The 144179-nt window shown below is 39.3% G+C and overlaps 6 protein-coding genes and 9 pseudogenes across 16 annotated transcripts in view; 10 read left to right on the forward strand and 5 right to left on the reverse strand.

The window, feature by feature from the left end:
* Positions 1-7425: 7425 nt before the first annotated feature.
* On the forward strand, positions 7426-15676 carry PXN (Mitochondrial substrate carrier family protein). 2 transcript variants are annotated; one of them, XM_077382632.1, is made up of 11 exons: positions 7426-7720; positions 7859-7936; positions 8014-8088; positions 11706-11836; positions 12073-12127; positions 12225-12338; positions 13666-13734; positions 13813-13920; positions 14281-14349; positions 14779-14833; positions 15231-15676. In XM_077382632.1, exons 2-11 carry the CDS (start codon positions 7928-7930, stop codon positions 15413-15415), a joined length of 870 nt encoding a protein of 289 aa, XP_077238747.1. In that variant the 5' UTR covers positions 7426-7720; positions 7859-7927; the 3' UTR covers positions 15416-15676. The 2 variants fall into 2 exon arrangements, with proteins under 2 accessions (XP_077238747.1, XP_077238746.1); XM_077382631.1 differs by having other exon boundaries at positions 7427-7745.
* Positions 15677-18199: 2523 nt separating this feature from the next.
* On the forward strand, positions 18200-22284 carry RPL4 (ribosomal protein L4). The gene is made up of 3 exons (XM_077382633.1): positions 18200-18924; positions 19253-19488; positions 21966-22284. Exons 1-3 carry the CDS (start codon positions 18341-18343, stop codon positions 22001-22003), a joined length of 858 nt encoding a protein of 285 aa, XP_077238748.1. The 5' UTR covers positions 18200-18340; the 3' UTR covers positions 22004-22284.
* Positions 22285-22444: 160 nt separating this feature from the next.
* On the reverse strand, positions 22445-25309 carry LOC143879934 (pentatricopeptide (PPR) repeat protein). The gene has a single exon (XM_077382630.1). The coding sequence runs from the start codon at positions 25071-25073 to the stop codon at positions 23052-23054; it is 2022 nt and encodes a 673-aa protein (XP_077238745.1). The 5' UTR covers positions 25074-25309; the 3' UTR covers positions 22445-23051.
* A 3228-nt stretch (positions 25310-28537) lies between these two features.
* LOC143878772 (putative receptor-like protein kinase At3g47110 pseudogene) lies at positions 28538-32708 on the forward strand (annotated as a pseudogene).
* Positions 32709-40389: 7681 nt separating this feature from the next.
* LOC143878773 (putative receptor-like protein kinase At3g47110 pseudogene) lies at positions 40390-44866 on the forward strand (annotated as a pseudogene). Its single transcript, XR_013251088.1, has 2 exons — positions 40390-43240; positions 44267-44866. The product of XR_013251088.1 is annotated as a putative receptor-like protein kinase At3g47110 pseudogene (transcript).
* A 5922-nt stretch (positions 44867-50788) lies between these two features.
* LOC143878774 (pentatricopeptide repeat-containing protein At2g41080 pseudogene) lies at positions 50789-51637 on the reverse strand (annotated as a pseudogene).
* A 6003-nt stretch (positions 51638-57640) lies between these two features.
* Positions 57641-61947, forward strand: LOC143878775 (putative receptor-like protein kinase At3g47110 pseudogene; annotated as a pseudogene).
* Positions 61948-74964: 13017 nt separating this feature from the next.
* Positions 74965-79228, forward strand: LOC143878776 (putative receptor-like protein kinase At3g47110 pseudogene; annotated as a pseudogene).
* A 1591-nt stretch (positions 79229-80819) lies between these two features.
* Positions 80820-86304, forward strand: LOC143878777 (large ribosomal subunit protein uL4c pseudogene; annotated as a pseudogene). The gene is made up of 3 exons (XR_013251089.1): positions 80820-81118; positions 82024-82238; positions 86070-86304. The product of XR_013251089.1 is annotated as a large ribosomal subunit protein uL4c pseudogene (transcript).
* Positions 86305-87349: 1045 nt separating this feature from the next.
* On the reverse strand, positions 87350-88648 carry LOC143878778 (pentatricopeptide repeat-containing protein At2g41080 pseudogene; annotated as a pseudogene).
* A 3678-nt stretch (positions 88649-92326) lies between these two features.
* Positions 92327-96497, forward strand: LOC143878779 (putative receptor-like protein kinase At3g47110 pseudogene; annotated as a pseudogene).
* Positions 96498-107139: 10642 nt separating this feature from the next.
* LOC143878780 (LRR receptor-like serine/threonine-protein kinase EFR pseudogene) lies at positions 107140-111624 on the forward strand (annotated as a pseudogene).
* A 6775-nt stretch (positions 111625-118399) lies between these two features.
* Positions 118400-119989, reverse strand: LOC143878782 (uncharacterized). The gene has a single exon (XM_077381013.1). It carries the CDS (start codon positions 119987-119989, stop codon positions 118400-118402), a length of 1590 nt encoding a protein of 529 aa, XP_077237128.1.
* Positions 119990-133124: 13135 nt separating this feature from the next.
* LOC143879937 (signal peptidase complex subunit 2-like) lies at positions 133125-139259 on the forward strand. Of its 2 annotated transcripts, XM_077382635.1 has the most exons (5): positions 133126-133302; positions 133400-133551; positions 133676-133757; positions 138506-138648; positions 138993-139259. In XM_077382635.1, the coding sequence occupies exons 1-5, from the start codon at positions 133147-133149 to the stop codon at positions 139087-139089; spliced, it is 630 nt and encodes a 209-aa protein (XP_077238750.1). In that variant the 5' UTR covers positions 133126-133146; the 3' UTR covers positions 139090-139259. The 2 variants fall into 2 exon arrangements, with proteins under 2 accessions (XP_077238749.1, XP_077238750.1); XM_077382634.1 differs by lacking the exon at positions 138993-139259 and having other exon boundaries at positions 133125-133302; positions 138506-138962.
* Positions 139260-140710: 1451 nt separating this feature from the next.
* Positions 140711-144179, reverse strand: part of LOC143879938 (phosphomethylpyrimidine synthase, chloroplastic-like) — a 41757-nt gene continuing 38288 nt past the window's right edge. For 2 of the 7 annotated variants that reach the window (XM_077382639.1, XM_077382638.1), the window contains one exon: positions 142270-142456. The gene's annotated coding sequence lies outside the window, so the exon portion shown is untranslated. Of the gene's footprint in view, positions 141032-141879; positions 142214-142269; positions 142457-142819; positions 142903-144179 lie in introns of those variants that run through there. The other 5 variants (XR_013251442.1, XR_013251441.1, XR_013251439.1 and 2 more) reach the window with 5 other exon arrangements.

The following is a 144179-nucleotide window of genomic DNA, read 5'->3' on the forward strand; positions in this document are numbered from 1 at the left end:
TTATTGTCAGAATAATTGAGTCCTCGATGATTCAAGAGATACATGACAAAATTTAAATAAGCTAAGTTATGAATTCGTTTTTTCTTTTTCTGTTGTTATTAGGAGATGAGATTTCCATCCCCTTTCCCAACATTTCTACCATTTTTTGTTATTGTTGTTGTTGACAAACAAAAGGGTATGGAAATGCTGAGAAGTGGGTACTGATGAGATTGAGCATTTACTTTTCCTGAGAAGTGGGTACTGATGCTACTTTATGTTTGGCTGAGGTGAACTGGTTAATGCAATAAGCTGAAGATAATTGCAAATCTTGTTTTCCTGTCACATCAAGTTTGCTAAGCTGGCGCCAAGATAAACCCAAAAGGCCTTGTAACATAGTAGGAAGAGGTGGGCTAATTCAGTTGCAGCGGCCAATCGAAAAATATATGATCCAATTGACCATGAAATGAAGGCTTTTGAAAATTCGCCCCCTCTGTTTGTACGTACAAAGTCATTTGCAAGGGAAATACGAACAAAAAGAAAGGGATATAGTGATAGAGAAATAACAGGAGGTATTGATTATATATGGTGTGTGCACGCCAAGTCCTGTATTTTTTAAATAAAATACTGTGACCCACTTCTTAGGATGATCCAAACCGTTGATTTGTTGTGCCCTAACATATGTGTACCCTGAAAATCATTTCCATAGGATGATCCTGACCCTCCGTTCTATATGGTGTCCCCATATGGTCTAGTATTTTTCAGAAAGTACTGTACTGCCCACTTCAAAGGATGATCCAAACTCATCATTTGTTGGGCTACAACATAAATAGCATGTGGCCTAGAAAATCATTTCCATAGGATGATCCTAACTTGCCAATAATGTGCAGTCCATATACGGATCGAGGGTCAGGGTCGTCCCATGGTAATGATGTAGAGAGTAAACAACCTATTTACGTTGTAACCCACCAAAAGGACGGTTTGGATCATCCTATGAAGTGTGTCTAACCATACTTTTATAAAAATAGGGGACTTATTTTTGTGGGCAAAAATAAATACCAGACTTCACATGAGTGAAGCATATAAAAAAGCAGAGAAATTATATGCGCCTGTCAGCGGGAAAAAGCAGTGGTGCCCACATTGTTCGGGTAATCCAAACCATTCATTTGTTCTACCGTGTGCCCATAGAATCTTCTCCATAGGATGATCCTAACCTTTGGATTTGTGGAGGTTTAAAATGCATGGCATATTATAAAATCCTCACCCTATCTACATCAGAGCCTAACAAATGAATGGTTTGGATCACCCAAACAATGTGGGCTTCACTATTTGGGCCGCACGTGCATGCTCCAGCATATGGAATCTCATAAAAAATTGCATAACTTAGCTTATTTATTTAGGCCCTGAAACGATTCAGATTGTGACAACCTGTGGTGAGGTTAATTTTGGGCCAATAATCAGTTGGAGCCCTCAGCACCGGTTGTCATAATCTGAAACAAACTGGCCTAAGATTATGACAAGCGATTGTGTGTGCCAAACCGATTATTAGACTCAATTATTATTGAGTCTAATAATCGGTTTGGCACTCACAAAAGGCCTGTAGACTTTGCCAAGTGAGATTTAATGTTGCAACTTGCAACCCGGTATAGGCCAGTATTTTTCAGAAAGTACTGTACGGCCCACACCATAGGATGAGTTTTTATATGGTGTCAGCCTGTACAATCCAGTATTTTTCAAAAAGTACTGTGTGGCGGTACAATACTTATTGAAAAATAATGGACTATAACTATCATTTCAATTATAATTGATCGGTGGAGCCCAACCTGCAAAAGCCGTTGTCAGGTGATTTAGTGTAGAGGCTTTATACGCCAGCCGTATTGGTGGCATGTCAAACTGAGGTGCACCTAACTCAGCCGTTTCTATTTCCCTTTAATGCGCATCCAAACGTTTTCACGGCTTTTGCACTCTTTCTAGTTAGGAGGCTTCATAAGGGCTGTGTTTTTGCATTTCTCATCTCCTCATCGTCCGATTAACAAAGAATTCGATGAGGTTGGAAGGAAAATTAAAATACCCAACTACCTCTCTGTCACATGAATGTGACCGACCTGCTAGGAAGGTGACTCAGTCCAAAAACGTATCATATTAATAGCTGCTTTCAACGTTGATAAGTACACGCCTTTTTTATAAAAAAATTATGTAACAGGCAAAAAAAGGCTCGCTACATTACCCTTCATCATATAACTTGCATCACTTTCCTAGGAAAGAACTTGGAAAGTAGGCAAAGAATCCGTCAACAATGAGAGGTGACCATGGTCTTGGTCCATCTTTATGGGCTGTTTCATAGGAAAGTGATGCAACCGAATGGGGACTAACATTTGAGAGTGAGACAAAAGAGGAAATGACAATTGTATGATTTTTTATTAGGAGAAAGGGTTGTCATTTTACCCCACCAAACCAATTTTAGAAAATTGATCCTAATTGACCGGGGAGTGATATATTCGCCCAGTTTTCTTCCCGGGGCAACCCACTTTGGTGTATTTGTGACTACTTCTCTACGATAGAAGGGGGTGACCCAAGCTGAAAGCGTGGCGAATATATCATCTCCTTAATTAGCCCTCCTAAAAAATAGGTGTGGGCTATACTTATAAAGGTCATGTAACGACGACCTACAAAACCAATGGTTTTCATTACACCTGGACTTTGATCAGACACCTGTTGGACCCAAAAAAATTGACAGTTAAAACTAGAGAAAACTCAAACCAGCTCAACAACTAACTAGTATGATACACCCATTTCAGGGAGGTTTCTTGCGCATTATACCACGTGTCTACAACCATCGTGGACAATCTCTAAGTCCACCATACCTTGCCCTGTTTGCAATGGCCCTCCTTGTGATGTGTTTAAGGAATTAAATTTCGGCCGAAATACGAAATTTCAGTCCGAAATTCCTTTCCCACTTGTTCTGTTTGCTGGGGCAAGGTCGTGTCAGTTCCTTCTTTGTTTGTGAGATGCAATAACAGCTGATCTTTCATCGAAGGCGGAATAGATCTAGATCTAGATGCACTTGACTGCTAAACTCCAAGGCGGCTGCTCCTGGTGCAACAACAAGCACCAGCTTCACTGGGGGGGGTGTGTGATTTAATAGCAGTAAGCAAGCAGCAAAGTTGCTTTGTTACCTACTCCATTAGGATGGTACATCAAATTCATGTCCCGATCTTGGTCCTTGTGGATCGGATCATCCGTATAGGATACAAAAAGAAACTTTCTCTCTGAATGAGATCTCTCTATTCTTGGAATCCTGAATAGGTGATACGATACCGCCGATCACTCTACATATGTCTCTCCCCCATCAATCGATATTAGTTGAAGTAATTGAAATTCCCATATTTGTCCGATGAGAAATTCGAAAGGAAAAACGAAAGAAATAAGGATCCCTCTGCGCAAGGCCCGCGGTAGCAACGGAATGGGGGAAAGTATACAGAAAAGACAGTTCTTTTCTATTATATTAGTAAATGAATCAGTCTTTCCAAATGCTAGAGAATTTATTAAGAAATTCAAGACTGTAGTCCCAATAATTCCTCTAATTAGATCATTGGCTAAAGCGAAATTTTGTAACGTATCAGGGCATCCCATTAGTAAGCCCTGCATAATCATATAACCAGGAGATAATCACTAAGTGAAATGTTGCAACGAAAGTTGTAATACAGACCATAGAACAATATAACACTAAACGCCCGAAGAATGCTGACCTTCCACTCGATGTAAATAAGATGCGATGGGTGTATCCAATTCAAATTGATAACCTAAATAACGTCGATTTCCATTTTGCTGGGAATGAAGGGCGACCACCTGGTGGTTGGATTTCTAACCAGGATAGACAACGTTGGATTTCTAACCAGGATAGACAACGCCAGAGTGACTTCGAGGTTGGTTAGACCCTGAAGATTCCATAAGAAAAGATGCTTTTCTTGAACGAATACCAGAATCCTCCGTCGATCCTTCCTCATTTTCCGCCTCTTGTTTTTTCAAACCGTCAGTCAATTTATATGACCATCGAGGAACCTTTTTACCGATTTCCACCAACAAACAAGGGGTCAATCTTGTTTATTGTACCTCTATTGAATAAACTCGAGATTTTTTTCCTACTTTTTTTCTTATTTATTCCCCCATCCACACTTCATTTCTTATCTGTGTAGTGCCAATCCAGCTCAACCCTCTTAACCACATAGATAGGCTTGGGGCCTGGCTTTGCTCAAACCTAGTTCACTTGTAGTTGCTTGCTTTCTTTTTCCTAATCTACCTAACCTAACAGCAGCCAAAGAGAAGGAAAAGATCTTCGTAAAGTGGGTTTTTACGATCCGATAAAGAATCAAACTTATTCAAATGTTCATACTATTCTATCTTTCCTTTAAAAAGGCGCTCAACCTACAGGAACTGTTCATGATATTTCAAAGAAGGCAGAGGTCTTTAAGGAACTTCGAATTAATCAAACGAAGTGAAATAAACAAAAAAGAGGGGTACCCAGTTCTTATCGAGCTTTGTGTAATTCTTTCTCCACCACTTCGATTTTTCGTACTCTATTCATACCTATTCACTATTGCTCCTCTATAATTCCATATCAGATAACGATAATGAAAAAAAATCTTTTTTTATTGATATGAGACAGATAGAAAAAAAATCTCGAGTGAATAGATGAAATAATCAGATCTAGAAAATGATGGTATGGGATTACCATCAATCAGATTGTTTTCGTTGGGACTCCACCAACAAACAAGGGGAGGCTTTCTCCCTTGACTCTATCTGTCCATTTTTTATATATGGAATTCTCTCCCAGAGCTGCGAAACTCACGACTCTATTAGAAAGAAGAATGACAAACTTTTACACTCATTTTCAAGTGGATGAGATCGGTCGAGTGGTCTCAGTGGGAGATGAGATTGCACGTGTTTATGGATTGAACGAGATTCAAGCTGGGGAAATGGTTGAATTTGCCAACAGTGTGAAAGGAATAGCATTGAATCTTGAGAATGAGAATGTAAGGATTGTTGTCTTTGGTAGTGATACCGCTATTAAAGAAAGAGATCTTGTCAAGCGCACTAGATCTATTGTGGATGTTCCTGCGGGAAAGGCCATATTAGGCCGTGTGGTCGACGCGTTGGGAGTACCTATTGATGGAAGAGGGGCTCTAAGCGATCACGAACGAAGACGTGTCGAAGTGAAAGCCCCAGGGATTATTGAACACAATTCTGTGCACGAACCTATGCAAACTGGGTTAAAAGCTGCGGATAGCCTGGTTCCTATAGGCCGTGGTCAACGAGAACTGATAATCAGGGACCGACAAACTGGAAAAACAGCTATTGCTATCGATACCATATTGAACCAAAAGCAAATAAACTCAAGGGGCACCTCTGAGAGTGAGACATTGAAAGAAATGTTGTAGTACCCTACGGGAGCGAAGGGATAAGACAAAGACTTGGATGCCGGCCAGTCGGTTAAAACAGAATAAGTTGACGGGACATACCAAAAGAAAGATTTACATAGAAAGAAAGAACTAAATAAAAAAATGTGTGCCGGGGCTTCAATATCAAATCTATTTCAGCGAAACACCACGGCTAAAGACGTACCCAAAAGAAAAACAAATTGTAATAGTTGGAATTTGAACTGGTCTCATAATGAATAAGGGCCTACTGAGGGGACTACACGTAACCAAGCAAGGGAACAAGCTGCGGAAGAAGCAAAAGGCCGAGCAGCGACTAGCGTGGAAGAACACAGTAATACCCTAAAAAGTAAGACCGGACCTCTCGAAAGCAGTAAAGGATAGCCATCTAAACGAAGAACTATTATAACGGAAAGGGACAGAGCGCAAACAACAACAAGAGAATTATCTAAAACCGAAAAACCCGAAGCCAAGTAAGGGCTGAGCGTCCTAGCGCAAAAGCTGTTGCGCGTTAGAATACGCTTCCTAAACTCGGTGTCAAATCCAATGTGATAAGCCGTTCAACAGGGCTGAAACTTCGCAGTTCTGCGATGAAAGCTTTTCGATCCTCCACACCTTTCTTAAGTCCAAAGGAATTCGGCAAAAAGAAAGATTCATCATTTTTCAACTCTTTTCCTGGGTGGACGTGATAGGGCAGAAAAGACGAGTTCGTCTTTGAGCTTAGGTACGAGCACACACTTGAAAGGAATTTCGGGAATGGGAATAGAGAGCACCTGAAAGGAATCATCATAGGGCTAATCTAAAGGAAGTACCACCAGCCTTAAAGAAGAGAACATGTATGAAGAAGATCTAATCTGCTTTTGGATTGCTTCCACATCTGACTTCATCAATTCTCGATATGGAACAGGGTTCAAATAGAAACCATTCTCTATCTCTAGGACAAGCTGATCTAAAGAACCGTGAGTAGAAGTAGAGGAACAAGTATATTTAGAGAATGACCATAAGCAGAAAATGATAAAAATGAGAAAGGCAATCTTTCTAATGGCAAATTCATGTCTATTGATAGGATTGCCATTGTCCTCAACCTAGACTCTCGAGACCTGCTTTAGTCCAGGGATATAGACTGGTGGCATAAGATTGTTGTTACGAGCAGTGGGTAACAAATGGATTTTTATCATATGTGAGGTCCTCCCATCCCAGCTTCAAAAGAAGGCGCTTGCGTGCGGCTAGCGCGCAACGACTTCTTTAACTAGACGGACCCAAGTGGTCGACAAAATATGAACCAGAGATTGAATCTTGATATACCTCAGAACAATCTATTTTTGTTACCACGAGATGTATTGGCTGCTGCGGATCATTTGATCGGAATGAAATTTGGAATGGCACCCTTGACGATACGAATCACTTGAAAAATAAATGTATTCGTTCTGTAGCAGATCTGTTACAATTCGGATTGGCTCTGGTTCAGTGAGGACCAAAATAGAAACGTTCCCAAAAAGAAATTGCAGAAATTTACCAAATTTCGGTTAGAAATTTCGGCAAATTTTTTTATAAAATATTAATTTTTTATTCCTTTACAGATTTTCAGCTGAAATTACCGAAATTTTGGGGAAAAAAAAAAAAAGACATTTCGAGCGCCTTTACCGAATTTCGGCTGAAATTTCGAGATTTCTGCTAAAATTTCAGTTTTGGACTGAAATGAACGCGGAAACGGAAATTTAAAACCTTGGATGTGTTTAAGAATTTTTAAGCACAGGTTAATGGCCATTTTCCATGACAAAAATACCCTGCTTTCTGGATGAAACAAAAAAAATAACCCTAATTTGCAATACAAAACGACAATAAGTTGTCTGCTTTGGGGTTAATCCCAAAAACATGCGCTATGTTTATATTGGTTGCGAAACGTGCCGTAAGAAAATAGAATAATGGCAGTTTGGATATTCCTTTTCTGATCAGGGTCAATGTCAAAAGACTCAAAACTAAGCAATTTAAAGACTCTAGAGAGGGGAAATAGAGCCGGGGCGTTGGACATCGGACCTTGAAAGCGAAGGATAGCTATTTAGTATTAAAAGCCAAATCTACAGATATTCAACCTTTTCCTATTTTTAGTCTACCAATTTCTCTTTTTCCTCTCTTCTCCTCCTCCTCCTCCTCCCCCATTTCTTTTTCACAAATCCCTTTTCCCATTTCTCTGCAACTCTTCTTCCTCTATATAAAAATCAGAAAAGTTTCAGATAAAGAAAATAAGAAAAGATGTCGGATGCTCTGATCAACGGTTTTGCTGGTGCTGGAGGGGGAATCATCGCTCAGTTGATCACCTATCCTCTTCAAACCGTAAATTTTTTTTTTAAAATCTCAGATTCAGTTATTTAATTTATTTTTTTTAAATTTTCTTTCTCTTTGTTGATTTTTTTTTTATGTTTTTTTTTTTTTTTGGGGTGATCTAGGTGAATACACGGCAACAAACGGAAAGGGATCCGAAAAAGGCGAGGAGGAAGCAAGGAACCATTGAACAGATGTGTCAGGTCTTTTTTTTTTCTATTTTTTTCTCCTTTGGAAATTGTTTTTATTTTATTTTATTTATTTATTTGATGGTGAGCAGGTGGTGAAGCATGAGGGATGGGAGCGGCTGTACGGAGGCCTGGCTCCGTCGCTGGCGGGCACTGCGGCATCTCAGGTGAGCGCACTTTAGCAATTATACCTATACTTCATCTAACGTGCGCCGCATGCTTATTAGTCACTGCGCCTAAGCCGCACGGTGTTTGTAGCTCGTGAATTACTAGTGCCTAATAAACGTGACCTCGGTTAACGTAGGGAGTAGTGATAGATGGGTGGCGCATTTTAGTGGGACCCCTGTTTTTCGTCTAACATGAACCGCATATGCTCACGCCATAAACCTATGTCACGCGTTTTCTGCAATGTTTGGTTGCCCCATGTCCATAAAATGGCTGGTTCATAATTTCATGAACGTGGTGGGAGGCTTAGCTTGTGCTTACCCCTGAGATACCTTTTAGAGGCCTAAGATATATATTCTCAATTTCTAATGCTCTAACTACCTGAGTTCGAATCATGTTTGTTAAAATCTTAAACTTCAATTTATAGAGAAGATTGTATGATTGCATTTTTTATCTCTTGAGAAGCTTGAAGCCTTCACATAGATAGGATCGAGCTATTTCAGCTCCTCATGATGACTATAGAGTGTGGACCTCAGCTATTTCTGGGTCTAAGATGGTAGGCAGCTCTTCTTTCCTACCAGCTGATTGTGGAAGGGGAGTTCTTAAGTCATTTGGAGTTGAATAAGTCATTTGACATTTGTCTTTTTACTATTGGTAGAAAATAGAAGTCCTTACAGAGTTTAAGAACTCTGTTTTAGGAAAGAAAGCCATGAAAGAGTCTTGTGTTGGTAGTGGCAGGAGTCCTACTAATGGTTGAAATTGGGGTTTACAACTTGATTTGGGTGAGGTTTAGAAGTCCTATCCCTACCTAATAATGAGTTTTGTGGGATTTGAAGTATCTATAAATTTTAAAGGCTCACGGCCTTAGCCACCATATTATGATCGAATGAAATTGAGGTTATACTCCCAAGCTTGGTGTGCTACTACCATTGCTCAAGAGATCCTGGTTAGTTCTTTGCATTGTTTATATATGTTATTGTCATCTTCCTATTCATCTTCCTCTTCCTCTTCCTCTTTTATTTCTTGCTTCCATAAGCTTTTAAGTTTTAACTATTAAACCAACTTACTAAGTTTTCCCCATTGACCTATTTTCCCATTTTTACCTTCTCCTGTGGCCTTAAGTATGAACCCTGCAACCATGAGCCCTTTCACAAAGATTCCACCATCGATCTCCTTATCCTTTTTCCCCATTGTTTCAAACCTTCTTCTTAATCGATAGTCAAGACCAAGGTTTTAAATTTCGGTTTCGAAATGCATTTTGGTCCTCACCGGATGAAATTTCGAACGAAATCTATCGAAATCAATTAACGTGATATTTTATCCCGTATAAAATTCGTCGAAATTGCCGAAATTTTTGCTGAAATTTCAAGATTATATTAAATAATGAATACAAATCAGGTTTTTGGTGATATCATCCTATGAGCTGCTCCTAGTGCACCCTACCATCAGTCGTTAAACCTGAAACTTTAACCTTCATGCTTCCACCTACCCCATGACCAAGATCCTTAATCCCTTACATTCAAATCTATTATAAAACATCAGAAATTTAACCTATTTCCTTGTCTGTCCAGATCTGTAAAATTCTTTCAGATTGTTTTCCTACCCTTAATGCTGCATACCTTACCTCTTTAGCCATTTCCTTACGCCAATCATCCTTACCTCAGCCCAATTCCAATAATTACCCTAGCTTATTGACCAACCTACATCCTGTCCTGTTGGCTGGTCTTCATCAATTGTTTTCAGAGCTACTTCTATACTGTCTTCCCTTGGGCATCCTGCATCAAGATGTCAATGCATGAGACAACTGGCGAGGATTCTTGAGACGATTCTGAAGATAACAAGCCAGAGGCTGAATGCATGTGGGAAGGAGGCTGGAGAGTATCACTGAATTAGAAAGTGCTTCGCTAGTCAAAGGAAACTGATTGCATGTAAGCTAAAAAGGCCGCCTGTGTAAATTTATATATGATTTTTCATGTAACCGGCCACACCACTTGCTCAAGTTTCTATTGTGCAGATTCTGCTATATTAGATGTTCTCTGAGGGAATGGTTAATAGGGAACTACCTATCCTCTCTCTCTCTCTCTCTCTCTCTCTCTCTCTCTCTCTCAATATCTATACTTTACATAACTAGAAAGCAAGCAATCCAAAATCGTGAGCTTGCTTCTATTGGTAATCTGCTGGAATTGCTGGGAAGGGGGTTACATAAAAATGGATGGGAATGACAAACGGTTTTGGATCTGGAACACATCTGAGGATTTCTCGGTAAGATCATTCTATCATTGCTTAGTGACCAGCCCGTTTGTGACTAGCTAGACTATTAAAAAAAAGAACGAAAAAAGAAATCATTCTATCATTGCTTAGTGACTAGCCCGGTGTACTCCAAGGTAGCAAGAGTGTGGGCTATTCAAGCCCTTCCTTTTGTGTGAGCTTCTGGTTGAACTGCAAGAAAGAGGGTTCATACGGTGGATTTCCTTCGCATGAAAGCACATAATCAGGCATCAATGATCTTGGGCAAGGATCTCAATCAGTTGAAGAGCACATTTGAGGATGAAATGAGGAAGCACATCAGAGAATACTAGGAGTAGGAGTATGGCCATGACACGACAATGAAGCAGAAACATCATTCTCTGTGGAGTTGTGTTTGTCTTCTTCTTGTTCTTCTCCATTCACTTCAGAAGATGGTACTTATGGGCTAATGGCGGATGTGGAAAGGAAAAAGAAACATTGTGGTGAGTCCAGATACTGTGTTTGAAGTATGTTGTGAAAATGCTGTCATTTTAGTGTTCTGTATAACTCGGGGCACTTGGAAGATACTTGGGCTTTTGCATGTTCCATGGTTAATCTGCATTTTTTAATCATAAAAAAAATCTCGGTCGAGCAAGAGCAAGACATGTGAAGAGAGCAAGTGAGAAACAGGGGTTGTGGTCTGGTAGTTCTGGCTCATTGACACAAGCGAGCGGGTTAGGGAGCGAGGGATCCTTTTATTCTGATTTGTTCTTTTGTTATTCTTTGGACCTTATGCCAATGTGTCACCAGTGATTCAGCCATAGCAGATCTTGCGTTTCTGCATGCTTTTTCCACGGGAATCAAGAAGAAATTAAGATCTAACAGTTCTTACATGCTCAAATCATGCTAACATAGTGATGATTGTCTTGGACATTCTGCAATGTAGAAGAATCTCGTAGGATCAGTCACTTCATTCATGTTGCATGTGAGTATGAAGAAGTGATTTAGACCTTTTTAAATCTTTAGTGCTTGTTGCTCACCTAGATAAGCTATGTAGGACCCCTATGCTGCCTTAAACATCTGAACATCTAAGCATTCTTGCATTGCACTCAAAGAAATTGATAAAGTGTGACAGTCAAAGTTCTCTTTATTCTGTTTCTCTGGTTAGTATTTCCAATCTCGTACATAGCCTTTGTTGGTGTTATGTCGCTTAGCTTCTTCTTTGTTGCTCTATTATAATATCATAAGCTTTACCTGATAAGATGTAAAACCTTAATGTTCTCATTTATTTCTTTTGATAAGTTGTTTTTGAAGCAGGGAATTTACAACCTAACAAAGCTCAATGTCCACTGTCATTCACAGTTTTCTCATCTGATCATAGCTTTTGGTACAGGGTGTTTATTACTATTTCTATCAAATATTTAGGAGCAGAGCAGAAGCTTCTGCACGTGCTCGTTGGAAGAATGGGATCGGAGATGGATCAGTTGGGATGTTCTCATCGCTTCTTGTGGCTGCGTTGTCCGGGTGATCTTCTCTCACAGAATTCTCATATAAGTAACCAGTGATCCCTTATTTTACTTGGATAATAAATGTTGTTGCTTGTCTTCTTTTCACATTTCAGCTAGTTGACTAGTATCAGTCTTTTAGTACATAAGTATTGGCGTAGTATGCTCCACTGTTGTTATTAGCATTCTTTTAAGGTGTATTTTATCATGTGGGTTGCTCTTCAATGTATTGATTATACCTTTACCTCGGGATAGGTGTGTGAACGTGCTGTTGACTAACCCAATCTGGGTTGTAGTTACACGTATGCAGGTACTGATCCAGATGAAACTTGACAGTCAATTCTTTGTATTTTTTAGTGCAGGATTCAACACTTTAATTCTCCTTGTTATGTGTTTGCATTTTGCAGACACACACAAAAGCGTCGAAGAGAACTAAGCTTAATCACATTCTACCGATTCCTCCAGCTGAAGCGCTTCCGATTGCTGCAATCGAGCCTCCTCCTTATGGAACTAGCCATGCGGTACATCCATCCATCATAACTCTTTTACTATTCAAAAAAAAAAAAAAATTCCATCATAACTCTTCATTGGCACAAACTTGTTACAATACAGGGGGCATTATCTTTTATTTCTCTATTGAAATCCCCATTGTAATAATATGAGATGTATAACTTTTTTAATTAGCATAGCAATATTATCTAAAAACACTTGCTCTTTGACAGCCTCCTACCCAATCAGTTGATGAAATGTGGAGTTCATGGCATGATTAATGACCCTAAGATAGGTTCTGTTTGATAGAAACTGTTATTAGGATGATTGAGGTTCGAGCATTCTGATGTTCTGAAAGTTCCTAAAGAAGTTTTTTTTTTAATTTTTCAATAAAGGGAAATGATTTCAACACGGCAATGTTTTGATATATGCGCTCACCTATCTTGTCTTTAAGTATTTAAAGAGCTGTCAAAAGGTCATTACGGTTCCCAAAAAAACTCTTACAAGCCAATTAAAAAAGAACAGACAAGCTAGAGCGCGCCTGTGTTGATATCATTTCCCTTCAATAAATCATCCTTTTCATATTGTAAACCAAGCACGGTTTTATTTGCCATCTTTTTATGTTCATGTAATTGGAATCTTCATTTTGACATTTCTAATGTTCATATCTTGATAGCGGATGACATTTCTCTGTTAATGAAGTTTAAAAAAAAATAAAAAATCAACCCCTTCATATTGTAAACTAAATACGGTTTTATTTGCCCGCTTGTGATATTCATGAATTTTAACCTTAATTTTGACATTTCTGCTCTTCATAATTGTTAGTGGATGATCTTCCCGGAAAATATTATCTGGTTAGTAGATGAAGAATCCAAAATGCAACTACGTTGCATATCACATTCTTTCTTATACTGAGCATTTTTAACATTTATTTGGATGGAAAATATTCTGTAAAGAAAGTCTCGAAATCCCACTTGTCTGGTTTCATTGTGGAAGAATCACCTTCTATTATTAGGAATTGACCATGATCTGATCCATGCAAAAGCAAAATCCCATGATTTCTTGCTTCATGAATTTTATTTGCATAGTCGGTTTGTGGAGCAGAAAGGCTATGTCAACCTATCCTGCCCAAGTTGTTGACAGAACCAAGTCTTGCTCTTAAATTTTTTTTTGAATGGCGAACCCACCTATGAGCAGAAAGAGATTATATACAAACCCTCCTTTGAAGAAATGTTTCCTTTTTATTATTTTGTATTTGTATTTGAGATAATTGATAACCAAGCTCCACCCTTTCCAATTGAGGCATATAATGTTTATATGTTACATATAGGTAGTATAACGTATGTTTTTATTTTACAGGTCCAAGAACTTTACAATGAAGCTGGATTTTGGGGTTTCTGGAAGGGTGTACTCCCAACACTAATCATGGTCAGTGAGATGTAAAATTATAAATCTTACATGCTTGAACAATGAAATGCCATTAATCACGGCTGCTACTGTTCACAGGTGAGCAATCCTTCCATGCAGTTCATGTTGTATGAGACCCTCTTGAAGAAGCTGAAGGAAAAGCATGCCTTGAGTAAAAAGGGCACAAATGGAGTGACTGCTTTGGAGGTATTCTTGGCCTTACTTACGTTGCATCCAATATTACGATAATTGAACTAGGCCATTTTATTGTAAGAACAGTCAAAATATCATCAACATTTCTCGGATGCTTCTTTATGATAAGAGTACACATTAAAATGGTAAAATGTGGAAAAGATACAGCCAAATTGACCATTTTCTAAAATTGCACATCAAATTTAGTAATTATTATATTCCATGGATTTCGCCATGGGATTAGAATTGAATTGAGTGATTTGAAACCTAAATTTTAGGATTGTAGTAACACTTGTTCAATTTCTAAATTGCCGCTAATTGTCATCTTTAATATTCCTTGCGGGTGGTGTCGCATTGGATGGTACTCTTGGACAGGTTTTTCTTCTGGGAGCTGTTGCTAAACTTGGAGCAACTGTTGTGACTTATCCCCTTCTTGTTGTGAAGGTAACTGATTTTATCTGGTAGTGCTGTGCTTCTAAGGCCCTGTTTGTTTTGGATTTTGAGAACTGATTGTGACCAAAAGTGATTATAGGAATCAAAATTAAACGTAAATTTGAGTCCAACAATCAGTTTTTAACTCAATAATCGGTTCTCAAAATCCAAAACAAACATGGCCCTAAAAATAGCTAAGCAATAACCATTTGCCACATGCAACTTCTTCATCGTTTTTTTGGGGCTGATCGTATGGAACCTAATGATGCAAATGGGTAACTAATTTTCAGTGGAACATTTTCAGCCCCAAGTGTTTTTGATGTATACTTTGCCCAGAAGTGCTGTACATGAGTCTGACGAGTTGTTAGACGTGGAAATTATTAATTATAAGAAATATCATACTGCCTATTTTGGTTCTCAAAATTTATACTGCTTTTGCAGGCAAGGCTTCAAGCAAAACAAATAATCGGTGGCGACAAAAAGCATCATTACAAAGGTTTGAGGCACCTCTTGATTTTCTCTCCTTGAGTGACTGACTGTGTTCTCTTCTGTATTCTGTTTGGCTTCTTCCCTATTGTTTCCTTTGTATTGACCATCTCAGTCACCGGATTCTTTCTTGCTCTTTCCTTAGTAAAATTATCTATAATTTAAAAAAGGTTTGAGGCACTTAGCTGTCTGATAGCACAAGCATCCATTGATCTTCATCTCCACTTGACAACCCCATATTTTTTTCACCACAACATTTCATTGAATATCCAATAAATGTTCACCCCATTATTCTTTCTTAATGCAACCAAATAATTCTTATCATGTAATTGCAATATTTCCTTAGTTCATATCACATTTCAAATTAGGTCATTATTGCCAATACTGTCATTTCTTAATGGATGCAGGTACTCTGGACGCAATCATGAAAATGATCCATTATGAAGGGTTCTCTGGGTTCTACAAAGGGATGAGCACGAAAATTGTGCAGAGCGTGTTTGCTGCTGCGATCTTGTTTATGGTTAAGGAAGAGCTTGTGAAGGCGGCTCGCAGGCTGCTGACAAAGGACACCATCCTGATCGATAAGGTTTGATCAAAGGCGCCATGAGAAATGATTTTATATTCTAGGTTTTTGAGTTTTATTCGATAATGTCAGTACTTATAGGCCATTGCTTGTGCTAATTGTACATTCAGCAAGCTTTTACTTGGAAATGAAGGGTATCTGATGGTTCCTTTTAAGAGATTCTAGGTAACATTGCTCTTATTAGTCTGTAACTGATCTGATATCGGCCAAGAACTTAAAACAGAGCTCAACTTCTTGAGATTGGAAATCAGGGATTGATGTTCATGTTAATTTATGTCAAAATTTAAGAGAAATACCAATTAAAAAAAAATAAAATTTAAGAGAAATGCTCAGCATAGAAGTTAAAGGCAAAACTTGGTTTGGGTGTGTGGGCTTTTGCTAGAATTGATTGAGCTCAACTCAAACCGGGACGCCGTTACAAGAACTTATGTTTTGGTTGCCAGCCGGAAATACACGTCCTACTTGAGTGATGATCTAGGCCATTGATCTTGTTGGCTACTATGAGATTATGGGATTGATTGGTCCCACTATCCTAACCAGTTCCTAAAAAGGACAGCTGGACCCACTTGAATGGATGATCTAAAACATTCATTATTTGGGTCCCATCTTTGATGGCTCTTGCCCTGAAAATTGGATCAGTTGTAATCCTTAAACCTTTGATTTGAGCAGTTTTTGTTCCGCCCTAAACTACGACCCACAAGTGACAGGGCTAGGATTATCCAGGTCACTAATTTTGGGACTAACGAGGCCCAAAAACTGAACGTTTTAGATCATCCATTTAATGTGGCCTCACTGTGTTTTCTGTTGGGGTTCCACGCAAAAGCAAAATAGTCCCACATCGGAAAAGTGAGATGGATGGCGATGGGTTATAAGGGAATGGTAAAGGCTAGCTTTTAGGGGTGAGTTCTACCTGGTTAAATTCCCTACAAATGGTATTAGAGCTCAGGGCGTGGTAACTCCGGTTTGCCTCCGAGGGTGGGAATGTCCCTCGGGGAAGATCTCGGAAACCTCAGTCTAGGATCTCGGGATGGGTTATAAGGGAATGGGCACCCTTGCTTTTTTTGTTGGGGTTCCACGTAAAAGCAAAATAGTCCCACATCGGAAAAGTGAGATGGATGGGGATGGGTTATAAGGGAATAGGCACCCTTGCTCTAAAGGCTATCTTTTAGGCGTGAGTTCTACCCAGTTAAATCTTCATTTTCGGACTTGACGAACACCATATAAAAACTCAAATCTGCCTAGGCCATACGTATATGGGATTAAAAAACCTCAAAAAAGATTGTTTTAGTTGGCTGGATTTTGCAGATTGACAGTGGGGGAGTTTTAAGAAATCCATTGCTTGTGACTTATTCTGGTTTGGTTTTAGAAAGGAAAGGGAACGGGGTTTTAGAAAGGAAAGGAATCTGTCTGGATGCTAGGAAAAAAAATTCAGAGTTTTCCAGTGTTTGGTTGACTTATTCTACGGATCTTTTAAAATTTAAAATATTAAACCCTACTTAGGGGTGTCAATGGATCCTGACGGCCCCTTGGATCTGACTGTTAATGGACGGGATTTGGGCACAACTCCCGGATCCCAACCATGTTTATTGGATCCATGTCTTGGATCCGAAATTAAATTATTTCGAATCCTGTGAACCAGCCATAAAACTCCAATAGAGGGTCCCAGATCCGAATGCATGATGGTGATTTATAGGCAATGGGGGCGCCCTTCCACCCCAATTTTGCAAGGGCGCCCTTCAGTCTAGCATACCTCTTTAATTTGACTACTATTATCCTCTCACACAAGTTTTTATCATCAATGATCAATTCATATGTGCTTCACTTAGTCATAAAAATTATTCAAATGATCCAATCTAATTGTTGAACATGGATGTGGGACCCACTGTGCCATAGAATGGACCGTTCAACCATAGGTGGGGACCACTATACCGTACCGGATTATACTACAACGAGGTCATTCTTCCACGAAGAAATAGGGGGGTGTCCACATAAAAGAGGGAGGTGTCGCTACCAGCACTACCATGTTATAATAAGTGCACAAACCCAACTTGTCTTTCTTTATTTACGTGCTTATGAGAGCGTTTGGGGAACTGTAATAACCATTGATAGCTGTTTATATAGTAAAAGACAAGATGAGTTAGTGCAATTAGCAAAACATGGTAGTGCCAATATCATTAGCCTAAAAGACAGAGTCACTTCGAGAGTTAAACCCCTTTTAGGGCATTGATATCCCCCCTGACGGCCTACTAACTATAAAGTACGTTTCCTGTCTACTTTTTACTAGCTCAGCAATCAGTCCCTTTTTCTCTTCCATTCTAGGGTAAAATCACCCCCTCTACTCTACAGCTGTACAACACTACATCTAGCAAAGTAGGCCCCACCATAGGATGATCCAAACCATCCATTTGATGGCGCACAACAAAAATAGGTTGCACCCCAAAATATTATAGATCGGAGGGTTGCGATCACGTGGAAATGATTTTGGGAGCACAACCTATTTACATTGCGGCCCATCATATGGACAGCTTGGAACATCTTATTGTGTGGACCGTACACTTCATTTTGAAAAATATAAGTAGGGCCTGCAATCGGGCCTTAATGTTACTGTACGAACTGAACCATAGGATGATCCAAACCATCCATTCGATGGCCCACAATGTAAATAGGTTGCACCCCAAAATATCATTTCCAAAGGTTGATCCTAGCCCTCCGATCTAAAGAGAATAGGAAACGTGTTTTCCCGTTAGCGGGCCCTCAAGGGGGAATACTAAATAGCCCCGCCCAATTAAAAAGAGAGTCTTAAACCCCTTTCCACTTCTGTGATAACCAAACATCAGAAGAGCTTGCAGCGGATAACGCAGTACCAGACTACCAGTCTCATCTTGTCGAAGAAGAAAAGGGAATTAATAAGATACCAGCTCGGAAACCCTAAAAATGGCGACATTATCAGCATCCTCCCCATCCATCTCCTTCTTCTCCTCGTCCATCTTCCTCTCCGCTCCCACTCAAACTCCCAAATCCCTAACTCTAAAACCCCATTTCCAAACTCCCAATCTCAAAACCCTAACCCTAATCCGCTCCCAGCTCTCCACCCTCCCAATCCTCTCCTTCATCGGCGAGAAAACTGGCGAAACCTTCCTCTCTCTCAAATCCGCTCCGCCGGAGACCGCAAAAGCCGTAGTCCACCGCGGCATAATCACAGACCAAACAAACGCGAGAAGAGGAACGGCCTCAACCCTAACAAGAGGAGAAGTTCGCGGAGGAGGAATAAAACCCTACCCCCAAAAGAAAACGGGCCGGGCCAGACAGGGTTCTAAGAGAACCCCTCTCAGACCCGGCGGTGGCGTCATTTTTGGGCCTAAGCCCAAAGATTGGAGCATCAAAATTAATAGGAAGGAGAAGCAATTGGCATTGTCTACTGCCATTTCGAGCGCGCTTTTGAACACGATTGTTGTTGATGATTTTGCTGATCGATTTGATAAGCCCAAGACAAAGGAATTCATATTGGCCATGAAGAGGTTTATTTATTCTCATTTGAATTTTATAACAGTACAGAAAACTAGGGTTTTAAGGAACACCCAAGTTTGGTTCGAGGTTTATTCTCATTCCTAATTTTACAGTAATACAGAAAATTTGGGTTTTAAGTAACAACAAAGTTGGGTTCGAGTTAGCCAAAGATCACTCCCTTTGGCTCAGTTTCTTTCGACGTAAAAATGGATGTAAAGTTTGGTTTTTGTTCATTTTTACTACATAAAACAAAATCTATGTCCATTTTTAGACTTTACTTTATTATTTCCAACAGTCGTAAGAATCGTATTATTCATCAATTGTTTTTTGGTCTAACAGGTGGGGATTGGATCCGAGTGAGAAGTCGACTTTTTTGTTTGGGGAAGGGGAGGAGGTGCCAGAGAATCTTCGGCTGTCAAGCCGGAATATTAGTACGATTAAGATGTTGACGCCGCGGACTTTGAATTTGTTTGATGTGTTAAATGCGGATAAGTTGGTGTTTACGCGTGCTGCTGTGGATTATTTGAATAGAATGTATGGGTTATCTGTTGAAGGGGAAGAAGAACAGTTTGAAGGTGATTACTTCTCTCATTAACATTGTTAATTTACATTCAATTTGTTCTTTTTTGAGTTTCTTGTGTTGATTTGATTGATTTTGTTGGTTTTGTTCAAGTGAGATCAGTTTAGTGCCTTTGTTATCTATCTGTAATTCTTCTTTTGTGTTCTGAATTCATGAATCCATGTCCTGTTCTCCATTGATTTTTATGATTATACTCTGGTTAAGAATATCTATAATTTTGTGTTGGTTATTTAGTTATTTTAGTAGAGAAGGATGCTAAAAGATGACCCTATTTCCATGTATGAGACAGTCTAGTGACACTCCGCAATTATGCCCACACAGACATTATGCTTGCATAATCTGTACCATTCATGTAGTGGGCCTGACTTTGGACATTCGTAGCGTAAAAATATGATCTCATCAAACTATCCTAATTGTCCGATGATAGGACTTCTGTTTAGGTTGTTGTTCTCTTTTTATTGTTTCAGTGATGAGTGCATCTTTTGCGACCGAAATGCTTTTCTTTTTTATTTCCTTCAAAATGCATACCAAAACCAAAATCGTAAGTGTATCAGTGCTATACTATATCAGTATGTGTTACATAATAATATTTTTATGAACTACATGTGAAATGTGGTGTATGTATTATGTATAAATATCTATATGAATTACATATGAAATGTAATATATATTGAATTAGCAGACATGTGTGACAGCCATATCACTTGGTGTTTAATACTGTTAAACCGTTATGGATGGTTGTCTGGCTTTTGTGATGATTTCTTAGTGTCTATTTGTGCTTATTCTAGCATTTCCTATAGTTTCATCATAAAATTCTATTATTTGCATATGTTTCCATACATTTTCCTGATTTTACAAAATTTTCACCAAAATCCCCAATCAAACCCAAAACTGAAGCCGAAATTTAAAACCTCGATTGGGGATCATCCTACAAACAGTCCAGATCATGTTGATATCAAGTAAACATGCGCAATCAGGAGTATCTTTGCCAAGTGCAAGGTATTGAATCATCCCACTTTCTTAATTTATTTGTAATATCAATATATAGGGAATTGATATCTGCATTCCCTTATTTCATTGATAGCAGTCCAATCTTTACTTTACGCTTCTCTAATTAGCTTTTAAAGGCTGTCACAATTTCTAATATGCTCTCAACATCAGATAAAAAAGTTAGCTAATCAAAGTTTAGTGTAAAAAAAGTGTCTGAGTGCGATTATCAAAACAAGAATGCTACTATGCTTGGGCAAAAAGCCTTCCCCTTTTCCTCTTTGGTTCGGCATTTGACCTTTGGGAAGGATAGAAAGAAATTTGCTTTAGTGTAGAAAATCATCCCCTTCGTTCAAGTCTGGTAGCCCCTCCCCCTCCCCTCCCCTGCACACACACACACACGCGCACACCACACACCCCACACACGTGTACACACACACACACACACACACACGCACACCACACACCCCACACACGTGTACACACACACACACACACACTCGTGTTTCTGAAACTGAACGTTGATGGCTCCAATATAGGAATCCAGGACCAGGACGTATAGGAGGTGTTCTTAGAGATCAAAGAGGGGAAGTTATTTGGGCGTTCTCAGGGCCAATAAGAAGAGTAGATGCTAATTAAGCTGAGCTTAGGGTTATTCATCAAGGTATTCTTCTGTGGACAAGGAGTGTAGAAAGACCTTTCTACTGACATATCTACATACGCAGGTTAGAACTGTAGAAAGACCTTTCTATTGACATATCTACATACGCAGTATTACATGGATTCTTCTAAATTGGTAAAGTGCCCATGTCGGACACGTCTCAGATTCCAATACTTCAGGATTCACTAAGACACTTCTAGATCTATTTTATCTTGGTTTTTAATACTACCACCACAACTTTACAATTACCTCGTGTTTTGAGTTTTACTCATCCTAATGGTAACTTTCTTAAATAGAAATAAAAAATTATACTTAACCTATTAAATTTTCAATATATTAATTGTTGTAATTATCTTCTTGTGTAAAAATTCATTTTAAAGGAAAAAAATTTGTTATGTTAAAATTAAAATTTGAGAATTGATTCAAATCAGACACTCAAAACATTCCGACACTCGTACATATACTGACACAACATAGACACATAATTGATTAAAATATTTTGGCGAATACACGAATCATTCTTCTTGAGATTTGCTCATTGTGACACTCAATACCCATGTCGGATTCCGACACCCGTACATGCACTTATGCAATATAGATACACACATAATTGCAATTGATATGTCAAATAGAATACTAACTTATAATTGGATGTTTATATTTCCATATATTATGCATGCATATACATATACAGCTCAGGAATTGTTGTAGTTAAGATGTCTTCAAAATTACCTGATAGACAGTCCTGCCTTTAATTCACACAAGATAGCTAGCTGTAGATCTGATGGGTTTTATTTCTGTCTTCCTCTTTTCACTTTGGACAGGGGATGAGGAAGATGAGAGTTCTGTTGCAGATGAATGATGATCTGTACAACGATGCGTTTCCAAGATCCATCCAAATCCAAATCTTGAGAAGAAGGTTGCCGAGTCCCGCGGCTATTTGAAGTACCTGTTTGCAACTGTGTTACTTCACATGACGGTTTTGTATATGCTATGTGCATTTCATTGTATCGTTTAGCATGTTATCTCCTATACAATGTCATGATTCTTTCTTATCCAGTGTTCACATTGAGGTTATCTAAGATCCTTCGCACTGGATTTAGTCATTATCGCACACAAGGCTAACTGATTTTGATTGGCCGACATCAGCTATGTTGCTTTTCGTATTTTATCTCGGCCTTCCGTTTTTTGTTTAATGGCTAACTGCACTGCAACTGATCTCCGGTGTGATGGAGCTTAGACCACATTTTCGCTCACCTTTACAGAATTTTTTTTAATACGAGAAATACTAGGATATAAAAAATTTTAGGCAAAAAATCATGATTTTGGAATTGTTTAGAGGGGCATTTGTCAACAAAAGTTTGGTATAGCATTTAGGGACTTTCTGGAAATATCATTAAAAAAGATATCCCCAGCATCTCAATTTGTTTCTCAATAAATATGAAGGGAAACATCAAAAGAACACTGTCCAAATCCAGAAGATCATGAGTAATGTTGGATATCCCCCACGGCTATGTATTGAATGAATCACCTATGCCCAAGAGAATCCCTGAAAGCTACCTCGTAGTATTTATGAAGATCTCTAGCGTCTGCTTAATTAATCAGGTCTTTAACGCCTAATGGGCTTGAGATCACTTTGATCATTTCTCCCCTTTAATCTCTAAACACCCCTCCTACCTTGGCCGATACATGAACACTAAGAACTCCCATGGAATTTCAAAATGATTGCATCACCTTGATCTGAAACCCATCTAGCCACAACTCTCCCTTGAACAACCTTCATTTTCGATGCAGGTGTACTGTCGAGAATCCCCAAAATTCCTTCCTCGCTAAAGCCCAACTGATAATCCATTCCTTTATATTCTCACAGGATGTGATACAGTACTTATTGACTGTTGGTTCAGCTCTATTCACCAGTAATCTCCACAAGAACACTGCCCATCTTTAAAATGATGAAACCGACTCGCATCTCGAACAACGATTTCTCGAACAGTGATCTTGGATATGAACTTGATTGCAAGATGGCAATCGTTGCAGACTCGCAAGTTCTTCATAACCCTTATCGGAACTCCCGATGGGGTGCTCATTAGAGCAAAAGCAATTGCCAGCTTCTCACTGTGGTGAGCCAAGCTCTGCTCTTTCTCTTCAACCTCCATATCATGCAAAACAGAGCTAGTATCAGGCATGTACCCATATTCCTTCATCTCAATTGTTAACTCCTTCAGATACAAATCTATCTCTTTCCATTTCGAATGTGATCTATCTCCCATACAAAACTGGTGCACCTGGTTCTTCACCTCAAACCAGCTTGTCCCAGGTTCCTTCTTCACATTCCTTTCTCTCATAGCTCTCCTCACTTCTGAAACATCCCCCCATCTCTCCGCAGTAGCATGGATGTTCGAAAGCAAAACATAAGGAGCTGAGTCTTCAGGATCAAGCTTAAGAACATCATTTGCAATCCTTCTTGCCATCTCTGTATTTCTATGGATTTTACAAGCAGATAACAAAGTCTTCCAAATAACTGCATCAGGCTTTACAGGCATCGATCTGATCAACTCTTCTGCCTCATCCAAACAACCTGATCGTCCAAGTAGATCGACCATACAAGTGTAGTGCTCCAATCTAGGTTTCACCCCATACTTGTCTATCATCAACCCAAAGAATATATTTCCTTGTTCCTTCAACCCACTGTGACTGCAAGCATGAAGCAAACCCAATAACGTAACATCGTTCGGCTCCATTCCTTCTCTTTCCATCTGTTCAAAAAGCTCGATTGCCTCCAACCCACATCCATGAAACCCATAAGCACTGATCATTGAGCTCCACGCAACAATGTCCAAATCTTTAGATTCTGAGAAGGCTCTCACGGAATCGTCCAGACATCCACATTTGGAATACATGTTCACTAATGAACTCCTCACAGACGCTGCGGAGTCAGCACCAGCCTTGATAGCCTGGGCGTGAATCTGTTGGCCTTGTCCAAGGGTTGCTAATTCAGAGCATGAACTGATAACACTCACAAATGTGATCTGATCTGGCTTGAATCCTGCCATTTTCATGAGATTAAATTGATCCAAAACTCCATGAGAGTGCCCATTTTGCGCTCTCCCCGCGATAACAATGTTGCAGGCCACTATATTATGGATAGGCATCCCTTCAAACACCTTTTCGCCTTCTCCCATACACCCACATTTCATGTACATATGAGCCAGAGAGCACCCCACACATGAATGCGAATGAAAACCTGATTTGACCACATAACCATGAACCTGCTGGCCTAATTCCAGTGATTTCAAACCCGCGCAGCCTCTCAGGACACTACTCAGAGTGAATTCATCTGGCCTAAATCCCAATCTTTGCATCTGATAGAGCAAATCCAGCCCTTCTGTGTTGAATTCAAACTGGATAAAGCCAATGACCATGGCATTCCACGTAGCGACATTTCTCTCAGGCATTTCATCAAACACCTTGCGGGCAAGCTCTAAATCTCCACTTTGAATAAACCCACCTATCAAAATGTTGGAAGTCATGATATTCTTCCTCGGCATCACGTCGAACAATGCGGTTGCCGTCTGTAATTCGCCGCATTTGGTATACATATTGAGTAGATGGTTTGAGACGAATTTGTCTGAAGACAGGCCTGAAGTGACTATGAGAGAATGGAGTTGTTTTCCTTGTGTAAGGGATTGTTTGGGTATGCATCCTTGCAAGAGGTGGGAAAAGAGAGATGGGTCAGACCAGATTTGGGTGTTAAATCTTTCAAAGGCTTCCTTTAAGCTTCCTTTAGAGCAAAGCTTGATATAATCGTCTTTGAATTTAGAGGGGTTTTTAGAGGCTGTGCAGTAAAAATAGAGGCTTGTGTTGTTGGGGATTATTCTAAGTGTGGAAAGAAAGCGGAGGTGGGTTAGAGAAGGCTTGCCCCATACATGCATGACCTCTTTGGCTGTGGAAGGAGAAGGGTGTCATTTCTAATATAGGAGATCTTTTTATTGATTTGACCAAAGTACCCTTCAAGGCACTGTACTCGTCTCTGTTTTGGGGAAAAAATGGACTCGGGACTCGGGCGGTCCAATTGATCCTTTAATCCAAAGGATCCGGAAGTTAATGACATGATTTAGGCACAGCATCTTGATCCAACCATGTGTCACAAACGTAGCCTCCAAATAGCAGTTCTCAATGCACGGAAAATTAGGGGTGCAACTCGGGTCGATTTTTTGGTTGAGCTTTTACCTTAAAATGGGGTCCCGTTCGGGTTGATTCCTATTCATTTTTTTAGCAAAAGCTCAACCCGACGTGACCCGACCCAAGTTGCACCCGGTCGAAAGTACCTTTCATAGTTTTCATTCATTTATGTCATAGTAGTGAGGGTATTTTTGTAACATTAAAAAGCCTTAGTGAAAAGTGAAAACCACAAATAACATTTATTTTTATGTGACGATTAGGGGTGCAACTTGGGTCGGGAAGGGTTGAGATTTTGCTAAAAAATGAATTAGAATCTACCCAAACCTGACCCCATTTTATGGTAAGCTTAACTCGAATTCCCATAAATACCCGATTTGCACTTCTCCCAGTCAAAAAGTAAGATCCAAAAAACACTGTGAAAAGAATCCAAAATTGGCCCTCAGAAAATAGGCCCTGACAGCTGATGCACTATTGTGCCCTTGTGCATGACAATGTGAACACCATTTATTACCAAAATAGGCTCCTATTTTGCTAGTATCTCTCAATTCATTGTACAAGATAGAATTGACCCAACTAGACCTCCGGCAATAACCTCTTCAACCTCTTCTTCTCTGAACTCCTTGTGGCCTATGTAGTTGTCCATGTCTATTACACGAGCAAGAAGGCCTATTCAATGATATGAGGCCAAATATGGTCACAAACAGGGGCGATGGCACATGAAAGGGAATGGGGATAATTGCCCCTTAATTTTTTGGGAAAACAAAATATGAGGAAGTCCAGCGTTTCGGGACTCTATTGGCCAATAGGGAAGGGGGACAATATGAAGCTATTCGGGACTCTATTGGCCATAATGTGCCTTGTTGGCTTTCCCTTCTAAAACTACAATTAATACATCGGCAAAAAAATAGCCCATCTCCTCTTGACGCTAAAACTGACAGGCTGGCATTGATTTTGAAATAAATTCTTCTCTTAAATACCATCAATAGAATCCTAAATAGTCGGCATTTTCCTCACAATCCAAACCGTTGATTTGTTGCACCCTTGCCTATAAAATCATCTCCATTGGATGATCCTAACTCTTCAATCTATAGATATTTCTAAATGTAATTTATCTACATATTAGAGGGTTAGGATCATCCTATGTAGATGATTTTTTCACCTGTGATTCCTAAATCAAAGTGCACTAATAGGACCCACGCAGAATCTAATATTTGCACTCCATTTAATTGAAAGGTCTCAGATCCCTTGAGAGACATCTTTCAGAGAGGGAGATTATATGATGGCCGGTCATGTATGTGGGTGCAGCCAAGGCCCACATTATTTGCGTGATCCAAACTGTTCATTTGTTGGGCCCTAATGTATATAAGATGTGCCCCAAAATATCTTCTCCAATGGATGATCCTAACCCTTCAATTTATGGAGGTTTAAAATTGACAGTACAATATAGAAATTTGTACATAACAGAGGGTGAGGGTTCGGATGAATAGTATGGAGAAATTTTTTTGGGATACACCCTATCTACATGGGTGCGCTTCATGGATTACACCAATCATGCTATCGTTGCTCACATCTTTTGTTTGGTTAGCTCAAATGTCGATACTAACATGGGAAAAAAAAAAAAAAAAAAAACTAGGTATCTAAAAAATCTAAGGTTATTTTCGTAATGTGATAAGGTATATTATAGCTATCCGAGATGATTCCAATAATATATTGCAAAGTCTATCAAATGGTCGAATCAAAAGTTATGCTTATTTGAATTTTTTACTCTTCCAACTACCCTCTTTTAAACTTGCATTTGACATGTTCTACATTACCGCACGGGAGATTGGAGGCATTGCACTGGAAATAAAAAAAATACTGAATATTTTGTAATGTAAAATTACATATTATTGTGTTTGAGTGAAAAACTTTTGCATTGGAATTATTGTTGAGGTGTTGTATAAGGTTTTGGTTGTAGACCTACTATGTAATTATAATTTCCGCGCAACGATATCTCTCTACTTAATTTTCCCTACTGATCTAAGCATGGTAACCTAACCACATAAATCTCGTGTTTGTGCGTATGCTCGTTTGATTTTCGTGGCTTATTTTGAGTTTTCATCGAACATTAGATCGTAGTTTTCTCACATCATACCTGATAAAATATGGAAAATAATATTGGAGGTTTGCTTATATTTTCTCTCATCCCCGTCAAAGTTGGTGGGAAAAACCTTTTCAATGACTTTGACACGGCAAGACAGACGATCGGGTCCGTTGATAACTTGCCGCCCTTTTAGTTTACGGATTTTTGCAAAAGAAGTCATCTACTTTGCTTTATTTGCAAAAAGGGTCTTCTACTTTGACAATTTGCAAATGGAGTCGTCACATTTCAATCAAATTTGCAAATCAAGTCTTGCCATCAATTTGTGACTAAAATGCCCAGGATGGATTATGTTTTACTCCCAACAAGACTAGATTGCCCTTATATGTGAAAAGACAATAGTTACCTTGAAAAAAATGGTAGGCCCCACCCAATGCACGAGTTTGAGTTGAGTTGGTGGGGCTCACCTGTCAAAAAATATTATTCAGCATCACAGGTAATTTGGTCTTTTTCTTAGGTAATTTTCATCTTTTTACAAATAAGGATGTTCTGGTTTTTTTATGGGTCCAAAAACAATTCAGCGTGGGTATTTTGGTCACAAATAAATGGCATGACCTGATTTGCAAAATTAACTCAAATATAATGACTCTATTTGCAAATTGTCAAAGTAGAAGGCCCTTTTTGCAAATAAAGCAAACTAGACGACTTCTTTTGCAAAAACCCCTTTAGATTAATCTATAGACCCGAGCAGTATGCCAACCCTTATGTTTAGGAAAATAAAAATTTATCTCTTTTTGCACACACGACACGTTCTCATTGTTGGTCTCACTCTCTCCCATTGGTCTTAATCTCGTTTACCATATCATTTACCTTACTAAAATATAAGAACAAAGACATGAAAAAAAAAGCTCTAATGACGCAAATCGTTAGAATAATTAATTGTTATTAAAATATAAGAACAAAGAATGTATATAATTACACAAGTCATCAGAATAAAACAAATAATTAGAATAATTAATTGTCATTAAAATATATTAACAAAGAAAATCTCTAATGAAACAAATCGGTAGAAAAAAATTTCATCTCAGCAATGAAGAGTTTTCATCCAGTGCCCCATGATCTGTCTCACTATAAATGAATGCATGCAGAAGCTATGAAGATGATTGTGCACCTCCACTCCCCTTAATTCTCATGGAATCTCTCCATAAGAATTGTACTAAAATTTGCTCATTTCTTCTCTATGTTACCTTTCTCTCATGCACCAACTTTTCCTTGGGCTGGTCAGAATCTCTGATCACCACCTTATTAGGAAATGAAACCGATCGCCTCGCTCTGCTCGCCTTCAAGGATCAGATTACCGAAGATCCTCATGCTGCCTTGGCCTCATGGAATCACACTCTCCATTTTTGCCAGTGGAATGGAGTCACCTGCAGTGCTAAACATCATCAAAGAGTCATAGCCTTGGAACTTGATGGACAGAGCTTGACTGGCTCCTTATCTCCCTACATAACAAACCTCACCTTTCTCAGAAGAATTAGCCTTCAAAACAACAAATTCCATGGTGTAATCCCCCAAGAAGTTGGTTATTTGCGTCGACTTCGGGAAATCATTCTGTCAGACAATTCATTTGGAGGTGAAATTCCAGCTAATATAACCCACTGTTCTGAGCTAAGATTGATCAATTTCACCACCAACATGCTAGTAGGGAGAATACCGGTTGAGCTTACCTCTCTTTCAAAGCTTGTTGTCTTGTATCTGGGTGCTAATAATCTCTCCAAATCCATCCCACCTTCATTTGGAAACCTCTCATCTCTCACCTATCTTAGTCTAATGGGAAATAGTCTCGAGGGAAGCATTCCATCTGATCTGAGAAAATTGAAAAGCTTAAATTTTTTTCAAATTTCGGGAAATAAATTTTCCGGTATGATTCCTCCTGAGCTCTACAATCTCTCCTCCATTGCCTATTTCGCGGCGTCAAACAATCTTCTCAAAGGAAGCCTTCCAGCAGACCTCGGAGAAATCGTTTTCCCTAATCTACAGGTGTTTATTGTTGGGCTTAATCTGTTCACAGGTCCGATTCCAGTCTCACTATCCAATGCTTCACAGCTTGGACAACTAGATTTAACCTCAAACTATCTAACCGGATATGTGCCGGTGAGTCTAGGAAACCTGCATCAACTTTGGTGGTTAGGCCTAGGTGATAATGGGCTCATAAGCAAAGTAGGTGATGACTTCAGTATCCTCACTTCTTTAACCAATTGTAGTCTTTTACAGGCAATACATCTAAATAACAATGATCTCAGTGGTATATTGCCCAACTCCATAGCTAATCTCTCAACTCAATTAAGAAGTCTACGGCTAGGTGTAAACCAGATCACCGGAAGCATCCCAACTGGGATTGAGAATCTCACCAACTTAACTTTCTTGGGTGTACAGGGGAATTTTTTGAACGGTAGTATTCCCAGTGGAATTGGGAAGCTTAACATGTTGGACACATTGAACATGGTTACAAATAGTCTTTCAGGGCGAATTCCGTCTTCTATTGGCAACATCACACAATTGAGTCGACTCTATTTAGCTGAGAATGCCTTTGAAGGGAGCATTCCTCCGAGTCTTGGAAACTGTAGCTATCTGCAAGTGTTAGCCCTTCAAGAAAATAAATTCAATGGGAACATACCAAAACAAATCCGTAGCCTCTTCTCATTGTTTTCCCTAAACTTATCTCATAATTCTCTATTTGGGTCTCTACCTTCGGGAGTAAGCAACTTGAAAAATATTCAATTATTGGACGTTTCCAATAACAATTTGTCAGGTGAAATTCCTAGCACTTTAGATGGCTGTCTTTCCTTGGTGTACCTTTTTATGGAAGCTAACTTCTTCGAAGGAAGCATACCTACATTGAGCAGTTTAAAGGGTGTTCTTGAGCTAGATCTTTCAAGAAATAAATTGTCTGGGCAGATTCCGAATTTCTTGGAGAAGTTCTCTTTGGAATATCTGAATCTGTCCTTTAATGATCTGGAGGGTGAAGTGCCGAAAGAAGGGATTTTCGGAAATGTTAGTGGAATCTCAGTCATTGGAAACAGTAAATTGTGTGGAGGTATCCCAATATTGAACTTATCCGCATGCCCCAGGCAGGTTTCTAAGGAAAGAGGAAGATCCCCTGCACTCAAAGTGATAATTCCAGTAAGTAGTTTGATTCTATGTTTAATTCTACTTACAGGTCTCTTTGTTATTCTTTGTTGGAGAAGAAAAATGAGAAAAAAGCCGTCGCCTTCAACATCTTCCGTGGGAGAAAAATATTTAAAGCTTTCTTACGCGGAGCTCCTTAAAGCAACTGGCGGTTTCTCTTTGGACAACTTGATTGGTGAGGGAAGTTATGGTTCAGTCTATAAAGGACTTCTAGACCCAGATAGAACAGTTGTTGCAGTGAAGGTAATCAAGCTTCAAAAACCAGGAGCTTCTAAGAGTTTCATGGCCGAATGCAGAGCCCTGAGAACCATCCGACACCGAAATCTTGTTAAGATCTTAACTTCTTGCTCAAGCATTGATTTTAAGGGTAATGATTTCAAAGCTCTGATTTTTGAGTACATGCCTAACGGAACTCTAGAAATGTGGTTGCATCCAAATGGAGATGGACAAGATCAGTTAAGTAGTCTGTCCCTTATTCAAAGGCTAAACATAGCCATTGATGTGGCTTTTGCATTGGATTATCTTCATTATCAGTGTGAAAAGCCAATAATCCATCGTGATCTAAAGCCAAACAATGTTCTTCTTGACAATGACATGAATGCCCGCGTGGGTGATTTTGGGTTAGCAAGGTTTCTTTTTGAAGATGCCAATAACTCTGCTCATATTGGAAGTGGAACGACTGGGATAAAAGGATCGATCGGATATGTTGCTCTAGGTAACTACTTTATCTGCTTCTTTTGCTCTTTGTTCTTTAGACATGCCTCCCTAAACAGTTGATAATTTTTTATAATTTTTTTATGATAGAAGCTTAAATTAGTGCAATGAAGGTCAAAAAAACCAGTTAATAAAATGTAATTCATCCTCTTTAACATATTCAGTTATTCACTGCACTTAGAACAAAAGATACAGTAAATTCTCAATGAAAGAAAGATAAGATGATAGGAGAATTTTGTAAATGTTATGGACAAATATGTTTCTACTGATTTGTTTACCCTTTTTTCAAATATTTTTAAATCTTATTTACAAAAAAACATGTAATTTCATCCATCTAGTATTTGGATGGACAACTTCTACATAGGTCGGTCTTTGCATCTTATGTTATACTATGGATTTTATTCTTGGTCTCTTTGTTTTCTTATTCTAATAATCCCTGTATGAGTATGTGGTAAATGATGGCTATAATTTTTGTATTTTTCATGTTTGAGTATCTGGTGAATTATTGGTATGATCAAGCCGTAAAATGGTATGAAATGGGTTATGTTTTGTTCTTTTCCCCCTCTCTCTGGTAATAAAGGATTAGATTTGAGTCTGGAATCCATCAATTTGATGTGATTACACTCGTGATAAGATAGGAACCCTAACATGCACCTCTAGCTCTTGATCATCACTTGCTTATGGAGAAATTTAAGTATTATAAGCATGATATGAAATGATTCTAGTTCTTTTTCTCAATTTTCTTTCACTAAACTCCCTATTTCTCTTTGATATATAGCATATGTTCCTTTTAGAACTTACTTCTATGAATATCTGAAAACTTCACTGCTACAACCATCTAATAATATAAACATCTTCGAGTTCCCAAAAAGCGTAGATTTGAAGAAAAGACAGAAATGTGATTTACCCTTTGAAAAATAACAGTTCTCATTTATGAAAATGAAAGAAAAATATGCTTACTGTCATCGTAGTGTTTAAACAAGCCTAACTATTTAAAATGGGAGGTGCAAAAATTGCAGAATATGGGATGGGAGGCAAGGCATCTACACAAGGAGACGTGTACAGTTATGGGATTCTTTTATTGGAGATGTTCACAGGAAAGAGGCCTACTGATGAGATATTCAAGAATGGTCTAAGCCTTCACCGATTTGCTGAGATGGCTTTACCTGAACGAGTGATGGAGATAGTAGACCCACAATTGCTCTCGGAAGAAGATCATGATATTGTCATTAGAGAAAACACTAGCAATGTGAGAAGCAGAACACACAATTGTTTGCTTTCGCTGGTCCAAATTGGTGTATGGTGTTCTAAAGAATTGCCAAATGAACGAATGGAGGTGAGCGACGTCGTCGTGGAGATGCATGCAATAAGAGACATATACCTTGGGGACCAAACCCACTGAGGTAAGCAAAATATGGATTGATTCTTGGATGAAAGGTCATCTTAACTCGGTCATTACAAAGATATATATTATGGCAAGCAAGGGCCATAAGGCTGAAAATTCTTGTTTAGCAAGCAGGGTTATGATGCATTTTGTCTTCTCTTAAGAGTAGTACTTGTAGTGATTTTGAAAATTCAGATATCTATGATGGTCTTTTTGGATATTGTTGAAGTATAAATGATTAAACAACAGCAACTTTAGAATGAGAGAACAGCCACCTCAGACGAATTAAATGAATAAGACAAAATCTGATGAAGAGTGAGCTTGTGTGCCTGTTCTCTCATGCCAAAGTCAGCCGCAAAATGCCTTCCGGCGAAATTCCCTAGCAAATCCCACAAATAGGATCTCTGTTCAGAATGATAGTTTTTTCACACGACCTATCTAAAAAGTAATACATGCAGAGATGTTTTTCATTGCTTCTTTTATTTTATTCACTTTGTCATCAGTGATTGATCTTTAGTTGATATAGATGTAATACAGACAACAGACTTTTTAAGTTTTCCATAATGATGTTTGTTGTGTTCTTAATCAACCTCTAATGACATATACGTTTAATAGACTTATGTCAGGTAAGATGCGAAAATTATTCTCATTATTGGAATAGAAGTTTTGGAACATTCTTTCATTAATTATTGAATAACTCTTTTTCCCAAGTCATGCAAATGAATTTAAATAACCATTGAGATACTGAAATAATGTGCAAAAGACAGCAGACCCAATGGAGAAGGTTCACCTTTTTCTCTCTTTTTTTTTTGGGATTTTTTCCAATTGATAGATAGGTTTTGGAGAGCTATTTTAGAATTTTTTTTTTCCAAATCCAACAACATTTAGCATTCTAAGGAAAAAAGAGAAAAAACAATAGATCAAGCCCAAACCATGTTTCTTTCGTAGATAGGCCTATGTGTATTTAAAATGTATACATAAATAGGAGATAGAGCAGATGCACGCATAAACGTAGCAACAATATGATTGTTTAGGTATATAGGATGAGCTTACTGTTCCTGCGCTCGAGCGCAGATAAGTGCAGAAACAGGATGGGACCACATTTTTTGGGGGATCCAAAGCATTCATTTGATGGGCCCTATCTATAGATAGGGTGTCCCCAAACCATGTTTCTTTCGTAGATAGGCCTATGTGTATTTAAAATGTATACATAAATAGGAGATAGAGCAGATGCACGCATAAATGTAGCAACAATATGATTGTTTAGGTATATATGATGGGCTTACTGTTCCTGCGCTCGAGCGCAGATAAGTGCAGAAACAGGATGGGACCACATTTTTTGGGGGATCCAAAGCATTCATTTGATGGGCCCTATCATAGATAGGGTGTCCACAAAAAATCAGCTCCATTGGATCATCCTAACCTTTCCATTTGTAGAGGCGGGAAATGGGCAGAGTTGTGGACAAACACTATCTGTCCATTTTTCCCTCCACAATTGGACATCCTAAGATGATCCAATGGAGCTGATTTTTGGTACACACCCTATCTATGATAGGGCCCATCAAATGAATGCTTTGGATCCCCCAAAAAATGTGGGGCCACCCCCTGTTTTCTGCACTCGAATGCATCTATCTGCGCTCGAGCGCAGAATCAGTTTTCCCATATATGATCTATAGAGGGTTAGGATCAACCCTCTAACATACAGATCGGAGGGTTAGGATCAACCTATGAAAATGATTTTTGAGGCACAACCTATTTAGGCTGTGGCCCATCTAATGGAAGGTTTAGATCATCCTATGGTGCAGGCCATACCGTACTTTTAATAAAGTGAGGAGTGCCCTCATCAAAATACAGTGGTGCTTAACGAAAATACCCTTGGTATGAGTAATTTTGACCCTCAAATGTATGGGCGTCAATGGACATGGACAGTCCAATGGATCCTTTATGAACAGGATTTGGGCACAGCATCTGATCCATATCCTATGGTTCGAAATTAGAGTATCTCTATGTACGAAAATACCTTTCATATTTTCATGAGGGTATTTTTGTAACATTGAAAAGCCCCAACCAAAACCACAAATAACATTTCCTTTGAGTGTCTTCTCTCTTTCCTAACCCTATTCTCAGACTCAAAAGGTAAGGTCGAAAAAGCACTAAGTCAAGTATAGACTGATTAAGGAGTCAGAATGGATGGTGACCAACACATAAGTGGATCCGAAGTGAATCCATTCACCCATAGGCCCTGTTCGCTTTAGATTGTGGCAACCGATTGTGAGATCCTAACCGACTATTGGGCCCTGTTCAGAATGTGACAACTGATTGTGAGATCCAAACAGATTATTGAACTCAGAATTAAGGCCATGTCTAGGGCTGCAAATGAACCAAGCCGGCTCGCGAACATGTTTGGGTTCGGCTCGTTAAAAGCTCGGCTGGGGTTCGTTCGTTTACTAAAAGAGTCGAACCCGAGCCCAAAAATTAGGCTCGTCAAAATTAACGAGCCGAACTTGAGCTTTGTATAGTTCGGCTCGAAAAAGCTCATGAGCTTTTTAGGCTCGGTTCATAAATGAGCCGAGCCGAACTTTAAAGCTTGGATTATGTTTGTTTTTTATATATAAAATAAAAGAATGTGTGTTGTTTACCACAAGTGAAGGTTTGGTTGAGTGGTTAAGGTGCTGGATTTAGAGGGGGCTTGGGTTCAAATTCCACAGATTTATGTTTTTATCATTCTTGAGACGAACCGAGACAAACACGAGCCTTCTTAAAAACTAAACGAGCCGAGCCCGAACACCCCAAGGCTCGGCTCGGCTCGTTTGCAGCCCATGTCTAGAAGCCAGGATTTTTTATTCATGATAAATTAGTGTCTCCAAGTGGTGAGAGAGGGATTGGGGGGTGGGAAAAGGAGAGAGATTTGAGAGGGCACAATTGAGATGAGGGTGAGAAGTGGCTAAAAATAGGAAAAGTCGATCCTATTTTGGATAGAGCTTTTTGCTTCTAGGTTTTTAGCCACTTGGGACACTAGTTTCCTGATTTTTATTTCCTAATTTTTAGCCACTTCACCTGCCATATGCACTTGGAGACACTAGTTTATAATGAAAAAAAATCATAGCAGCCAAACAAGCCCTAAATGTAATTTTGAGCTCATTGGTTGTAACAGTCTAAAACGAAAACAAACGGGCAGTGATATTCCCCAATCGTTAACTTTTAAGCCTTTTGGACTTGACGGTGGCTCCTCCACACCCTTTGTATATCCTAACAATATCTGTTAAAGGGGGAGGAAAATATCCATCAGGGGGAGGAGAATATCACTGCCCAAACAAACAGGGCCTTATTAAATACTATACAGCTGATGCACTCTTGAATTCTTATGTACGACAATGTGAGGCATGTCATCATCACAAACATGGGTGCACCCCATGGATTACCCCAATCTTGTGATCGTTGCTCACATCTCTTGTTTGAATGCCCAAATGTTGCACTCCCAAAACCCTAGATTTGTAATATTATGTTTTGTCAAAAATTATAAAAATCCAAAAATAAAAAATACTCTATTTAACTCTAAATTATAAAACTACATATTTTTGTGTTCGAGTGAAACTACTTTTTCTATTGGAATTAGGGTTAACGTGTCATGAAAGGTCTTTGGATGTAGACCTATGATGTAACTTTATAATCTTCGCACTATTACCTAACCAAATAAATCTCGTGTTGGTGTGTATGCTCCTTTGATTTTCGCTGCTTATTTGAGCTTTCATCAGAACTTAGATCGTGCTTTTCACACTTGGAGGTGTTTGATTTTCTACCCCTTGACACAGTTGATCTTGCCCGTGGCGAGGTTGGCAGGACCCGCTTGGAGGTTTTTGATTTTCTACTTTTGTCCTCTCTTGTCTTTGGTTCTCATATGGTGACCATCTCGGTCGTGGTCGTGGTCGTGGCCGTATCTTTCTCTCTTCTTATTCTTAATAACTTTTTTTACCATTAAAAAAAGACAATTTGACACAGCAAGACAGATGATTGGGTCCATGATAACTTGCCGGCCTTTAAGTTTAATCCTCAATATCGCTATAATATAAAACAAATGGAAAAAGAAAAAATTATTGAAAAAATGCAAAGTTTTGTCTAAATTGTGAATAAAGGGTAGTGATTTGAAAATTATAAAAAAAGGTCTTGTCACGTGAGAGAATATGACTTTTAGGACAAATATAGCCCTCCTACCTCTTTTTTCCCTCCACCTTTTTCACCTATCCCTATACACTTATTACCTCCTCACCTACCACATTCTTCTTCCTCAAGGCTTTTCTAACGTGGAAAACTCCATGAGAGGGTTTTGAAGGTTGCCATTTACCTACCACATTCTTCTTCCACAAGGCTTCATGGAAGGTTTTTGAAGCTTGCCATTGCCATTGTAGTTTTGGAAAAAAGCTCCATTGCCAACGTTTCCAAGCACCATTACCATTGTAGTGTTGAAAAAAAACTCCATTTACAACGTGATAAAGCTCCATTGCCATTGTACATTAGGAAAAAAGCCCATTGCCAACGTGATATTGCTCCATTGCCATTGTAGTTTGGAAAAAGATCTTCATTGCTTATTTGGGTGATAAACATAGCTTCGGTTAGGTTTAACATCTTCTCTTCATGTTTTCATGTTTTTTGTGCTTTGGTTTTTTCACCATATTTATAAGACTCTTTGTTTGGTTGCCATGTTTATCTTGACCTCTCTCTATCTCTCTCTATGTATGCAATCATGTTTGGTTACATGTTAGAACCTAGTGGTTCCGGGGTATAAAATGTGGTTCTGAAGTGGTTCCAGGGTAGAAAAATTTGGTTCCATAGTGGTTACGAGGTATAAAATGTGGTTTTGTAGTGGTTTCGGGATAGAAAATCTGGTTCCCTAGTGGTTATGAGGTATAAAATGTGGTTCTAGGGTATAAAATGTGGTTCTGTAGTGGTTCCGGGGTATAAAATGTGGTTCCCTAGCTGTTCCGAGGTATAAAATGTGGTTCACTAGTGGTTGCTGTGTATAAAATGTGGTTCTCTAGTGGTTCCGGGGTATAAAATGTGGTTCTCTAGTGGTTTCGGGGTATAAAATGTGGTTCCCTAGTGGTTCCGGAGTAAAAATTGTGGTTTCCTGTAGTTCCGAGGTATAAAATGTGGTTACCTAGTGGTTCCGGGGTATAAAATGTGGTTCCCTAGTGGTTCCGAGGTATAAAATGTGGTTCCGTAGTGGTTCTAGGGTAGAAATGTGGTTCCCTAGTAGTTCCGGGGTAGAAAATGTGGTTCCCTAGTGGTTCCGGGGTATAAAATGTGGTTTCCTAGTGGTTCCGGAGTAGAAAATGTGGTTTCCTAGTGGTTTCGGGGTATAAAATGTGGTTCCCTAGTGGTTCCGAGGTATAAAATGTGGTTCCGTAGTGGTTCCGGGGTATAAAATGTGGTTCCCTAGTGTTTCCGGCTTATAAAATGTGGTTCCGTAATGGTTCCGGAGTATAAAATGTGGTTCCCTAGTAGTTCCGGGGTATAAAATGTGGCTCCCTAGTGGTTCCGGGGTATAAAATGTGGTTCCGTAGTGGTTCCGGAGTATAGAATGTGATTCTGTAGTGGTTCCGAGGTATAAAATGTGGTTCCCTAGTTGTTCCGGGGTATAAAATATGGTTCCCTAGTGGTTCCAGGGTAGAAAATTTGGTTCCCTAGTGGTCCTGGAGTAGAAAATGTGGTTCCTTAGTAGTTTCAGAGTAGAAAATGTGGTTCCTTAGTGGTTCCAAGGTATAAAATGTGTTTCCCTAGTGGTTCCGGGGTAGAAAATGTGGTTCCCTAGTGGTTCCGAGGCATAAAATGTGGTTCGGTAGTGGTTCGAGGGTATAAAATGTGGTTCCCTAGTGGTTCTGAGGTATAAAATGTGGTTCCATAGTGGTTCCAAGGTATAAAATGTGGTTCCGTAATAGTTTTGGGGTATAAAATGTGGTTCCGTAGTGGTTCCGAAGTATAAAATGTGGTTCTCTAGTGGTTCCGGCGTATAAAATGTGGTTCTCTAGTGGTTCTCGGGTAGAAAATGTGGTTCCGGGGTAGAAAATGTGGTTCCCTAGTGGTTCCGGGGTATAAAATGTGGTTCCCTAGTGGTTTCGAGGTATAAAATTTGGTTCCCTGGTGGTTCAGGGGTAGAAAATGTGGTACCCACGCCGAGCCCGTACGGGCCGGGTCGACCCGCGTGTCACCCGAATTTTTGCCGTATTTTTTAAGATGTTTTTGGGAAATGTTATTCGCACTATCGTATTTTGATGAGGACACACTTTATTAAAAGTACGGTATGGCCCGCACCATAGGATGATCCAAACCGTCCATTAGATGGGCCACAGCCTAAATAGGTTGTGCCCCAAAAAGCATTTCCGTAGGATTATCCTAACCCTCTGATCAGAATGTTAGAGGGTTGGTCCTAACCCTCTATAGATCGGAGGGTTAGGATCAACCTATGGAAATGATTTTTGGGACACAACCAATTTAGGCTATGGCCGATCTAATTGACGCTTTGGATCATCCTATGGGGGCCATACCGTACTTTTAATTAAATGAGGAGTGCCCTCATCAAATACAGTAGTGTGGATAACATTTCCCTTTTTTGTATGGGAATTTGCTAGCCACCTTTGCCGAGGCAACTTCTCGGCTTGTGGCCCACCCTAGATTTGTAATATTATGTTTTGTCAAAAATTATAAAAATCCAAAAATAAAAAATACTCTATTTAACTCTAAATTATAAAACTACATATTTTTGTGTTCGAGTGAAACTTTTTCTATTGGAATTAGGGTTAACGTGTCATGAAAGGTCTTTGGATGTAGACCTATGATGTAACTTTATAATCTTCGCACTATTACCTAACCAAATAAATCTCGTGTTGGTGTGTATGCTCCTTTGATTTTCGCTGCTTATTTGAGCTTTCATCAAAACTTAGATCGTGCTTTTCACACTTGGAGGTGTTTGATTTTCTACCCCTTGACACAGTTGATCTTGCCCGTGGGGAGGTTGGCAGGACCCGCTTGGAGGTTTTTGATTTTCTACTTTTGTCCTCTCTTGTCTTTGTTTCTCATATGGTGACCATCTCGGTCGTGGTCGTATCTTTCTCTCTTCTTATTCTTAATAACTTTTTTTACCATTAAAAAAAGACAATTTGACACAGCAAGACAGATGATTGGGTCCATGATAACTTGCCGGCCTTTAAGTTTAATCCTCAATATCGCTATAATATAAAACAAATGGAAAAATGGAAGTAACATTTGTTTTATGTTCATTTTTACAACATAAAACAAATTTTAACTTTACGTTGAACCAGCGGAGCCTAAAAGAGTAATGCTAGCGAAACTGAGAGTCAGACCGAGCAGGAACCGAACAAATGGGTTCTTGCCACAACATCACAAGTGACTTGAGACCCTTAGGCTTAGCGGCGGCGGGGGGGGGGGGGGAATACATCTTTTTGCACACACATGACACGTTGTCATTGTTGGTCTCTCCCATCGGTCTTGCTCTCGGTTACCATACCATTTTCCTTACTGAAATAGAAGGACAGAGAAAAGAAAAAGCTCTATTGACACAAATCGTTAGTATAATTAATTGTTATTAAAATGTAAGTGCAAAGAAAAAAGTATATAATTACAAAAATAATTAGAACAATTAATTATTATTAAATACATTAACAAAGAAAATCCCAAATAACAAATGATTAGAATAATTTGTCATCTCAACAATGAAAAGTGGCATGGCCTTCAAATTCTTTCTGCAACCCTTCCTAAACCATCTATAAATGCATGCAGTAGCTATGAAGATGATTATGCACCTCCACTCCACTTAATTCTCATGGACTCTCCCCATAAGAATTGTACTGTAATTTGCTCATTTCTTCTCTGTGTCACATTTCTCTCATGCACCGACTTTTCCTTGGCCTGGTCAGAATCTTTGATCACGGCCTTAAATGGAAATGAAACCGATCACCTCGCTCTGCTCGCCTTCAAGGATCGGATTACCGATGATCCTCGAGCTGCCTTGGCCTCATGGAATCACACTCTCCATTTTTGCCAGTGGAATGGAGTCACCTGCAGTGCCAAACATCATCAAAGAGTCATAGCCTTGGAACTTGATGGACACAGCTTGACTGGCTCCTTATCTCCCTACATAGCAAACCTCACCTTCCTCATAGGAATTAGCCTCCAAAACAACAAATTCCATGGCATAATCCCCCAAGAAGTTGGTTATTTGCGTCGACTTCAGGAAATCCTTCTGTCACACAATTCATTTGGAGGTGTAATTCCAGCTAATATAAGCCACTGTTCCGAGCTAAGATTGATCAACTTCACCACCAACATGCTAGTAGGGAGAATACCGGTTGAGCTTTCCTCTCTTTCAAAGCTTGTTCTCTTGTATCTGAGTTATAATAATCTCTCCAAAACCATCCCACCTTCATTTGGAAACCTCTCATCTCTCATTCACCTCAGTCTAATGAGAAATAATCTCGAGGGAAGCATTCCATCTGATCTGGGAAAATTGGAAAGCTTAAATTTTTTTCAAATTTCGGGAAATAAATTTTCCGGTATGATTCCTCCTGACCTCTACAATCTCTCCTCCATTACTTATTTCGCCGCGACAAACAATCGTCTCAATGGAAGCCTTCCAGCAGACCTCGGAGAAATCGTTTTCCCTAATCTACAGGTGTTTATTGTTGGGCTTAATCTGTTCACAGGTCCCATTCCAATCTCACTATCCAATGCTTCACAGCTTGGACAACTAGATTTAAGCAAAAACTATCTAACCGGATTTGTGCCGGTGAGTCTAGGAAACCTGCAACAACTTTGGTGGTTAAACCTAGCTGATAATGGGCTCATAACCAAAGTAGGTGATGACTTCAGTATCCTCACTTCTTTAACCAATTGCAGTCTTTTACAGGCAATACAACTACAGTACAATGATCTCAGTGGTATATTGCCCAACTCCATAGCTAATCTCTCAACTCAATTAAGAAGTCTACTGCTAGGTGTAAACCAGATCACCGGAAGCATCCCAACAGGGATTGAGAATCTCATCAACTTAACTTTCTTGGGTGTACAGCGGAATTTTTTGAACGGCAGTATTCCCAGTGGAATTGGTAAGCTTAAAATGTTGGACGAACTGAACATGGCTTCCAATAGTCTTTCAGGGCGAATTCCGTCTTCTATTGGCAACATCACACGATTGAGTCGACTCTATTTAGCTGGGAATGCCTTTGAAGGGAGCATTCCTCCGAGTATTGGAAACTCTAGCTATCTGCAAGAGTTATCCCTTGAAGAAAATAAATTTAATGGGACAATACCAAAACAAATACTTAGAATCTTCTCATTGTATTACCTGAACATATCTCATAATTCTCTATCTGGATCTCTACCTTCTGAAGTAAGCAACCTGAAAAATATTCATTTTTTGGACGTTTCCAATAACAATTTGTCAGGTGAAATTCCTAGCACGTTGGATGGTTGTCTTTCTTTGGTGTACCTTTATATGGATGCTAACTTCTTCAAAGGAAGCATACCTACATTGAGCAGTTTAAAGGGTGTTCTTGAGCTCGATCTTCCAAGCAATAAATTGTCTGGGCAGATTCCGAAATTCTTGGAGATGTTCTCTTTGGAATATCTGAATCTGTCCTTCAATGATCTGGAGGGTGAAGTACCAAAAGAAGGGATTTTCGGAAATGTTAGTGGAATTTCAGTCATTGGAAACAGTAAATTGTGTGGAGGTATCCCAATATTGAACTTATCCGCATGCCCCAGGCAGGTTTCTAAGGAAAGAGGAAGATCCCCTTCACTCAAAGTGATAATTCCAGTAAGTAGTTTGATTCTATGTTTAATTCTACTTACAGGTCTCTTTGTTATTCTTTGTTGGAGAAGAAAAATGAGAAAAAAGCCGTCGCCTTCAACATCTTCCGTGGGAGAAAAATATTTAAAGCTTTCTTACGCGGAGCTCCTTAAAGCAACTGGCGGTTTCTCTTTGGACAACTTGATTGGTGAGGGAAGTTATGGTTCGGTCTATAAAGGAATTCTAGACCCAGATAGAACAGTTGTTGCAGTGAAGGTACTCAAGCTTCAAAAACAAGGAGCTTCTAAGAGTTTCAAAGACGAATGCAGAGCCCTGAGAACCATCCGACACCGAAATCTTGTTAAGATCTTAACTTCTTGCTCAAGCATTGATTTTAAGGGTAATGATTTCAAAGCTCTAGTTTTTGAGTACATGCCTAACGGAAGTTTAGAAATGTGGTTGCATCCAAATGGAGATGGACAAGATCAGTTAAGTAGTTTGTCTCTTATTCAAAGGCTAAAGATAGCCATTGATGTAGCTTCTGCATTGGATTATCTTCATTATCATTGTGAAACGCCAATAATCCATCGTGATCTAAAGCCAAACAATGTTCTTCTTGACAATGACATGAATGCCCACGTGGGTGATTTTGGGTTAGCAAGGTTTCTTTTTGAAGATGCCAATACCTCTGCTCAGATTGGAAGTGGAACGATTGGGATAAAAGGATCAATCGGATATGTTGCTCCAGGTAACTACTTTGTCTGCTTCCTTTGCTCTTTGCTCATTAGACACGTCTCCCTAAACAGTTGATGATTTTTTATTATCTTGGATACCATGATAGAAGTTAAATTAGTGTAACGAACATAAGAAAACAGTTAACAAACTATAATGCATCCTCTTTAACATTTTAACTGAGTTTAGAACAAAAGACACAATAAATTCCCAATGAAAGGAAGATAAGATGATAGGAGAATTTTGTAAATGCTATGGATGGATATGTTTCTACTGCTCTTTTTTCTTTTTTCCAAAGTTTTAAAATCTTATTTAGGAAAAACATGTAATTTCACCCATCTAGTGTTCTGATGGACAACTTTTACATAGGTTTTTCTTTGCATCTTATGTCCTACTATGAATTTTATTCTTGGTCTAGGTTTTTCTTTGCATCTTATGTCCTACAATGAATTTTATTCTCGGTCTCTTTGTTTGCTAATTCTAATAATCCCTGTATGAGTATGTGGAAAATGATGGCCATAGTTTTGTATTTTTCATGTTTGAGTATCTGGTGAATGATGGGTATGATGAAGCTGTAAAATGGTATGAAACAGGTTATGTTTTGTTCTTCTCTCCTCCCCCCCCCCTCTGATTATAAAAAGGATTGGATTTGAGTCCGGAATCCATTGATTTGATGTGATTACACTCGCGATAAGATAGGAATCATCACTTGCTTATGGAGAAATTTAAGTATTATAAGCATGACATGAAATTTAAGTAGTTCACTAAACTACCTGTTTCTCTTTGGTGTATAGCATATTATCCTTTTAGAACTTACTTATTTCTATGAATGTCTTCAAAACTTTACTGCTACAACCATCTAATAATAAAGACATCTTTCGAGTTCCCAAATATCCTAGATTTGAAGAGAAGACAGAAATGTGCTTTACCCTTCGAAAACTAACAGTTCTCATCTCTGAAACTAAAAGAAAAATATCCTTACTGTCATCTTAGTGTTCAAAAAAGCTTTAACTATTTAAAATGGGAGGTGCAAAAATTGCAGAATATGGGATGGGAGGCAAGGCATCTACACAAGGAGACATGTACAGTTATGGGATTCTTTTATTGGAGATGTTCACAGGAAAGAGACCTACTGATGATATATTCAAGGACGGTCTAAGCCTCCACCGATTTGCTGAGATGGCTTTACCTGAACGAGTGATGGAGATAGTAGACCTGCAATTGCTCTCAGAAGAAGACGGGGAGATTGTCATTAGAGAAAATACTAGCAATGTAAGAAGCAGAATACACGATTGTTTAATTTCGGTGGTCCGAATTGGTGTATTGTGTTCAACAGAATTGCCAAATGAACGAATGGAGATGAGCGATGCCATCGTGGAAATGCATGCATTAAGAGACATATACCTTGGGGACCAGACCCACTGAGGTAAGCAAAATATGGATTGATTCTTGGATGAAAGATCATCTTAACTCAGTCATTACAAAGATATATATTATGGTAAGCAAGGGCCGTAAGGCTGGAAATCTTGTTTAGCAAGCAGGGTGATGATGCATTTGGTGTTCTCTTAAGAGTTGTACTTGTAGTGATTTCAACAACCAATAAGATATCTATGTTGTACTTGCAGATATCTATGATGGTCTTTCTGGATACTATTGAAGTATAAATGATTAAATAACACCAACTCTAACAGCTTAAAATGTTGGAGTAATTGGTAGTTTAGATATCTATAAAATTTATTTGGATATAGTTTTATATGCAAATGGTTTTGAACCTAAATATGATTATTTGCAAATAATGGTTACAGTACTGTTATTAATGATATAATTGATGACTTCCAAAGAGGCATTCATGTCCTATTTGCAAGTAACATTAATTTGAAAGGAATTTGCCAGAGAAATTCTCAGAAAGGCATTTCACAGCTGACTTTTGCATGAGAGAACAGCCACCTCAAATGAGTTAAATGAATAAGACAAAATCTGCTTAAGAGTGAGCCTGTGTGGCTGTTCTCTCATGCAAAAGTCAGCCACGAAATGCATTTCCACAAAATTCCCTAGCAAATACCAATTTAAAATAATCCTCTTTTGGGTTTTTCAAGAAGAGTTTAACTTTTGGATCCATTTTTCCAACAAATAGAACCTCTGTTCAGAATGATAGGTATTTCACATGGTAGCCTATCAGATCACTGGTTATTGTACAGTTTCCGATAGCTGTTTAATTTAATTTGGTCAGCTACTGTATTGATGGTTGAGCAAAGTTTTTAGTGTAGAACGGATGTCCAATTCATAAATAAAGGCATGCAAAGAAAAAGATGGCAAGAAATTTCGAATTGAATGGGGGGACTTTTCACCTATACAAGTGCATATGGTTCAGGTCTGTTCGTCAAGTCATTGCATGGATGAATATCTTTCCAAGTACCTTGGAAAGAGTAAGTCAGCTATGGAGATACAAGTAGTCTTGTTGAAAATAATGTACACATCAATCAAATAATTTGTGAAGCTTGAATCAGGGCTTAAAGGTGCGCACTATAATGCTGCTTCTTGAAGATAAGTGGAATCTCCCATTGTGCAAGAATTTTTGTTAACTCTATTACGGGGAGTCAACAAATTTAGACTCTAACATGATCCAAAGATGTGGTTCGCGCTGCCAATCTCATATGGGTGTACTTGAGCCAGTCTCGATAAATTCAATTTAGACTATGACAGATAAATTAATTAATTTTCATTAGGAAAAGATTATAGAGTTAACACTATAACTCAATAGATATTAGATTTTATTAGAGGGGTCATTGAGGTAACACCATAGATCCTTAAATCTGATTAGAAGAACACTTAAAAGTGTAGTCAAATATTTACAAACTTATTAAAAGATATGCAGAATAGATTCATAACAAAACTCAAACTTGTGATTTTTTTATTTTTATTTTTGAGAAAGTTTACAATTTTTAATAATAACAAAAAGGATTACAAGTGCACATATGGGAGTAAAGAAGACCCCTCATAAAAGAGAGCACTAGAAGCCCCTAACTTAGCTAAACAATCAGCCAGATCATTGGCCTTTCTAGGAACAAGCGAAAAAGATACATCTCTATCCATACTCAAATCTCTAATCTCATCAATAAACTCATAGGAAATTCCAACAACATTTAGCTTTTAAGGGAAAAGAGAACAAACAATAGATCAAGCCCAAACCATGTTTATTTGGTAGATTGAACTATGTGTATTTGAAATGTATACATAAATAGGATATAGAGAAGATGCATGCATAAATGGCTACCACTGTGTAAATACTGTCCAGCACCTACCCCAGTTTTGTTCTTCAACAGTACTAACTTGCCCGACCCAACCCGCATGGCCCGCCCCTTGTGGAATGTGGGATCTCACAACCACCCCCTTGGGGTCCAGCATCCTTTGCTGGTACCATTGAAAGAATTTTGTCCTCATAATTTACATTCTTTTTTTCTTTTTTTTTTAATTTGACATTTATTATTCAAAAAAGTGCTAGATAAGGGATAAGTTGTCCCCGACCAGGCTACAAGAGTACCGCTTCCGACATACAGTAGGATTAGCTTACATATCCATTATATGCTACGCATTCACATTCCCCGATACCTTACCCAATAGCCTAACTTGTATCGGATCCAACAAAAGTGTCGGGCCCTACCAAGTCATGATACGTGTCCGCCATGCCACACAAACTTCTCCACTTCATCCTAGCTGGCAATTTTGATTTTCAAAAATCACGTTCGAAGACCTAGAGCTATTGTGCACCTGAACGGGCACGATAACCATTTATTCTATCGTAAGCCATGTCATTTTCTTTGGCTGCATTTTGAGAGAGAGAGAGAGAGCAGTCTAGGTCTTCGAGCGGGATTTTAACAAATGAAATGGTGTGCCTCTCAATATAGATTCTTCCTATCCGCCGTGCTTGTACTTCCATTGCGCACTCTGATCGATTGAACCTTATCCCCTATTTCTTATTGATAAATATGTATAAGAAAATAATATCAAGTATAAAATGTAATAGGCCTCTCTGCAGTGCAGGGGTAAGGCGCATACATCTAAACCCTCCCCAGATGGTCCTCAAAACGTTTTTTTTGAAATGGAACCGAGATGGTCCTCAAAATACAAAGGGAAAGAAGAAAGAAGAGAAAAACAGAACCAACAAATAAAATACAATTAGGGCGGTAAATAATCGAACCACTCTAAACCCTGCCTAATGACCCCAGATTTAGCTAGACCATCAATTAGGGCGGAAGATCAGCTAATGAAGAAGCTGATAGGAAAAACTAACATAAGTGAAATTGCGTAAATTCATGAATGGCAGTGCCTGTATCCTAGACAGAACTATCGATTTTACATCTAAATTATATTTTTCATCGTTAATATAATTCGTTAACACAGGCATCACACAAGCAATGATGCTAGTTTTATATTATGTATAACGTATTCTATAGTGGCCTAGTTCAATCTGTTGTAAGAGGTCTTAGTATAGACCTTTGCCTCTTCCTATAGCAGCATATGATGGGGGGACTATAACAAAACACACGAGTGTCCATGTCATGTTAAGCGGCTCTCATCAGTATTTTCCTTGTATATGGCTATGGCAGTCTCAACTCAAAGGGCATAAACAATTACTTATGTCCAAAGAGCTAAGTGCCTTAGTTGCAAACAAACAAGTAGCAATTAAAAAGAAGAATTAGAGAAAATATGCATCATTTTATTTGATGATGATGAAGATGACTCAAGGTCGGTCTTTGTTGTTGAATATTGGTTGAAGGATTCTATTAAGGTTGACTCAAGAATGATTCAAGATCGATAGCATCTTTAACCTCTCACTCCTAGGATCAACGTTAGAGAGGTGGAAAAGGTCGCGCTAAATGGTCCTAGCTACTATAGGTTGGCAATTTGTCTCACATGATTCCCCCCCTTTTTTTTTAAACGTAGCAAGATTATATTAAAAAGTAAAGGAGGGCGACAAAGAGTGTCAACCCCAAAGATACGTCAAAGATGAGAAACAACAAACAGAAAAAGAAAAATACAACAGGACCCCCAAGTCAAGGGGGTAAGAAATCAAAACACTCCAACAAGAGTCTATCTACTCCTTCCCTAGCTAATCGATCTGCCATGCTGTTTGCCGATCTTTTATCATGGTTAAAAGTGATCTTTGAGTCATCAATTTTATCCAGCATCTCATCAAAGAACTGAACAAACCTCCAGGAGGAACCAAAGAACTCCTAAGCCACCGAATGATATTAAGAGAATCCTCTTCTACTATTACTTTATCTAATAACTCCTTATCTAGCTGGCGGATGCCTTGGAGCACAGCTCTAACCTCGGCTTCACCAGCAGCAGCTGATCCAATGGGCCCTGAAAACGCCCAAATGACACCATCCCTATGATCCCTTAGAAACCCTCCTATGCCAGCCGGTCCAGGATTACCAATACTGGAACCATCAAAATTCAATTTCGACATCCCACCAACAGTCTCACATGATTCCCCTATTCCCTTTTAAAGGCCTAAATGAGGTTCAAACTTTGTTTCTAATAAATATCTTCCTTCAGTTCCACTCTATTGTATTCTTCCAAACATCTCTCTCTCTTTTGCTTCCTCCTCTACTATAGTACCCTCATCCTCCATATTATCAATATCCTTGATAATAATTGGAAGCTCAACTTTTCTTAGGCCATTTCAATTTTCAACAGTATTCCTCTCGATCACATTTTCTTGACTTTTCTTTAACAAAATGAAGCTTTTTATCCAATCTTACATTCGCCTGACCGGAAACTCGAGCCTCCTTCCATCAATCTTTCAATTTGTCTTTCATTCATGGCTCCTCCATCCAGACAAGCTCGATGCAACAAGGAATCAGACCCCAGGACTCCATCCTTCAATCCAGAAGAATAGGGGCAGGGCAGTGACCAGAAAATCATTTTCTAAATAGTTTGTTTATGTGTACAAATTCCAAGAAGGCAAGCATACTCAAGGTGATTCTTTCGCATCCCGGCCGTTCTTCCATAAATCTGGTGACATTAAAAGCCCCTCTAATATACCACAGGTAGCCCCTTAGGTTTCTACTACTGCCTGATCTTCTGCTAGAGGAATCCCTGTCGTAGTTCTTGGATGCGCTGTATAAACCTCCTAGAGTTTTCGCCGTCGACTGATTTAGATGATATGTCATTTGTCTGTCTCTGATTTCAGCCTTAAGGAGTAAGTTTCCAAATTCTTTCTACATCATTGCAACGGATTAACCCAACGTGTTGCTGGCCACCGTGACATGATTATCAAAAAATGTGCTAATACCCTTCTCCTCACCAACACCCCTGCCATCTTCAGTCCAACGGTTCACATACCTTCTCTGCCAATAGAACAATGGCCAAATCAATGGGATTCAGATCCTAGGTTGCCAGAGCAGGAATCGAAGGCTGACTGCACTGCAACTGATCTCCGGTGTGATGGAGCTTAGACCACATTTTCGGTCACCTTTACAGATTTTTTTTTTAATATGAGAAATACTAGGATATAAAAAAAATTTGGCAAAAAATCATGATTTTGGAATTGTTTAGAGGGGCATTTTGTCAACAAAAGTTTGGTATAGCATTTAGGGACTTTCTGGAAATATCATTAAAAAAGATAGCCTTTTTTGTCACTCTCATGATTTTTAATGACTAACTGGGATATAATTTGCAACTTGGGGATTTATAGGCAAAAATCCCATATATTTTATGCTTCTATTTCTGTAACTTCTCTGGAATATAGCTATTAGATGCCTTGGGAAATCTCAATTTGTTTCTCAATAAATATGAAGGGAAACATCAAAAGAACACTGTCCAAATCCAGAAGATCATGAGTAATGTTGGATATCCCCCATGGCTATGTATTGAATGAATCACCTACGCCCAAGAGAATCCCTGAAAGCTACCTCGTAGTATTTATGAAGATCTCTAGCGTCTGCTTAATTAATCAGGTCTTTAACGCCTAATGGGCTTGAGATCACTTTGATCATTTCTCCCCTTTGATCTCTAAACACCCCTCCTACCTTGGCCGATACATGAACACTAAGAACTCCCATGGAATTTCAAAATGATCGCATCACCTTGATCTGAAACCCATCTAGCCACAACTCTCCCTTGAACAACCTTCATTTTCGATGCAGGTGTACTGTCGAGAATCCCCAAAATTCCTTTCTCGCTAAAGCCCAACTGATAATCCATACCTTTATATTCTCACGGGATGTGATACAGTACTTATTGACTGTTGGTTCAGCTCTATTCACCAGTAATCTCCACAAGAACACTGCCCATCTTTAAAATGATGAAACCGACTCGCATCTCTAACAACGATTTCTCGAACAGTGATCTTGGATATGAACTTGATTGCAAGATGGCAATCGTTGCAGACTCGCAAGTTCTTCATAACCCTTATCGGAACTCCCGATGGGGTGCTCATTAGAGCAAAAGCAATTGCCAGCTTCTCACTGTGGTGAGCCAAGCTCTGCTCTTTCTCTTCAACCTCCATATCATGCAAAACAGAGGTAGTATCAGGTATGTACCCATATTCCTTCATCTAAATTGTTAACTCCTTCAGATACAAATCTATCTCTTTCCATTTCGAATGTGATTTATCTCCCATACAGAACTGGTGCACCAGGTTCTTCACCTCAAACCAGCTTGTCCCAGGTTCCTTCTTCACATTCCTTTCTCCCGCAGCTCTCCTCACTTCTGAAACATCCCCCCATCTCTCCGCAGTAGCATGGATGTTCGAAAGCAAAACATAAGGAGCCGAGTCTTCAGGATCAAGCTTAAGAATGTCATTTGCAATCCTTCTTTCCATCTCTGTATTTCTATGGATTTTACAAGCAGAGAACAAAGTCTTCCAAATAACTGCATCAGGCTTTACAGGCATCGATCTGATCAACTCTTCTGCCTCATCCAAACAACCTGATCGTCCAAGTAGATCGACCATACAAGTGTAGTGCTCCAATCTAGGCTTCACCCCATACTTGTCTATCATCAACCCAAAGAATATATTTCCTTGTTCCTTCAACCCACTGTGACTGCAAGCATGAAGCAAACCCAATAACGTAACATCGTTCGGCTCCATTCCTTCTCTTTCCATCTGTTCAAAAAGCTCAATTGCCTCCAACCCACATCCACGAAACCCATAAGCACTGATCATTGAGCTCCACGCAACAATGTCCAAATCTTTAGATTCTGAGAAGGCTCTCACGGAATCGTCCAGACATCCACATTTGGAATACATGTTCACTAATGAACTCCTCACAGACGCTCCGGAGTCAGCACCAGCCTTGATAGCCTGGGCGTGAGTCTGTTGGCCTTGTCCAAGGGTTGCTAATTCAGAGCATGAACTGATAATACTCACAAATGTGATCTGATCTGGCCTGAATCCTGCCATTTTCATGAGATTAAATTGATCCAAAACTCCATGAGAGTGCCCATTTTGCGCTCTCTTCAAACTTGGGTCGGGAAGGGTTGAGATTTTGCTAAAAAAATGAATTAGAATCTACCCAAACCAGACCCCATTTTATGGTAAGCTTAACTCGAATTCCCATAAATACCCGATTTGCACTTCTCCAAGTCAAAAAGTAAGATCCAAAAAGCACTGTGAAAAGAATCCAAAATTGGCCCTCAGAAAATAGGCCCTGACAGCTGATGCACTATTGTGCCCTTGTGCATGACAATGTGAACACCATTTATTACCAAAATAGGCTCCTATTTTGCTAGTAGCTCTCAATTCATTGTACAAGATAGAATTGACCCAACTAGACCTCCGGTAATAACCTCTTCAACCTCTTCTTCTCTGAACTCCGTGTGGCCTATGTAGTTGTCCATGTCTATTACACGAGCAAGAAGGCCTATTCAATGATATGAGGCCAATTATGGTCACAAACAGGGGCGATGGCACATGAAAGGGAAGGGGGATAATTGGTCCCCCTTAATTTTTTGGGAAAACAAAATATGAGGAAGTCCAGCGTTTCGGGACTCTATTGGCCAATAGGGAAGGGGGACAATATGAAGCTATTCGGGACTCTATTGGCCATAATGTGCCTTGTTGGCTTTCCCTTCTAAAACTACAATTAATACATCGGCAAAAAAATAGCCCATCTCCTCTTGACGCTAAAACTGACAGGCTGGCATTGATTTTGAAATAAATTCTTCTCTTAAATACCATCAATAGAATCTTAAATAGTCGGCATTTTCCTCACAATCCAAACCGTTGATTTGTTGCACCCTTGCCCATAAAATCATCTCCATTGGATGATCCTAACTCTTCAATCTATAGATATTTCTAAATGTAATTTATCTACATATTAGAGGCTTAGGATCATCCTATGTAGATGATTTTTTCACCTGTGATTCCTAAATCAAAGTGCACTAATAGGACCCACGCATAATCTAATATTTGCACTCCATTTAATTGAAAGGTCTCAGATCCCTTGAGAGACATCTTTCAGCGAGGGAGATTATATAATGGCCGGTCATGTATGAGGGTGCAGCCAAGCCCCACATTATTTGCGTGATCCAAACTGTTCATTTGTTGGGCCCTAATGTATATAAGATGTGCCCCAAAATATCTTCTCCAATGGATGATCCTAACCCTCCAATTTATGGAGGTTTAAAATTGTCGGTACAATATAAAAATCTGTACATAACAGAGGGTGAGGGTGAGGATGAATAGTATGGAGAAAATTTTTTGGGATACACCTTATCTACATCTACGTAAGGCCTAAAAATTAATGGTTTGGATCAGCCAAACGATGCTTGGCGGCCACCATATATAATCTCGTTAGAGAGCGGTTTTTTTTTTGTTGACTCAAATAAACCCCAACAAGTTGACACGTGATAATACAGAAGTCTCAAGTAACTTTATTTACTCCGTCAATGCCCGTCAAGAATAACGATATAATGAGAAAGGAGCATTAAAAATTACATATTATTGTGTTTGAGTGAAAAACTTTTGCATTGGAATTATTGTTGAGGTGTTGTATAAGGTTTTGGTTGTAGACCTACTATGTAATTTTAATTTCCGCGCAACGATATCTCTCTACTTAATTTTCCCTACTGATCTAAGCATGGTAACCTAACCACATAAATCTCGTGTTTGTGCGTATGCTCGTTTGATTTTCGTGGCTTATTTTGAGTTTTCATCGAACATTAGATCGTAGTTTTCTCACATCATACCTGATAAAATATGGAAAATAATATTGGAGGTTTGCTTCTATTTTCTCTCATCCCCGTCAAAGTTGGTGGGAAAAACCTTTTCAATGACTTTGACACGGCAAGACAGACGATCGGGTCCGTTGATAACTTGCCGCCCTTTTAGTTTACGGATTTTTGCAAAAGAAGTCATCTACTTTGCTTTATTTGCAAAAAGGGTCTTCTACTTTGACAATTTGCAAATGGAGTCGTCACATTTCAATAGAATTTACATGAAAAAATAAACTATTGACATACAATTTTAAATTACGCTTTCACACAACTTTGGGTGATTTGGAGAGCAGATATAATCCTCAGGAGGTCCATTTTTTTTATTTTATTTTAAAGGAATCCTCAGGAGGTCCATAAGTACGTAGTAAGCTGCTTGTAAGAGAAAGCCTTGGATTTGAGTATTCTCACCTAACTTGCCTGCCTAGAGTGTGTCACCTCGAGGAAAGCAACAATATATTGCCAGATCAAGAAATCTATATTGGTTCTGGGTCCACTTTTCTTCTAATCCTGATAGAAATAACAACAGATATCATAGATTTCTCCTTGAAGAAGCTTGACTACTGTTCCAACTAACTGACAGTTTGTAAAACAAAGAAATCAATTCTGATCAGCTGCAAACTAAACATAAAACAAAATCCAGAAAATGGTTGTGGATAAGAAAAATTTATTGGTTAAAGAGGGAAATTTACGATTCATAATTTGAATACGAAAGAATTGTTATCTGTTTCCGACGCGAGCTTTAAAAAAACAAAAAAACAAAAAAAAATTGTCTGAAACTGCTAATGTTAGAAGCCATTCAAACAAAAAGTAATACATGCAGAGATGTTTTTCATTGCTCCTTTTATTTTATTCACTTTGTCATCAGTGATTGATCTTTAGTTGATATAGATGTAATACAGACAACAGACTTTTTAAGTTTTCCATAATGACATATACGTTTAATAGACTTATGTCAGGTAAGATGCGAAAATTATTCTCATTATTGGAATAGAAGTTTTGGAACATTCTTTCATTAATTATTGAATAACTCTTTTTCCCAAGTCATGCAAATGAATTTAAATAACCATTGAGATACTGAGATAATGTGCAAAAGACAGCAGATCCAAATCCAGACCCAATGGAGAAGGTCCACCTTTTTCTCTCTCTTTTTTTTGGAATTTTTTCCAATTGATAGATAGGTTTTGGAGAGCTATTTTTGGATTTTTTTTTCCAAATCCAACAACATTTAGCATTCTAAGGAAAAAAGAGAAAAAACAATAGATCAAGCCCAAACCATGTTTCTTTCGTAGATAGGCCTATGTGTATTTGAAATGTATACATAAGTAGGAGATAGAGCAGATGCACGCATAAATGTAGCAACAATATGATTGTTTAGGTATATATGATGGGCTTACTGTTCCTGCGCTCGAGCTCAGATAAGTGCAGAAACAGGATGGGACCAAATTTTTTGGGGGATCCAAAGCATTCATTTGATGGGCCTTATCATAGATAGGGTGTCCACAAAAAATCAGCTCCATTGGATCGTCCTAACCTTTCTATTTGTGGAGGCGGGAAATGGGCAGAGTTGTGAACAAACACTATCTGTCCATATTTCCCTCCACAATTGAACACCCTAAGATCATCCAATGGAGCTGATTTTTGGTACACACCCTATCTATGATAGGGCCCATCAAATGAATGCTTTGGATCCCCCAAAAAATGTGGGGCCACCCCCTTTTTTCTGCACTCGAATGCATCTATCTGCGCTCGAGCGCAGAATCAGTTTTCCCATATATGATCTATAGAGGGTTAGGATCAACCCTCTAACATACAGATCGGAGGGTTAGGATCAACCTATGAAAATGATTTTTGAGGCACAACCTATTTAGGCTGTGGCCCATCTAATGGAAGGTTTGGATCATCCTATGGTGCAGGCCATACCGTACTTTTAATAAAGTGAGGAGTGCCCTCAAAATACAGTGGTGCTTAACGAAAATACCCTTGTTATGAGTAATTTTGACCCTCAAATGTATGGGCGTCAATGGACATAGACAGTCCAATGGATCCTTTATGAACAGGATTTGGGCACAGCATCTGATCCATATCCTATGGTCCGAAATTAGAGTATCTCTATGTACGGAAATACCTTTCATATTTTCATGAGGGTATTTTTGTAACATTGAAAAGCCCCAACCAAAACCACAAATAACATTTCCTTTGAGTGTCTTCCCTGTTTCCTAACCCTATTCTCAGACTCAAAAGGTAAGGTCCAAAAAGCACTAAGTCAAGTATAGACCGATTAAGGAGTCAGAATGGATGGTGACCAACACATAAGTGGATCCGAAGTGAATCCATTCACCCATAGGCCCTGTTCGCTTTAGATTGTGACAACCGATTGTGAGATCCTAACCGATTATTGGGCCCTGTTCAGAATGTGACAACTGATTGTGAGATCCAAACGGATTATTGGACTCAGAATTAAGGCCATGTCTAGGGCTGCAAATGAACCGAGCCGGCTCGCGAACATGTTTGGGTTCGGCTCGTTGAAAGCTAGGCTCGGGCTCGTTCTTTTACTAAACGAGCTGAACCCGAGCCCAAAAATTAGGCTCGCCAAAATAAACGAGCCGAACTTGAGCTTTGTATAGTTCGGCTCGGAAAAGCTCGTGAGCTTTTTTGGCTCAGTTCATAAACGAGCCGAGCCGAGCTTTAAAGCTTGGATTATATTTGTTTTTTATATATAAAATAAAAGAATGTGGGTTGTTTACCACAGATGAAGGTTTGGTTGAGTGGTTAAGGCCCTGGACTTAGAGGGGGGTTGGGTTCAAATCCCACCGATGTATGCTAACTTTTAAGCCTTTTGTACATAACGGTGGCTCCTCCACTCCTTTGTATATCCTAACGATATATGTTATAGAGGGGGAAATAACAAAGCCTTTTGGACATAACGGTGGCTCCTCCACCCCTTTGTATATCCTAACGATATCTGTTAATGAGGGGAAAATATCCATCAGAAGGGGGGAAATAACACTGCCCAAACAAAGCCTTTTGGAATTAAATACTATACAGCTGATGCACTCTTGAATTCTTATGTACGACAATGAGAAGCCTTGCTGAACGCGCCCTAAGACTTTCTAAAAAGAATGAAGTCAAAAGCCTCTAAATCTACTAAGAACGGAATATGCTAAAATGTCGGGTTATTTTCATAATGATCGTCGGTTAATTTGGCATAACTGATAAAGGCATAGTAGAGTTATTCGAGACCATTCCAATAATATATTACAATTTTCAAGCCTCTGTCCAATGGTCGAATCAAAAGTTATGCTCGTTTGAAGTCTGACTCTTAATGTTGGAGGTTTGCTCATTTTCTTCTCCTTGTCAAAGTTGGTGAGAAAAACCTTTTGGACAATTTGACAGGGCAAGCAGTTGATCATGCCCGAGTGGGGGTTGGTAGGACCCACTTGGTCGTGGTAGTGGTCGTGGCCGTGGCCGGCCGTATCTTTCTCTCTTCTTATTCTTAATAAAAAAATTTACCATTAAAAAAAGACAATTTGACGATTGGGTCCATGATAACTTGCCGGCCTTTAAGTTTAATCCTCAATATCGCTATAATATAAAACAAATGGAAAAATGGAAGTAAAATTTGTTTTATTTTCATTTTTACAACATAAAACAAATTTTAACTTTACGTTGAACCAGTGGAGCCTAAAAGAGTAATGCTAGCGAAACTGAGAGTCAGACCGAGCAGGAACCGAACAAATGGGTTCTTGCCACAACATCACAAGTGACTTGAGACCCTTAGGCTTAGCGCGGGGGGGGGGGGATACATCTTTTTGCACACACATGACACGTTGTCATTGTTGGTCTCTCCCATCGGTCTTGCTCTCGGTTACCATACCATTTTCCTTACTGAAATAGAAGGACAGAGAAAAGAAAAAGCTCTATTGACACAAATCGTTAGTATAATTAATTGTTATTAAAATGTAAGTACAAAGAAAAAAGTATATAATTACATAAATAATTAGAACAATTAATTATTATTAAATATATTAACAAAGAAAATCCCAAATAACAAATCATTAGAATAATATGTCATCTCAACAATGAAAAGTGGCTTGGCCTTCAAATTCTTTCTGCAACCCTTCCTAAACCATCTATAAATGCATGCAGTAGCTATGAAGATGATTATGCACCTCCACTCCACTTAATTCTCATGGACTCTCCCCATAAGAATTGTACTGTAATTTGCTCATTTCTTCTCTGTGTCACATTTCTCTCATGCACCGACTTTTCCTTGGCCTGGTCAGAATCTTTGATCACGGCCTTAAATGGAAATGAAACCGATCACCTCGCTCTGCTCGCCTTCAAGGATCGGATTACCGATGATCCTCGAGCTGCCTTGGCCTCATGGAATCACACTCTCCATTTTTGCCAGTGGAATGGAGTCACCTGCAGTGCCAAACATCATCAAAGAGTCATAGCCTTGGAACTTGATGGACACAGCTTGACTGGCTCCTTATCTCCCTACATAGCAAACCTCACCTTCCTCAGACGAATTAGCCTCCAAAACAACAAATTCCATGGTGTAATCCCCCAAGAAGTTGGTTATTTGCGTCGACTTGAGGAAATCCTTCTGTCAGACAATTCATTTGGAGGTGAAATTCCAGCTAATATAACCTACTGTTCTGAGCTAAGATTGATCAAATTCACCACCAACATGCTAGCAGGGAGAATACCGGTTGAGCTTACCTCTCTTTCAAAGCTTGTTGTCTTGTCTCTGGGTGCTAATAATCTCTCCAAATCCATCCCACCTTCATTTGGAAACCTCTCATCTCTCACCTATCTTAGTCTACTGGAAAATAGTCTCGAGGGAAGCATTCCATCTGATCTGAGAAAATTGAAAAGCTTAAAATTTTTTCAAATTTCGGGAAATAAATTTTCCGGTATGATTCCTCCTGAGCTCTACAATCTCTCCTCCATTGCCTATTTTGCTGCGTCGAACAATCTTCTCAATGGAAGCCTTCCAGCAGACCTCGGAGAAATCGTTTTCCCTAATCTGCAGGTGCTTATTGTTGGGCATAATCTGTTCACAGGTCCCATTCCAATCTCACTATCCAATGCTTCACAGCTTGGACAACTAGATTTAACCTCAAACTATCTAACCGGATATGTGCCGGTGACTCTAGGAAACCTGCAACAACTTTGGTGGTTAGGCCTAGGTGATAATGGGCTCATAAGCAAAGTAGGTGATGACTTCAGTATCCTCACTTCTTTAACCAATTGCAGTCTTTTACAGGCAATACATTTAAGTGACAATGATCTCAGTGGATTATTGCCCAACTCCATAGCTAATCTCTCAACTCAATTAAGAAGTCTACGGCTAAATGTAAACCAGATCACCGGAAACATCCCAACGGGAATTGAGAATCTCATCAACTTAAGTTTCTTGGGTGTACAGGGGAATTTTTTGAAGGGTAGTATTCCCAGTGGAATTGGTAAGCTTAAAATGTTGGACGAATTGAACATGGCTGCAAATAGTTTTTCGGGGCGAATTCCATCTTCCATTGGCAACATCACACGATTGAGTCGACTCTATTTAGCTGAGAATGCCTTTGAAGGGAGCATTCCTCCGAGTATTGGAAACTGTAGCTATCTGCTAGAGTTAGCCCTTCAAGAAAATAAATTTAATGGGACATTACCAAAACAAATACTTAGCCTCTTCTCATTGTTTTACCTGAACATATCTCATAATTCTCTATCTGGGTCTCTACCTTCGGAAGTAAGCAACCTGAAAAATATTCAATATTTGGACGTTTCCAATAACAATTTGTCAGGTGAAATTCCTAGCACGTTGGATGGTTGTCTTTCTTTGGTGTACCTTTATATGGATGCTAACTTCTTCGAAGGAAGCATACCTACATTGAGCAGTTTAAAGGGTGTTCTTGAGCTAGATCTTTCAAGCAATAAATTGTCTGGGCAGATTCCGAAATTCTTGGAGATGTTCTCTTTGGAATATCTGAATCTGTCCTTCAATGATCTGGAGGGTGAAGTACCAAAAGAAGGGATTTTCGGAAATGTGAATGGAATCTCAGTCATTGGAAACAGTAAATTGTGTGGAGGTATCCCAATATTGAACTTATCTGCATGCCCCAGGCAGGTTTCTAAGGAAAGAGGAAGATCCCCTGCACTCAAAGTAATAATTCCAGTATGTAGTTTGGTTCTATGTTTAATTCTACTTACAGGTTTCTTTGCTATTCTTTGTTGGAGAAGAAAAATGAGAAAAAAGACGTCGCCTTCAACATCTTCTGTGGGAGAATTTTTTTTAAAGCTTTCTTACACAGAGCTCCTTAAAGCAACTGGCGGTTTCTCTTTGGACAACTTGATTGGTGAGGGAAGTTATGGTTCAGTCTATAAAGGAATTCTAGACCCAGATAGAACAGTTGTTGCAGTGAAGGTACTCAAGCTTCAAAAACAAGGAGCTTCTAAGAGTTTCATGGCCGAATGCAGAGCCCTGAGAACCATCCGACACCGAAATCTTGTTAAGATCTTAACTTCTTGCTCAAGCATTGATTTTAAGGGTAATGATTTCAAAGCTCTAGTTTTTGAGTACATGCCTAACGGAAGTTTAGAAATGTGGTTGCATCCAAATGGAGATGGACAAGATCAGTTAAGTAGTTTGTCTCTTATTCAAAGGCTAAAGATAGCCATTGATGTAGCTTCTGCATTGGATTATCTTCATTATCATTGTGAAACGCCAGTAATCCATCGTGATCTAAAGCCAAACAATGTTCTTCTTGACAATGACATGAATGCCCACGTGGGTGATTTTGGGTTAGCAAGGTTTCTTTTTGAAGATGCCAATAACTCTGCTCAGATTGGAAGTGGAACGATTGGGATAAAAGGATCAATCGGATATGTTGCTCCAGGTAACTACTTTGTCTGCTTCCTTTGCTCTTTGCTCATTAGACACGTCTCCCTAAACAGTTGATGATTTTTTATTATCTTGGATACCATGATAGAAGTTAAATTAGTGTAACAAAGATAAAAAAAAACAGTTAACAAACTATAATGCATCCTCTTTAACATTTTAACTGAATTTAGAACAAAAGACACAATAAATTCTCAATGAAAGGAAGATAAGATGATAGGAGAATTTTGTAAATGCTATGGATGAATATGTTTCTACTGATCTTTTTTCTTTTTTCCAAAGTTTTTAAATCTTATTTAGGAAAAACATGTAATTTCACCCATCTAGTATTCTGATGGACAACTTTTACATAGGTTTTTCTTTGCATCTTATGTCCTACTATGAATTTTATTCTTGGTCTAGGTTTTTCTTTGCATCTTATGTCCTACAATGAATTTTATTCTCGGTCTCTTTGTTTGCTAATTCTAATAATCCCTGTATGAGTATGTGGTAAATGATGGCCATAGTTTTGTATTTTTCATGTTTGAGTATCTGGTGAATGATGGGTATGATGAAGCTGTAAAATGGTATGAAACGGGTTATGTTTTGTTCTTCTCCCCCCATTTTATTCTCGGTCTCTTTGTTTGCTAATTCTAATAATCCCTGTATGAGTATGTGGTAAATGATGGCCATAGTTTTGTACTTTTCATGTTTGAGTATCTGGTGAATGATGGGTATGATGAAGCTGTAAAATGGTATGAAACGGGTTATGTTTTGTTCTTCTCCCCCCCCCCCCCCCCCCCCCCCCCCCCCCTCTGATTATAAAAAGGATTGGATTTGAGTCCGGAATCCATTGATTTGATGTGATTACACTCGCGATAAGATAGGAATCATCACTTGCTTATGGAGAAATTTAAGCATTATATGCATGACATGAAATTTAAGTAGTTCACTAAACTACCTGTTTCCCTTTGGTGTATAGCATATTATCCTTTTAGAACTTACTTATTTCTATGAATGTCTTCAAAACTTTACTGCTACAACCATCTAATAATAAAGACATCTTTCGAGTTCCCAAATATCCTAGATTTGAAGAGAAGACAGAAATGTGCTTTACCCTTCGAAAACTAACAGTTCTCATCTCTGAAACTAAAAGAAAAATATCCTTACTGTCATCTTAGTGTTCAAAAAAGCTTTAACTATTTAAAATGGGAGGTGCAAAAATTGCAGAATATGGGATGGGAGGCAAGGCATCTACACAAGGAGACATGTACAGTTATGGGATTCTTTTATTGGAGATGTTCACAGGAAAGAGACCTACTGATGATATATTCAAAGATGGTCTAAGCCTCCACCGATTTGCTGAGATGGCTTTACCTGAACGAGTGATGGAGATAGTAGACCCGCAATTGCTCTCAGAAGAAGATGGGGAGATTGTCATTAGAGAAAATACTAGCAATGTAAGAAGCAGAATACACGATTGTTTAATTTCGGTGGTCCGAATTGGTGTATTGTGTTCAACAGAAATGCCAAATGAACGAATGGAGATGAGCGATGCCATCGTGGAAATGCATGCATTAAGAGACATATACCTTGGGGACCAGACCCACTGAGGTAAGCAAAATATGGATTGATTCTTGGATGAAAGGTCATCTTAACTCAGTCATTACAAAGATATATATTATGGTAAGCAAGGGCCGTAAGGCTGGAAATCTTGTTTAGCAAGCAGGGTGATGATGCATTTGGTCTTCTCTTAAGAGTAGTACTTGTAGTGATTTCAACAACCAATAAGATATCTATGTTGTACTTGCAGATATCTATGATGGTCTTTCTGGATACTATTGAAGTATAAATGATTAATTAACACCAACTCTAACAGCTTAAAATGTTGGAGTAATTGGTTGTTAAGATATCTATAAAATTTATTTGCATATAGTTTTATATGCAAATGGTTTTGAACCTGCATATGATTATTTGCAAATAATGGTTATAGTACTGTTATTAATGATATAATTGATGACTTCCAAAGAGACATTCATGTCCTATTTGCAAGTAACATTAATTTGAAAGGAATTTGCCAGAGAATTTCTCAGAAAGGCATTTCACAGCTGACTTTTGCATGAGAGAACAGCCACCTCAAATGAGTTAAATGAATAAGACAAAATCTGCTTAAGAGTGAGCCTGTGTGGCTGTTCTCTCATGCAAAAGTCAGCCACGAAATGCATTTCCACAAAATTCCCTAGCAAATACCAATTTAAAATAATCCTCTTTTGGGTTTTTCAAGAAGAGTTTAACTTTTGGATCCATTTTTCCAACAAATAGAACCTCTGTTCAGAATGATAGGTATTTCACATGGTAGCCTAGCAGATCACTGGTTATTGTACAGTTTCCCATAGCTGTTTAATTTAATTTGGTCAGCTACTGTATTGATGGTTGAGCAAAGTTTTTAGTGTAGAACGGATATCCAATTCATAAATAAAGGCATGCAAAGAAAAAGATGGCAAGAAATTTCGAATTGAATGGGGGACTTTTCACCTATACAAGTGCATATGATTCAGGTCTGTTCGTCAAGTCATTGCATGGATGAATATCTTTCCAAGTACCGTGGAAAGAGTAAGTCAGCTATGGAGATACAAGTAGTCTTGTTGAAAATAATGTACACATCAATCAAATAATTTGTGAAGCTTGAATCAGGGCTTAAAGGTGCGCACTATAATGCTGCTTCTTGAAGATAAGTGGAATCTCCCAATGTGCAAGAATTTTTGTTAACTCTATTACGGGGATTCAACAAATTTAGACTCAACATGATCCAAAGATGTGGTTCGCGCTGCCAATCTCATATGGGTGTACTTGAGCCAGTCTCGATAAATTCAATTTAGACTATGACATATAAATTAATTAATTTTCATTAGGAAAAGATTATAGAGTTAACACTATAACTCAATAGATATTAGATTTTATTAGAGAGGTCATTGAGGTAACACCATAGATCCTTAAATCTGATTAGAAGAACACTTAAAAGTGAAAACTTATAGTCAAATATTTACAAACTTATTAAAAGATATGCAGAATAGATTCATAACAAAACTCAAACTTGTGATTTTTTTATTTTTATTTTTGAGAAAGTTTACAATTTTTAATAATAACAAAAAGGATTACAAGTGCACATATGGGAGTAAAGAAGACCCCTCATAAAACAGAGCACTAGAAGCCCCTAATTTGGCTAAACAATCAGCCAGATCATTGGCCTTTCTAGGAACAAGCGAAAAAGATACATCTCTATCCATACTCAAATCTCTAATCTCATCAATAAACTCATAGGAAATTCCAACAACAGTTAGCTTGTAAGGGAAAAGAGAACAAACAATAGATCAAGCCCAAATCATGTTTATTTGGTAGATTGAACTATGTGTATTTGAAATGTATACATAAATAGGATATAGAGAAGATGCATGCATAAATGTAGCCGAAAATATGATTGTTTTAGGCATATCTGAGATTATTTCAAATGATGGATGTAAATTATTTGAACAAAAATGAAAAGTTGCTGCTTACCACAAGATTTGAAAATGCTCACATATCACTCCCATCTTGATCCGTGAAGACTAGGAATTGCCGACATGTGGGCTCAATTTGGGAAAGACAGGCAATTTTTCTTCCCAAGATCAGCTCTTCTTACTTGATTTAGGAAATTGCAGTGCCAAACCCATTGAACATCGAAAGGAAGCAATGGCATTGGCTACCACTGTGTAAATACTGTCCAGCACCTACCCCAGTTTTGTTCTTCAACAGTACTAACTTGCCCGACCCAACCCGCATGGCCTGCCCCTTGTGGAATGTGGGATCTCACAATCACCCCCTTGGGGTCCAGCATCCTTTGCTGGTACCATTGAAAGAATCTTGTCCTCATACTTTACATACTTTACTTCTTCTTTTTTCTTTGTTTTTAATTTGACATTTATTATTCAAAAAAGTGCTAGACAAGGGATAAGTTGTCCCCTCCCCGACCAGGCTGCAACGGTACCGCTCCCGACATACAGTAGGATTAGCTTACATATCCATTATATGCTACGCATCCACATTCCCCGATACATTACCCAATAGCCTAACTTGTATCGGATCCAGCAAAAGTGTCGGTCCCCACCAAGTCATGATACGTGTCCGCCATGCCAGACAAACTTCTCCACTTCATCCTAGCTGGCAATTTTGATTTTCAAAAATCACGTTCGAAGACCTAGAGCTATTGTGCACCCTGAACGTGCACAATAACCATTTATTCTATCGTAAGCCATGTCATTTTCTTTGGCTGCATTTTGAGAGAGAGAGAGAGAGAGAGCAGTCTAGGTCTTAGAGCGGGATTTTGACAAATGAAATGGTGTGCCTCTCAATATAGATTCTTCCTATCCGCCGTGCTTGTACTTCCATTGCGCACTCTGATCGATTGAACCTTATCCTCTATTTCTTAATGATAAATATGTATAAGAAAATAATATCAAGTATAAAATGTAATAGGCCTCTCTGCAGTGCAGGGGTACGGCGCATAGATCTAAACCCTCCCCAGACCCCGCAATGGCAGGAGCCTCGTGCACTGGACCGCCCTTATTTTATAAAATGTAATACGCCCCCAAAGAAACCGGGGTGGGTGGAAAAACCCGGACAATATTTACACAATGGGGCCGGAGCATGAGCCACACGACTCCTTCCAAGGCATCTCTATACCTGCTTTGATAACATTCGTTGGCCCATGGAGAGATGAATTGAGAATGAGAAAACAAAATAATCAAGGAAAAAAAGGGGTAGTAGAAAACGACTAGGGGTGCAACTTGGGTGGGTTGAGCTTTTGGTAAAAAATGAATTGGAATCAGCCCAAAACCAACCCAATTTAAAGTAAGATCTCAATCCGAATTCCCAAAAACTAACCTGAGTTGCAGCCCTAAAAACGACATTGGCTAGAGGGTGTGAAATCTTGGGGGTGATCTTTAGTAAGATTCAAGCACGTTGTCTGTTAGGCCCCATACATTTGTGTTCCTCGATCGGGAAAATCCAAAGAAATGATGCGATGAGGAGAAAATAAAAGAACATAAAATTAAAAAAAAAAGGAAAAAAAGCATCTAGTTGTTAGAAAAAGGAGAGAACCCGGGAGAAAGCAGGTGAACTGGACTGCCCGACGAAGATAGGAGAATGGATTCCCCCCATTTTCCACTCTCGGAAGATCGAAATGGGTTGAAAGCCATGTCGAATTTATAGAAAATCTGATGAGAACCTATGTTGGTGTTTGGATGGTAACTAAACATGTGGTCAACGGATTTTGATGGAAAATGAAAGAATTTTCCTACTGTTTTTCACGGCAAGTGCGTCTATTGAATGGGCTCTAAAAGTTAATGGGAGACAACTCAAAATGTAGGGAATAAATAGTCTACGGGAGGAGAGAAGCATTGGATTTGCCGAGAACTTACTTGGGTGATATCATAGAGAGAAACAAGGGTGACACATCACCATAAATGCAAACATCGACTCTGTTTGGATGTTGGTAGTCCGTTGGGGCGGAAGTTTTGAAGAAGTCAAAGAGGCGTTGGGTGGAATGGAAGTCAGATAAGTTGGCATATCAAATTCTGTTGTTTGGTTGCCTGTCTGTGAATTTTGCTTGGAAATGACGCCCTTTTGTCATTCCCCAAAGATTCCACCAAAATTTCGTCGATTTCATGGTTTGCCATTGGGCTCTCTTTCGAAAGCCACGTAAGCCGACCAGCTCCCGACATCCCCGGCAGTCAAAATGCGAAAAAGCAAAAAAAAATCGACCAAACGTCGCACAGCGTTTTAAATCCCAGCTAAAGCCCAAGTTTTTTCCACTTTTTTTGCAACCAAACAGGCCCCGGGATGTTTTTTCTAGGGTTTTGATGATGTGGCACCAAATGGCAAGCAAAACCCGTGAGCCATGTTTTTTATGCAACCAAACAAGTGTTTCGTCAGTGTTTTTTCCTTAGATTTGTACTTATATTTTTTCTTCTTAAAATATCTCTGTTTTGCAGTAGGGATTTTCGTCTTTGCCTTTCCTTGTCCTCACAACTTTTCCCCTTTGATCGGTAATTTCTAGCAGTAGTTGTGAGTCTTCCTTTTTCTATTTGATTAGATCCATAGTTCTTCATTTTTTTTATTCTTATTTATTTTACTTTGGGCTTGTGATTTCTATTTTGTTACTATATTTACAGATACTGTTGCTGAAGAATTTTTCCACATTTGTTTTTTTTTTCTTTCTTTCTTCTTCTTCCTTTTTTTTTTTTATCAACATGAACGCTTTATCCGTTCAATATATTCTAATTTTATGGGATCATGATATAACTCCAAACAAATATATGTTCATGGCTTTTATTTTATTCCACAATCTCAGTTTCACTGTCTTGATTTATTGGTCAATTTTTATTTTAACTGATAGGTGAACTTTGTTGTTTTTCATATTCCTTTCATTTTTTTTAAAGAATAATGATATGGAAACAGATTTGGGGTCCTAGAGTGAAACCCAACAAATAGCCCCTTCACACCTTAATAATCAATGTTCCTCCTTTGTTAGATTTTTCTTCTTTAAAATGGCAAAACTAGCATGGCATATGGGGATTTGTTCTGTTCCACTCTCTGGTCTCCCTAGTGATTTATTGGTCAAAATTTTTATTTTACATGTTAGATGAAGTGTGTTGATTAGTGAAATATAACGAGCCGTTGAGTTTCTAAATGGCGTTTGCCGAGGTTACATATTTATGCTATATTGACTGTGGACTGTATTGGTTGATATTCTGTACAGGGTTTGGTATTGCCACTTTAAGGTTAGGCATGAATTTCTCCTGCATATAACCAAATAGGAAAAACTTTTTTTTTTTTTTGAAACGGCGGAATATATTGATAAAACGGAACCGAGATGGTCCTCAAAATACAAAGGGAAAGAAGAAAGAAGAGAAAAACAGAACCAACAAATAAAATACAATTAGGGCGGTAAATAATCGAACCACTCTAAACCCTGCCTAATGACCCCAGATTTAGCTAGACCATCTCATTAGCTGATAGGAAAAACTAACATAAGTGAAATTGCGTAAATTCATGGATGGCAGTGCCTGTATCCTAGACAGAACTATCGATTTTACATCTAAATTATATTTTTCATCGTTAATATAATTCGTTAACACAGGTATCACACAAGCAATGATGCTAGTTTTATATTATGTATAACGTATTCTATAGTGGCCTAGTTCCACTCTATTGTATTCTTCCAAAAAGAAGAATTAGAGAAAATATGCATCATTTTATTTGATGATGATGAAGATGACTCAAGGTCACTCTTTGTTGTTGAATATTGGTTGAAGGATTCTATTAAGGTTGACTCAAGAATGATTCAAGATCGATAGCATCTTTAACCTCTCACTCCTAGGATCAACGTTAGAGAGGTGGAAAAGCTCGCGCTAAATGGTCCTAGCTACTATAGGTTGGCAATTCTTCTCACATGATTCCCCCCCCCTTTTTTCTTAAACGTAGCAAGATTATATTAAAAAGTAAAGGAGGGCGACAAAGAGTGTCAACCCCAAAGATACGTCAAAGATGAGAAACAACAAACAGAAAAAGAAAAATACAACAGGACCCCCAAGTCAAGGGGGCAGAAAATCAAAACACTCCAACAAGAGTCTATCTACTCCTTCCCTAGCTAATCGATCTGCCATGCTGTTTGCCGATCTTTTATCATGGTTAAAAGTGATCTTTGACTCATCAATTTTATCCAGCATCTCATCAAAGAACTGAGCAAACCTCCAGGGGGGACCAAAGAACTCCTAAGCCACCGAATGATATTAAGAGAATCCTCTTCTACTATTACTTTATCTAATAACTCCTTATCTAGCTGGCGGATGCCTTGGAGCACAGCTCTAACCTCGGCTTCACCAGCAGCACCTGATCCAATGGGCCCTGAAAACGCCCAAATGACACCATCCCTATGATCCCTTAGAAACCCTCCTATGCCCGCCGGTCCGGGATTACCAATACTGGAACCATCAAAATTCAATTTCGACATCCCACCAACAGTCTCACATGATTCCCCTATTCCCTTTTAAAGGCCTAAATGAGGTTCAAACTTTGTTTCTAATAAATATCTTCCTTCATTTCCACTCTATTGTATTCTTCCAAACATTTCTCTCTCTTTTGCTTCCTCCTCTACTATAGTACCCTCATCCTCCATATTATCAATATCCTTGATAATAATCGGAAGCTCAACTTTTCTTAGGCCATTTCAATTTTCAACAGTATTCCTCTCGATCACATTTTCTTGACTTTTCTTTAACAAAATGAAGCTTTTTATCCAATCTTACATTCGCCTGACCGGAAACTCGAGCCTCCTTCCACCAATCTTTCAATTTGTCTTTCATTCATGGCTCCTCCATCCAGACAAGCTCGATGCAACAAGGAATCAGACCCCAGGACTCCATCCTTCAATCCAGAAGAATAGGGGCAGGGCAGTGACCAGAAAATCATTTTCTAAATAGTTTGTTTATGTGTACAAATTCCAAGAAGGCAAGCATACTCAAGGTGATACTTTCGCATCCCGGCCGTTCTTCCATAAATCTGGTGACATTAAAAGCCTCTCTAATATACCACAGGTAGCCCCTTAGGTTTCTACTACTGCCTGATCTTCTGCTAGAGGAATCCCTGTCGTAGTTCTTGGATGCGTTGAGACGTCATTTCCTGTATAAAGCTCCTAGAGTTTTCGCCGTCGACTGATTTAGATGATATGTCATTTGTCTGTCTCTGATTTCAGCCTTAAGGAGTAAGTTTCCAAATTCTTTCTACATCATTGCAACGGATTAACCCAACGTGTTGCTGGCCACCGTGACATGATTATCAAAAAATTGGCTAATACCCTTCTCCTCACCAACACCCCTGCCATCTTCAGTCCAACGGTTCACATACCTTCTCTGCCAATAGAACAATGGCCAAATCAATGGGATTCAGATCCTAGGTTGCCAGAGCAGGAATCGAAAGCGGGAATCGAAGGCTGACTGCACTGCAACTGATCTCTGGTGTGATGGAGCTTAGACCACATTTTTGGTCACCTTTACAGATTTTTTTTTAATATGAGAAATACTAGGATATAAAAAAATTTTGGCAAAAAATCATGATTTTGGAATTGTTTAGAGGGGCATTTTGTCAACAAAAGTTTGGTATAGCATTTAGGGACTTTCTGGAAATATCATTAAAAAAGATAGCCTTTTTTGTCACTCTCATGATTTTTAATGACTAACTGGGATATAATTTGCAACTTGGGGATTTATAGGCAAAAATCCCATATATTTTATGCTTCTATTTCTGTAACTTCTCTGGAATATAGCTATTAGATGCCTTGGGAAATCTCAATTTGTTTCTCAATAAATATGAAGGGAAACATCAAAAGAACACTGTCCAAATCCAGAAGATCGTGGGTAATGTTGGATATCCCCCATGGCTATGTATTGAATGAATCACCTACGCCCAAGAGAATCCCTGAAAGCTACCTTGTTTGTGTGTATGCTCGTTTGATTTTCGTGGCTTATTTTGAGTTTTCATCGAACATTAGATCGTAGTTTTCCCACATCATACCTGATAAAATATGGAAAATAATATTGGAGGTTTGCTTGTATTCTCTCTCCTCCCCGTCAAAGTTGGTGGGAAAAACCTTTTCAATGACTTTGACACGGCAAGACAGACGATTGGGTCCGTTGATAACTTGCCGCCCTTTTAGTTTACGGATTTTTGCAAAAGAAGTCATCTACTTTGCTTTATTTGCAAAAAGGGTCTTCTACTTTGACAATTTGCAAATGGAGTCGTCACATTTCAATAGAATTTACATGAAAAAATAAACTATTGACATACAATTTTAAATTACGCTTTCACACAACTTTGGGTGATTTGGAGAGCAGATATAATCCTCAGGAGGTCCATTTTTTTTATTTTATTTTAAAGGAATCCTCAGGAGGTCCATAAGTACGTAGTAAGCTGCTTGTAAGAGAAAGCCTTGGATTTGAGTATTCTCACCTAACTTGCCTGCCTAGAGTGTGTCACCTCGAGGAAAGCAACAATATATTGCCAGATCAAGAAATCTATATTGGTTCTGGGTCCACTTTTCTTCTAATCCTGATAGAAATAACAACAGATATCATAGATTTCTCCTTGAAGAAGCTTGACTACTGTTCCAACTAACTGACAGTTTGTAAAACTAAGAAATCAATTCTGATCAGCTGCAAACTAAACATAAAACAAAATCCAGAAAATGGTTGTGGATAAGAAAAAATTTATTGGTTAAAGAGGGAAATTTACGATTCATAATTTGAATACGAAAGAATTGTTATCTGTTTCCGACGTGGCTGAACAGATGGACGGTTTGGATCATCCTATGGAGTGGGTTGTACCCTACTTTTAATAGACTTACGTCAGGTAAGATGCGAAAATTATTCTCATTGTTGGAATAGAAGTTTTGGAACATTCTTTCATTAATTATTGAATAACTCTTTTTCCCAAGTCATGCAAATGAATTTAAATAACCATTGAGATACTGAGATAATGTGCAAAAGACGGCAGATCCAAATCCAGACCCAATGGAGAAGGTCCACCTTTTTCTCTCTCTTTTTTTGGGATTTTTTCCAATTGACAGATAGGTTTTGGAGAGCTATTTTTGGATTTTTTTTCCCAAATCCAACAACATTTAGCATTCTAAGGGAAAAAGAGAAAAAACAATAGATCAAGCCCAAACCATGTTTCTTTCGTAGATAGGCCTATGTGTATTTGAAATGTATACATAAATAGGAGATAGAGCAGTGCACACATAAATGTAGCAACAATATGATTGTTTAGGTATATATGATGGGCTTACTGTTCCTGCGCTCGAGCGCAGATAAGTGCAGAAACAAGATGGGACCAAATTTTTTGGGGAATCCAAAGCATTCATTTGATGGGCCCTATTATAGATAGGGTGTCCACAAAAAATTCAGCTCCATTGGATCGTCCTAACCTTTCTATTTGTGGAGGCGGGAAATGGGCAGAGTTGTGAACAAACACTATCTGTCCATTTTTCCCTCCACAATTGAACACCCTAAGATCATCCAATGGAGCTGATTTTTGGTACACACCCTATCTATGATAGGGCCCATCAAATGAATGCTTTGGATCCCCCAAAAAATGTGGGGCCACCCCCTGTTTTCTGCACTCGAATGCATCTATCTGCGCTCGAGCGCAGAATCAGTTTTCCCATATATGATCTATAGAGGGTTAGGATCAACCCTCTAACATACAGATCGGAGGGTTAGGATCAACCTATGAAAATGATTTTTGAGGCACAACCTATTTAGGCTATGGCCCATCTAATGGAAGGTTTGGATCATCCTATGGTGCAGGCCATACCGTACTTTTAATAAAGTGAGGAGTGCCCTCATCAAAATACAGTGGTGCTTAACGAAAATACCCTTGTTATGAGTAATTTTGACCCTCAAATGTATGGGCGTCAATGGACATAGACAGTCCAATGGATCCTTTATGAACAGGATTTGGGCACAGCATCTGATCCATATCCTATGGTCCGAAATTAGAGTATCTCTATGTACGGAAATACCTTTCATATTTTCATGAGGGTATTTTTGTAACATTGAAAAGCCCCAACCAAAACCACAAATAACATTTCCTTTGAGTGTCTTCCCTGTTTCCTAACCCTATTCTCAGACTCAAAAGGTAAGGTCCAAAAAGCACCAAGTCAAGTATAGACCGATTAAGGAGTCAGAATGGATGGTGACCAACACATAAGTGGATCCGAAGTGAATCCATTCACCCATAGGCCCTGTTCGCTTTAGATTGTGACAACCGATTGTGAGATCCTAACCGATTATTGGGCCCTGTTCAGAATGTGACAACTGATTGTGAGATCCAAACGGATTATTGGACTCAGAATTAAGGCCATGTCTAGGGCTGCAAATGAACCGAGCCGGCTCGCGAACATGTTTGGGTTCGGCTTGTTAAAAGCTAGGCTCGGGCTCGTTCGTTTACTAAACGAGCTGAACCCGAGCCCAAAAATTAGGCTCGCCAAAATAAACGAGCCGAACTTGAGCTTTGTATAGTTCGGCTCGGAAAAGCTCGTGAGCTTTTTTGGCTCAGTTCATAAACGAGCCGAGCCGAGCTTTAAAGCTTGGATTATATTCGTTTTTTATATATAAAATAAAAGAATGTGGGTTGTTTACCACAAATGAAGGTTTGGTTGAGGGTTAAGGCGCTGGACTTAGAGGGGGGCTTGGGTTCAAATCCCACTGATGTATGCTAAATTTTAAGCCTTTTGTACATAACGGTGGCTCCTCCACCCCTTTGTATATCCTAACGATATCTGTTATAGAGGGGGGGAAATATCCATCAGAAGGGGGGAAATAACACTGCCCAAACAAAGCCTTTTGGACATAACGGTGGCTCCTCCACCCCTTTGTATATCCTAACGATATCTATTATAGAGGGGAAAATATCCATCAGAAGGGGGGGAATAACACTGCCCAAACAAAGCCTTTTGGACATAACGGTGGCTCCTCCACCCCTTTGTATATCCTAACGATATCTGTTATAGAGAGGAAAATATCCATCAGAAGGGGGGAAATAACACTGCCCAAACAAAGCCTTTTGGACATAACGGTGGCTCCTCCACCCCTTTGTATATCCTAACGATATCTGTTATAGAGGGGAAAATATCCATCAGAAGGGGGGGAATAACACTGCCCAAACAAAGCCTTTTGGACATAACGGTGGCTCCTCCACCCCTTTGTATATCCTAATGATATCTGTTATAGAGGGGAAAATATCCATCAGAAGGGGGGAAATAACACTGCCCAAACAAAGCCTTTTGGACATAACGGTGGCTCCTCCACCCCTTTGTTTATCCTAACGATATCTGTTATAGAGGGGAAAATATCCATCAGAAGGGGGAAATAACACTGCCCAAACAAAGCCTTTTGGAATTAAATACTATACAGCTGATGCAACTCTTGAATTCTTATGTACGACAATGTGAACCCCATTTATGACCAAAATAGGTTCCCATTTTTCTAGTCGCTCACATTCATTAGACCTCCGAGAATAATCTATTCGAGCTCATCTCTGAACTCTTCTGAAGGTTTGTGGGCCACAATGTGAGGCATGTCATCGTCACAAACATGGGTGCACCCCATGGATTACCCCAATCTTATGATCGTTGCTCACATCTCTTGTTTGAATGCTCAAATGTTGCACTCCCAAAACCCTAGATTTGTAATATTATGTTCCGTCAAAAATTATAAAAATTCAAAAATAAAAAATATCTAATTTTACTCTAAATAGTAAAATAAGTGCTTTTCGGCAACTATTCTTTGATGGGATTTTCCACAACTATTCTTTGAGGGGATTTTCCCCTTTTTAGGGGCTCAGAATAGGAAAAGACAAAAAAATAAAAAAATCTCAATAATCTCTCGGCTGTGTGACCCGCAACCGGGCCCGTTTCTAAAATTTCACCTACTTTTTCGACTAAAAAATAGGATTCTTCGAAGCTATAAATACCCGCTTCTAAAGATTCTCATCACTCTGTTTCTCTTTATCTACTTTAGGGCGTGTTCGGCAACCATTCTCTTAATCTGCGAGAATGAGAAGCCTTGCTGAACGCGCCCTAAGACTTTCTAAAAAGAATGAAGTCAAAAGCCTCTAAATCTACTAAGAACGGAATATGCTAAAATGTCGGGTTATTTTCATAATGATCGGCGGTTAATTTGGCATAACTGATAAAGGCATAGTAGAGTTATACGAGACCATTCCAATAATAATAATATATTACAATTTACAAGCCTCTATCCAATGGTCGAATCAAAAGTTATGCTCATTTGAAGTCTGACTCTTAATGTTGGAGGTTTGCTCATTTTCTTCTCCTTGTCAAAGTTGGTGAGAAAAACCTTTTGGACAATTTGACAGGGCAAGCAGTTGATCTTGCCCGAGTGGGGGTTGGTAGGACCCACTTGGTCGTGGTAGTGGTCGTGGCCGGCCGTATCTTTCTCTCTTCTTATTCTTAATAAAAAAATTTACCATTAAAAAAAGACAATTTGACGATTGGGTCCATGATAACTTGCCGGCCTTTAAGTTTAATCCTCAATATCGCTATAATATAAAACAAATGGAAAAATGAAAGTAAAATTTGTTTTATTTTCATTTTTACAACATAAAACAAATTTTAACTTTACGTTGAACCAGCGGAGCCTAAAAGAGTAATGCTAGCGAAACTGAGAGTCAGACCGAGCAGGAACCGAGCAAATGGGTTCTTGCCACAACATCACAAGTGACTTGAGACCCTTAGGCTTTGTGGGGGGGGGGGGGGGGGGGGAATACATCTTCTTGCACACACATGACACGTTGTCATTGTTGGTCTCTCCCATCGGTCTTGCTCTCGGTTACCATACCATTTTCCTTACTGAAATAGAAGGACAGAGAAAAGAAAAAGCTCTATTGACACAAATCGTTAGTATAATTAATTGTTATTAAAATGTAAGTGCAAAGAAAAAAGTATATAATTACAAAAATAATTAGAGCAATTAATTATTATTAAATATATTAACAAAGAAAATCCCAAATAACAAATGATTAGAATAATATGTCATCTCAACAATGAAAAGTGGCTTGGCCTTCAAATTCTTTCTGCAACCCTTCCTAAACCATCTATAAATGCATGCAGTAGCTATGAAGATGATTATGCACCTCCACTCCACTTAATTCTCATGGACTCTCCCCATAAGAATTGTACTGTAATTTGTTCATTTCTTCTCTGTGTCACATTTCTCTCATGCACCCACTTTTCCTTGGCCTGGTCAGAATCTTTGATCACGGCCTTAAATGGAAATGAAACCGATCACCTCGCTCTGCTCGCCTTCAAGGATCGGATTACCGATGATCCTCGAGCTGCCTTGGCCTCATGGAATCACACTCTCCATTTTTGCGAGTGGAATGGAGTCATCTGCAGTGCCAAACATCACCAAAGAGTCATAGCCTTGGAACTTGATGGACACAGCTTGACTGGCTCCTTATCTCCCCACATAGCAAACCTCACCTTCCTCAGACGAATTAGCCTCCAAAACAACAAATTCCATGGTGTAATCCCCCAAGAAGTTGGTTATTTGCGTCGACTTGAGGAAATCCTTCTGTCAGACAATTCATTTGGAGGTGAAATTCCAGCTAATATAAGCCACTGTTCCGAGCTAAGATTTATCTCCTTCACCACCAACATGCTAGTAGGGAGAATACCGGTTGAGCTTACCTCTCTTTCAAAGCTTGTTGTCTTGTATCTGGGTATTAATAATCTCTCCAAAACCATCCCACCTTCATTTGGAAACCTCTCATCTCTCATTGACCTCAGTCTAATGAGAAATAATCTCGAGGGAAGCATTCCATCTGATCTGGGAAAATTGAAAAGCTTAAAAATTTTTCAAATTTCGGCAAATAAATTTTCCGGTATGATTCCTCCTGAGCTCTACAATCTCTCCTCCATTGCCTATTTCGCTGCGTCGAGCAATCTTCTCAATGGAAGCCTTCCAGCAGACCTCGGAGAAATCGTTTTCCCTAATCTGCAGGTGCTTATTGTTGGGCAGAATCTGTTCACAGGTCCCATTCCAATCTCACTATCCAATGCTTCACAGCTTGGACAACTAGATTTAACCTCAAACTATCTAACCGGATATGTGCCGGTGAGTCTAGGAAACCTGCAACAACTTCGGTGGTTAGGCCTAGGTGAAAATGGGCTCATAACCAAAGTAGGTGATGACTTCAGTATCCTCACTTCTTTAACCAATTGCAGTCTTTTACAGGCAATACATTTAAGTGACAATGATCTCAGTGGAGTATTGCCCAACTCCATAGCTAATCTCTCAACTCAATTAAGAAGTCTACGGCTAAATGTAAACCAGATCACCGGAAACATCCCAACGGGAATTGAGAATCTCATCAACTTAAGTTTCTTGGGTGTACCAGGGGAATTTTTTGAAGGGTAGTATTCCCAGTGGAATTGGTAAGCTTAAAATGTTGGACGAATTGAACATGGCTGCAAATAGTTTTTCGGGGCGAATTCCATCTTCCATTGGCAACATCACACGATTGAGTCGACTCTATTTAGCTGAGAATGCCTTTGAAGGGAGCATTCCTCCGAGTATTGGAAACTGTAGCTATCTGCTAGAGTTAGCCCTTCAAGAAAATAAATTTAATGGGACATTACCAAAACAAATACTTAGCCTCTTCTCATTGTTTTACCTGAACATATCTCATAATTCTCTATCTGGGTCTCTACCTTCGGAAGTAAGCAACGTGAAAAATATTCAATATTTGGACGTTTCCAATAACAATTTGTCAGGTGAAATTCCTAGCACGTTGGATGGTTGTCTTTCTTTGGTGTACCTTTATATGGATGCTAACTTCTTCGAAGGAAGCATACCTACATTGAGCAGTTTAAAGGGTGTTCTTGAGCTAGATCTTTCAAGCAATAAATTGTCTGGGCAGATTCCGAAATTCTTGGAGATGTTCCCTTTGGAATATCTGAATCTGTCCTTCAATGATCTGGAGGGTGAAGTACCAAAAGAAGGGATTTTCGGAAATGTGAATGGAATCTCAGTCATTGGAAACAGTAAATTGTGTGGAGGTATCCCAATATTGAACTTATCTGCATGCCCCAGGCAGGTTTCTAAGGAAAGAGGAAGATCCCCTGCACTCAAAGTAATAATTCCAGTATGTAGTTTGGTTCTATGTTTAATTCTACTTACAGGTTTCTTTGCTATTCTTTGTTGGAGAAGAAAAATGAGAAAAAAGACGTCGCCTTCAACATCTTCTGTGGGAGAATTTTTTTTAAAGCTTTCTTACACAGAGCTCCTTAAAGCAACTGGCGGTTTCTCTTTGGACAACTTGATTGGTGAGGGAAGTTATGGTTCAGTCTATAAAGGAATTCTAGACCCAGATAGAACAGTTGTTGCAGTGAAGGTACTCAAACTTCAAAAACAAGGAGCTTCTAAGAGTTTCATGGCTGAATGCAGAGCCCTGAGAACCATCCGACACCGAAATCTTGTTAAGATCTTAACTTCTTGCTCAAGCATTGATTTTAAGGGTAATGATTTCAAAGCTCTAGTTTTTGAGTACATGCCTAACGGAAGTTTAGAAATGTGGTTGCATCCAAATGGAGATGGACAAGATCAGTTAAGTAGTTTGTCTCTTATTCAAAGGCTAAAGATAGCCATTGATGTAGCTTCTGCATTGGATTATCTTCATTATCATTGTGAAACGCCAATAATCCATCGTGATCTAAAGCCAAACAATGTTCTTCTTGACAATGACATGAATGTCCACGTGGGTGATTTTGGGTTAGCAAGGTTTCTTTTTGAAGATGCCAATAACTCTGCTCAGATTGGAAGTGGAACGATTGGGATAAAAGGATCAATCGGATATGTTGCTCCAGGTAACTACTTTGTCTGCTTCCTTTGCTCTTTGCTCATTAGACACGTCTCCCTAAACAGTTGATGATTTTTTATTATCTTGGATACCATGATAGAAGTTAAATTAGTGTAACGAACATAAAAAAACAGTTAACAAACTATAATGCATCCTCTTTAACATTTTAACTGAATTTAGAACAAAAGACACAATAAATTCCCAATGAAAGGAAGATAAGATGATAGGAGAATTTTGTAAATGCTATGGATGGATATGTTTCTACTGATCTTTTTTCTTTTTTCCAAAGTTTTTAAATCTTATTTAGGAAAAACATGTAATTTCACCCATCTAGTGTTCTGATGGACAACTTTTACATAGGTTTTTCTTTGCATCTTATGTCCTACTATGAATTTTATTCTTGGTCTAGGTTTTTCTTTGCATCTTATGTCCTACAATGAATTTTATTCTCGGTCTCTTTGTTTGCTAATTCTAATAATCCCAGTATGAGTATGTGGTAAATGATGGCCATAGTTTTGTATTTTTCATGTTTGAGTATCTGGTGAATGATGGGTATGATGAAGCTGTAAAATGGTATGAAACGGGTTATGTTTTGTTCTTCTCTCCTCCCCCCCCCCCCTCTGATTATAAAAAAGGATTGGATTTGAGTCCGGAATCCATTGATTTGATGTGATTACACTCGCGATAAGATAGGAATCATCACTTGCTTATGGAGAAATTTAAGTATTATAAGCATGACATGAAATTTAAGTAGTTCACTAAACTACCTGTTTCTCTTTGGTGTATAGCATATTATCCTTTTAGAACTTACTTATTTCTATGAATGTCTTCAAAACTTTACTGCTACAACCATCTAATAATAAAGACATCTTTCGAGTTCCCAAATATCCTAGATTTGAAGAGAAGACAGAAATGTGCTTTACCCTTCGAAAACTAACAGTTCTCATCTCTGAAACTAGAAGAAAAATATCCTTACTGTCATCTTAGTGTTCAAAAAAGCTTTAACTATTTAAAATGGGAGGTGCAAAAATTGCAGAATATGGGATGGGAGGCAAGGCATCTACACAAGGAGACATGTACAGTTATGGGATTCTTTTATTGGAGATGTTCACAGGAAAGAGACCTACTGATGATATATTCAAGGACGGTCTAAGCCTCCACCGATTTGCTGAGATGGCTTTACCTGAACGAGTGATGGAGATAGTAGACTCGCAATTGCTCTCAGAAGAAGATGGGGAGATTGTCATTAGAGAAAATACTAGCAATGTAAGAAGCAGAATACACGATTGTCTAATTTCGGTGGTCCGAATTGGTGTATTGTGTTCAACAGAATTGCCAAATGAACGAATGGAGATGAGCGATGCCATTGTGGAAATGCAAGCAATAAGAGACATATACCTTGGGGACCAGACCCACTGAGGTAAGCAAAATATGGATTGATTCTTGGATGAAAGGTCATCTTAACTCAGTCACTACAAAGATATATATTATGGTAAGCAAGGGCCGTAAGGCTGGAAATCTTGTTTAGCAAGCAGGGTGATGATGCATTTGGTGTTCTCTTAAGAGTAGTACTTGTAGTGATTTCAACAACCAATAAGATATCTATGTTGTACTTGCAGATATCTATGATGGTCTTTCTGGATACTATTGAAGTATAAATGATTAAATAACACCAACTCTAACAGCTTAAAATGTTGTAGTAATTGGTTGTTTAGATATCTATAAAATTTATTTGCATATAGTTTTATATGCAAATGGTTTTGAACCTGCATATGATTATTTGCAAATAATGGTTATAGTACTGTTATTAATGATATAATTGATGACTTCCAAAGAGGCATTCATGTCCTATTTCCAAGTAACATTAATTTGAAAGGAATTTGCCAGAGAATTTCTCAGAAAGGCATTTCACAGCTGACTTTTGCATGAGAGAACAGCCACGTCAAATGAGTTAAATGAATAAGACAAAATCTGCTTAAGAGTGAGCCTGTGTGGCTGTTCTCTCATGCAAAAGTCAGCCACGAAATGCATTTCCACAAAATTCCCTAGCAAATACCAATTTAAAATAATCCTCTTTTGGGTTTTTCAAGAAGAGTTTAACTTTTGGATCCATTTTTCCAACAAATAGAACCTCTGTTCAGAATGATAGGTATTTCACATGGTAGCCTATCAGATCACTGGTTATTGTACAGTTTCCGATAGCTGTTTAATTTAATTTGGTCAGCTACTGTATTGATGGTTGAGCAAAGTTTTTAGTGTAGAACGGATGTCCAATTCATAAATAAAGGCATGCAAAGAAAAGGATGGCAAGAAATTTCGAATTGAATGGGGGACTTTTCACCTATACAAGTGCATATGGTTCAGGTCTGTTCGTCAAGTCATTGCATGGATGAATATCTTTCCAAGTACCTTGGAAAGAGTAAGTCAGCTATGGAGATACAAGTAGTCTTGTTGAAAATAATGTACATATCAATCAAATAATTTGTGAAGCTTGAATCAGGGCTTAAAGGTGCGCACTATAATGCTGCTTCTTGAAGATAAGTGGAATCTCCCAACTCCCAATGTGCAAGAATTTTTGTTAACTCTATTAAGGGGATTCAACAAATTTAGACTCAACATGATCCCAAGATGTGGTTCGCGCTGCCAATCTCATATGGGTGTACTTGAGCCAGTCTTGATAAATTCAATTTAGACTATGACTCAAAAATTAATTAATTTTCATTAGGAAAAGATTATCGAGTTAACACTATAACTCAACAGATAGGAAAAGATTCTTGTATTTGGTTAGGAAAAACCCAGCTGATCCCAAAACATCTGAGCATCTGATTCCAGATAAAAGAAGTCACTTTACAGTGAATGAAGAGATGAGAAATGATTTTTTCCTTTGTTGTGCAACGGTAACACCTGTTTGCCAAATGAAAATTATGATCTTTGAGCATGTCCATATCCTTCTTCTCCTCATCCATCTTCCTCTCCACTCCCACTCAAACCCCCAAATCCCTAACCCTAAAACCCCATTCCCACTCCCAACCCCAAAACCCTAACCCTAATCCGCTCCCAACTCTCAACCCTCCCAATCCTTTCCTTCACCGGCGAAACCATTCTCTCCCTCAAATCCGCCCCACAAAACACCGCCCGCGCCGTAGTCCACCGTGGCATAATCACAGACCAACAGAATGCTCGAAGAGGAACAGCCTCAATCCTAACAAGAGGAGAAGTTCGCGGAGGAGGAATAAAACCCTACCCCCAAAAGAAAACGGGCCGGGCCAGACAGGATCCCAAGGTCTCAGATTTCATCAAGGATATTATGTAATCTCCATGGCCCTCCACCGTTATTAGTCGCCCATGCTAAGACAATAGAGGAATCCCCCTCCACCATTAAAGGCCCAAAGTTATGAGAGAAGTACCATCTGAGTCCGAAAAGCAAACCCCTAGCCTCGGCTTCGTTCGAGTCGCAAATCCCTGCGGGTCCGGAATATGACATTATAGTTCTCCCAGATGAATCGCGAATCAAACCCCCAAAACCAGCAGGTCCAGGGTTGCCTTGGGAACTGCCGTCAAAATTAAGTTTTCGTCATCCCTCCCCCGTTGCAACCCATATCAGTGTTATCTCCCTCCGAGGTAGCCTCTCATGCGCCATCACAAGCTAGTTTTTCAATGCCAGACTAGTAGAGTAGGGAATGCTTCCGTTCGCCTTTGCCCAGGAGATAAGGGCTAATCTGATTTCCAGAGTAATGTGCCTCCAATGCCTCGCTTGTCGTTGAATATGCGGTTGTTCCGTTCCTTCCAAATGTACCAAGTAATGGCCATCGGAAGGGGTTTCCATAATGCTTCACCTATGCAATGTTGGAAGGCCCCTCCCCAATTAAGCAATACATCGGATATTCGCGCCTGCAAAATGTTCTACATTTTGCTGATCGGTTTGATAAGCCAAAGACAAAGGAATTCATATTGGCAATGAAGAGGTTTATTTATTCTCATTTTGAATTTTATAACAGTACAGAAAATTTGGGTTCTAAGGAAGATTATTCTCATTCCTAATTTTACAGCAATACAGAAAATTTGGGTTTTAAGTGGCAACAGAGTTTGGTTCGAGGTTTATCTTCATTACTAATTTTAGAATAATACAGAAAATTTGGGTTCTAAGTAACCATAAAGTTGGGTTCGAGTTACCAAAATTTGGGTTCGAGTAGCACCAAAGTTGGATCCGAGTGAGAAGTCGACTTTTTGTCTGGGAAAGGGGAGGAGGTGCCGGAGAATCTCCGGCTGTCGAGCCGGAATATTAGTATGATTAAGATGTTGACGCTGCGGACTTTGAATTTGTTTGATGTGTTGAATGCGGATAAGTTGGTGTTTACGCGTGCTGCTGTGGATTATTTGAATAGAATGTATGGGTTATCTGTTGAAGGGGAAGAAGAAAAGTTTGAAGGTGATTACTTCTCTCATTAACATTGTTAATTTACATTCAATTTCTTCTTTTTTGAGTTTCTTGTGTTGATTTGATTGATTTTGTTGGTTTTGATCAAGTGAGATAAGTTTAGTGCCTTTGTTATTTATCTGTAATTCTTCTTTTGTGTTCTGAATTCATGAATCCATGTCCTGTTCTCCATTGATTTTTATGATTATACTCTGGTTAAGAATATCTATAATTTTTTGTTGGTTTTTTAGTTATTTTAGTAGAGAAGAATGCTAAAAGATGAGCCTATTTGCATGTATGAGACAGTCTAGTGACACTCTGCAATTAGACATTATGCTTGCATAATCTGTACCATTCATGTAGTGGGCCTGACTTTGGACTTTCGTAGCCTAAAAATATGATCTCATCAAACTATCCTAATTGTCTGATGATAGGACTTCTGTTTAGGTTGTTGTTCTCTTTTTATTGTTTCAATGATGAGTGCGTCTTTTGCGACCGAATTGTTTTTCGTTTTTATTTCCAGCAAAATGCGTACCGAAACCAAAATCGTAAGTGTATCAATGCTATACTATATCAGTATGTGTTACATAATAATATTTTTATGAACTACATGTGAAATATGGTGTATGTATTACGTATAAATATTTATATGAATTACATCTGAAATGTAATATATATTGAATTAGCAGACATGTGTGACAGCCATATCACTTGGTGTTTAATACTGTTAAACCGTTTTGGATGGTTGTCTGGCTTATGTGATGATTTCTTAGTGCCTATTTGTGCTTATTCTAGCATTTCCTATAGTTTCATCATAAAATTCTATTATTTGCATATGTTTCCATACATTTTCCTGATTTTACAAGATTTTTACCAAAATCCCCAAGCAAACCCAAAACTGAAGCCGAAATTTAAAACCTCGATTGGGGATCATCCTACGAACAGTTCAGATCATGTTGATATCAAGTAAACATGCGCAATCAGGAGTGCCTTTGCAAAGTGCAAGGTATTGAATAATCCCACTTTCTTAATTTATTTGTAATATCAATATATAGGGAATTGATATCTACATTCCCTTGTTTCATTGATAGCAGTCCAATCTTTAATTTACGCTTCTCTAATTAGCTTTTAAAGGCTGTCATAATTCCTAATATGCTCTCCACATTAGATAAAAAAGTTAGTTAATCAAAGTTTAGTGTAAAAAAAGTGTCTGAGTGCGATTATCAAAACAAGAATGCTATTATGCTCGGGCGAAAAGTCTTCCCCTTTTCCGCTTTGTTTCGGCATTTGACCTTTGGGAAGGATAGAAAGAAATTTGCTTTAGTGTAGAAAAACATCCCCTATCGTTCAAGTCTGGTAGCCCCCCCTCCCCCGCACACACACACACGCACACCACACACACACCGCACACACACACTCTTGTGTTTCTGAAACTTAACGTTGATGGCTCCAATATAGGAATCCAGGACCAGGAGGTACAGGAGGTGTTCTTAGAGATCGAAGAGGGGAAGTTATTTGGGCGGTATAGGAGGTGTTCTTAGAGATCAGAGAGGGCAAGTTATTTGGGCGTTCTCAGGGCCAATTAGAAGAGTAGATGCTAATTAAGCTGAGGTTAGGGTTATTCATCAAGGTATTCTTCGGTTGGACAAGGAGTGTCTTGATGAGGTGATTGTGGAAGGGGACTCTCTAAACACGATTCAGTGGCTTAGGGGATCTTTGGTCCCTCCTTGGAGGTTCACTCACTTTTTTGATGAAATCTTGGAGAGAATAGAGGGATCCTCTCTCTCTTTCAATCATGTTAGGAGATAGGCTAATAGTGTGGCAGATCATCTCGCTAGGGAAGGAGTAGATAGGCAAATCATTATTGTGGTTTGATTTCTTGCCTCTGTGAGCTGTTCCTGTGGTTGTGATTTTTTTTGTCTCTCTTTATTTGTGTTTTCCATGTATCCTTTGTGTTGACAAACTCTATTGCTTGTTCTTTTTATTAATGTATTCTTTCTACCCTTTAGAAAAAAAGAAAAGAAAAAAAGAATGCTATTATGGTCAAGTTAGGGATAGCTCTTGATCTTGTTGGCTTCGTCTAAAAAAGTCAGTTCATTAGCTTCGTTAATTATGATGGCTGTGCTCAAGTTAAGAAATATTGGATGATCTTCTTTCTAGTTTGTTTCCCATCGCCTTGAGTTTCATTACAAGCATGACTAATAGTCTACAAAGACGTCATCCAAATGCTATAGATCACGCTTGGAAGCAATGTTTCAAAATGCAAATTTGAGCCAAAAAGCGTCCAAAGAAAATCCTATATGACTCGGTGCGGTGCAGATCAGTACTCGGTTGATGCGATCATAACTTGGGAGAGTCAAAGTAATTTGATTGACTTGGTAGGACAAATGCGGACTTCGACAAGTACTCAGGCTAGGTGAAAGGGAGTCAACTTGGGCAAGTTGACGATGACACGTGGGAGTTTTGAACATTACTTGAATGATTTCACAAATTCATACATATTCGTACTTCCATGGATGCCTACTTTCAAATTGGATCAAGGGTTTTACATCAAGTGTTGTACACCATGTTAAAATCCTTCCGGTTTGAATCACAACCCTTTTTTTTTACTTATAAAAAAAAAGGTTGTGAATCAAATCAGAAGGAAGAATCATTTTTCGTAAAAATCTTACGATTCAAGAACTATTCGATTTTGAATCATGCGATTTTTATGATTCTTTTTTGTTCGCTTATTTTTTTGTGGTGGGCTCTTTACGATTCGAAATAAATTGTATATAAACCCCCTGCCCCAACTTATAACCTAAAAATAAGTAAAGAAAACACTAACTCTATTCTCCTCCTCCTCTTTTTCCTCTTCTTTGGTTCTTCGTCTCCTCATCCTTCCTACATCTACCAATACGAGCCGCATGTTTGGACTACTAATTATGGAATTTTATATTTCTTTAATATTTATTCTAAAAAATCAAGGCTTTCACCAATGATTTGGATGTGTTACTTTTAGATGCAAGGAATTCCTTAAATATTTTTTTTCCACATTTGTCACGTGTCTTCTACTGTACTGGACTGGATAACCAGTCCCCATCAGAGAACAGTAGAAAGACCTTTCTACTGACATATATACATACACAGTATTACGTGGATTCTTCTAAATTGGTGAAGTGCCCATGTCGGACACGTCTCAGATTCCAATACTTCAGGATTCACTGAGACACTTCTAGATCTATTTTATCTAGGTTTTTAATACTACCACCACAACCTTACAATTACCTCATGTTTTGAGTTTTACTCATCGTAATGGTAACTGTCTTAAATAGAAATAAAAAATTATGCGTAACCTATTAAATTTTCAATATATTAATTGTTGTAATTATATTCTTGTGTAAAAATTCATTTTCAAGGAAAAAATATTGTTATGTTAAAATTAAAATTTGAGAATTGATTCAAATCAGACACTCAAAACATTCCGACACTCGTACCTATACTGACACAGCATAGACACATAATTGATTAAAATAATTTGGCGAATACACGAATCATTCTTTTTGAGATTTGCTGATTGTGACACTCAATACCCATGTCGGATTCCGACACTCGTACATGCACTTATGCAATATAGATACACACATAATTGCAATTGATATGTCAAATAGAATACTAACTTATAATTGCATGTTTATATTTCCATATATTAAGCATGCATATACTTATACAGCTCAGGAATTGTTGTAGTTGAGATGTCTTGAAAATTACCTGATAGACATTCCTGCCTTTTGCTTCACAAAAGATAGCTAGCTGTAGATCTGATGGGTTTTATTTCTGTCTTCCTCTTTTCACTTTGGACAGGGGATGAGGAAGATGGGAGTTCTGTTGCAGATGAATGATGATCTGTATAGCATTGCGTTTCCAAGATCCATCCAAATCCAATTCTTGAGAAGAAGGTTGCCGAGTCCTGCGGCTATTTGAAGTACCTGTTTTCAGCTGTGTTACTTCACATGACGGTTTTGTAATTGCTATGTGCATTTCATTGTATCGTTTAGCATGTTATCTTCCATACAATGTCATGATTCTTTCTTCTCCAGTGTTTCACATATGAGGTTATCTAAGATCCTTCGCACTGGATTTAGTCATTATCGCACAAAAGGCTAACTGATTTTGATTGGCCGACATCAGCTATGTTGCTTTTCGTATTTGATCTCGGCCTTCCGTTTTTTGTTTAATGGCTGACTGCACTGCAACTGATCTCCGGTGTGATGGGGCTTACACCACATTTTCGGTCACCTTTACAGATTTTTTTTAATATGAGAAATACTAGGATATAAAAAATTTTAGGCAAAAAATCATGATTTTGGAATTGTTTAGAGGGGCATTTTGTCAACAAAAGTTTGTGGTATAGCATTTAGGGACTTTCTGGAAATATCATTAAAAAGATAGCCTTTTTTGTCACTCATGATTTTTAACGACTAACTGGGATATAATTTGCAACTTGGGGATTTATAGGCAAAAATCCCATATATTTTATGCTTCTATTTCTGTAACTTCTCTGGAATATAGCTATTAGATGCCTTGGGAAATCCAATACACTGATTATTTCCTACTACATTTCGTTCAAAAACTGCAACGCATACAAATAAACATAGCTGCCGAGAGAGAAAAAATTTGAAGGGAAACATCAAAAGAACACTGTCCAAATCCAGAAGATCATGAGTAATGTTGGATATCCCCCATGGCTATGTATTGAATGAATCACCTACGCCCAAGAGAATACCTGACAGCTACCTCGTAGTATTTATGAAGATCTCTAGCGTCTGCTTAATTAATCAGGTCTTTAACGCCTAATGGGCTTGAGATCACTTTGATCATTTCTCCCCTTTGATCTCTAAACACCCCTCCTACCTTGGCCGATACATGAACACTAAGAACTCCCATGGAATTTCAAAATGATTGCATCACCTTGATCTGAAACCCATCTAGCCACAACTCTCCCTTGAACAACCTTCATTTTCGATGCAGGTGTACTGTCGAGAATCCCCAAAATTCCTTTCTCGCTAAAGCCCAACTGATAATCCATACCTTTATATTCTCATAGGATGTGATACAGTACTTAAGTGTTGGTTCAGCTCTATTCACCAGTAATCTCCACAAGAACACTGCCCATCTTTAAAATGATGAAACCGACTCGCATCTCTAACAACAATTCCTCGAACAGTGATCTTGGATATGAACGTGATTGCAAGATGGCAATTGTTGCAGACTCGCAAGTTCTTCATAACCCTTATCGGAACTCCCGATGGGGTGCTCATTAGAGCAAAAGCAATTGCCAGCTTCTCACTGTGGTGAGCCAAGCTCTGCTCTTTCTCTTCAACCTCCATATCATGCAAAACAGAGCTAGTATCAGGTATGTACCCATATTCCTTCATCTCAATTGTTAACTCCTTCAGATACAAATCTATCTCTTTCCATTTCGAATGTGATTTATCTCCCATACAAAACTGGTGCACCAGGTTCTTCACCTCAAACCAGCTTGTCCCAGGTTCCTTCTTCACATTCCTTTCTCTCATAGCTCTCCTCACTTCTGAAACATCCCCCTATCTCTCCGCAGTAGCATGGATGTTCGAAAGCAAAACATAAGGAGCCGAGTCTTCAGGATCAAGCTTAAGAACATCATTTGCAATCCTTCTTGCCATCTCTGTATTTCTATGGATTTTACAGGCAGAGAACAAAGTCTTCCAAATAACTGCATCAGGCTTTACAGGCATCGATCTGATCAACTCTTCTGCCTCATCCAAACAACCTGATCGTCCAAGTAGATCGACCATACAAGTGTAGTGCTCCAATCTAGGTTTCACCCCATACTTGTCTATCATCAACCCAAAGAATATATTTCCTTGTTCCTTTAACCCACTGTGACTGCAAGCATGAAGCAAACCCAATAACGTAACATCGTTCGGCTCCATTCCTTCTCTTTCCTTCTGTTCAAAAAGCTCGATTGCCTCCAACCCACATCCATGAAACCCATAAGCACTGATCATTGAGCTCCACGCAACAATGTCCAAATCTTTAGATTCTGAGAAGGCTCTCGCGGAATCGTCCAGACATCCACATTTGGAATACATGTTCACTAATGAACTCCTCACAGACGCTGCGGAGTCAGCACCAGCCTTGATAGCCTGGGCGTGAGTCTGTTGGCCTTGTCCAAGGGTTGCTAATTCAGAGCATGAACTGATAATACTCACAAATGTGATCTGATCTGGCCTGAATCCTGCCATTTTCATCAGATTAAATTGATCCAAAACTCCATGAGAGTGCTCATTTTGCGCTCTCTTCAAACTTGGGTCGGGGAGGGTTGAGATTTTGCTAAAAAATGAATTAGAATCTACCCAAACCTGACCCCATTTTATGGTAAGCTTAACTCGAATTCCCATAAATACCCGATTTGCACTTCTCCAAGTCAAAAAGTAAGATCCAAAAAGCACTGTGAAAAGGATCCAAAATTGGCCCTCAGAAAATAGGCCTTGACAGCTGATGCACTATTGTGCGCTTGTGCATGACAATGTGAACACCATTTATTACCAAAATAGGCTCCCATTTTGCTAGTAGCTCTCAATTCATTGTACAAGATAGAATTGACCCACCTAGAGCTCCGAGAATAACCTCTTCGACCTCTTCTTCTCTGAACTCCTTGTGGCCTACGTAGCTGTCCATGTCTATTACTACGAGCAAGAAGGCCTATTCATTGATATGAGGCCAATTATCGTCACAAACATGGGTGTGTTTCATGGATTACACCAATCATGCTGTCGTTGCTCACATCTCTTGTTTGACTAGTTCAAATGTTGCTACTAACATGGGGAAAAATAAATAAAAAACTAAGTATTAGTTATAATATAGAGAAAAGTGTTCCTTTGCGGGTCCACAAAAAGTGAACCCGCAAAGGTGGACCCGCTGTACGAACCAATGGGAGGCTTTATAAGCCACTAAAGCACGCGGAAGCTCCCTGCGCGCAGCGCAGGAACACTCCTCTTATAATATAATCTAGGGTTATTTTCATAATGATCAGAAGTTAATTTGGCGTTACTTATAAAAGGTAACGTAGAGTTATTCGAGATGATTCCAATAATATATTGCAAGCCTATATCAAATGGTCGAATCAGAAGTTATGCTCATTTGAATTTTTTACTCTTCCAACTACCCTCTTTTAAACTCGCACGCATTAAAACTATTTGACATGTTCTACGTGCGGTACCACACAGGAGATTGGAGGCATTGCACTGGAAATAAAGAAAAATATTGAATATTTTGTAATGTAAAATTACATATTATTGTGTTTGAGTGAAAAACTTTTGCATTGGAATTATGTTATATAAGGTTTTGGCTGTAGCCCTGCTACCTAACCACATAAATCTCGTGTTTGTGTGTATGCTCGTTTGATTTTCGTGGCTTATTTTGAGTTTTCATCAAACATTATTAGATCGTAGTTTTCCCACATCATACCTGATAAAATATGGAAAATAATATTGGAGGTTTGCTTATATTATCTTCCTCGTCAAATTTGGTGAGAAAAAACCTTTTCAATGACTTTGACATGGCAAGACAGACAGACGGTCGGGTCCGTTGATAACTTGCCGCACTTTTAGTTTAATCTATAGACCCGAGCAGTTTGTCTCTCCCATCAGTCTTAATCTTGGTTACCATATCATTTTCCTTACTAAAATATAAGAACAAAGACTCTATTGGCCATAATGTGCCTTGTTGGCTTTCCCTTCTAAAACTACAATTAATACATCGGCAAAAAAATAGCCCATCTCCTCTTGACGCTAAAACTGACAGGCTGGCATTGATTTTGAAATAAATCCTTCTCTTAAATACCATCAATAGAATCCTAAATAGTCAGCATTTTCCTCACACTCCAAACCGTTGATTTGTTGCACCCTTACCCATAAAATCATCTCCATTGGATGATCCTAACTCTTCAATCTATAGATATTTCTAAATGTAATTTATCTACATATTAGAGGGTTAGGATCATCCTATGTAGATGATTTTTTCACCTGTGATTCCTAAATCAAAGTGCACTAATAGGACCCACGCAGAATCTAATATTTGCACTCCATTTAATTGAAAGGTCTCAGATCCCTTGAGAGACATCTTTCAGAGAGGGAGATTATATGATGGCCGGTCATGTATGTGGGTGCAGCCAAGGCCCACATTATTTGCGTGATCCAAACTGTTCATTTGTTGGGCCCTAATGTATATAAGATGTGCCCCAAAATATCTTCTCCAATGGATGATCCTAACCCTTCAATTTATGGAGGTTTAAAATTGACGGTACAATATAGAAATCTGTACATAACAGAGGGTGAGGGTTCGGATGAATAGTATGGAGAAAATTTTTTGGGATACACCTTATCTACATGGGTGCGCTTCATGGATTACACCAATCATGCTATTGTTGCTCACATCTTTTGTTTGGTTAGCTCAAATGTCGATACTAACAGGGGAAAAAAAAAAAAAAACTAGGTATCTAAAAAATCTAAGGTTATTTTCTTAATGTGATAAGGTATATTATAGCTATCCAAGATGATTCCAATAATATATTGCAAAGTCTATATCAAATGGTCGAATCAAAAGTTATGCTCATTTGAATTTTTTACTCTTCCAACTACCCTCTTTTAAACTTGCATTTGACATGTTCTACATTACCGCACGGGAGATTGGAGGCATTGCACTGGAAATAAAAAAAATACTGAATATTTTGTAATGTAAAATTACATATTATTGTGTTTGAGTGAAAAACTTTTGCATTGGAATTATTGTTGAGGTGTTGTATAAGGTTTTGGTTGTAGACCTACTATGTAATTATAATTTCCGCGCAACGATATCTCTCTACTTAATTTTCCCTACTGATCTAAGCATGGTAACCTAACCACATAAATCTCGTGTTTGTGCGTATGCTCGTTTGATTTTCGTGGCTTATTTTGAGTTTTCATCGAACATTAGATCGTAGTTTTCTCACATCATACCTGATAAAATATGGAAAATAATATTGGAGGTTTGCTTATATTTTCTCTCATCCCCGTCAAAGTTGGTGGGAAAAACCTTTTCAATGACTTTGACACGGCAAGACAGACGATCGGGTCCGTTGATAACTTGCCGCCCTTTTAGTTTACGGATTTTTGCAAAAGAAGTCATCTACTTTGCTTTATTTGCAAAAAGGGTCTTCTACTTTGACAATTTGCAAATGGAGTCGTCACATTTCAATCAAATTTGCAAATCAAGTCTTGCCATCAATTTGTGACTAAAATGCCCAGGATGGATTGTGTTTTACTCCCAACAAGACTAGATTGCCCTTATATGTGAAAAGACAATAGTTACCTTGAAAAAAATGGTAGGCCCCACCCAATGCACGAGTTTGAGTTGAGTTGGTGGGGCTCACCTGTCAAAAAATATTATTCAGCATCACAGGTAATTTGGTCTTTTTCTTAGGTAATTTTCATCTTTTTACAAATAAGGATGTTCTGGTTTTTTTATGGGTCCAAAAACAATTCAGCGTGGGTATTTTGGTCACAAATAAATGGCATGACCTGATTTGCAAAATTAACTCAAATATAATGACTCTATTTGCAAATTGTCAAAGTAGAAGGCCCTTTTTGCAAATAAAGCAAACTAGACGACTTCTTTTGCAAAAACCCCTTTAGATTAATCTATAGACCCGAGCAGTATGCCAACCCTTATGTTTAGGAAAATAAAAATTTATCTCTTTTTGCACACACGACACGTTCTCATTGTTGGTCTCACTCTCTCCCATTGGTCTTAATCTCGTTTACCATATCATTTACCTTACTAAAATATAAGAACAAAGACATGAAAAAAAAAGCTCTAATGACGCAAATCGTTAGAATAATTAATTGTTATTAAAATATAAGAACAAAGAATGTATATAATTACACAAGTCATCAGAATAAAACAAATAATTAGAATAATTAATTGTCATTAAAATATATTAACAAAGAAAATCTCTAATGAAACAAATCGGTAGAAAAAAATTTCATCTCAGCAATGAAGAGTTTTCATCCAGTGCCCCATGATCTGTCTCACTATAAATGAATGCATGCAGAAGCTATGAAGATGATTGTGCACCTCCACTCCCCTTAATTCTCATGGAATCTCTCCATAAGAATTGTACTAAAATTTGCTCATTTCTTCTCTATGTTACCTTTCTCTCATGCACCAACTTTTCCTTGGGCTGGTCAGAATCTCTGATCACCACCTTATTAGGAAATGAAACCGATCGCCTCGCTCTGCTCGCCTTCAAGGATCAGATTACCGAAGATCCTCATGCTGCCTTGGCCTCATGGAATCACACTCTCCATTTTTGCCAGTGGAATGGAGTCACCTGCAGTGCTAAACATCATCAAAGAGTCATAGCCTTGGAACTTGATGGACAGAGCTTGACTGGCTCCTTATCTCCCTACATAACAAACCTCACCTTTCTCAGAAGAATTAGCCTTCAAAACAACAAATTCCATGGTGTAATCCCCCAAGAAGTTGGTTATTTGCGTCGACTTCGGGAAATCATTCTGTCAGACAATTCATTTGGAGGTGAAATTCCAGCTAATATAACCCACTGTTCTGAGCTAAGATTGATCAATTTCACCACCAACATGCTAGTAGGGAGAATACCGGTTGAGCTTACCTCTCTTTCAAAGCTTGTTGTCTTGTATCTGGGTGCTAATAATCTCTCCAAATCCATCCCACCTTCATTTGGAAACCTCTCATCTCTCACCTATCTTAGTCTAATGGGAAATAGTCTCGAGGGAAGCATTCCATCTGATCTGAGAAAATTGAAAAGCTTAAATTTTTTTCAAATTTCGGGAAATAAATTTTCCGGTATGATTCCTCCTGAGCTCTACAATCTCTCCTCCATTGCCTATTTCGCGGCGTCAAACAATCTTCTCAAAGGAAGCCTTCCAGCAGACCTCGGAGAAATCGTTTTCCCTAATCTACAGGTGTTTATTGTTGGGCTTAATCTGTTCACAGGTCCGATTCCAGTCTCACTATCCAATGCTTCACAGCTTGGACAACTAGATTTAACCTCAAACTATCTAACCGGATATGTGCCGGTGAGTCTAGGAAACCTGCATCAACTTTGGTGGTTAGGCCTAGGTGATAATGGGCTCATAAGCAAAGTAGGTGATGACTTCAGTATCCTCACTTCTTTAACCAATTGTAGTCTTTTACAGGCAATACATCTAAATAACAATGATCTCAGTGGTATATTGCCCAACTCCATAGCTAATCTCTCAACTCAATTAAGAAGTCTACGGCTAGGTGTAAACCAGATCACCGGAAGCATCCCAACTGGGATTGAGAATCTCACCAACTTAACTTTCTTGGGTGTACAGGGGAATTTTTTGAACGGTAGTATTCCCAGTGGAATTGGGAAGCTTAACATGTTGGACACATTGAACATGGTTACAAATAGTCTTTCAGGGCGAATTCCGTCTTCTATTGGCAACATCACACAATTGAGTCGACTCTATTTAGCTGAGAATGCCTTTGAAGGGAGCATTCCTCCGAGTCTTGGAAACTGTAGCTATCTGCAAGTGTTAGCCCTTCAAGAAAATAAATTCAATGGGAACATACCAAAACAAATCCGTAGCCTCTTCTCATTGTTTTCCCTAAACTTATCTCATAATTCTCTATTTGGGTCTCTACCTTCGGGAGTAAGCAACTTGAAAAATATTCAATTATTGGACGTTTCCAATAACAATTTGTCAGGTGAAATTCCTAGCACTTTAGATGGCTGTCTTTCCTTGGTGTACCTTTTTATGGAAGCTAACTTCTTCGAAGGAAGCATACCTACATTGAGCAGTTTAAAGGGTGTTCTTGAGCTAGATCTTTCAAGCAATAAATTGTCTGGGCAGATTCCGAAATTCTTGGAGATGTTCCCTTTGGAATATCTGAATCTGTCCTTTAATGATCTGGAGGGTGAAGTGCCGAAAGAAGGGATTTTCGGAAATGTTAGTGGAATCTCAGTCATTGGAAACAGTAAATTGTGTGGAGGTATCCCAATATTGAACTTATCCGCATGCCCCAGGCAGGTTTCTAAGGAAAGAGGAAGATCCCCTGCACTCAAAGTGATAATTCCAGTAAGTAGTTTGATTCTATGTTTAATTCTACTTACAGGTCTCTTTGTTATTCTTTCTTGGAGAAGAAAAATGAGAAAAAAGCCGTCGCCTTCAACATCTTCCGTGGGAGAAAAATATTTAAAGCTTTCTTACGCGGAGCTCCTTAAAGCAACTGGCGGTTTCTCTTTGGACAACTTGATTGGTGAGGGAAGTTATGGTTCAGTCTATAAAGGACTTCTAGACCCAGATAGAACAGTTGTTGCAGTGAAGGTAATCAAGCTTCAAAAACCAGGAGCTTCTAAGAGTTTCATGGCCGAATGCAGAGCCCTGAGAACCATCCGACACCGAAATCTTGTTAAGATCTTAACTTCTTGCTCAAGCATTGATTTTAAGGGTAATGATTTCAAAGCTCTGATTTTTGAGTACATGCCTAACGGAAGTCTAGAAATGTGGTTGCATCCAAATGGAGATGGACAAGATCAGTTAAGTAGTTTGTCCCTTATTCAAAGGCTAAACATAGCCATTGATGTGGCTTTTGCATTGGATTATCTTCATTATCAGTGTGAAAAGCCAATAATCCATCGTGATCTAAAGCCAAACAATGTTCTTCTTGACAATGACATGAATGCCCGCGTGGGTGATTTTGGGTTAGCAAGGTTTCTTTTTGAAGATGCCAATAACTCTGCTCATATTGGAAGTGGAACGACTGGGATAAAAGGATCGATCGGATATGTTGCTCTAGGTAACTACTTTATCTGCTTCTTTTGCTCTTTGTTCTTTAGACATGCCTCCCTAAACAGTTGATAATTTTTTATAATTTTTTTATGATAGAAGCTTAAATTAGTGCAATGAAGGTCAAAAAAACCAGTTAATAAAATGTAATTCATCCTCTTTAACATATTCAGTTATTCACTGCACTTAGAACAAAAGATACAGTAAATTCTCAATGAAAGAAAGATAAGATGATAGGAGAATTTTGTAAATGTTATGGACAAATATGTTTCTACTGATTTGTTTACCCTTTTTTCAAATATTTTTAAATCTTATTTACAAAAAAACATGTAATTTCATCCATCTAGTATTTGGATGGACAACTTCTACATAGGTCGGTCTTTGCATCTTATGTTATACTATGGATTTTATTCTTGGTCTCTTTGTTTTCTTATTCTAATAATCCCTGTATGAGTATGTGGTAAATGATGGCTATAATTTTTGTATTTTTCATGTTTGAGTATCTGGTGAATTATTGGTATGATCAAGCCGTAAAATGGTATGAAATGGGTTATGTTTTGTTCTTTTCCCCCTCTCTCTGGTAATAAAGGATTAGATTTGAGTCTGGAATCCATCAATTTGATGTGATTACACTCGTGATAAGATAGGAACCCTAACATGCACCTCTAGCTCTTGATCATCACTTGCTTATGGAGAAATTTAAGTATTATAAGCATGATATGAAATGATTCTAGTTCTTTTTCTCAATTTTCTTTCACTAAACTCCCTATTTCTCTTTGATATATAGCATATGTTCCTTTTAGAACTTACTTCTATGAATATCTGAAAACTTCACTGCTACAACCATCTAATAATATAAACATCTTCGAGTTCCCAAAAAGCGTAGATTTGAAGAAAAGACAGAAATGTGATTTACCCTTTGAAAAATAACAGTTCTCATTTATGAAAATGAAAGAAAAATATGCTTACTGTCATCGTAGTGTTTAAACAAGCCTAACTATTTAAAATGGGAGGTGCAAAAATTGCAGAATATGGGATGGGAGGCAAGGCATCTACACAAGGAGACGTGTACAGTTATGGGATTCTTTTATTGGAGATGTTCACAGGAAAGAGGCCTACTGATGAGATATTCAAGAATGGTCTAAGCCTTCACCGATTTGCTGAGATGGCTTTACCTGAACGAGTGATGGAGATAGTAGACCCACAATTGCTCTCGGAAGAAGATCATGATATTGTCATTAGAGAAAACACTAGCAATGTGAGAAGCAGAACACACAATTGTTTGCTTTCGCTGGTCCAAATTGGTGTATGGTGTTCTAAAGAATTGCCAAATGAACGAATGGAGGTGAGCGACGTCGTCGTGGAGATGCATGCAATAAGAGACATATACCTTGGGGACCAAACCCACTGAGGTAAGCAAAATATGGATTGATTCTTGGATGAAAGGTCATCTTAACTCGGTCATTACAAAGATATATATTATGGCAAGCAAGGGCCATAAGGCTGAAAATTCTTGTTTAGCAAGCAGGGTTATGATGCATTTTGTCTTCTCTTAAGAGTAGTACTTGTAGTGATTTTGAAAATTCAGATATCTATGATGGTCTTTTTGGATATTGTTGAAGTATAAATGATTAAACAACAGCAACTTTAGAATGAGAGAACAGCCACCTCAGACGAATTAAATGAATAAGACAAAATCTGATGAAGAGTGAGCTTGTGTGCCTGTTCTCTCATGCCAAAGTCAGCCGCAAAATGCCTTCCGGCGAAATTCCCTAGCAAATCCCACAAATAGGATCTCTGTTCAGAATGATAGTTTTTTCACACGACCTATCTAAAAAGTAATACATGCAGAGATGTTTTTCATTGCTTCTTTTATTTTATTCACTTTGTCATCAGTGATTGATCTTTAGTTGATATAGATGTAATACAGACAACAGACTTTTTAAGTTTTCCATAATGATGTTTGTTGTGTTCTTAATCAACCTCTAATGACATATACGTTTAATAGACTTATGTCAGGTAAGATGCGAAAATTATTCTCATTATTGGAATAGAAGTTTTGGAACATTCTTTCATTAATTATTGAATAACTCTTTTTCCCAAGTCATGCAAATGAATTTAAATAACCATTGAGATACTGAAATAATGTGCAAAAGACAGCAGATCCAAATCCAGACCCAATGGAGAAGGTTCACCTTTTTCTCTCTTTTTTTTTGGGATTTTTTCCAATTGATAGATAGGTTTTGGAGAGCTATTTTTGAATTTTTTTTTCTCCAAATCCAACAACATTTAGCATTCTAAGGAAAAAAGAGAAAAAACAATAGATCAAGCCCAAACCATGTTTCTTTCGTAGATAGGCCTATGTGTATTTGAAATGTATACATAAGTAGGAGATAGAGCAGATGCACGCATAAATGTAGCAACAATATGATTGTTTAGGTATATATGATGGGCTTACTGTTCCTGCGCTCGAGCGCAGATAAGTGCAGAAACAGGATGGGACCACATTTTTTGGGGGATCCAAAGCATTCATTTGATGGGCCCTATCATAGATAGGGTGTCCACAAAAAATCAACTCCATTGGATCATCCTAACCTTTCCATTTGTAGAGGGGGGAAATAGGAAGATTTGTGGACAAACACGATCTGTCCATTATCCCCTCCACAATTGGACACTCTAAGATGATCCAATTGAGCTGATTTTTTTAACACACCCTATCTATGATAGGGCCCATCAAATGAATGCTTTGGATCCCCCAAAAATGTGGGGCCACCCCCTGTTTTCTGCACTCGAATGCATCTATCTGCGCTCGACCGCAGAATCAGTTTTCCCATATATGATCTATAGAGGGTTAGGATCAACCCTCTAACTTACAGATCGGAGGGTTAGGATCAACCTATGAAGATGATTTTTGAGGCACAACCTATTTAGGCTATGGCCCATCTAATGGAAGGTTTGGATCATCCTATGGTGCAGGCCATACCGTACTTTTAATAAAGTGAGGAGTGCCCTCATCAAAATACAGTGGTGCTTAACGAAAATACCCTTGGTATGAGTAATTTTGACCCTCAAATGTATGGGCGTCAATGGACATGGACAGTCCAATGGATCCTTTATGAACAGGATTTGGGCACAGCATCTAATCCATATCCTATGGTCCGAAATTAGAGTATCTCTATGTACGAAAATACCTTTCATATTTTCATGAGGGTATTTTTGTAACATTGAAAAGCCCCAACCAAAACCACAAATAACATTTCCTTTGAGTGTCTTCTCTCTTTCCTAACCCTATTCTCAGACTCAAAAGGTAAGGTCCAAAAAGCACTAAGTCAAGTATAGACTGATTAAGGAGTCAGAATGGATGGTGACCAACACGTAAGTGGATCCGAAGTGAATCCATTCACCCATAGGCCCTGTTCGCTTTAGATTGTGACAACCGATTGTGAGATCCTAACCGACTATTGGGCCCTGTTCAGAATGTGACAACTGATTGTGAGGTCCAAACAGATTATTGGACTCAGAATTAAGGCCATGTCTAGGGCTGCAAATGAACCAAGCCGGCTCGCGAACATGTTTGGGTTCGGCTCGTTAAAAGCTCGGCTGGGGTTCGTTCGTTTACTAAACGAGTCGAACCCGAGCCCAAAAATTAGGCTCGTCAAAATTAACGAGCCGAACTTGAGCTTTGTATAGTTCGGCTCGAAAAAGCTCATGAGCTTTTTAGGCTCGGTTCATAAATGAGCCGAGCCGAACTTTAAAGCTTGGATTATGTTTGTTTTTTATATATAAAATAAAAGAATGTGTGTTGTTTACCACAAATGAAGGTTTGGTTGAGTGGTTAAGGTGCTGGATTTAGAGGGGGCTTGGGTTCAAATTCCACAAATTTATGTTTTTATCATTCTTGAGACGAACACGAGCCTTCTTAAAAACTAAACGAGCCGAGCCCGAACACCCCAAGGCTCGGCTCGGCTCGTTTGCAGCCCATGTCTAGAAGCCAGGATTTTTTATTCATGATAAATTAGTGTCTCCAAGTGGTGAGAGAGGGATTGGGGGGTGGGAAAAGGAGAGAGATTTGAGAGGGCACAATTGAGATGAGGGTGAGAAGTGGCTAAAAATAGGAAAAGTCGATCCTATTTTGGATAGAGCTTTTTGCTTCTAGGTTTTTAGCCACTTGGGACACTAGTTTCCTGATTTTTGTTTCCAAATTTTTAGCCACTTCACCTGCCATATGCACTTGGAGACACTAGTTTATAATGAAAAAAAATCATAGCAGCCAAACAAGCCCTAAATGTAATTTCGAGCTCATTGGTTGTAACAGTCTAAAATGAAAACAAACGGGCAGTGATATTCCCCAATCGTTAACTTTTAAGCCTTTTGGACTTGACGGTGGCTCCTCCACACCCTTTGTATATCCTAACGATATCTGTTAAAGGGGGAGGAAAATATCCATCAGGGGGAGGAGAATATCACTGCCCAAACAAACAGGGCCTTATTAAATACTATACAGCTGATGCACTCTTGAATTCTTATGTACGACAATGTGAGCCATGTCATCGTCACAAACATGGGTGCACCCCATGGATTACCCCAATCTTGTGATCGTTGCTCACATCTCTTGTTTGAATGCCCAAATGTTGCACTCCCAAAACCCTAGATTTGTAATATTATGTTTTGTCAAAAAATTATAAAAATCCAAAAATAAAAAATACTCTATTTAACTCTAAATTATAAAACTACATATTTTTGTGTTCGAGTGAAACTTTTTCTATTGGAATTAGGGTTAACGTGTCATGAAAGGTCTTTGGATGTAGACCTATGATGTAACTTTATAATCTTCGCACTATTACCTAACCAAATAAATCTCGTGTTGGTGTGTATGCTCCTTTGATTTTCGCTGCTTATTTGAGCTTTCATCAAAACTTAGATCGTGCTTTTCACACTTGGAGGTGTTTGATTTTCTACCCCTTGACACAGTTGATCTTGCCCGTGGGGAGGTTGGCAGGACCCGCTTGGAGGTTTTTGATTTTCTACTTTTGTCCTCTCTTGTCTTTGGTTCTCATATGGTGACCATCTCGGTCGTGGTCGTGGTCGTGGCCGTATCTTTCTCTCTTCTTATTCTTAATAACTTTTTTTACCATTAAAAAAAGACAATTTGACACAGCAAGACAGATGATTGGGTCCATGATAACTTGCCGGCCTTTAAGTTTAATCCTCAATATCGCTATAATATAAAACCAATGGAAAAAGGAAAAATTATTGAAAAAATGCAAAGTTTTGTCTAAATTGTGAATAAATGGTAGTGATTTGAAAATTATAAAAAAGGTCTTGTCAGGTGAGAGAATATGACTTTTAGGACAAATATAGCCCTCCTACCTCTTTTTCCCCTCCACCTTTTTCACCTATCCCTATACACTTATTACCTCCTCACCTACCACATTCTTCTTCCTCAAGGCTTTTCTAACGTGGAAAACTCCATGAGAGGGTTTTGAAGGTTGCCATTTACCTACCACATTCTTCTTCCACAAGGCTTCATGGAAGGTTTTTGAAGCTTGCCATTGCTATTGTAGTTTTGGAAAAAAGCTCCATTGCCAACGTTTCCAAGCACCATTACCATTGTAGTGTTGAAAAAAACTCCATTTGCAACGTGATAAAGCTCCATTGCCATTGTACATTAGGAAAAAAGCCCATTGCCAACATGATATAGCTCCATTGCCATTATAGTTTGGAAAAAGATCTTCATTGCTTATTTGGGTGATAAACATAGCTTCGGTTAGGTTTAACATCTTCTCTTCATGTTTTCATGTTTTTTGTGCTTTGGTTTTTTCACCATATTTATAAGACTCTTTGTTTGGTTGCCATGTTTATCTTGACCTCTCTCTATCTCTCTCTATGTATACAATCATGTTTGGTTACATGTTAGAACCTAGTAGTTCCGGGGTATAAAATGTGGTTCTGAAGTGGTTCCAGGGTAGAAAAATTTGGTTCCATAGTGGTTCCGAGGTATAAAATGTGGTTCTGTAGTGGTTTCGGGGTATAAAATGTGGTTCCCTAGTGGTTCCGGGGTATAAAATGTGGTTCCCTAGCTGTTCCGAGGTATAAAATGTGGTTCACTAGTGGTTGATGTGTATAAAATGTGGTTCTCTAGTGGTTCCGGGATATAAAATGTGGTTCCCTAATGGTTCCGGGGTATAAAATGTTGTTCCTTAGTGGTTCCGGAGTAAAAATTGTGGTTTCCTGTAGTTCCGAGGTATAAAATGTGGTTACCTAGTGGTTCCGGGGTATAAAATGTGGTTACCTAGTGGTTCCGGGGTATAAAATGTGGTTCCCTAGTGGTTCCGAGGTATAAAATGTGGTTCCGTAGTAGTTCCGGGGTAGAAAATGTGGTTCCCTAGTAGTTCCGGGATAGAAAATGTGGTTCCCTAGTGGTTCCGGGGTATAAAATGTGGTTTCCTAGTGGTTCCGGAGTAGAAAATGTGGTTTCCTAGTGGTTTCGGGGTATAAAATGTGGTTTCCTAGTGGTTTCGGGGTATAAAATGTGGTTCCCTAGTGGTTCCGAGGTATAAAATGTGGTTCCGGGGTATAAAATGTGGTTCCGTAGTGGTTCCGGGGTAGAAAATGTGGTTCCCTAGTGTTTCCGGCGTATAAAATGTGGTTCCATAATGGTTCCGGAGTATAAAATGTGGTTCCCTAGTAGTTCCGGGGTATAAAATGTGGTTCCCTAGTGGTTCCGGGGTATAAAATGTAGTTCTGTAGTGGTTCCGGAGTATAGAATGTGGTTCTGTAGTGGTTCCGAGGTATAAAATGTGATTCCATAGTGGTTCCGGGATATAAAATGTGGTTCCCTAGTGGTCCTGGAGTAGAAAATGCGGTTCTTTAGTAGTTTCAGAGTAGAAAATGTGGTTCCTTAATGGTTCCAAGGTATAAAATGTGTTTCCCTAGTGGTTCCGGGGTAGAAAATGTGGTTCCCTGGTGGTTCCGAGGCATAAAATGTGGTTCGGTAGTAGTTCGAGGGTATAAAATGTGGTTCCCTAGTGGTTCTGAGGTATAAAATGTGGTTCCATAGTGGTTTCGAGGTATAAAATGTGGTTCCGTAATAGTTCTGGGGTATAAAATGTGGTTCCGTAGTGGTTCCGAAGTATAAAATGTGGTTCTCTAGTGGTTCCGGCGTATAAAATGTGGTTCTCTAGTGGTTCTCGGGTAGAAAATGTGATTCCGGGGTAGAAAATGTGGTTCCCTAGTGGTTCCGGGGTATAAAATGTGGTTCCCTAGTGGTTCCGAGGTATAAAATTTGGTTCCCTGGTGGTTTCGGGGTAGAAAATGTGGTACCCACGCCGGGCCCGTACGGGCCGGGTCGACCCGCGTGTCACCCGGATTTTTGCCGTATTTTTTAAGATGTTTTTGGGAAATGTTATTCGCACTATCGTATTTTGATGAGGACACACTTTATTAAAAGTACGGTATGGCCCTCACCATAGGATGATCCAAACCGTCCATTAGATGGGCCACAGCTTAAATAGGTTGTGCCCCAAAAAGCATTTCCGTAGGATTATCCTAACCCTCTGATCAGAATGTTAGAGGGTTGGTCCTCACCCTCTATAGATCGGAGGGTTAGGATCAACCTATGGAAATGATTTTTGGGACACAACCAATTTAGGCTGTGGCCGATCTAATTGACGCTTTGGATCATCCTATGGGGGCCATACCGTACTTTTAATTAAATGAGGAGTGCCCTCATCAAAATACAGTAGTGTGGATAACATTTCCTTTTTTGTATGGGAATTTGCTAGCCACCTTTGCCGAGGCAACTTCTCGGCTTGTGGCCCACCCTAGATTTGTAATATTATGTTTTGTCAAAAATTATAAAAATCCAAAAATAAAAAATACTCTATTTAACTCTAAATTATAAAACTACATATTTTTGTGTTCGAGTGAAACTTTTTCTATTGGAATTAGGGTTAACGTGTCATGAAAGGTCTTTGGATGTAGACCTATGATGTAACTTTATAATCTTCGCACTATTACCTAACCAAATAAATCTCGTGTTGGTGTGTATGCTCCTTTGATTTTCGCTGCTTATTTGAGCTTTCATCAAAACTTAGATCGTGCTTTTCACACTTGGAGGTGTTTGATTTTCTACCCCTTGACACAGTTGATCTTGCCCGTGGGGAGGTTGGCAGGACCCGCTTGGAGGTTTTTGATTTTCTACTTTTGTCCTCTCTTGTCTTTGGTTCTCATATGGTGACCATCTCGGTCGTGGTCGTGGTCGTGGCCGTATCTTTCTCTCTTCTTATTCTTAATAACTTTTTTTACCATTAAAAAAAGACAATTTGACACAGCAAGACAGATGATTGGGTCCATGATAACTTGCCGGCTTTAAGTTTAATCCTCAATATCGCTATAATATAAAACCAATGGAAAAAGGAAAAATTATTGAAAAAATGCAAAGTTTTGTCTAAATTGTGAATAAAGGGTAGTGATTTGAAAATTATAAAAAAGGTCTTGTCAGGTGAGAGAATATGACTTTTAGGACAAATATAGCCCTCCTACCTCTTTTTTCCCTCCACCTTTTTCACCTATCCCTATACACTTATTACCTCCTCACCTACCACATTCTTCTTCCTCAAGGCTTTTCTAACGTGGAAAACTCCATGAGAGGGTTTTGAAGGTTGCCATTTACCTACCACATTCTTCTTCCACAAGGCTTCATGGAAGGTTTTTGAAGCTTGCCATTGCCATTGTAGTTTTGGAAAAAAGCTCCATTGCCAACGTTTCCAAGCACCATTACCATTGTAGTGTTGAAAAAAAACTCCATTTGCAACGTGATAAAGCTCCATTGCCATTGTACATTAGGAAAAAAGCCCATTGCCAACATGATATAGCTCCATTGCCATTGTAGTTTGGAAAAAGATCTTCATTGCTTATTTGGGTGATAAACATAGCTTCGGTTAGGTTTAACATCTTCTCTTCATGTTTTCATGTTTTTTGTGCTTTGGTTTTTTCACCATATTTATAAGACTCTTTGTTTGGTTGCCATGTTTATCTTGACCTCTCTCTATCTCTCTCTATGTATACAATCATGTTTGGTTACATGTTAGAACCTAGTAGTTCCGGGGTATAAAATGTGGTTCTGAAGTGGTTCCAGGGTAGAAAAATTTGGTTCCATAGTGGTTCCGAGGTATAAATGTGGTTCTGTAGTGGTTTCGGGGTATAAAATGTGGTTCCCTAATGGTTCCGGGGTATAAAATGTGGTTCCCTAGCTGTTCCGAGGTATAAAATGTGGTTCACTAGTGGTTGCTGTGTATAAAATGTGGTTCTCTAGTGGTTCTGGGGTATAAAATGTGGTTCCCTAATGGTTCCGGGGTATAAAATGTTGTTCCTTAGTGGTTCCGGAGTAAAAATTGTGGTTTCCTGTAGTTCCGAGGTATAAAATGTGGTTACCTAGTGGTTCCGGGGTATAAAATGTGGTTCCCTAGTGGTTCCGAGGTATAAAATGTGGTTCCGTAGTGGTTCCGGGGTAGAAAATGTGGTTCCCTAGTAGTTCCGGGATAGAAAATGTGGTTCCCTAGTGGTTCCGGGGTATAAAATGTGATTTCCTAGTGGTTCCGGAGTAGAAAATGTGGTTTCCTAGAGGTTTCGGGGTATAAAATGTGGTTTCCTAGTGGTTTCGGGGTATAAAATGTGGTTCCCTAGTGGTTCCGAGGTATAAAATGTGGTTCCGTAGTGGTTCCGGGGTATAAAATGTGGTTCCATAGTGGTTCCGGGGTAGAAAATGTGGTTCCCTAGTGTTTCCGGCGTATAAAATGTGGTTCTGTAATGGTTCCGGAGTATAAAATGTGGTTCCCTAGTAGTTCCGGGGTATAAAATGTGGTTCCCTAGTGGTTCCGGGGTATAAAATGTGGTTCTGTAGTGGTTCCGGAGTATAGAATGTGGTTCTGTAGTGGTTCCGAGGTATAAAATGTGGTTCCCTAGTGGTTCCGGGGTATAAAATGTGGTTCCCTAGTGGTTTCGGGGTATAAAATGTGGTTCCTTAGTGGTCCTGGAGTAGAAAATGCGGTTCCTTAGTAGTTTCAGAATAGAAAATGTGGTTCCTTAATGGTTCCAAGGTATAAAATGTGTTTCCCTAGTGGTTCCGGGGTAGAAAATGTGGTTCCCTAGTGGTTCCGAGGCATAAAATGTGGTTCGGTAGTGGTTCGAGGGTATAAAATGTGGTTCCCTAGTGGTTCTGAGGTATAAAATGTGGTTCCATAGTGGTTTCGAGGTATAAAATGTGGTTCCGTAATAGTTCTGGGGTATAAAATGTGGTTCCGTAGTGGTTCCGAAGTATAAAATGTGGTTCTCTAGTGGTTCCGGCGTATAAAATGTGGTTCTCTAGTGGTTCTCGGGTAGAAAATGTGGTTCCGGGGTAGAAAATGTGGTTCCCTAGTGGTTCCGGGGTAGAAAATGTGGTTCCCTAGTGGTTCCGAGGTATAAAATTTGGTTCCCTGGTAGTTCCGGGGTAGAAAATGTGGTACCCACGCCGGGCCCGTACGGGCCGGGTCGACCCGCGTGTCACCCGGATTTTTGCCGTATTTTTTAAGATGTTTTTGGGAAATGTTATTCGCACTATCGTATTTTGATGAGGACACACTTTATTAAAAGTACGGTATGGCCCGCACCATAGGATGATCCAAACCGTCCATTAGATGGGCCACAGCCTAAATAGGTTGTGCCCCAAAAAGCATTTCCGTAGGATCATCCTAACCCTCTGATCAGAATGTTAGAGGGTTGGTCCTCACCCTCTATAGATCGGAGGGTTAGGATCAACCTATGGAAATGATTTTTGGGACACAACCAATTTAGGCTGTGGCCGATCTAATTGACGCTTTGGATCATCCTATGGGGGCCATACCGTACTTTTAATTAAATGAGGAGTGCCCTCATCAAAATACAGTAGTGTGGATAACATTTCCCTTTTTTGTATGGGAATTTGCTAGCCACCTTTGCCGAGGCAACTTCTCGGCTTGTGGCCCACCCTAGATTTGTAATATTATGTTTTGTCAAAAATTATAAAAATCCAAAAATAAAAAATACTCTATTTAACTCTAAATTATAAAACTACATATTTTTGTGTTCGAGTGAAACTTTTTCTATTGGAATTAGGGTTAACGTGTCATGAAAGGTCTTTGGATGTAGACCTATGATGTAACTTTATAATCTTCGCACTATTACCCAACCAAATAAATCTCGTGTTGGTGTGTATGCTCCTTTGATTTTCGCTGCTTATTTGAGCTTTCATCAAAACTTAGATCGTGCTTTTCACACTTGGAGGTGTTTGATTTTCTACCCCTTGACACAGTTGATCTTGCCCGTGGGGAGGTTGGCAGGACCCGCTTGGAGGTTTTTGATTTTCTACTTTTGTCCTCTCTTGTCTTTGTTTCTCATATGGTGACCATCTCGGTCGTGGTCATGGTCGTGGCCGTATCTTTCTCTCTTCTAATTCTTAATAACTTTTTTTACCATTAAAAAAACACAATTTGACACAGCAAGACAGATGATTGGGTCCATGATAACTTGCCGGCCTTTAAGTTTAATCCTCAATATCGCTATAATATAAAACAAATGGAAAAATGGAAGTAACATTTGTTTTATGTTCATTTTTACAACATAAAATAAATTTTAACTTTACGTTGAACCGAGTAATGCTAGCGAAACTGAGAGTCAGACCGAGCAGGAACCGAACAAATGGGTTCTTGCCACAACATCACAAGTGACTTGAGACCCTTAGGCTTAGAGGGGGGAGGGGGGAATACATCTTTTTGCACACACATGACACGTTGTCATTGTTGGTCTCTCCCATCGGTCTTGCTCTCGGTTACCATACCATTTTCCTTAGTGAAATAGAAGGACAGAGAAAAGAAAAAAGCTCTATTGACACAAATCGTTAGTATAATTAATTGTTATTAAAATGTAAGTACAAAGAAAAAAGTATATAATTACAAAAATAATTAGAATGACATAAATAATTAGAACAATTAATTATTATTAAATATATTAACAAAGAAAATCCCAAATAACAAATGATTAGAATAATTTGTCATCTCAACAATGAAAAGTGGCTTGGCCTTCAAATTCTTTCTGCAACCCTTCCTAAACCATCTATAAATGCATGCAGTAGCTATGAAGATGATTATGCACCTCCACCCCACTTAATTCTCATGGACTCTCCCCATAAGAATTGTACTGTAATTTGCTCATTTCTTCTCTGTGTCACATTTCTCTCATGCACCAACTTTTCCTTGGCCTGGTCAGAATCTTTGATCACGGCCTTAAATGGAAATGAAACCGATCACCTCGCTCTGCTCGCCTTCAAGGATCGGATTACCGATGATCCTCGAGCTGCCTTGGCCTCATGGAATCACACTCTCCATTTTTGCCAGTGGAATGGAGTCACCTGCAGTGCCAAACATCATCAAAGAGTGATAGCCTTGGAACTTGATGGACAGAGCTTGACTGGCTCCTTACCTCCCTACATAGCAAACCTCACCTTCCTCAGAGGAATTAGCCTCCAAAACAACAATTTCCATGGTGTAATCCCCCAAGAAATTGGTTATTTGCGTCGACTTCAGGAAATCCTTCTGTCAGACAATTCATTTGGAGGTGAAATTCCAGCTAATATAAGCCACTGTTCTGAGCTAAGATTTATCAACTTCACCACCAACATGCTAGTAGGGAGAATACCGGTTGAGCTTACCTCTCTTTCAAAGCTTGTTGTCTTGTATCTGAGTTATAATAATCTCTCCAAAACCATCCCACCTTCATTTGGAAACGTCTCATCTCTCATTCACCTCAGTCTAATGAGAAATAATCTCGAGGGAAGCATTCCATCTGATCTGGGAAAATTGGAAAGCTTAAATTTTTTTCAAATTTCGGGAAATAAATTTTCCGGTATGATTCCTCCTGAGCTCTACAATCTCTCCTCCATTACTTATTTTGCCGCGACAAACAATCGTCTCAATGGAAGCCTTCCAGCAGACCTCGGAGAAATCGTTTTCCCTAATCTACAGGTGTTTATTGTTGGGCTTAATCTGTTCACAGGTCCCATTCCAATCTCACTATCCAATGCTTCACAGCTTGGACAACTAGATTTAAGCAAAAACTATCTAACCGGATATGTGCCGGTGAGTCTAGGAAACCTGCAACAACTTTGGTGGTTAAACCTAGCTGATAATGGGCTCATAACCAAAGTAGGTGATGACTTCAGTATCCTCACTTCTTTAACCAATTGTAGTCTTTTACAGGCAATACAACTACAGTACAATGATCTCAGTGGTATATTGCCCAACTCCATAGCTAATCTCTCAACTCAATTAAGAAGTCTACTGCTAGGTGTAAACCAGATCACCGGAAGCATCCCAACAGGGATTGAGAATCTCATCAACTTAACTTTCTTGGGTGTACAGCGGAATTTTTTGAACGGCAGTATTCCCAGTGGAATTGGTAAGCTTAAAATGTTGGACGAACTGAACATGGCTTCCAATAGTCTTTCAGGGCGAATTCCGTCTTCTATTGGCAACATCACACGATTGAGTCGACTCTATTTAGCTGGGAATGCCTTTGAAGGGAGCATTCCTCCGAGTATTGGAAACTCTAGCTATCTGCAAGAGTTATCCCTTGAAGAAAATAAATTTAATGGGACAATACCAAAACAAATACTTAGCCTCTTCTCATTGTATTACCTGAACATATCTCATAATTCTCTATCTGGATCTCTACCTTCTGAAGTAAGCAACCTGAAAAATATTCAATTTTTGGACGTTTCCAATAACAATTTGTCAGGTGAAATTCCTAGCACGTTGGATGGTTGTCTTTCTTTGGTGTACCTTTATATGGATGCTAACTTCTTCAAAGGAAGCATACCTACATTGAGCAGTTTAAAGGGTGTTCTTGAACTCGATCTTTCAAGCAATAAATTGTCTGGGCAGATTCCGAAATTCTTGGAGATGTTCTCTTTGGAATATCTGAATCTGTCCTTCAATGATCTGGAGGGTGAAGTACCAAAAGAAGGGATTTTCGGAAATGTTAGTGGAATCTCAGTCATTGGAAACAGTAAATTGTGTGGAGGTATCCCAATATTGAACTTATCCGCATGCCCCAGGCAGGTTTCTAAGGAAAGAGGAAGATCCCCTGCACTCAAAGTGATAATTCCAGTAAGTAGTTTGATTCTATGTTTAATTCTACTTACAGGTCTCTTTGTTATTCTTTGTTGGAGAAGAAAAATGAGAAAAAAGCCGTCGCCTTCAACATCTTCCGTGGGAGAAAAATATTTAAAGCTTTCTTACGCGGAGCTCCTTAAAGCAACTGGCGGTTTCTCTTTGGACAACTTGATTGGTGAGGGAAGTTATGGTTCGGTCTATAAAGGAATTCTAGACCCAGATAGAACAGTTGTTGCAGTGAAGGTACTCAAGCTTCAAAAACAAGGAGCTTCTAAGAGTTTCAAGGCCGAATGCAGAGCCCTGAGAACCATCCGACACCGAAATCTTGTTAAGATCTTAACTTCTTGCTCAAGCATTGATTTTAAGGGTAATGATTTCAAAGCTCTAGTTTTTGAGTACATGCCTAACGGAAGTTTAGAAATGTGGTTGCATCCAAATGGAGATGGACAAGATCAGTTAAGTAGTTTGTCTCTTATTCAAAGGCTAAAGATAGCCATTGATGTAGCTTCTGCATTGGATTATCTTCATTATCATTGTGAAACGCCAATAATCCATCGTGATCTAAAGCCAAACAATGTTCTTCTTGACAATGACATGAATGCCCACGTGGGTGATTTTGGGTTAGCAAGGTTTCTTTTTGAAGATGCCAATAACTCTGCTCAGATTGGAAGTGGAACGATTGGGATAAAAGGATCAATCGGATATGTTGCTCCAGGTAACTACTTTGTCTGCTTCCTTTGCTCTTTGCTCATTAGACACGTCTCCCTAAACAGTTGATGATTTTTTATTATCTTGGATACCATGATAGAAGTTAAATTTGTGTAACAAACATAAAAAAACAGTTAACAAACTATAATGCATCCTCTTTAACCTTTTAACTGAATTTAGAACAAAAGACACAATAAATTCCCAATGAAAGGAAGATAAGATGATAGGAGAATTTTGTAAATGCTATGGATGGATATGTTTCTACTGATCTTTTTTCTTTTTTCCAAAGTTTTTAAATCTTATTTAGGAAAAACATGTAATTTCACCCATCTAGTGTTCTGATGGACAACTTTTACATAGGTTTTTCTTTGCATCTTATGTCCTACTATGAATTTTATTCTTGGTCTAGGTTTTTCTTTGCATCTTATGTCCTACAATGAATTTTATTCTCGGTCTCTTTGTTTGCTAATTCTAATAATCCCTGTATGAGTATGTGGTAAATGATGGCCATAGTTTTGTATTTTTCATGTTTGAGTATCTGGTGAATGATGGGTATGATGAAGCTGTAAAATGGTATGAAACGGGTTATGTTTTGTTCTTCTCTCCTCCCCCCCCCCCCCCCCCCTCTGATTATAAAAAGGATTGGATTTGAGTCCGGAATCCATTGATTTGATGTGATTACACTCGCGATAAGATAGGAATCATCACTTGCTTATGGAGAAATTTAAGTATTATAAGCATGAAATGAAATTTAAGTAGTTCACTAAACTACCTGTTTCTCTTTGGTGTATAGCATATTATCCTTTTAGAACTTACTTATTTCTATGAATGTCTTCAAAACTTTACTGCTACGACCATCTAATAATAAAGACATCTTTCGAGTTCCCAAATATCCTAGATTTGAAGAGAAGACAGAAATGTGCTTTACCCTTCGAAAACTAACAGTTCTCATCTCTGAAACTAAAAGAAAAATATCCTTACTGTCATCTTAGTGTTCAAAAAAGCTTTAACTATTTAAAATGGGAGGTGCAAAAATTGCAGAATATGGGATGGGAGGCAAGGCATCTACACAAGGAGACATGTACAGTTATGGGATTCTTTTATTGGAGATGTTCACAGGAAAGAGACCTACTGATGATATATTCAAGGACGGTCTAAGCCTCCACCGATTTGCTGAGATGGCTTTACCTGAACGAGTGATGGAGATAGTAGACCTGCAATTGCTCTCAGAAGAAGACGGGGAGATTGTCATTAGAGAAAATACTAGCAATGTAAGAAGCAGAATACACGATTGTTTAATTTCGGTGGTCCGAATTGGTGTATTGTGTTCAACAGAATTGCCAAATGAACGAATGGAGATGAGCGATGCCATCGTGGAAATGCATGCATTAAGAGACATATACCTTGGGGACCAGACCCACTGAGGTAAGCAAAATATGGATTGATTCTTGGATGAAAGATCATCTTAACTCAGTCATTACAAAGATATATATTATGGTAAGCAAGGGCCGTAAGGCTGGAAATCTTGTTTAGCAAGCAGGGTGATGATGCATTTGGTGTTCTCTTAAGAGTTGTACTTGTAGTGATTTCAACAACCAATAAGATATCTATGTTGTACTTGCAGATATCTATGATGGTCTTTCTGGATACTATCGAAGTATAAATGATTAAATAACACCAACTCTAACAGCTTAAAATGTTGGAGTAATTGGTAGTTTAGATATCTATAAAATTTATTTGCATATAGTTTTATATGCAAATGGTTTTGAACCTAAATATGATTATTTGCAAATAATGGTTATAGTACTGTTATTGATGATATAATTGATGACTTCCAAAGAGGCATTCATGTCCTATTTGCAAGTAACATTAATTTGAAAGGAATTTGCCAGAGAAATTCTCAGAAAGGCATTTCACAGCTGACTTTTGCATGAGAGAACAGCCACCTCAAATGAGTTAAATGAATAAGACAAAATCTGCTTAAGAGTGAGCCTGTGTGGCTGTTCTCTCATGCAAAAGTCAGCCACGAAATGCATTTCCACAAAATTCCCTAGCAAATACCAATTTAAAATAATCCTCTTTTGGGTTTTTCAAGAAGAGTTTAACTTTTGGATCCATTTTTCCAACAAATAGAACCTCTGTTCAGAATGATAGGTATTTCACATGGTAGCCTATCAGATCACTGGTTATTGTACAGTTTCCGATAGCTGTTTAATTTAATTTGGTCAGCTACTGTATTGATGGTTGAGCAAAGTTTTTAGTGTAGAACGGATATCAAATTCATAAATAAAGGCATGCAAAGAAAAAGATGGCAAGAAATTTCGAATTGAATGGGGGACTTTTCACCTATACAAGTGCATATGGTTCAGGTCTGTTCGTCAAGTCATTGCATGGATGAATATCTTTCCAAGTACCGTGGAAAGAGTAAGTCAGCTATGGAGATACAAGTAGTCTTGTTGAAAATAATGTACACATCAATCAAATAATTTGTGAAGCTTGAATCCCCTAATTTGGCTAAACAATCAGCCAGATCATTGGCCTTTCTAGGAACAAGCGAAAAAGATACATCTCTATCCATACTCAAATCTCTAATCTCATCAATAAACTCATAGGAAATTCCAACAACATTTAGCTTTTAAGGGAAAAGAGAACAAACAATAGATCAAGCCCAAACCATGTTTATTTGGTAGATTGAACTATGTGTATTTGAAATGTATACATAAATAGGATATAGAGAAGATGCATGCATAAATGTAGCCGAAAATATGATTGTTTTAGGCATATCTGATATTATTTCAAATGATGGATGTAAATTATTTGAACAAAAATGAAAAGTTGCTGCTTACCACAAGATTTGAAAATGCTCACATATCACTCCCATCTTGATCTGTGAAGACTAGGAATTGCCGACATGTGGGCTCAATTTGGGAAAGACAGGCAATTTTTCTTGCCAAGATCAGCTCTTCTTACTTGATTTAGGAAATTGCAGTGCCAAACCCATTGAACATCGAAAGGAAGCAATGGCATTGGCTACCACTGTGTAAATACTGTCCAGCACCTACCCCAGTTTTGTTCTTCAACAGTACTAACTTGCCCGACCCAACCCGCATGGCCTGCCCCTTGTGGAATGTGGGATCTCACAATCACCCCCTTGGGGTCCAGCATCCTTTGCTGGTACCAATGAAAGAATCTTGTCCTCATACTTTACATACTTTACTTCTTCTTTTTTCTTTGTTTTTAATTTGACATTTATTATTCAAAAAAGTGCTAGACAAGGGATAAGTTGTCCCCGACCAGGCTGCAACGGTACCGCTCCCGACATACAGTAGGATTAGCTTACATATCCATTATATGCTACGCATCCACATTCCCCGATACATTACCCGATAGCCTAACTTGTATCGGATCCAGCAAAAGTGTCGGTCCCCACCAAGTCATGATACGTGTCCGCCATGCCAGACAAACTTCTCCACTTCATCCTAGCTGGCAATTTTGATTTTCAAAAATCACGTTCGAAGATCTAGAGCTATTGTGCACCCTGAACGTGCACGATAACCATTTATTCTATCGTAAGCCATGTCATTTTCTTTGGCTGCATTTTGAGAGAGAGAGAGAGAGAGAGAGAGAGAGAGAGAGAGAGAGAGCAGTCTAGGTCTTAGAGCGGGATTTTGACAAATGAAATGGTGTTCCTCTCAATATAGATTCTTCCTATCCGCCGTGCTTGTACTTCCATTGCGCACTCTGATCGATTGAACCTTATCCTCTATTTCTTAATGATAAATATGTATAAGAAAATAATATCAAGTATAAAATGTAATAGGCCTCTCTGCAGTGCAGGGGTAGCGCATACATCTAAACCCTCCCCAGACCCCGCAATGGCGGGAGCCTCGTGCACTGGACCGCCCTTATTTTATAAAATGTAATACGCCCCCAAAGAAACCGGGGTGGGTGGAAAAACCCGGACAATATTTACACAATGGGGCCGGAGCATGAGCCACACGACTCCTTCCAAGGCATCTCTATACCTGCTTTGATAACATTCGTTGGCCCATGGAGAGATGAATTGAGAATGAGAAAACAAAATAATCAAGGAAAAAAAGGGGTAGTAGAAAACGACTAGGGGTGCAACTTGGGTGGGTTGAGCTTTTGGTAAAAAATGAATTGGAATCAGCCCAAAACCAACCCAATTTAAAGTAAGATCTCAACCCGAATTCCCAAAAACTAACCTGAGTTGCAGCCCTAAAAACGACATTGGCTAGAGGGTGTGAAATCTTGGGGGTGATCTTTAGTAAGATTCAAGCACGTTGTCTGTTAGGCCCCATACATTTGTGTTCCTCGATCGGGAAAATCCAAAGAAATGATGCGATGAGGAGAAAATAAAAGAACATAAAATTAAAAAAAAAAGGAAAAAAAGCATCTAGTTGTTAGAAAAAGGAGAGAACCCGGGAGAAAGCAGGTGAACTGGACTGCCCGACGAAGATAGGAGAATGGATTCCCCCCATTTTCCACTCTCGGAAGATCGAAATGGGTTGAAAGCCATGTCGAATTTATAGAAAATCTGATGAGAACCTATGTTGGTGTTTGGATGGTAACTAAACATGTGGTCAACGGATTTTGATGGAAAATGAAAGAATTTTCCTACTGTTTTTCACGGCAAGTGCGTCTATTGAATGGGCTCTAAAAGTTAATGGGACACAACTCAAAATGTAGGAATAAATAGTCTACGGGAGGAGAGAAGCATTGGATTTGCCGAGAACTTACTTGGGTGATATCATAGAGAGAAACAAGGGTGACACATCACCATAAATGCAAACATCGACTCTGTTTGGATGTTGGTAGTCCGTTGGGGCGGAAGTTTTGAAGAAGTCAAAGAGGCGTTGGGTGGAATGGAAGTCAGATAAGTTGGCATATTAAATTCTGTTGTTTGGTTGCCTGTCAATGTGAATTTTGCTTGGAAATGACGCCCTTTTGTCATTCCCCAAAGATTCCACCAAAATTTCGTCGATTTCATGGTTTGCCATTGGGCTCTCTTTCGAAAGCCACGTAAGCCGACCAGCTCCCGACATCCCCAGCAGTCAAAATGCGAAAAAGCAAAAAAAAAATCGACCAAACGTCGCACAGCGTTTTAAATCCCAGCGAAAGCCCAAGTTTTTTCCACTTTTTTTGCAACCAAACAGGCCCCGGGATGTTTTTTCTAGGGTTTTGATGATGTGGCACCAAATGGCAAGCAAAACCCGTAAGCCATGTTTTTTATGCAACCAAACAAGTGTTTCGTCCGTGTTTTTTCCTTAGATTTGTACTTATATTTTTTCTTCTTAAAATATCTCTGTTTTGCAGTAGGGATTTTCGTCTTTGCCTTTCCTTGTCCTCACAACTTTTCCCCTTTGATCGGTAATTTCTAGCAGTAGTTGTGAGTCTTCCTTTTTCTATTTGATTAGATCCATAGTTCTTCATTTTTTTTATTCTTATTTATTTTACTTTGGGCTTGTGATTTCTATTTTGTTACTATTGTTGAGAGGAGAAGAGTTTAGAGAGAAAAGGAAGAAGTTAGGGTATGCTCCTCCTTACTCTAGTATTTATATATAAAGAGAACATACAAAGACCACTACGCCCCTAGGCTATGCAATACACCTTCTAACACTCCCCCTCAAGCTTGAATGTATATATTGTACATTCCAAGCTTGTTACATATGTCACTCAATTTTGTATAGCTTAAGGGCTTTGTAAACACATCTGCTAACTGATCAGCAGATCTCGTGAAAGAAACATGAATCTCGCCTCTTTGTATCCTTTGGCGAATGAAGTGGCAATCAACCTCTATATGCTTGGTTCTCTCATGAAAGACTGGATTGGTAGCTATATGAATTGCAGCTTGATTGTCACAATACAGCTGAGCTGGAGCAGATGAAGAGAAACCAATCTCTGAAAAGAGAGAACGTAACCAAATAAGCTCCCCGCTGGTATGAGACATAGCACGATACTCTGATTCGGCACTCGACTTGGAGACTAAGTCCTTCTTCTTACTTTTCCACGAAACTAGATTGCCACCAACAAAGGTGCAATATCCAGTGGTAGATCTCCTATCTGCTGGAGATCCTGCCCAGTCCGCATCACAGAAGCCTTCTACTCGGGTATGACCAAGCTTCTTGAATATGAGTCATTTCCCTGGTGCTTCTTTCAAGTAGCGAAGAATCTGAATCACTGCTGCCCAGTGAGAAGTACGGGGTGAGCTCATATGTTGACTGACTGAGCCAACAGCAAATGATATATCTGGACGAGTGACTGTAAGGTATATGAGCTTACCCACCAGCCTCCTATATCTGCCAGGGTCATCTAATAAATCTCCTTCTTCTGGAAGAAGTTTCCCATTTGGGTCCATGGGAACAGACGCAGGTTTCACTCCAATGTGACCTGTCTCCTCAAGAAGATCTAGTACATATTTCCTCTGTGAGAAGGAGAGACCTCTAGTAGAATATGCAACCTCAATGCCTAGAAAGTATCTGAGACGACCCAAATCTTTGGTTGAAAACTCGTTCTGCAAGAAGGTTTTCAACCTGCGTATCCCCTCTGAATCACTGCCTGTAATGATGATGTCATCGACATATACTATCAATAGCACACAACCAGTAGTGGAATGAGAACTGAAGACGGAGTGATCAACTGCACATTGCTTCATGCCATAGTGCATGATAGCATCACTAAATCGTCCAAACCAGGCTCTAGGAGACTATTTGAGACCGTATATAGACTTCCGCAACCGACATACTGAGGAGGACATCGCCCCCTGAGCAACATACCCAGGAGGTTGCTCCATATACACCTCCTCAGTAAGCTCACCATGTAAAAAGGCATTTTTGACATCTAACTGATGCAGAGGCCAGTCATGTGTAACTGCAAGAGATAGAAGAACACGAACAGACGGAATCTTAGCGACCGGCGAAAAAGTCTCTAAATAATCAACACCAAAGGTCTGAGTATAGCCTTTTGCCACCAACCGCGCCTTAAGGCGCTCAATAGTACCGTCAAGTAAGTGTTTGACGGCATAAACCCAGCGACAACCAACTGGTCGAGCCCCAGGAGGAAGAGGAACTAACTCCCATGTCTTATTGGCCTGGAGGGCCTCCATCTCAAGATCCATGGCCGCACGCCATCCCAAATGATCAAGTGCAGCTGGTAAAGACTGTGGCAAAGAAACAGAGGACAAAGAGGAAACAAAACTCCGAAACATCGGGGTGAGAGAATCATATGAAATAACAGAGGAAATCGGGTGAGCAGTACTGTGAGAACGAGTACGAGAAGCAATGGGAGAATCTGAAGTAGGAGTAGGAGAGATAGGTACCTGAGATGTGGGGGGTGTGATCTCCGGCTGCAAGGACGATGGCGCAGGCGGAGGAGGATGAGCTGTAGATCTCGGTCGACGAGGATGAGCTGTAGATCTCGGCCGACGAGGATATGTCTGCGGAGGAGCGGGAGGAGGAGCCTCAGTAGCCTCAGGAGCCTGTAGTGAAGAGGAGGGATCACAAACAGGAATAGTCTCAGGAACTAATACAGGAGGGGAGAGGAGAGGAGCCTGAAGGGTGGGGAGGGGAAGAGGAAGGTCCGAGTCAGGACCTGTGGAAGGAGTCTCATGAGAAGATACAAAGTAGGACTCAGGCTCGAAGAATGTGACATCAGCAGACACAAAGGACCGACGCAGGCGAGGACTGTAACAGTGATAACCTTTCTGGGTACGGGAGTACCCAAGAAAGATGCATCGTTCAGCCCGAGGGTCCAGCTTATCAAAGCCAGGACCAAGGTGGTGAACAAAACACACACACCCAAAGACCCTAGGGGTGATAGGAAGGGGGTCATGACCAGGGTATAACACATCACAGGGGGAAGAGCCACCAAGAACCGAAGATGGAAGCCGGTTGGCAAGGTGGCATGCAGTAAGAACAGCATCACCCCAATAGCTCTTGGGAACTCGCATCTGAATAAGAAGAGAGCGAGCCCCATCAAGTAAAGAGCGCATCTTCCTTTCAGCCACACCATTCTGCTGAGAGGTGTGAGCACAGGAAGACTGGTGGAGAATACCCCGACTGGAAAGAAAATCCTGAAACCCATAGGTAGTGGAGAAATATTCTCTAGCATTATCTGTGCGCAAGCATTTGAGGGTACAATCAAACTGATTTGTAACCTCAGAATGAAAAGTACGAAAAGCAGAGAAAACCTCAGAACGATCGTGAAGCAAATACAGCCAAGTCATGCGAGAATAGTCATCAATGAAAACAACAAAATATCTATATCCAAAAATAGAAGGAGTTCTCAGGGGACCCCATACATCAGAGTGCACTAAAGCAAAAGGGTGCGAGGCCCGACTAACAAGCCTAGAGGGAAAAGACACACGGTGGTGTTTTCCAAGTTCACAGGCCTCGCACTAAAAAGACTGAATAGGAACAGAAACTATAGAGGTGCGCCGTAAGCGCTCAATGCATGGATGACCAAGGCGGCAGTGCCACTGGTAGGCGTCGACAGAACTGTGTAAAATGGTACGGGGGGGACCTTCATCCAGACGATACAACCCAGCTACCTCACGTCCTTTACCAATCGTCCTCCCAGTCGCAAGATCCTGTAATAAGCAATAAGATGGATAAAATGAGACATAGCAGTTAAGATATTTAGTGAGCTGACTGACTGAAAGTAAGTTAAAGGGAGACTGGGGAACACAAAGCACAGAGGAGAGAGTAAGACCAGGGTAGGGAGAGGTACTCCCTGTACCAGAAATGGGAGTAGTACGGCCATCAGCGAGGGTCATAGACTGAGAGGAAAGAGGGTGAAAAGACCTGAGTGATGATAGACTACCTGTCACATGGTTCGAGGCTCCCGAATCAATGATCCAAGAGCTCGAGCTACTGAGAAGAGAGGCAGGAGTGCTACCTGGCTGTGCAAAGCCAGCACTGGGAGGATGGGCGGCCAAGCGTAGGCGCTGGAGCTCATCATAGTCGGCCTGAGTGAAAGACGGTACAGCTGGGCTGAAGCCGGAGGAAGATGCTCGAGGATCAGAGTCGTCCAGAGTAGAAAGGTGCGCTGATCGCCCGAACTGAGATGGCGGCGGGGGACGACGCTCAGGATGTAGCACATAACAGGTCTCATCACGGTGGCCCTCGCGCCGGCAATGTGTACAATATGGACGAGGTCGGCCACCATATCCCCTCCCACTAGATAAATCCGTACCCATGGTACGTCCGCCACGACTAGAGTCACGGCCACGGCCTCTGCCAAACATCCCACCACCACGGGCAGGACGATCTCCTACTGCATATGCCGCGGTAGCATGACCATCAAAAACAGCATGAGTAAGAGAGGCTCCACCTAGACACTGTTGTGCCCGCTGATAGACCTCCTCGAGGGAAGGCATAGTGCCAGAACCATAAATCTGCTGGCGAAAAAACATAAACTCAGGGCCCAAGGTCTCGAGAAACTGAACAACGCGAAGCTGATCCCGCTGCCGAGCGGCGACGGCTAAGTCTGTCGTCAAGGGCAGAAAAATGTCAAGCTGCTGACAGTGAGAGACGAACTGACCATAATATGTAGAAAGAGGGGTGTCACCACGCCGAAGATGCATCCACGCAGAATATGTGGCACTAATACGGGAGAGGTTACCAACGCCTGAAAACATAACCGCAGTATGATCCCAAATCCTCTTTGCAGTCGGAAGCTGCATCATAGTCCCTGAAATCTGTGGGATCATACTCTGCCAGAGTAAACTACGGATATGAGCATCATCCGTTTCCCACTGCTCATAAGTGGGATCCAAAGCCGCAGGAGGGTCACGACGTATGGTGTAGACCTTCCTTTTGGCAATGAGATAAACTTCCACCGCCACTTTCCAATTCATGTAATTGGAACCATCAAGCTTGACCGTGGTCATCGGGAGGAAGGAGGCATCACCCGATGAATGGGAAATAGGGGTAGAAGAAGAAGAGGTTTGCCCGAGAGAGGGATTGTCTACAATAGGAGGATCCATAGAAGGAACGAAGTCAAAATAGACCACACACGACGTCAAAGTAAGGGACAAGAGAAATGAGAAGGCCTCGAGGGCATAAAGAGACCACTATGTGTGGTGAGAGAATGTGGCGCGACTCCGACGAAGGAGAGGAGAAAAAAAAAGACATAATAGGGCCTCTAGGGCATAAATGGAGAAGATGAAACGTCGGAGTCGCGGAGCGAAGAAGAAAAGAGGGGCGGAAGAAATTTAGACCATAGAGAGAAAGAGGGGTAGAACTTAGGGTGGGAGATTGGGGTGGAAGAGAGAGAGAGAGCGAGGGAGGGAGGAGGAGCAGGAGCAGGGGCGTGTGGGAAGGGTGGGCGAGAAGAAGGAGAAAAAAAAAAAAAAAAAGGAGCGTGATGGAGGGAGGGAGGAGAGAAGAAGGAGAAGGAGAGCTCCTCCAATGGTCCCTAGGGCACAAAAACCCCTAGGGCTCTGATACCATGTTGAGAGGAGAAGAGTTTAGAGAGAAAAGGAAGAAGTTAGGGTATGCTCCCCCTTACTCTAGTATTTATATATAAAGAGAACATACAAAGACCACTATGCCCTTAGGCTATGCAATACACCTTCTAACAACTATATTTACAGATACTGTTGCTGAAGAATTTTTCCACATTTGTTTTTTTTTCTTTCTTTCTTCTTTTTTTTTTTTTTTATCAACATGAACGCTTTATCCGTTCAATATATTCTAATTGTATGGGATCATGATATAACTCCAAACAAATATATGTTCATGGCTTTTATTTTATTCCACAATCTCAGTTTCACTGTCTTGATTTATTGGTCAATTTTTATTTTAACTGATAGGTGAACTCTGTTGTTTTTCATATTCCTTTCATTTTTTTTTAAAGAATAATGATATAGAAACAGATTTGGGGTCCTAGAGTGAAACCCAACAAATAGCCCCTTCACACCTTAATAATCAATGTTCCTCCTTTGTTAGATTTTTCTTCTTTAAAATGGCAAAACTAGCATGGCATATGGGGATTTGTTCTGTTCCACTCTCTGGTCTCCCTAGTGATTTATTGGTCAAATTTTTATTTTACATGTTAGATGAAGTGTATTGATTAGTGAAATATAAGGAGCCGTTGAGTTTCTAAATGTCGTTTGAGTCCTTGTGTCTTAGTCTTCAGAGGTTACATATTTATGCTAGATTGACTGTGGACTGTATTGGTTGATATTCTGTATAGGGTTTGGTATTGCCACTTTAAGGTTAGGCATGAATTTCTCCTACATATAACCAAATAGGAAAGACAAGGAGACGGTGTCGGAGATTGGAGATGCAGCAAATGTTTTTTTCGAAACTTCAGAAGAAGGGTGGAATGTTGGAGATGCAAGAAAGTTTGGTCTAATTCAGATTTCAACTTCAGTAAGGTCTCTCAAAATTCTGGATTCCATTTGGGTAGTAGGGGTGTAAGCAATCACCGGGGGGTTATCTTTAAAGAATCCCTTCCAATAATCTCTGAAGGCATTGGTTCTTCTATTGAAGTTACCCCGTTGCAGTCTCTTAGCAATGTCGATTTAGGGATCTGGGGAAGGATCAAGGACGACTGGTCTGGGAATGTTAAGGCAATGGAAATTTGGCTTCTAAGAAATGGTGGGTTTTATGGAGGTTTATCAGTGTATAAGCTTGACAATCTAGAGATTTTAATCACGACTAAAGTCGGTGTTGATAAGAGAAATTTGATGGAGGAATGGTGCATGAAGGGAGATTCTCCATTCTTGGAAATTTCTTTGTGGGCTGAGAAGTTTTCGATGGAAGGACCGAAAATTTGGTGGGTTGTCGAAGGTGTCCCTCCGGAAGCTTGGTGGGAAGAGAATTTCCGTCGAATTGGGGAGAGAATTGGCAAGGTAATCAATCTTGACCAGTCGTGTAAATGTGGTTGTGGATATCAGAGGGCTAGGATGCTCATAGCTGTTGAAGGGTCGATTGGGCCTGAGGTTTCTCTTCAGGTGTCTTTAAGGGGATCAATTAGATGGGTGAGACTTTTTAAGGAGGAAGAGGAAGAAGAAGGGGTTTCCGTATTTAATGAGGCTTTTAATTTTAGAGAGAAATTTGGGGTAATGGCTGGTTCAGACGGCTCAAGGTCTGACGATACGGTCTTATCTCCTCGAGAGTCAGTGGCGGGAGTTCTCGAGACCGCCGGTGATAGGGGAGAAGAAGCGGTGGGCGGGATTTCTGAGGAGGCACAAGGTAGCAAATTTTTGCAGCAAGTGCATGTTAGCATTGACCCTACTGGAGACAATTTCGAATTTCAAAATTTCGTATCCCCCCCAGCTTACAGGTGGCGCAGTGTTATGGGGGGAAATCCTATGGAAGTTCCCCAGATGGGTCCCACTAGTTCCATCGACATATATTTTGAGTCCTTTATTAATCCCTCTTCGTTGTCCCCTCTGAGTGTGGGCCCAATTTCTGAGCCTAGTTGGGCCCAAAGTTCGTTTTTTGAAGAGGAGGGTGGAAGTGTGAGCCCAAGCCCTATCAGTTTTGATTTCGAGTTTGATTTAAGAAATGTCTCGGCTGACTTGGCAATTTCTTCCCCGAGTGTGGACTTTCAGTCAAAGAATGGTTCTCTTTCTTCTTTTTCTCCTACATTAGGGTCCAATTGATTGGGCTCTTTCCCTTCTCTTTGCTCTGCAGCTAGTCGTAGCGCTGGGGTTGGCCTTGTATCGTCAATCAGAAATAGGATTGTTATTCTTAAGCGGATGGTGGTGGAGGAGGTTATGTCATGCTTGAATTTCGAATTAGAGGACGGTCTTGAGGGGATTTCAGTTGGGGTGGATCAGGAGTTTGGGCAAGGTGAAGTTCTCGCTAACAATCCTTCGTCTATGAATGTTCACTTTTCTCGCGGAGAAGAGTCTGTGTTAATTCATAACAATTTATTTAGAAACTTGTTTTTCAACAAGAATGGAAAAAGTATATCCAGAGGGGTTAGCAATTTAAGAGTTGAGGATGTCACAGGGGGTTTCCTTCCAAGAGATCCATTTGATGTCAGGAAAAAGAAAGAAAATATTGTGAATTTTTCCTCGTATCTAGTGGAAGTAGATCCAGGTATTGAAGAAAAGGGGAGACTAGACGAAGATGTTGCTGTTATTAAGCATTCTTTCTCTGAGAAGAAGGATCTTAGCCTCGCCCCTCTTTCTCCGGCCGAGAGAGGGGTCAATCGAGTAGTTGATAACACTTTGAAATTAAGCAAGGATCTCGGGATCTTGTATGGAGGGACTGAAAATGACTTCAGGATGCAAATCAAATTGGCTGAGCAGCAAGAAATAGTGGCAAAGAACCAGGCTTTTAAAGGAGATGAGTCAAACAAAAAGACGGATAGGGAACTCAGAAGACTTAGCTCTGGAATTATTTATGGCAAAGGGGAGAAGGGTGCGGGGGTTTCTGTTGTCCAGAAAGGTAGAGTGAACAAAGGTAGAAAGGGGAGGAGTTCTCTTGACAATGGTTTTAAATGAAAATCTTCTCTTGGAATGCAAATGGCTTGGGGGCTCAAGCTAAGAAAATCCAGCTCAAGGATCTTTTGAAGAAGGCCAATCCTGATGTAATTTGTATTCAGGAAACCAAACTGGAAGAAATTTCTAGAGGTGTATTGAAACTTTGCGGAATTAATTCAGTCTGGGATTTTGAATTTATTCCGTCCAAAGGGGCCTCTGGTGGCATCTTGGTAGCTTGGAATGAGTCCATCTGGAAGAAGACAAATGTATGGAAAGGAGTATTCTCTTTATCTGTGGCTCTAAGCAAGTTAGGGGATTCATCTAATTGGCTGCTGTCGGGGGTCTATGGCCCTGTCCGTCGAGGGGATAAATTGGCTTTATGGGAAGAGCTGAATTATGTGAGAAGTTTGTGCAATTATCCTTGGTGTATAGGTGGGGATTTTAATGAAATTAGAGTCGCGGGAGAAAGGTTGGGTTGTACTTCTTCGAATCATCACATGCGGGCTTTTGCTGATTTCATTTCCTCTAATGATCTTGTGGATTTACCTTTATCGGGGTCGACTTTCACTTGGTTTAGAGGTGAAAGGCGGAGCAGATTGGATAGGTTCCTCCTCTCGGTGGAATGGTTGTCTAAGGTTCCTGATGTTTTTCAAATGGCTCTGGTTCATTCGGTATCTGATAATTGCCCGATTGTGTTGGATCCTAGGTTGGAATCTTGGGGTCCTCCTCCTTTTAGGTTTGAATTAGCATGGTTAAATCATCCCAAATTCTTGGAGTTGCTTGAAGTTTGGTGGACCTCTTGTCTAGCTCAAGGTAAGGCAGATGTGGTGATTGGCAAAAAATTACGATTCATAAAGGATAAGGTTAAAACTTGGGCTAAGGGTCAAAAGGCAGAAATGGTGGCAAGGAAGGGAGAGATCGAAGATAGAATGGTCGCTTTGAAAGCTTTGGAGGATTCTGGTGATGGTGGAGAGGAGGTCTGGGTTGAGTTGGGCAAATTGAAGCAGGAGCATCAAGAATTTTTACTTCATGAGGAAATTTCTTGGCGACAGAAGTCGAGAATGAGATGGTTGTCCGAGGGTGATAAGAATACCGCATATTTTCATGCCATGGCGAGTTCTAGAAGGAGATCCAACAGAATCGAATCTCTCCTCGTAAATGGAGAGGTGGTTTCTTGCGAGAAGGGCATTTCTGAGGCTATTCTAGATTTCTTTTCTTCTCTTTACTCTTCCGAAAATTTGATCCGCCCCATCCCTGAAGGTGTTGAGTTTGACACACTCTCTTTGTCTGATATTGCAAACTTAGACAAGCCTTTTTCTGAGGATGAAATTTATTCAGCTCTCTTTTCGTTGGCAAAGGATAAGGCCCCTGGTCCTGATGGCTTTTGCATTGCTTTTTTCCAATCTGACTGGCCTTTTGTGAAGGTTGATAATGACCGAGTGGAGTGGAATTGTTTAGATTACATTCTAGGCAGAATGGGATTCAGCAATAGATGGCGTGATTGGATGCGAAAATGTGTTTCCTCAGCTTGGTTCTCGGTGTTGGTGAATGAGTCTGCAAAAGGTTTCTTCAAGTCTTCTAGGGGTTTAAGACAAGGGGATCCTCTTTCCCCCTTTCTTTTTGTGATTGTCGCCGATGTCTTGAGTAAGCTTATTTTAAAAGGGTGTGAGAAAGGTTTGATTGAAGGCTTATGTATTGGTAAGGATAGAGTTGAGGTTTCAATTCTGCGTGACACTTTGCTTTTCAGTGTTCCGGAAGAGTCTAAACTATTGAATATGAAGGCAATCTTAAGGTGTTATGAGCTAATATCTGGTCAGCGCTCAAGCTTTTTTAAATCGAGCTTTTTTGCCCTTAATACCTTGGAGGAAGAGGCTCGAAAGTTAATGGATATTCTGGGGTGTAATCTTGATGCCCTTCCCTCTTCTTATCTAGGCCTTCCTTTGGGCGTGGGTAGACCTATCAAAGCTATGTGGGATCCTGTTGTTAATCGTTTTGAGAAGAGATTAGACTCGTGGAAACGAAACTTGGTTTCTAAAGGGGGTAGATTAACTCTAATTAAATCAGTCTTAGCCAATTTGCCGGTATACTTCTTATCCCTTTTTCACTGTCCGGCTCACGTAGTGGCAAGGATGGAGAAAATTCAACGAAGATTCCTTAGGGGTGGCACAAATTCTAAGTCTGGAGTTCCTCTGGTCAAATGGGAAAAGGTGTGTGCACTTTTAAGAGACGGAGGTTTGGGAATAAAAAGGATAAAAGAATTCAATATTGCTTTGATGAGTAAATGGTTGTGGAGATTTGAAGAAGAAGAGCACTCCCTTTGGGCTAGAGTTTTAGTAGTAAGTACGGCACATCAGCGGGCAGGTGGGAATCTTCGGATTGTTATTCGGCAAAAGGTTTAATAGTTTGGAGAAATATTCTTAAACTATCTTATATGTTCCGCAAGGAGTGTCGATTTAAGGTTTATAAGGAAGATAGAATTAGATTTTGGCTAGACGCATGGTGTTCCGAAGAAACCCTAAAAGATATTTTTCCTGAGTTATTTGTGGTGGCTGCTGTTAAAGATGTATTCGTCGCGGATTGTTTTGAAAGGTTGGAAAACAAGGTCATTTGGTGTCCTAAATTCAGAAGGAACTTTTTCGACAAGGAGTTATCTTCCCTTTCAAATTTGTTCACTTTGATTGAAGGATCCTATATCAAAAGAGTTGGATCGGATAAGAGAATCTGGATCCACAGTAAATCTGGAGTGTTTTCTGTAAAATCTTGCTATTCAAGTAGGATGGCAGGAGCTCCGGACGATTTAGTTGCAAAGGTGTGGACTGTTTCCTGCCCTCCAAGGGTGGCTTTTTTTGGATGGGCTGTTAGCCGGGGGAGAATTCAAACCATGGATTTTTTTAGAAGGAAAGGAATGATGTTGGTGAATCATTGCCCCCTGTGTCTTCAGGACGGGGAATCGATTGATCATCTTTTCATTCATTGTAAGTTCGCAAGGGTGATTTGGGGTCTGTTGTTGACTAGATTCGGTATTCTTTGGGTTATCCCAAAAACTATTCTGCAGATTCTTCAATGTTGGGATTATGTGCCTCGGAAGAAAAATGGGAAAGCTTTGTGGAGGATTAGTCTTTTGGCTATGTGGTGGGCGATATGGAAAGAAAGAAATGATCGAGTCTTTGTCGGTAAGGCAAAGTCAGCTTATGGGACCTTTCAAAGGATTGTAGCAATTTCGATACAGTGGGCTAAAAGCTCTTCTCTATTCTTTGGTACCTCTGCTTATGATTTGTGGGAGGGGTGGCTTATCGTTTGCTCATAAGGTTCTTCCAAGCCAAAGATCGTTCAACAATGGTCTAATCCTCCCACCGGCTTCTTAAAACTTAATTTTGATGGAGCATGTTTTGGGAACCCTGGAATGGGGGGACGAGGTGGTCTTCTTAGAGATGATAAAGGTTTGGTAATTTGGGCTTATTCAGGTCCATGTGGTCTTTGCGATTCTAATGGGGCGGAAGTTAAAGCGGCTTTTTTCGGAATCTTACATCTGGAAGAAGGAATTTTGGACAAAGTGATTATTGAAGGAGATTCATCAAATGTTGTGAAATGGATTTCGGGATCTGCTCCGCCTCCTTGGAGATTCCTCTCCTTGATTGAAGAGATCTCAGATAGACTTTCGGGTTCGCTCGCCTCTTTTAGTCATATAAGAAGATCTGCCAATGGTGAAGCAGATGGTCTGGCCAAATCGGGAGCTATTAGATCTAGTGTGGAGTGGTTTGATTTTATGCCTCCCTAGTTTCTCCTGTGTTTATATTCTCTTTGTATTTTTTCTCTCCTCCTTGTGTTTTGTGGATCTTCTCGATTCCTTTTATAATACTACCATTAGGGGGGGGAAAAACCAAATAGGAAAAACTTTTTTTTTTTTTTGAAACGGCGGAATATATTGATAAAACATAACCGAGATGGTCCTCAGAATACAGAGGGAAAGAAGAAAGAAGAGAAAAACAAAACCAACAAATAAAATACAATTAGGGCGGTAAATAATCGAACCACTCTAGACCCTGCCTAATGACCCCAGATTTAGCTAGACCATCAATTAGGGTGGAAGATCAGCTAATGAAGAAGCTGATAGGAAAAACTAGCATAAGTGAAATTGCGTAAATTCATGGATGGCAGTGCCTGTATCCTAGACAGAACTATCGATTTTACATCTAAATTATATTTTTCATCGTTAATATAATTCGTTAACACAGGCATCGCACAAGCAAAGATGCTAGTTTTATATTATGTATAATGTATTCTATAGTGGCCTAGTTCAATCCGTTGTAAGAGGTCTTAGTATAGACCTTTGCCTCTTCCTATAGCAGCATATGATGGGGGGACCTATAACAAAATACACGAGTGTCCATGTCATGTTAAGCGACTCTCATCTTTCCTTGTATATGGCTATGGCCGTCTCAACTCAAAGGGCATAAACAACTACTTATGTCCAAAGAGCTAAGTGCCTTAGTTTCAAACAAACAAGTAGCAATGAAAAAGAAGAATTAGAGAAAATATGCATCATTTTATTTGATGATGATAAAGATGACTCAAGGTCAGTCTTTGTTGTTGAATATTGGTTGAAGGATTCTATTAAGGTTGACTCAAGAATGATTCAAGATCGATAGCATCTTTAACCTCTCACTCCTAGGATCAACGTTAGAGAGGTGGAAAAGCTTGCGCTAAATGCTCCTAGCTACTATAGGTTGGCAATTCGTATCACATGATTCCCCCTTTTTTTTTTAAACGTAGCAAGATTATATTAAAAAGTAAAGGAGGGCGACAAAGAGTGTCAACCCCAAAGATACGTCAAAGATGAGAAAGAAGAAACAAGAAACAGAAAAAGAAAAATACTACAGGACCCCCAAGTCAAGGGGCAGAAAATCAAAACACTCCAACAAGAGTCTATCTACTCCTTCCCTAGCTAATCGATCTGCCATGTTGTTTGCCGATCTTTTAACATGGTTAAAAGTGATCTTTGACTCATCAATTTTATCCAGCATCTCATCAAAGAACTGAGCAAACCTCCAGGGGGAACCAAAGAATCCTAAGCCACCGAATGATATTAAGAGAATCCTCTTCTACTATTACTTTGTCTAATAACTCCTTATCTAGCTGGTGGATGCCTTGGAGCACAGCTCTAACCTCGGCTTCACCAGCAGCAGCTGATCCAATGGCCCCTGAAAACGCCCAAATGACGCCATCCCTATGATCCCTTAGAAACCCTCCTATGCCAGCCGGTCCGGGATTACCAATACTGGAACCATCAAAATTCAATTTCGACATCCCACCAACAGTCTCACATGATTCCCCTATTCCCTTTGCCTAAATGAGGTTCAAACTTTGTTTCTAGTAAATATCTTCCTTCAGCTCCACTCTAATGTATTCTTCCAAACATTTCTCTCTCTTTTGCTTCCTCCTCTATTGTAGTACCCTCATCCTCCATATTATCAATATCTTTGATAATAATCGGAAGCTCAACTTTTCTTAGGCCATTTCAATTTTCAACAGTATTCCTCTCGATCACATTTTCTTGACTTTTCTTTAACAAAATGAAGCTTTTTATCCAATCTTACATTCGCCTGACCGGAAACTCGAGCCTCCTTCCACCAATCTTTCAATTTGTCTTTCATTCATGGCTCCTCCATCCAGACAAGCTCGATGCAACAAGGAATCAGACCCCAGGACTCCATCCTTCAATCCAGAAGAATAGGGGCAGGGCAGTGACCAGAAAATCATTTTCTAAATAGTTTGTTTATGTGTACAAATTCCAAGAAGGCAAGCATACTCAAGGTGATTCTTTCGCATCCCGGCCGTTCTTCCATAAATCTGGTGACATTAAAAGCCCCTCTAATATACCACAGGTAGCCACTTAGGTTTCTACTACTGCCTGATCTTCTGCTAGAGGAATCCCTGTCGTAGTTCTTGGATGCGTTGAGACGTCATTTCCTGTATAAACCTCCTAGAGTTTTCGCCCTCGACTGATTTAGATGATATGTCATTTGTCTGTCTCTGATTTCAGCCTTAAGGAGTAAGTTTCCAAATTCTTTCTACATCATTGCAACGGATTAACCCAACGTGTTGCTGGCCACCGTGACATGATTATCAAAAAATGTGCTAATACCCTTCTCCTCACCAACACCCCTGCCATCTCCAGTCCAACGGCACATACCTTCTCTGCCAATAGAACAATGGCCAAATCAATGGGATTCAGATCCTAGGTTGCCAGAGCGGGAATCGAAAGCAGGAATCAAAATCGGGAATCGAAGGCTCCCAGGGAAGAATCCTGCTCAAGGTTGCCAAAGCGGGAATCGAAAGCGAGAATCGAAACGGGAATCGAAGGCTCCCAGGGAAGAATCCTGCTTCCTTGTTCAGATCCACCTCCTCATCTCCTGCATCCTTAAGAACGAGCGTTACAACTCCCCTGTCACTGGTCATATTTAATTTCTCCACATTCAATCCACTTCTGAAGTTCCTCTCGACTGCCAGACAATCTATAAATCTTTGTAGGGCTCTCCATTCTTTCAGTATCCATATTTAAGACTTACAAAGGTGTGTCTAATCTTTCTGTGAAGCTCTCTAACCATGCCTCCTTAGCTTGTGAGAGAACAGTGCAAAGACAATCTGCATCATTTTTTTTTTTTTTTTGAATGGTTGACAATCTGCATCAATATACATAAGAGTAATGCTCGGGCACCATATAAAAACTCTCTCTCTCTCTCTCTCTCTCTCTCTCTCTCTCTCTCTCTCTCTCTCTCTCTCTCTCTCTCTCCACACACACACACACACACTCTTCAGCAAGGATTAACATCTGCCCTATCGGGTGAAGGCCAAGATGGGTCCCCTGATTGAGAAGACCAAGAGGGCTCAAAGTGGCTAAATCTTGATAATGTGATCAACCTTTCTTATCATGTCAAATTTTGATTGATAAAGTCTAGAAAGTTAATTAGAGATTTCTTCCACCCAACGAAAAAGAGTGTTAATCCATGGTAAGGCTATTTATAGTTTATACACTCCCTATCTTCAGATGTAGTTTTGCATTTTAAAACTTATTTATTCTTAGTTGCATTCTATCAACATTATGGTTGAATTCAGTTTGAACTGCAGTTGAATTAGTTTGGACCAAACATGCACCCTCATCCATTTGATCACCAATTGGGTTTTAAAAACATTTTTGTGAAGAGTGTAAATTGTATGATTCAATCCCCAACTAACACCTCCCATTATCCCTAAAATTAAGAGTGCAAAGTCTGTTGCTCTCTTCACATGGAGTCAAAAAGATTTTTTTTTTTTTTTTGGCAAGCGACGGAAAACGATCGACTATGGCTTCATGCCCGGACAATCGACTATGGAAGCTACCTTCTTGATTAGACGGTTAATGGAGAGATTTAGAGAAAATAAAAAGGACCTTCATATGATTTTCATTGATTTGGAGAAAGCGTATGATAGGGTTCCCAGGAGTGTTATGTGGTGGGTCCTTGAAAGGAAAAAAGTTCCTACTAAATATGTTGATGTGATTAAGGATATGTACGATGGAGCAGTAACTAGTGTCAGAACCAAGGATGGCACGCCTAGTGAGTTTCCAATTACAATAGGACTGCACCAAGATCAGCTCTAAGCCCTTATCTTTTTACGCTAGTTATGGATGAGCTTACGGAGGGTATTCAGGATGAAGTGCCGTGGTGTATGTTATTTGCAGATGACATTGTATTAATCGACGAAACCAAAGCAGGAGTAAATGCTAAGTTAGAGTTATGGAGAACTACTTTGGAATCCAAAGGTTTTAGACTGAGTAGGACTAAGACAGAATATATGGAATGCAACTTTAGTAATGTAAAGTTGCGGGACGAGGATGTAGTAAATATGACTGGACAAGAGGTACTAAAGAGGGATATCTTTCGCTATCTTAGTTCAATTCTACATAAGGTAGGAGGGATTGAAGAGGATGTTAACCATAGAATAAGAGCAGGTTGGTTGAAGTGGAAGCTTGCCTCAGGAGTTCTGTGCGACTGTTTAATCCCTAACAAGTTGAAGGGAAAGTTTTATAAGACAGCTGTGAGGCCAGCCATGTTATACGGCTCAGAATGTTGGGCCACTAAGAAGCAGCATGTGTATAAGATGAGTGTAGCAGAGATGCGAATGCTTAGATGGATGTGCGGCCACACAAGGTTAGATAGAATTAAAAATGAAGACATACGTAAAAAGGTGAGGGTGGCACCAATTGAAGAGAAGATGAGAGAGCACCGCCTAAGATGGTTTGGACATATCCAACATAGGCCTTTGGATGCTCCGGTGAGAAGAGGCGACTCGTGCCAAATTGATGGAGTAAAAAGAGGTAGGGGCAGACCGAAAACAACTTGGGTAGAGACAGTGAGGAAAGACTTGTTAGCTAGGAACATAACAAAGAACATGACCTTGGATAGAATAGAATGGAAGAAAATGATCCACGTAGAAGAACCCAACTAGAGCCAGGATTAGAGCCGCGTAGATTCCTTCTTCATGAATTTTTTCTAAAGGATTCATTTAGCCGACCCCAACTAGTTTGGAACAAAGGCTTTGTTGAGTTGAGTTGAATTGAGTAGAAGAGAGGGAAAACGATTTATGTTTCTGTCGATGTTATGACTTCATAAACAAAGGTTGATTAGAAATAGGAAAAAAGTGAACGTAATAGGGATTTTGGTCATGTCTTGGAATATAGATGTCGAGCTTGATCAAAGTGAACTTTTTTTATTTAGCTAGCTAGGGACAAACCTCAAGTTGGGCACATTGTTGGGTCATCTAGAAAAGGCATCTTTTGGTCTCCATAGATGATTCATGACCAAAACAATTCCCCAATTGTGCAGTTCTATGATCTATTGGCTGGCTAGGATTGTTTCATGGAATAGATTGTTGATGAATTGCCATTCGATGTTGGGCCCAAACAATCTTAATTAGTATAGCCTCCTGTTATGCTCTGCCCAATCATTGCATAATGTTCTTAATCCTTCACAAACACTTTAGCCATCTCTATCATATTTATGGGCTTTATTCAGTTCAGACTCCGTAAAATGCTTTAGCCATCCCTCTCTTGCATGTCCGCGCATCACCGTGTGTCTTCACTAGTTCATATAATACAAGGGAGTGCATCATAATCATAGTTACCAAATTAGACTATTTGAATTGTTTACCAGATTTCCATGCAATTTTCATGAATTATTACATAGGGGGAACTGAACCCATGACCTCATACTTGATCACTATACCATGCAATCCACTTGTATTGTATGATGATATGTGTGTGTGTACATATATTATATTAGATGGTATGTTTTGTAAAATTTAAATCTATAACACATTAACTTTTCTTGAATTCTTTAACATTTTCCTTTATCACTATACCATGCAATCCACTTGTATTGTATGATAACATATGTATATATGTATGTACATATATTATATTGGATGGTATGTTTTGTAAAATTTAAATCTAAAACACGTTAACTTTTCTTGAATTCTTTAACGTTTTCCTTGCACAATTGTTTCGTGGTTGCCACTAAAACAAAAAACAAAAAAAACAATTGTTTCGAGGTCTGAACTTGTAATAATGGTGTGCATTTTAGACAAAAAACGTAATTTAAACACACATATAACAAAATGGAAGATAATTAACTCTACAATGCCCTTTCTTTGGACAGCGGAAAATGCAGCTACAAAGAGGACCTGCACCCGAAGACGAAACCTTTGAAAGAAAGGAGAGAATGGGAAGCAACGGGAGTCCTAACAAAAGCAGCGCTAAAAAGGCTAATCTGATGGATCCGCATTCCATCAAACACCTCCTCGATGAATCTGTTACCGAGGTATAAAACTCCCTCCCTCTCTCTCTCACATAGATTTCTGGTGTTTCTTTTTCGATCTTTTTAGTGACTGGAGATGAGATCTTTTTTCTTGTTTTAGATCGTTACCAATAGAGGATACACGGAAGATGTGAGGATGAGCAATATAAGATTGCTCCTGGGAGCCGTCATCATTGCCATTGCACTACTTGCTCAGTTTTACCCTAAGAAATTTCCAGCTAACAGAGATTTTCTTGTTGGATGCATTGTCTTATATCCTTCTGACCTTAATTCTCGTATCTTTTGCTCTCTATTTTCTTCATTTTTTGCAATATTTTTGAAGTAGGAAACAATTTCATTGATCTTGAAATACTTGTTTCATCTTTGACTCGGGCAAGTATATTGTCTTCAACGGATTGTTACAGATAATAATCTACACCAAGGAGAAGAATGCCATCCTTTTCACTTATCCTCTTACAGTGAGTTATATTCATTTTACAACTGTCAAGAGATATAACGATTTGTTTCTTTAGTGATTCATTCTCGGAAAAGCACGGCATTTACCAGCTATCTTTTCTTTCTTTTTTTATGTTCAGACGTTCAGTTGTTTTGAAATTTTTGTCTATTTTTTTCAATTACGTAGTATATCCAATCTTTAAAATTAAATATCCTTTTTATACTATCTGTCTGTTTATATGTTCAATTGTTGATTTGGTAGTCTTGCCCTCCAATTGTAACATGGGATCCAAGCTATTGTCTGTGCATACTCTCATAATTGAATTCTCATACTCTGGTTTGTGGGGTTTTTTTTTTTTTTTTTTGACTAAACATGGATGTGTTTGAAAATTCCCTCGGTGGGGTGGCTGTAGTCTCATCGACATTGTTGGATTTTACGGTTTGGGAGATAATTTGGTCTCATGATTTAATTTGTCAAGATATAATACACTTTGTCTATTGGATTGAAAGGGATAATTGATTCTTGATGGGTGATAGATTGTGAACTAATGGATGAACTGAAGTGGTTGGCTTTTCTTTAGTTGGTTGGTTTAGTAGGGCGTTGCATTCAAGGTTTACAATCACAAAAGGTAACTTGGGCGAGATGAGTTTTCTGGAGTTTAGAAAGCTAATGTTGTAACCTATATACCTTGGGCGACACATGTGCAATTGTCCAGCGCGTATATGTGATGATGTGTTGAAACATCCATATGCTTAAACAAATATTAAGTAATAGCTTGTAAAGGCTCAAGATGTAGAAGAGTGCAAAGTGATGTGGATCAGAATCAAGGCACTCCATAGTTCAGGGTCATGAACTATGGAGTGCCTGCCATCGTAAAATGGAATGACGAGGGAAAGGAAGCCGTATTTTAGCTGAATCAAGATAAAGAAGCGGTTGTTTGTTGCCAAAAATAGGACCTAAGTACTAGCTCTATCCCGCCGCAACCAATGTTCTGTCCAGAGATCCATCATACTAGGATAAAGAGTTACCACCTTGACATTAATCTTGATTGAGTCAAGTCTTAGTGGTAAGTCTTGGAGTAATCTATTGAGCGGTTAAATCTTGATTGGATTCAATGGCACTGCTTTTAATTTCAATGAGATGCAACCATAACACAATTAGTGATTTATTAAAACGTAGTCACTACAAGTAGAATCTCTAGAAATGACACTAATTGGAAGAAAGTGATTTGTACTTGTCGGTTCAAGTTTGGGAAACCCAGGACCATCCGGAATTGGAGGCGTGTTAAGAGATGATCAAGGAAGAGTAATATGGGCTTACTCGGGACCTATTGGGGTTTCGGAGCAAAGGAGGCTGAGGTGCAAGCAATTCACTATGGCATTAAGCTATTATCAAATGATGACCTCGCTAAAGTTGAAATTGAAGGGGACTCGAAGAATGTGATTAGCTGGATCAGTGGAACAATCTCAATTCCATGGAGATTTGCAGCGTGGTTTGATGAAATTCTAGACATAATCGGTGATTCTCACATGCTATCATGTAAAAGGATCCGCTAATGGTGTCGCCGACAAGTTAGCAAAGGATGGAGTCTTTAGGGAAAGTATTCATATGTTCTGATATCCATTTGTACCTTTTATTGGGCCTTTGGCCCTAAGGGTGTCAATTTTGGCTCGGGCTCGGAAGCTCGCTCGAACTCGGCTCGAATCCTTAACGAGCCGAGCCGAGCCGACTGGCCAGGCTCGTTAAGCTAGGCTTGCCTTGGCTCGGCTCGTTAAGAATTTGATATATTTAAATATATATATTATATATTAATATATACACTAAAAGGGTTGTCCAGGGAGTGAAAGGGGGAGGCAAAAGGTCACTTCTTTTTTGGAACCCCATTTGTTGCTTGGACCACCCCCGTAGTGTAAAAAGAGTAGTCAAATTACACTAGATAGGGCTGTCCAGGGAAGATGAGGGGTGTGAACTTAATATAACCTGAGCTCGATAAGGCTCGCGAGCCTGACTGAGCCGAGCCCGAGCCGAGCTTTTGAGCTTAACGAGCCGAGCCTGGCCAAGCTCGGCTCGCCTCGGCTCGTTTACACCCCTATTTGGCCCCTTTACTATGTTATACTTACCATGCAAAAAAAAAAAAAATTTGTGGGGTGAAAGAAATCTGTATAAGTAACTTCACCAATTTCTCAAACAAGCTTTAATATGATAAGAAAGATTGAACCCATTATCAAGGGCATTAATTTTTTTCAGGATGTGATGTGATCATGCCATTATTTTCACTGGAACAGAAGTACCCATTACTCCTAATATTTATCAAAGTTGTAAGTACATATGAACTTTTTGGGAGAATTACTTAAACATATTTAGGAAAACAATGATCTCAAACCTTGGGTACGCTACATCTATGGTAAACAGGTGTGCATGCGATATCAGGCAGCTCTTCGGAAAACGATGTCGAAGCACACTTATCTAGGGGCATATGTAGCAAGGCAATGCTTATGACATTGAAAATTAACTTGTTTTCAATATTGTATTTAATTGTTTTGAAAGCAAAAAGGTTGTTCTGATGTAGTTAGAGGATTATACCAGCATAACCCTTTGACACATTTATGGAACATGTTGATGCAAGCAATGTGGAACTAAACCAATGATTTTTCTGCCATCTAGATGCCCCCATGGTGGTCAGAAGCACACGAAAACCTCCCGCACCCCTTCCATTTTTAGGTAGGTGCTATTTTTTAGCATTTTTTCAATATTTTGGGAATTTAAGTTTGGTTGGTTCTAGAAGCTGCCTATTTGTGGTGAAATATTTGGCCATAGAATCTTAATTTATGGAGGCAGCAATGAAGTTACCCACCAGGTGATCTCATAGAGCTCCTCCTAGTCCTGCAGCTACGGATTGCCTTTCACAGCTCATTCGAAATTCAGTGTTATCCAGCCTGGTGGGGGTGGAGACCAACACATATAGAAGTGGCTTGACAGTGCATAGTAGGATTCAGGTGGTTACATATGGAAGAATATCTGAATCCTTTGGATTTGTTCACATGACTAGTTTTACGTTGCATATTTCAGCAGTGAAGAAGGTCTTTATTTGAAGGACCAAACTAGAGGTGGATGCAGAAAGATTCTTATGCTCTATCCTGGCATCGTTGTTGTAATAAGGGCAATTGAAGAGTAGATGCAAACATCTTCCCGGCAGCCAGCACAAAAAGGATAGGTAGCTTGATCATCTACTCCTAATTTGGTTAATCGGTCTCTTGTAGGGAGTTTGTTAATGCACTTTTCCAGGCAGGCAATCTCGTCTTTGCTGGGCACCTGTTTCTACAAACTAATTTCCAGATTTCTGAACTAATTTTTGTCATTCAATCCTAGTGTGTTTGGGTCTGATCTTGATCCGTTATTAAGCTAAGAAATTTCCAGCAATATAGATTACTTTATCCAAGGGAATTTTTTTTTCCTGCAAGTTTGTGGTTGTAAATTTATCTACTAACCCCCTTACCTGCATCAGATTGGTACCATAGCAGGATCTCTTGTGGAGGATCATGGACTTGATGTAGACCAAGGAAGCTTCTTCTGATCCCCATGAATAGATCAACTGTATTGAAGTGCTGCAACAACTGGATTTTTTTTCTTCCTTTTTTTTGTTTTGATTAAGATAATTGAATTCATATTAAGGACAGAAAAGATTACAAGTGCAAGTCATTGGTCAAAATCAGCCCAGAGTACATATATGGTCTATACACCTGTTTTGGCCAACCTATGGCGAAATCATTAGCACTCCTCACTCCTCAAAATATGAGAAAATACAATCTCTCATTTCCTGATTATCTCATAGATGTCGTCAATAGACCAATTAAGTCTCCACGGTCCAGCATTGTCCTCGAGTGCCCAAGAAATCACATTGGAGGAGTCTCCCTGTGCGTCTAGTCTTTCTTCTATCTGCTAGTGAATATGCATAAACCAAAATGCAAATCTAACACATCAACCTTCAACATATCAGTGTGTCCAGTCGGGCAGTCACTGTCCTAAAACTCCACCTATTTCTGTCGATTTGAGGCTGCCAAGGGAGCAACTGGCGTAATTCAACTTTATCAAATTAAGCGAAGGGGGGCTCCACCTAGCTACCAATCTGACATTTGGCACCTCTCCCATCGAAATGACCTTCCAATTCCTAAGGTTTCAATCTATCGAATATCCCCAAAAGTCTTTCCTACTTTCCTAGTCGTCACCCAACATGCCATGTTAAACTTGATCTTCCAGCAATACAAGCCCCTAATTCCTGTTCAAATAGATATGCTTTTATTTGTTATTTCTTTCAACATCATATCTGAGTATGAGCATCTTAGCATGTCCGATTTATGGCACCCGCTGTGTTAGTTACATGGATTGGTTTCTTACTATTATTGCAAAGGATTGGTGGTTACTCTAGACTTTAGAGTTGCACTTGCAATTTAGTCTGCAATAGTAAGGAACCACACTGTTTAATAACCAGCGGCATGACTTGTTGGTTGTCACCAGTTGAAATTTCTTTCCAGACCTCAGACTGTTCATTGAATAAAAATTCCAGCAGATTTGAGTGTTTTTTTTTTTTAAGTTGCAAAGCTGGCAAGCAATCATGCTTGGTCAGCAAATTGGTGCCAATAGTTGATGTTAGTGTACTATTTTGATGAGGTTTCTGAACTTTATGATCTCTTGAATTCTGGTGTTTAACTATTTGTTAGTTATGCTGGTCGATTAGGAATTATGGATTTCAATTATAATTGTTGTACGCAGGGATCATTCAACTGCACCGGTCTGGTCTTCTCTTCTAGGTTGCCAAGATTCTCTGACTTGTACACAGTATCAGTTGCCAGTGCAGATCCCAAATCCATTTCTGCTAAAAAACCAGTCCAGATCACTAAGAGTGTCACCCAGTGGTTAGTTCCCTTCCTCATCCCCCCTGCATTATTTGATATATTGGCTTGGATGCAAGAATCTTGGCTGTCATATCCCGAGTGTTATTTTGAGTGTATATGAAATTGAGACTTGGGCTCAGAATGGAGGTGAGTTAGTTGATTTCGTCCTCTGCATACTGAGTACCAAAAACTTGGTGACCAGAATTTTTTGGGGGTTTTGAAAGGAGAGGCCAAGTTAAATGATAACAAGGGTTTTCCATAAGCTTGACCCTTATGGTGGAATTGAAGTATTCTTCTTTGAATCTGATTTCCTTATGAGAACTTTTGTTTTAGTTGGGATTTTCTCTAATCTGTTAAAATTTCAGGTTCACTCGCGATGGGATCCTTGTGGAAGGCCTGTTCTGGAAAGATGTCGACAGACTCATTGATGATTACTCAGGAGATTCTGGAAAGAACAAGTGATTTCAAGAAAATCATCCTACAACATAAGAAGGCAGTTCTATTGCATGGTTTGAGCACTCATTTCCATTGAATTCCAGACTGCAGATTAGAAAGGAATCATTTGAGTTCTACACATTAATAGGAACCCTTCAAACAGAAAATGAAACACAACCTTTCTTTCTCTCTCCAAATTTTCATAGCTCACCATTTATGATGGTGATGATATCCGCTCTACAATACTTTGATAATGGCACTCTTTACTTGTTTTACACTTATTTAATTAGCTTTTCACTACTAGCATATTTTGTTAATGGCACTACCATATTACTCGCTGTACAGATTTCCCGATTTTGCATATGCCGTTGCTGAGTTTCCAAGGGGTCTTTTGCACCCATTGGTCTTCTTAGACTTGGACTCATCTTACAAATTTGATATAGGATAGAGTCCAAAAACAAGCAGGCTAAAAATAAAACAACTTTGAAAAGAGGATGGTATATGCACCCCCCAGTTTCGATTTTTTTTAATGGCCCTCCTGTTTCGTTATTGACACCTCTACTTTTACTTGTCTATGACCGTAGCAACTTACGAGTTTGAACAAAGCTATCACAAGTGCGTTGTGATAGCTGCTGTTGGATCAAATATGAAGGATGGGATGATGATTACGTGTTTATACTCTACTTCATCATAAGTTATAAACATGACTAATAGTTGCAAAATTAGCATTCAAATTCTCTCATAATGGAGTCAATGGTTGATAATTGTGCCAAAGAAAAGAAATTGGAGCCCGGTTTGCTTCGTTTCCCTTTATTCTGCCAAGTTATCGGGCTCCATAATTAGGACCCAAAAATTGCCTTTCACTATTGACAGTAAAAGTGAGTGCCCAGATTGAAAGAGCCCAATTGCAGGCAAATTTCAGATGATTACGGCATCAAGAAAAGCACAGAAATCACATACTGAAGACATCCTATGCTATGCATTTACTCCCTACAATTTTTCATCCTCCCACAAGAATCAAGCATCCCTTAAACTACCCACCAAAATCTTATCAAATGTCACCCAATTAAGACAAACCTTGTGCTAAATCTAGTCACTACCCGCACCTAACAATGAAAAAGGTGGGTTTGTTAGGCTTTAGCAGGTCAAGGTCAAGGCTATGTTTTGAACGAGAGAGCTACAACGTGGATTAAACTTAAAAAATGTCTAGGATTAATGCTCCCATTAGTCCTCTCACTCCCTCCAATAAACCACCTATTTCTTTACAGATTTTCCCAAATTTTCTTTTCTTTTTAGTTGCATTCGAATTGCCAGAGTAAGGCACTGACTCAGCATCCTGTATCAATTCCACCAGATTCTAGCATTTACTTCAAAATATATGAACGGAATAAGGGAAGCAGAATAGATGTTACTCTGATTCCACCCTGGTCAGAATTAAATTTTTATTAGAATTTTTTTCCCATTCCACTTGCAGGTGAATTGGACTAGGATGCCGATTCTTATTCCCGGCTCCAGCAATCCAAACTCATCCTTACTTGCTCCAACAAAGATTTTAACCATTCATTTAATTTGACTAATTCTCAACCCATTACAAATAACCACAAATTTCACCATTATTTCTTATTTTTCTCCATTTTTTGCCCAAAAAAAGCAACTAAAACATGACAGATAATAATAATAATAAACATGCATCTCATACATGCAAAAAATCAGCATATGTGGGCACCAAACACACCTGCATGAGCGTAATACAGAAAAAATAAATGCATGTATTAGGAGTTTCTGGGCCCAAAAAAAAGCCAAGATGTGCCTAAGTGCAAAGTGAAGGCATCTTCCCAGTAGCAGAGGAGAAAAGAGGGTGCAATGGTGTTGTCCTGCTCTCTGCCAAAAACAAAAAAACAAGAAGCACGCTCCCTACGCAGGCATTATCCTGGTCAGGTTCAAAGGGACTTTCTCAGCCTGCGCCCATCTTTCTTTCCACATTGGCAGAGAGACAAAGTGCAAGCACCCCCGGTGCCAGATTTGCATCAGTTCTAATAGAAACATCTTTGGCTCTATTTTTTCCACAGCAGAAAATATGGTATATGCGAACAAGTCTCTATATTGATTTTCCACAATGGGAGAAAGACTGATAAATTCTCACCAAATCGATTCCCAACAATGGTAGTATGACAGTATTTTAAGAGAACAGCAATAGAAGTTCCAGACTAGATAAGCCATTTCTAACATCAGTATTGCGAAAGAAATGCACCGAGATTAGATGAACTGTAATGGTCTAGCCGTTTGGATACATGCATTTTATAATCCAGGATTAAATCTTGGACTTTACAAGCTAGAACCGGATTTTATAAGCTAAAGCCTGGAGTTTACAATCCTAGATTACAAAATTCAGGTTCTAGCTTATAAAATCCCGGTTTTACCTTGTAACATCTTGGATTGTTATAAGGGGCCGTTTGGATACATAGATTTTAGAATCTTGGATTTCCTCAAAATAGTAGATGGGAAACGAGAGGATGAGACCAGCCATCGTTTTCTGATCTCTCGCCCTTCTTTCCATTAGCGAGAGTAGGAGATCATCCCATGTTTCCAGGTTTTAGAAATTTCTCCCTAAACCTGGATTTCTTACTTAAAATCCAAGATTCTAAAGAGAAGCGAAAGGTCCCTTCTCTCGTCTCCCATCCAGGATTTTGAGGAAATCCAAGATTCTAAAATCCGAGTATCCAAACGGCTTCTAAAATCTATATATCCAAACAATTTTATGCCATGAAACATTGACACATGAGTCAATGTTGGAAAAATATTCTGCTGCAAAGGAGATTGCCATCAGAAAAGACATTTCTATTTGCCATTGTGGGGAAACTAATGAGAGTTATATCAGTCTTTCTCCCTCCAAACAAAAATGAGAAACAAAACAGTATTTCAGTTACTTCCCAGTTCCCACCCATCCAAAATAGCCCGAAAGGAACACCAGATACGTCCCACAGGATCAGAGCTAGCCGGAACCATGGGCAGAAAAACCCTGTGCAAGCACCGAAAAAACAAAGGAAAAGGAGAAACGAAATGCACACTCCCTACGCAGGCATTATCCTGATCAGGTACGAAGGGACTTTCTCAGCCGACCCTGCCCCGTGTCCAGGCCAAAAAGCCAGGACTAAAGCAGATACAGGCACCCCCGGTGCAGTTTTATATCAGTGAATGAATCCGAGATTAAATAAGGAAAAGATAGTACACATCATTTTATTACTGAGGCTCTAATAAAGTAGAACAATGCAGAACAAAGCAGAGATCTGTCCGAGTTATTTAACTAAATAAAGCATATTTACTCACCAACAGGGTCACCCAGCACTGATAACTTGAACCAAACACAGTCTTATGAGGCTCCAAGAAGCTTCAACTGCAATACAAGCAGATGAATTATTATTCTAAGAAGATGTATATAAGAAAGAGGGTAGAAAAAGTATCACCAGTAGGGATGGCTAAATCAGTAGGTTTGAGCAGAGATATCAATGGTGAAACTAATTTAATTGTCAAAAAATTAGAAGAATGCCAATTCCAGGCCTTCAGCCATCACAAAAAAAAATGGCATACTTGGCGCAAGAAAATAAACAAAGGAGTTGCCAATTCATCCATGAAAACTGAAAAAAAAAATTCAGATTAACAAAAAAATTACAGTGAAGAGATCCAGTCGCATAGCTATTCAGCTCACCAAATTAAAACAGTACAAAGCAATATGAAATTGGCAACAAGAATCATCTACCCAAAGTGATGGCCCCACTTCTGAACCTCATATCCCTCCAACCAGCTTGCACTCCCAGCATGATTCCTTGAAACCCACCTTTGCTGCCATCATGCCATAGATCTGTATTACTCTACATTTTTGTCACTTCTAGACTCTAGATGTTTCACACATAATTATTAAATAAGTTAATTTTCTATTATTTATATAAAGGAAACTAATTTTCCTACCCCTTTTCCCAGCATTTCCACCCTTTTTTGTTTTTTTTTCTTTTTTGAATGGTTTCCTTTTTCTTTCTTTTTTGTCTTCCCCTAAAAATGACTTCATCTTCAGTAAAGACGAACAAATAGGGGGTATAAACTAAAAATGACTGAATTTTTTTCCCAATTCTGCCAGATTCCAGCATTTGATGTCTATAGTTTAAAAGTATTTATTCATTTAGACCCATTTTCTATATCTCATGCTCTTACCATTTTTTTTTTCTGATAGTACAAAAGATTCTTTAATGAGAAAGATGTATAAACTGAGGGATTTGCTAGGTACTTTGGTAGAAAAGCATTTCGCAGCTGGCTATTGCATGAGAAAGCAGCCACACAGGCTCACTTTTCAGCAGATTGTGTCTTATTCATTTAATTCATCTGAGGCAGCTGCTCTCTCATGCAACAGCCAGCTGCAAAATGCTTTTCTGCAAAAGTCCCAAGCAAATCCCATAAACTAAAATTTCTACAGATGTACATATCACACACGCGCGCGCGCACACACACACACACATATATATATATAGAGGAAACTGTTGGTGAGTTTAAGCTCACCAAACTTATGGTGAGCTAGCTTGCCCACTTTGTTAGGATGATCCAAACCATTCATTTGAAAGTCCCTTACATAGATGGAGTCTGTCCATTTTTGTCCTCCACAAATGGAGGGGTTAGGATGATCCTATGGAGCTGATTTTTGGTACACACCCTATCTATGATAAGTAGACCTGGCAAACGGGCGGACCGGGCCGGATTTGACCCAGCCCGTACGGGTCCGGGTCAAACGGGCCGGGTCAAAGTGACCCGGAAAATTCTGCGGGTCATTGACATTGGACCCGCACCCGGCCCGTACGGGCCGGGTCGACCCGCGGGTCACCCGGATTTTTGACGTATTTTTTAAGAATTTTTTATTTATTTAGGGATTTGCTAGCCACCTTCTCCTGGGCTATTTTTCGGCTTGTAGCCCCTCCTTTGCTGCAAAGATTGGGTGAAGTACGGTCTGGGTCAAAGGTGGCTAGCAATAAAGAGAATAAAGAGAAGTAATCATTACGGATTTTTGAAAGATTCTCAGAATTTGTAAGTTTGAAATGAAAAATTACCGCAAAAAGGTCAAAAGTAAAAAAATT

This window comes from Tasmannia lanceolata, unplaced genomic scaffold, assembly GCF_043159265.1.
Source record: "Tasmannia lanceolata isolate RefF3 unplaced genomic scaffold, GAP_Taslan_0.1 ptg000006l, whole genome shotgun sequence".
NCBI lineage: Eukaryota > Viridiplantae > Streptophyta > Magnoliopsida > Canellales > Winteraceae > Tasmannia > Tasmannia lanceolata.

Bases quoted from the DNA above. Each gene is read 5' to 3' on its own strand.
- LOC143878782 (XM_077381013.1), bottom strand. From the start codon at position 119,989: ATGGATCCTCCTATTGTAGACAATCCCTCTCTCGGGCAAACCTCTTCT.
- LOC143879934 (XM_077382630.1), bottom strand. From the start codon at position 25,073: ATGCATGTATGGGGCAAGCCTTCTCTAACCCACCTCCGCTTTCTTTCC.
- LOC143879937 (XM_077382634.1), top strand. From the start codon at position 133,147: ATGCAGCTACAAAGAGGACCTGCACCCGAAGACGAAACCTTTGAAAGA. The intron at 133,303-133,399 runs GTATAAAACTCC...TTCTTGTTTTAG, and splicing joins TCGATGAATCTGTTACCGAG to ATCGTTACCAATAGAGGATA. The intron at 133,758-138,505 runs GTGAGTTATATT...TGTTGTACGCAG, and splicing joins TTTTCACTTATCCTCTTACA to GGATCATTCAACTGCACCGG.
- RPL4 (XM_077382633.1), top strand. From the start codon at position 18,341: ATGGCGACATTATCAGCATCCTCCCCATCCATCTCCTTCTTCTCCTCG. The intron at 18,925-19,252 runs GTTTATTTATTC...TTGGTCTAACAG, and splicing joins TTCATATTGGCCATGAAGAG to GTGGGGATTGGATCCGAGTG. The intron at 19,489-21,965 runs GTGATTACTTCT...CACTTTGGACAG, and splicing joins GGAAGAAGAACAGTTTGAAG to GGGATGAGGAAGATGAGAGT.
- PXN (XM_077382631.1), top strand. From the start codon at position 7,665: ATGTCGGATGCTCTGATCAACGGTTTTGCTGGTGCTGGAGGGGGAATC. The intron at 12,128-12,224 runs GTACTGATCCAG...TGCATTTTGCAG, and splicing joins TTGTAGTTACACGTATGCAG to ACACACACAAAAGCGTCGAA. The intron at 13,735-13,812 runs GTCAGTGAGATG...TACTGTTCACAG, and splicing joins TACTCCCAACACTAATCATG to GTGAGCAATCCTTCCATGCA.